Below are 144,179 nucleotides of genomic sequence, written 5' to 3'. Positions count from 1 at the left end.
GTTCAGTTTTCTTCCGATACTCTCTTTTAACTAACATCGTATTTTGCAATGTGTCACAGTATTTTGTGATGTGGTTATTGTGCGGGCTGATATCAGGATGATGATAAAAAAGTGATTTATTGTGCAGCCCTAGAAAATAGATCAAAAACCATCTACATACCGCTCCGAACATCATCCAAAAATGTAACCTACCAACAAATCAAATCTCATTTCCAGTCGTAAAGACTGAGCAGAAGCTGCAAACTACAGCTAAGCTGTGCAACCCGAACAAAGCTTTCCTAAGGCTGTCATTTGATATTTATTCTTCTGCAGTGTATCATTAAAATGCTGTGTCGTTGCTGTGATCCCATCGCAATCACACTATAGTTTTGCTCACAAGAAAAAGTTGCAATTACTAAGAATAGAATACAGCATGGAAACAAACTAACCAGACATGTTGATTGTATGATTTCAAAAAATGCAATAAAGAGGTGTGCGAGGCACCATTGTTGTCTCTTTTTTTTGTCTTCCATTCTCTGTCTTCCATTTTTCTGTGTCCATACCACATTTTCACACCTCACCTTTCTCTCATGCCATTTCCTGTCTTCTCCAGTGTGGCACTATAGACGACGAAGGTCCCAACGAGGGTTTGACGGAGCGGAGCCTGCAGGACGCCCAGCGGCTCTACCTGATGAATGACGTGGTCCAGCCAGAGTCTGTTGATCCGCTGGTCATGCAGGATGACGTACGCTTCTCCAACCTGGTGGTGGACATAGTTCAGGGCATGGACACCCTCTACCATGTGATGTACATCAGCACAGGTTAGTAGGGGAGGAGGAGAGAGGAAAAAAACTTAGACACACAAAACGTAGACACACACAAATATACAACCAGAAAAAGAAAGATCAAGTAGAGAAGTGCATATTCTGATGTTTCTTCTTGTCCTTCTTGTCCAATCAGAATATGGCACCATCTTAAAGGCACTAGCTACACCCAATAAGAACCTACAAGGTTGTTACTTGGAGGAGATGGAGCTTTTCCCACAGGGGGTGCGAGAACCAATCCTGAGCCTGCAGATCCTGCACAGCGACAGGTCGCTCTTCGTTGGGCTTAACAACCGAGTCCTGAAGATCCCGCTGGAGAGGTGTTCAACCTACAAAACTGAGACGTGAGTACTGCACAAAATTTTTCACATCTAGTGGAAAGTTTGATCCAGAGTAATCATTAGTTCCCAGTTGTTAAAGTGACCCAAAACTCAGCCAATCATAAACTTTGATGTTGAGGGAATGTTGAAAATGCATACGAGGAACAAACACTGTGGAAGAAAATATATAATGTAGGTGTAAATACACCAATTAGTGAGATGGAGGTTTACATGAACGTTTGTAAAAAATCATCAGGCTTGTGGACATTATAGGACCGTAATCGTGTAGTAGGCTACAAAGGGTGCTTTTCATTATGTCGATGTGCCTCCTCCCTTCCCTCCCTTTACTCGCGTCTCTTTCTCATCTCGGAAAGTATATGACAGCCGTCTATGCTTCTTTGTCACCATTGTTGCAGCACCGAACACGACGCTGCACCTTTTGACAAGTAGAATCATGGTCCTGGCTAGTGATCTAATGAGGCATCTGGTGGGTTCAACAAAAAAAGCTGTGACTGCAGCCTCCCCGGTTCAATTCTGTCTATGACCTTTGTTGTCATTCCTCTCCTCTTTTTCTCATTTCCTCTCCTCTCTGTACAGTCTGCATGTGAGGGACAGAAGTCCCTTTCCGAACGCAGCTCTGCAGTATACACGGTGTATGTTTTTATTGTTAATTTTATGCGTTTTGGCAGTGGAGTCATTTGAACCTGGTCGGTCCTCTATTGAAGGTAATTATCTGTCCTCAACAAGGATTAATGTGTGGGAGACCTCGCCTATAATCATTAAAGTCCGTATGGAACCAGACAAATGACTGGGGCGGTATCTGCTCGCTAGAGGAAATTAATTTGTTTTGCTGGGTTTTTATTTTTTTTATAGTAAAGAAGTTCTGCATAATACAGAGGAAGCATTGTTCTGGCTTTTGTTTGCGTCTGAATCAGGGGACAAACAAAAAGTGTGTGTGAAGCTCAACACGTACACTGCCAGAAGAGTTTGTGTGTGAGGTAGCTGCAAAGACACGGGGAGAAAGGGAGAGCTCTGCCATCCTCAGCTTCACTGTTATTCATGTAAAAATCTGCGTCTCGAGGGTGAGTCAAGGGAGAAAAGCTCACTGGCTGTTTGTCCGACCTTCTGTATCTCATCAGTCCTCTCAATCTGAAATCCTCAGCCGGCCACCTCATTCCTTCAAAGTCAACTTCATTTTAGCATACAAATGGCTTGATGCTATTTTCAGTCTTTGTGTGTATGTGTGTGTGTGTGTGTGTGTGTGTGTGCACGGAGGGTCTACTCAGTGTGATTTGTGTGTGGGTTGGTGCTTGGATGAGTTCTCATATGTGCGCTGCCTGATGAGTCAGATCGCTATTTCTACTAAATACGAACTCCTAGACACATGGGAGCAGACACACGCACGCACACACACACACACACGCACACGCACATGCGCGCACACACACACACACACACACACACACGCACATGCACACACACACACACACACACACACACACACACAAACAGACACAAGCTAGGGAAGCCATTGCTGTGGCTTGATGGTGGTGAGATATGCAAGATGAGAGAGAGACAGGAAGAAACAGGAAGAGAGAAAAAAAAGCCAAGAAAAGCAAAGAAAGCAGTCAGAGTCCTATTTAAGACACACTGAGGTGAAACGATAAAAGGAGTGGGCTTCAAGGGCACCGGAAAGGGGGAAGGGAAGGGGACAGGGTGGCAGGAGGTGTCCCTCTTTAATCCAGACTGCAATATTCTGCTCATCTCTGTGGCTCGCTCACTCACACAATCTTTCAAACGCACTGCAAGCAAAGGCAGACTGAGCTGCCGACAGATGTCAACCTGTGCGTCATCGTGACACCTGAGCGAGGTACTCGCGCAAATAGCAAAGGGCGGATAGGTGACAACGATGAGTCAGCCGATAAAGAATAAATAGGAGGCCAGGCACTTAATAATGCATACAGTTTCAGCTGATATTTACATTAACAGTTAATCTGTTCTTTCGTGACAAAATGTAAAGAGTGTAAAGGGCCAAAAGCAACTCTGAGACATTCCAGTTTACTCAAGGTCAAAAGTGGATCGGAAGCTGACTCACAGACGTCTCTTTTCCAGCGTCTATGGGAAAATGTCTTTTTTGCCCAATGTAATTCAACGGTTTGGCCACTAAATTTGTCTCCCTGGGGGTCTGGTCATAACAGGTAAAACTCAAGCAGAGAAAATGGCTGCAGTACTAAGGCAGAAGTACAATAGAGATTCTGGCGGGCAGTGAATAGAAGTGGGCCAGTACACCGTATATGCTACTGGGCTGATGATGGTTAAATGGGAGCTGGTGCAGGTGGGGAAGGGAATGTCAGATGAGAGGGAACACAGGGGTTACTGCGGGGTGAGCGGGTGGGAGTGGCAGGATCTGAAACAACACCAGAGTTAAGTACATGGCAGAAGGAAAAAGCAGACAAGGAAAAATGTGAGACCAGAATAGGCTGACATCGTGACCCAGGGAAAAAAACAGAAAACCTTCACATTTGAGGAGATGGAGAGTTTTCCAAGAGGGGCGCTGGTTTTGCTGTTGTGTGTGCCGCTTTTACAGCCAGCCAAACACACATTCTCACAGCAGAAGGAACAATTTGTTTATTTTTCATTGAAAGCGGGGCTTAAAGTTCTCAGGCATCATCCCTGATTTCAGGCAGAGAGCCGTTTTAAAGCCATACAATACTCCATATAATGCATTATAAACATTATTGTGGACAACTTTTCAGGCTCACTAATACTTTCTTACTTTAACTCCTGTGATATATATTGACATGGAGGTTTGAGCTTTGGTGAGCCTTGTGTTCAGCCACAGTGTCAAGCTTTGTATTCAACCAACTCTGGCCAGTGGAAAGTAGCCTTGTCTTTGTTTTTTAGGGTGCTGTCAATATGGGTACTAAGACAAGGGGAAAGTTTCAAAAAGAAGAATTTGACATGATACACTTTTGCATTGATCAACACCCTGCCCTCGTTGCTTTATTCAAGTCATCCCAAGGGCTCTCAGAGCTAAACTAGATTAAACTCTCACTATAATATATGACCACGGACAACAGTGGACTAAACCGAGCATGTTATGGAGCAGGAAATAACTTGTTCCTACCAATGCATGAAATCTAAAGTTGCTGCTCTCGACGAACACAGCAGCAGGAAAAAAATGGTCAATTATTGTTCAACTGGAATCTGTTGAAGGGTGTTCACCCACATCCAGCAGTTTTTTTTTTTACTTAGATGCTTTTGAAAACCTCCAGAGAACAGCTTAAATTCAGAAACTGATCAGGCTCACCATTACACAGGCAATAAACCTGGTCCCGATGCGTCAAGAATCGCTACGTCTGCAGCTGTACCAGATTAAAGACTTGTTGATTTAGAGCTGGCAAACATGAGAAACTGCAGTTTCACAGCCGCCATGTTTGCACACATGAATGTTAAACTCCAAGATTAACGATTTATCTCATCGTAAATTCTTGGTGTAAATTAATTTATTTCTGAACCACAATAATCAGAAAAATACTACATGAGATCCTCAGGGGATCGGGTAAAAGGCGACACTACAGTGGGCACCATAATAATGTGGTAACTTGTTACTTTGTACGAAATTACGACCAAGCTCCGTCCTGTGCTTACTACCTTTTCTTTCTTTCTTTTGTTACTGTCCCTGTCTATCTCCCTGGGTTTTCACTGTTCAGGCTGCATGAAAAAGACCCATCTGTCATCCTCCTCTTTGTCTGAACACACTCCCTGCCATTGTACTGCTGACTGAATGAGCCATTTTCCTCATCTTCTCTGCCGTGTGTGTGGTCGTCCCCATTCACATACAGCCATACATTCACACACTGATAACAGCTGAATATACTCAGATAGTTTTATAGCTGACAGTGGTTCATCTGCAGCCACACACGCTGCTTTTCACCCTCTCACACATGCGTACACATTCATATAAACAGTGAAGAATGGTGGCATTTACAGGCGTCCCAGCAACGCAGAAGGTGAAACGTGATTTATGGACGAGTCATAATTGATCAGCTTTGTTATAAAATATCAGCTGGTAATGGCATAATGGATGGTTTGTGGCTGTACAGTAGTGGTAATGCACTAATGCTTCATGAATGCAAGTGTTGTAATTGTCTAATTATAGAGTTAAAAATGCTGACTCTTACAGTTTAGCATACAGCAGTGAAAACATATGTTGGTTTGAATTCCTGTGCAGTCGGAGAACTCAATTAGGTTTAAGTGCTTTTAATGTTCAGGTTTCGGTTGTTATTGATCCGCATAGGCGAGCTCTTGCAACCCTGAGAGTAGAATAACATTTACATCATCAACTTTAACTGAAGTGCTTTTTTGTTATACCGCTAAACCTTTTCAACAGCCAGTGATTTGTAGCCTCTTAGTGATAGCTCGCAGACAAATGCTGCAGCTTGTGTGCTATCGTTACTGTGTGTGTGTGTGTGTGTGTGTGTGTGTGTGTGTGTGTAAGTGTGTGTGTGTGTGTGTGTGTGTGTGTGTGTGTGCGTGTGTGTGTGTGTGTGTGTGTGTGTGTGTGTGTGCGTGTGTGTGTGTGCGCGCGTGTCTGTGTGTGTGTGTGTGTTTGTCCTCTATTTGGGGTAATTATATTTGACCTGGCCAATTGGCACCTGTGGCTAACAGCACCACTCTGTCCTCCGTCCAGCCCCTATCTCTCTAATCTCTATCTCGTTCGGTTAGTGAAGTGATTTATTTTGGCCGCAGCAGCAGCATGCTAGCTTAGCTGCATTGTTGCATCCATCAGGGTTTTTTCCCCCCTCTCTCCTTCCACTGAGGGAATAAGGTAGTCCAGGCTGCCAAATGCAGGGATGAAACTACTGGTCTCACTCAGGACAGTGACATAGTGCTCACACTCCCAACCAAAAGTCAATGGTAACACTTTCTATGAATACCACATCTATGCAACAATGCACTATTTCAGCTCCAGCTGATTGTTGAGGTGAGTATTGGTGAGTATAGGTAATCTCATACATGCACATGTATGAGAGCCATCAGTCAACCTTTATTTCATAGGAACATTCTAGTCAATAGCATCCAGAAGAACACACTTGAACTTATATTTATTAATATTATTTTATTTTATATTATTCATTTTAAGTCACATATATAATATTGACTGTTGATACGATGCATCATAAACCAGTATGTGTTTTAGTGTAGTCATGAAACATTATAAATGCAGTAGAATTCACTATGAATGCCCTCTTAGTGCATTATAGAAGGGGCCTTCAGAGAAAGTGTTTCCAAGTCAACTTTGAATGAAAGCAGCAGTACTTTTCTTTTAAAGTGTGTCAGAACTGAAGGTGTCAGACAGGGAATAGTGTTCTGTTTTCAAAGAAAGAGAAAAAAGCATGAGAAAAAAAAGACACAAGAAAAACAGAAATAACTACAAGGAGGCAAAGGAGCCAATGCAGAATAAATGAGAAGGATAATGTCGGGGAGGATGAAAAGGAAACAACTCGGATTTCTCTGTAGCTGCAGCCAAACATTGCTCACACACCTGCTTACATAAACATTACGTTTTTTTTAGAAGAGGTGCAATTGTCCTGCTGGTGATACTGCTGGTTACATTCATGCCTGAGGGGCTTTGGTTCAATTTGCTGAGCTTTTATGCGTGTGTATGAGTGTGTGGTTGTACGTGTGTGATTAACAGTGACCTGGCAGCAGTCATGAGGCCGGGGTAGCTCAGCCTGCCTGCAGCAAGAGTTTAAAACATCAGGAAACCACTAAGTGGTCATCGAGGAAAAACGCTGACCGTTAGGATCCCTGCTGCAGTCTGTGTGTGTGTGGCTGCTTGTAATACCCAGTGTATACGACATGTTGCATCGGTCCCTATAGGGCCCCAATGCAGTGGTGTGGACTTCCCTGTTTGTCCCTGTGTGAGGGGAGCTTACACGACTGTCCCCAGCAAACCCAATTTATTGTCGGCTGTGGCTGCCAGCCTGTCAGCAGGCCTCGGGAGCTCACTGCTGCTAAGCCTGTATGACCAATCAGAGGAGCACTTCACCAGCCAAAGACTGAGAGAGAAAGTGAGAGATGGTGTTCACACAGCGGATGTATTTATTACCGCTCCAGAATGCTGTTACTTTTATTACAGGCTTTGTTCTGGCTGCAGCTCAGTGTAATCATTTTTGCTCTCCGTCTCATACTCCCTCTCTATCTCGGTCTCTACTTTCCTGTTTATATTGCTTTGTCGCCCTTCTCTTGCCCTCATCCTTGAATTGGACCTGTGCTATGTCTTAACCTCCAGCTCATTACCTTTCAAATCCCCTGTTGCAAATTAAACTACTCTGCTCCCGGGAAAGTTGTAACATAAATGAAAAAAACAAACAAGCAAAAGACAATGCTAGCCACTTTGGATCCAGCGGAATACCTGGATTTACTTAGCTCAGAGGATAGTAAATCTCTTATCGAACCTAGTAGTCTTTTGTGTAAGCAAAGGGAGAATGTGCAAAACATCCAGGCCGAATGTCTACCTTTTAGCCAGCATTGATCGTCTCTTTCATTGGCTGAAATGAGAAATGTCACTGGTGGTAGATTATATGAGCTGCTGTAGTTAGTAGACATTAATTCTGTAAATACACTGATAAAAGACCAAAATGAAACCTTTGGTTGTTGTCTGGATAATGTGCCAGCTGGTGTCTGCATTCGACCAAAGATCGTTTGTAAGGAAAAGAAATAACGCACTGTAACACAACTCACGGAGCACACAAAGTCCTGAAAGTTATTTTTTGATGATATTTTGCTGCTCAAAGTTGCAAGAATCATGCAAACACACAATTGAATCAAAGACATATCCAAGAGCGGCATAAACGAGACATAAAGGGCCAAGTCTGAACAATGAGTTTTAAGTCTGCGACGGAGGATGTGTAGGGTTTCTGCTGTCCTGACGTCAGTGGTGAGCCTGTGTATAAGAGGGGTTCTTTGGTATGAACGAAGGGAAGAGAGTCATACCGGAGAACCGTTCTTTTTCCTGCGCAGCCATAAGATCTGGGGGTTTACAGTAAACCTTCCCATCAGCCAAAAAGCAAATGTAATACATAGGGAAGTATACTTCCTCCTTGGTAATCTACCCATCTACCTTGTAGTAAACCCACCTCATCAACTACCACTACACCGCTGAGTAGCAACCGTTTGACCGTAGTGGGGGTGAAAACAGTTCAGTGCTGCTCCCAGTTTCACTTCTTTCACTTCATTTTTTTTGTAAAGCTTTTTATTAGGCCCAAAGGGATAGAAAATTGTGTAGCCTGTCTCTGTCACTTTGCGTCCGCATTGTTACTCCATGATAAGGCAGCTCTATTTTTATTCACTAGGGGCTAAAATTGTACATGGAGGACAGAAGGCAGGCATTTCAATGTTTTCCTGATTTTTTTTCTTTTTCGTTTTGGACCCGGCACCATCAGTCTTCAGGCTGGCTCCAACTGGGCCTAATTGGATGTATTAGCGCTGAGTGCTAGCAGGAGTTCTCTGCGTTTCTGATTCATCATCAGAAGACTTCCTAAATGGCCAACTCAGCCCAGCACAGCAGGGCGGGAAAGCCCCAGGGATGGGTTCTTTTCCCTGGAGAGAGGATGAGGACTAAGAGCCTGTCACTGATGGTCTCCCGACAGCGGCTGCAAAAATGCCATCGCTCTTGTGGAGAGATGGAGTGAGGCCGGCGTATGTTTAACTGAGTCAGACCCTCCAGAGAGCCTTTGCTAATGCATTCACAGAGTGTCAGCGCTACTGCTAATAATGGCTGATTCCAATACATAATTTATCTGTTCTGGTGATCATATTTGCAATTATACTCTGACGGCCTGCCATTAACGGCGAGGTGAACTATTGTTTTTATGTCTAGTTGTTAGAGGGCCTGTAATAAAAGGAGACACTGGTTTTTACAGCATTCACAAACGATTTAAAATGTCAATTACACCCCCACAGAGAGAATCCAGCAGATTTATCTTCCGATGCCACTCTACCAGACATATTGTTATATAGGCTGGTGGGTTTTGCCGCTTGGTCGGTTTAAAGTTTAACAGGCCATGTTCCATGGCTTCTGTTTTGATAAAGTGTGCCACCGGCCGTGCAAGCCGCTGAGTCAAATATCAACCTGTTCCCTGCAGATTCGTCAAAGCGACGCTCTCACTCATAATGGCACACCCACAGTACAAAGACGTTCCCTTATAGTGTATGATGGAGGGGTATTCAGAAAACACTTGATTATGCACAGCCTCTGATACAGTTTAGATGACTGACATTCCTTTGTTTCTGCGGACTCAGCTTCCTGTCCCAGCTGACATCGCTCTGCACTGTATGTTACTAAAATTAGCGCTTTTATTCCCCTCACATTGCCTTCCCTCCGCCCACATTGCCTCTAATTGACTTTACAGTGGTCCTGTTTTTAAAAAAGGGTGAGCCGTCAGGACAGGATGGTACTGAAAGCGCTTGGCTGGTGTTTTATGCAGCTGCAGAAAGGTCAGAGTAGGAGCCAAACGCCTTGGTGCGCCCTGTTTTTCCTCTCCAATAGTAAATCCTTACTTATTAAATGGCCTCTGGTGCAGGAAATTATTGAAGAAAATACTGGGAGTGCAAAGCTGTGCGGTGTCCCAATTCCTCATATTACACTGATAGAATACAGTATATATGCTCTATATGTCACAATATACAGTTTTTGCTGTGAGTATAAAAGAATTCAATGCACTTTACTGTTTTGCAACAGAAAATGATGCAATAATCTGCTGATGTCCATCCAACTGTGATTTGGAAATGCAACTGTCGACTCAACTTCACAAAGACATAACAAGATCTTCCTGTAGTTGTCTCACCATCATCCACAATTTGTTTTCAATTCTCTGCAGCTGTGAGCCACTGCTTTATTTCCTTTGTGCATTGCATTGTGGGACAGCAGTGTCCATCTAAAGCAACCTTTGGCTATATAGTGCAGCATAGTGCAGATTTGAGATAAAGTGCTGAAATCCAAATAGGTGTAGTTATTTGTGGGATGCAGACAAACTATTAGCATTCCTTGTGTTTTATGTGTCTGTGTGCTCAGCATTAATCCCCATCTTCACCTGCACTGCAAACAGTCTCTCAGCATTTTTTCCAGCTAATATACTAATATACTTTTTTCATTTTTTTTTATAAAACATAATTCCTACGGCCACAGATGTTGCCGGCGCGGAGGCATTGTGTGTTTGACCTGTCATAGGTCACTGCAGACACACAGGGAGAGATTTGGTTGGAGAGTGAACTGGTGACACTAATCTTGAAATTGGGCTGATAGGAGAGATATTCTCTGCTGCCGGGTTGACGATGTGTTTGAAGCGTCCACGTTTCACTCAAAAATACACTTAATACTGTGTTTTAAGTCTGGACAGTTTGATGTAAACTGCAACTTGACTGGCTGACAGAGGCATACAAATGCAACCATATCAATCATATTTTAATCAGCATCTTACTTGAAATTATTGCAAACAATGTAAATCCAGGACTCGCTGAGTCTTTCCCTGATGTCAGAAGCCTCCCAGTCTGCCTCTCAGCACACTTTACCCACAGCTAATTAGGCCTCAAATTTCTCCCACCTCTCCCTCTCATACAACATTATTTATTCCATCCTTGCACACATTAATTGTTCCGCTTAGCTGATCACTGTGATGGTGTGTGTGTGTGTGTGTGTGTGTGTGTGTGTGTGTGTGTGTGTGTGTGTGTGTGTGTGTGTGTGTGTGTGTGCGTGCATGTGCGAGCGCATGTTGGTAATCAGAAAGCCAAATGAGAATTCCTCAGCCATGATGACCATGCAAACCCACACATCAGAGGCCGAGCCATCGCGGAAACAATATAGTCAACCTTGAGCCACACGCTCCTCCCTCCACCATTTCAAACGAACTATTGGGTTCACTGAACTGTGAATTTGCGGCTGACCTCATTATGATTACTGTTTCATCTGTAGTTGAGACTGCGTGCTGTAATAGTGTCGCTTAATTAAAGAAGGTTAGCGTTAAATGCGTCATGAAGGAAGTCGTCCTCTTGCGGCTGTGTCATGGATCACCGGAGAATATGCCCTCTCTCTCTCTCTCTCTCTCTCTCCTTTCCCCTCCTGTGCTCACTCGCTCTTTGTCTGTGGGGTCAACTCTGATGTGCTGGCTAAGCAGTTATGTCTTTATTGGATCTAAGTTCACCATGGAGGCCCAGACCTGGCACAGAGAGCTGTATCAACCTCCAGGCTAAAACACTACAGGGCTCTTCAAATAAACCATAAAAGTATGTGCCAGGAAAGAAAAAAGAATACCAACAAACAACAAGAATCTCTCTTTTCTGCTGAATGAAGAGAGAGAGAGAGAGAGAGGAGGAAGGGAACCTACAATGCCGAGATGAAGGAGTTGAGAAGTAGAGGGACGGTAGTTGATTCAGAAAGAAAGAGACAAAAGGAGGATATGAAGGAGAGGAAAGGAGGCAGAAAGTGAAGGAGAGAGGAGTTATTCAGTTGATGCCTTTATCCTGCGTTCCTGAAGCATCCAGATCAGCTCTGGTGGCTTAGCCTAGCCATTAACAGCTTTAGATTTAATTAGCCGTCATTAAGCCTCTGTTTTACTGGAGGAGCTAACAAATATTTAATCACTGTTTGGGTGATGTACCGTGTTGTTTGTGTAAGAGCTGAGAGAGGAACGACACACAGGATAGTCTGGTTTTGTCATGTTTCAGAGTTAATTATAATGCATGAACAGTAAAGTAAAGTACGGCAGGTCTGAGGCCAGTGAGTTTCCTAAACCTCCCCTGGAGTACCCCTTGACCTGCATGCTTTAGGTCTCTCTCTGCTCCGACACAAATGATTAACTTGTTCTGATCTCCTGAAGCTGCGTAATAACACGTTGACCATTTAAATCAGCTGTGTTGAAGCAGGGAGAGATCTAAAACATGCAGGACAAGGGTTACTCCACGAGAGGTTTGGGAAAGGCTGTGTGCTGCCCTAATTTTTAATGCTCCACTTTATTTTATTAACTTCTTTTTATGGGATTTTCTCTGTATTCTCGCAAATCACACTTTACTGTTTATTTCATTATACGCATTTTTAGATAACAAATTTCACACTTAATCTTTTGGAGTTGGTAAAATGTATTGTCATCATTATATTCCCAGTCTGCTCATTATAACTATAAATGTTGTGATTTGGTGTTTAGAATCTGTGAAGTCTATAAAGTTGATTTGTACTCAACGCTCCATGCGTAACTCTTGTATAGAGTTGCAGTCGTGTTCTACATTTTTGCACGTGTTAGAGAGGATACTTAAAACTGGGCATAAAATTAAACCATTTGTTAATCAAATTTTTACATCTGCCCAGGAAATGCAGATGTCAAATATACTGTCCTAATTAAACAAGCTACTCACTTTGCTGACGACACATTCTTCCCCCCTCCTCCTCTCTCCTGTCCCCTGCAGGCTGTGCTTAGAGGCGAGGGATCCCTACTGCGGCTGGGACTTCAGGCAGCGTAGATGCACCACACTGGAGGACAGCTCCAACATGAGCCAGTGGAAGCAGAACATCACTGTTTGTCCGGTAAGAGTAACATCACTGCAGCACTTACTGTAAGACTGGCTAACAAGCTGTCACATCTGTCCTCATGGGACCCGCCTGGTGAGCGCCCTGGTGATGTCATGTTTCACATGTCATAGTGGTTGGTATAATCCAAGGCTAACGACTTCTCAGTGTGTGTTGTACAAGACAGGATATAAGAGTAGTAGGGGAAGAAAGGAAGGTGAATTAGACTGACGTGAAATGGATTAGATTGCACAAAGATCAACTGGATTGAATTTGGCTGAAGTGAATTGCAGTGCATTGATTCCCATATAATCCTCTGACAACTCTCTCTTCATCTTAGAAGGAAAAGTCCTGTCAGGCAGCACAACTCTAAAACTACTCCAGCTATAAACGCTTGAGTCGTCCGAGTGTTGGATGGTCGAATATTCCAAGCTCATCTCACTCTTGTAATGACTGATGTTTGTTTTTCCAGCTGCGGAACCAAACCACCAATGGTGGCTTCGGACCGTGGGCACCATGGCAACCCTGCAACAATGACGACGGTGTGGATGGCGTGAGCTCCTGTTTGTGTCGCTCCAGGTCTTGTGACAGCCCGTCCCCTCGATGTGGAGGCAAAAACTGTGAGGGCCCCACCATTGAGGTTTCCAACTGCTCGAGGTAGGGAAAGAAAAAAAGACAGATTTGATGATGATGAAACAATAACAACTATCACACGTAATAATCCTAACGATCTAGAGCAGAGGTTTTCAAAGTCTGAGACTGTGGGCATCACCTCGGACTAAGCTTGGAAATAAGGCTGGTATGAAAGACGTTCCTCTCTATGGAAGTCTGATTTAAAAGACATGCAGTCTATGGCTGTCACTTAAGTATAAAATGATCTCTTATGTGATTAGAAATGATGACAAATTAATGAAAGGAGCCAGTTGAGGTGGTTCGGGCATCTAGTAAGGATGCCTCCTGGGCAACTCCCTAGGGAGGCGTTCCAGGCACGTCCAGCTGGGAGGAGGCCTCGGGGAAGACCCAGGACCAGGTGGAGAGATTATATCTCCACACTGGCCTGGGAACGCCTCGGGATCCCCCAGTTAGAGCTGGTTAATGTGGCCCGGGAAAGGGAAGTTTGGGGTCCCCTGCTAAAGCTGCTGCCCCCGCGACCCGACCCCGGATAAGCGGATGAAGATGAGATGAGATGAGATGATAATATAATAATAAAAACTACTAGTTATCCAGCCAGCAGTGACTAATATTTACATTTGAAGAGTAATGTAACTTAAAGTTTTGGGCTTGTTATAATGTCATCCAAACTGCACGCGCTACCACAGCTGGATTCACAGCGTCTTAACAACAAAACAGCCTTTTCAAAATACTCCTGTTCATGAACTACTATTTATAAGTTAATATGAACTTGAAGATAACTTGGTCCTTTCAGACGGCAATGTTATTTCTTTTGGGGAACTCTGAATGATGGGAGCCTGAAGGTTGAAATATTTTTCAACATAAGATTGGGAAGGACATTTTACATTTTCCCTAATTGTCCATGACTGGAACAACAATGCATGGGAACCCTGCCCCCTGGGGCCTTCCACTTTGACATTTTCTTGTTTTAGGCAGATTTAATACAAAACGGTTTAAACTGCTGAGAATCACTTATCTAATCATAGGCCCTTTGGTATTAAGATATACTCATTTGATAACTGCAACATGGCTATGAATGTGCTATTTAGAAAGCTTCAAGCAATGGGAAAAAAATCTTGTATTTCATAACAAGGAGGATAAGAATCAATGTTATCCCAAAGCTTAATTGCAGAAATACAAGGAGTAAAAACCAAGTGAGAAATCTGTGTTTCCACGTCACTGTCTATCTAAATCTGCCTATTAGCATGAAAAACAAGAATTAGAAAGTGTTATGTCCAAACAAGATTTAAAGATACTCATTCATTCCTCCAGAATAGTGAATTATTGCAGTTAAATAAGTCCATTTTACTGTCTTTATTACAATTAAACCGCAGCACAAGAAATGACAGAGAGCCACGGTAAAAGAGCACATTAAATCCGGTTCCTAAATCTTTGTACTCCCAGTTAGTTCAGTAATTTATAAACCAGCAACATCACTTAATCTATTCTTTAGCAGCCTTGGGGCAAAATAAATTTCTGAAATGCTTTAAGAATACCCGGCCAATAGGTCCCTTAGATCTTTGGAAAAGTCGCCTGCAGTACCTCGGGTCAGAACCAAAATACTGTCAAGCTGCTTTTAGCAACTATGCAGATTTATTTGTCTCTCCTGCACTTTTGCTTTTATTAAATTAAGCCATCATATTTTATTACTGTACTGTAACTGTACTGAAACTGTATTCATAGTCTGTTCTTTTCTAGTCTGTTGTTTAGCTGTTGCTTTGATGCATTTCTCTGGCATTCAGTATGTAGAGCACCTCTCTGCGCTTAAAAGGTGCTCCATAAATAAATGTGCTTGGTCTGAAACAAAGCTGACACCGTGGATTTGCTTTTACATTATCTATTATACTAAGACCTACAGTAGGTCATAAATAAAAGGATACAAATCGAGGTTGGGTGGGCTAATAATGACTTGTGGCTCAGTATACCTGAGATTGTCAAGTTACAAATTATTACAATACTTTGACTGAGCACAATTCATTCTGCAAATCAGAACTCTAAAATATTGTCCTAAAATTTTTCATATTATAGCCGAAATGTCCTGAGTGACTTTGAGGCATCCACCGCAGAGCAGAGCACAATTTACGCCCTGACAGTACATGAGAAAGATCATTAAAGTGAGAAATCTTATTAGAAAATAAAGGTGCCTTCCAGGTTCTCCTTGTGACACCTCTCACCGCCTCTATCTGCAGGGGAATGGCCAATCAGCCTTACAGAGAGCAGAGCACAGACAAAGAGGCTTAGGCACCTTCATCCCACTGGATAGCTATGCCAGATTTAATCCTTGGTGTCGAAATTGAATTGTGCTTTTGCAGAAAGTGGCAATTAAATCATGAGAAGTGCTACCCAGGAACAAAGCACTTAAGCAAATTGAATGAATGTTTCCCAGTCAGAATGAGTTCGCTGTGTATGTGTGTGTGTGTGTTTGCATTTCAGTTTCCAGAAGCTCAGAAACAGAGTAATGATTAGACTAAGCTAAAAGGCGCTTCCACCCCCTCCTTTTAGTATAACCATCCTGTGTAAGAATAATACTAAAAGGACTGATGAATAATCATGCAGGTTCTTGTGAAAATAGCTTTCTAATGGTTTTCCGTGTGTCTGTTGCCATAGAAATGGAGGCTGGACGCCCTGGTCGTCATGGGGACAGTGCAGCACAACTTGCGGTACAGGCTTCGAGCTGCGGCAGCGTTCTTGTAACAACCCCTCACCCCGACATGGGGGCAGAGTGTGTGTGGGGCCAAGCAGGGATGAGAGGTAAGGATAACCAGATGTGTTCATAAAGTAACTCTCCAAACTTTGATGCTCTGCAGATCTAATGCATTTTTCCAAACAAATAATTTACTCTTGAAGGCTTACGTATATAGTATTATGGTCAAAACATGTCACCTGAATGCTTTTGCTTTAAGATATTAGGTCAATTCTGTGGACAATCAAGTCTCAAATAGGTCAAGTCCCAATTCATGATAAGGCAGAGGGTAAATACAGGTTTATTCAGACAAAAAGTATAAGAAAAATAATTTATTTTTGAATTAATTTAATTAAATTACATAAAAGCATGTTAAAGTGTTCTAGAAGAAACTCAAAATACAAGTAGGAACCCAAAAAACGAGCATATGTCCCCTTTAAGTCTAGAGCTCTGACTGCTACTGTCTTTTTGTTACAATCATTCCTCTCAAACTGCCCCATTTCCTCTCTCACCACTTTCCACAGGTTCTGCAATGAAGGGGTGTCCTGTCCTCAGCCTATCTTCTGGTCCCCGTGGGGCTCCTGGACCAAGTGCAGCACTGAATGCGGGGGAGGTGTCCACTCCAGGGTCCGCACCTGTGAGAATGGAAACAGCTGCGCAGGATGTGCACTGGTAGGAAACGCACAAGTACACACACAGATAAACACTTCATACATCTGTCAACCACGGAAGAATCTGCCTCTCTGTGTGTATGAAAAAGGTAGTTTATTAGACATTAATAAGTTTGAGGAACATTTTAATTGTTTTTTGAACATAGACATGCTGTTGCTGTGTAAGAAAACGTTAATCTATGTGTCGATCCTCTGTGTGGAGGCTGAACTGAATGAAGTGAGGGGAAACTCATTAAAGATGGGAGCAGGTGAGATTGACAGCAGAGATAAATCCAGAGAGATTTCCTCTCCTGACCGGTAAATGGCTCTGCCGGTGTCAGCACAGTGACAGCGTGTCCACATTTAGCTTGTTGTCTACAAAAATGTCAAATGTTTTAAATGTCAAAACCCAGATGTCACATTTCTTGTTTTTGTGTGTGAAAAGTGTAAAATGATTTTTGTCACTGAGTGATGATTGACAGTCTCGAAGGGACCACTCAGAGTTCACTTTTCAACAGAAAAATGTCAACATTTAAACATCAATTTTTCAGTACCTCCATTCAAATAGTAGAAACAGTAGAACAGGAGACAGGAGACACCCTTGTTTGCCATCTTACTTTAAGATTGGTATAAAATATATGTAATTTTAAAGATCGATACAAAAACCTCCCCTCAATCAACAACTGGAGACAAATACCTCAAAAACTACTCTCAAAAATGAACATTTGTGCACAACAAATATAATATGGGGCGGCAGTAGCTCAGTCCATAGGTGACTTGGCGGGTAACCGAAGGGTCGTTGGTTCGAGTCCCTGTGTGGACCATGAATGGAGAGTAGACTGCTGGCTGGAGAGGTGCCAGTTCATCTCCTGGGCACTGCCGAGGTGCTGTTGAGCAAGGCACCAAACCCCCAACTGCTCGGGGGGACGGTCACTGACAGCCCCCTCGCTCGAACATTTCTCCATTAATTGCATGTATATAGGTCCTGTCTGTGCATGTGAGTGTGTGTGTAAAATGAAAAATAATAATAATAATAGTGTGAAAATTTTATTTCCCCATTGCGGGACAAATAATATAGATATTAATGACCTCATGACCTTTTTTCATGTACCACCTCTGAAGCCAAAATGAATACTGTCCACATCAGTCTGCTGGGTATGCATGACAAATTAAAACATTGAAATATCATCATAAGAGTGTGTACACTTAAGCTCTGTGCGGAAATCTGTGTACTGACAATTTCTCGGCAGCTTCTACGTTGCAAGTTGTAGCATTACAATCTACTCTTCATGTGTGGAACTTCCCCAGGCAGATAGCAAAACAGTGTGTTTAAGGCAAACACTGGTTAGCAATAATCAGCACATTGTTCTTTCAATCAAAAACTGTTGCCTTGAATCTCCTGGCAGGGTTTTACACATTTAGTCTCGTATTAAATTATAAGTAATAACGTTCTCCACTACGTCCTTGACTTCTCCCACCTGGTCATTCAGGAGTACAAGGCCTGCAACCTGGAGGCGTGCCCGGAGGTGAAGAGGAACACACCTTGGACCCCCTGGATGCCAGTCAACGTGACTCAGGGTGGAGCTCGTCAGGAGCAGAGGATGCGCTACATGTGCCGGGCGCACCTGTCTGATCCCCACGAGCTGCAGATCGGACGCAGGAAGGTGGAGACGCGCTTCTGTCCCAACGATGGAACAGCAGCCTGCGAGACGGATAGTAAGTTAACCAGATGACCGATAAGAGTGGTGAGGTCAGGCGTCTGGATGACACTTCTACATTATAGGGGGAAACCGACCTTAAAATAGAATCACATATTGGCAGAAATTGTACATCTTTTGATCTGTACCAGTGCTCAGTGACAGACTGCTGATGATGTTGTCCAGAGATACAAGTGGGGCTGTGGGTTTTCTGATTAACATAATACTGAAAAACCAAATAGGAACTGATTCATTGTAAAGAGAGGGACATTCCTGCGTATACCTGCTGCCCAGTGCTCACATTTTTAGATACTAGAAACCCTAGAGGACCTCCAACACAGTCTTTGTTGGTCAAGTGGCCACACAGTCAGTTTGAAATTAGAATCGATAAAAAGAAAGGGAAATGTCCACAGGATATTTATAATTTATCTGTCTCTATTTGTATACACTGATACATACAATTCTGCACAGTCACCACACACACAGTGAGAAGGCAGCAGCTTGCAAAGATTTCTTCCAGTACTAGCGTGCAATGTTGAAAGAGCCCTCCCGTTAGACCTGTTAGCTTCCCTACACGCTGTTAGTGACGGGGTCACAGTCCAGCACTTCCACATACACACTGGGAGAGCTACACAAGGTCACAGTCTGCTGCTCTCCACTGGTGGCATTTTCATGCCCCCTTCTCCCGAATCGATTACTTGTCTCCCCTGTCAGCCTCCTGGGGGGCCACATCGACTCTGACAAAATGATGAAACACCGACAGCAGGCAACTGTGGGATGCATGAGAGACACAGATAGAGTTTGAGAAAAGGACAGACAGAGATATATGCCTGCTGGCAAAGTCATATACACTGTGTGACTTATACTCACAGAATGCTCAAGAATTTGCATGCTTCACATCTCTCTATACGTTCTTTCAACTCTCTGTCTGACAGCACTGCATATATTTCTTTCTGTGACTTTAATCTGACCTGGAACTGTTTTACTTTCTTCTCTCTCTGTAGCTCTTGTCGAGGAGCTACTGAAGACACCGGTGGTGAGAGTGGCCGGTGCCGGTTGGTCCTCATGGGAGACCTGGTCAAGCTGCTCGCAGAGTTGTGCCAAAGGCTACCGCACCCGACGGAGAACGTGCTCCGGACCAGAGGGGAAAAGCGCCCCTGTTGCATGCCGTGGGTCGCCTGTGGACTACCAGGACTGTAACGTCCAGGCATGTCCTGGTGAGTGAGGACACACCTGTCATTTAAAAACACGCAATAAGACCGTTTTAGATGTTTGTAGATGTTTTTGTTTGTTTTATTACGTAAATTGCATATCTGGCACTGACACACATGTCAAAGTCTTCAGAGAACTTCAGTCATGATAGTTAGCACCTGATGTGCTGGTTTCATGTCGTTCCAACAGTCTCTTTAATACATCTTGAATGCAAAAAGTTAGAAATACTTAAATAGAGTGCAGCTAAAGTCCATTATTGGCCTTTTTTATAACTTTCTCTGTATATCATGGGTTCATAAAGAAAATACATGCACACTGAGAGACAGAGACAGAGAGAAAGAGAGAGAGAGAGAGAGAGAGAGAGAGAGAGAGAGAGAGAGAGAGAGAGAGAGAGAGACAGAGAGAAAGAGAGAGAGAGAGAGAGAGAGAGAGAGGAAGGTCAGTGGTGCAAGTGAAATACTGCAAAGAGGATCATTAGCTTCATTAGCTAATGGTTACCAGCGGCTGCGGCAGCACAGGGAGAGTCCTTGGACAAATTAAGTTATCTATTTCAAAGTCCTCATCAAACCATAATCAGCTGACCTAGGACTCAGCTGACCACAGACTGCTGCACTGACAGGCTACACTTATTAAACCAGACTGAGGAAAGATACACACAAACACAAACAAACACACACACACACAGGCACGCACACACTTAATGGCTGGCATTAAAGAAAAGGTCCTCTTAAGAGCTTGTCTTAAATATTAATGACTGGTACCTTATAAATTAAGGATTTATGATTGGTTGGTGCAAAGCTGATCTAGTTCCTGCAGTGTATTTAAACATCAGTTGATGGGATCCATGTGAAATTCATAGTGGTTACCAGCAACTGACACATGTGACCTAAGGAAGCCCAGGCAAGGCGACCTTGGCTACTTCCTGTTGGGAGACAGGACTTTGCCATGAGTGTAACGTGTACAGCCGGTCTCACTGCTGCTGTCCTGGGTAGAAACACAGGTGAGAAGGGCAAGGCCAGTAACATAAGATAATGAGTACAAAATAATAATTGATGTTGAGATTATACACAAGGACTGAGGCAATTTAGATTGCAGTGGAGATTGAAATAATTGGTGTGCTGGGGGACGTGGGTGTGTGTGAGTCACTCAGACATTGAGTCAGTCTGGAAGTCACAGTTAGCCTGAGTTCAATTATGTGTTTCATTATGATGTATTACAAACTTCGGACCTAAAGAAAACAGTCCTTTAAGTAAAGTTTGTATTCTCGAACTCAACAGTTCCCAGCATGCTGTCAAATGAACATGTCTGATCCTGCAGACAGCCACACAGGAGCAGGGACAGACAGAAAAGGCATCATAAAAACAGTACGTCAGTCGGGTAGTCGGTGGGTCGTTCAGCAATTCAGTAAGTCAAAGGTAAACAGCCAGCTAGTTCAAAAAGTGGAGCAGTGGCTGGCTGTGAGAGCTAGTCAGAGTTAAGTGTTCACGGCCTGCTTCACTCTGTGTCACACTAATCCACTCAGCTAATAAAGAATTCTGCAGCCCTGTGACGTTACCAAGCAACACTGCCTCACTCTGACAGTCAGCCAGTCAACCACCCAGTCAATTAGTCAGTCACGCTCTTCTGATTAGATCAGACGGAATATTAACGATCCCCATGGGAAGACCGAATCAATGCAATTGTACGACAGGACACAGCAAAGACAAAGTGGGGTATGATCAGGAAGAGGGCAAAACAGAACAGTAGGACATAGAAAGTGGGAAAATATATGAAAGATAGCACGTGTGCGTAACACTTTACATGAACAAGTATGAGAAGACAAAGAAAAATCTGTGAATGCAGGTCATCCATTATTTCGCTCTGTTGTGGAAATTCTTCAATAAAGATCAACCAACAGGATCAGCTTTTTCTCCGTGGTTTATTTGGACAAAGCGTTTTCTTCTGCAGACAAAAATACGTTCACCCCTGCTTCCTTTCAAAGCCGAGAGTCTAGCTGGAATGACCACGAGCCAAATCGTGCCCAGTCTTTCAGAGGAAGGGACAGGACGCGCTAAGCCTTGGTTGGGTGACGTCTTTAGACCAATCAAAAACCTGCCTCAGACATTACAAATCTGAACATCCTGAACCTCTCTCATCACAACGTCTCTAACACAGAGTGCACATGCACACATATGCCATTATAGCATTCAAAAGGCAGTTATTTGCGTTATCCATTAAGAAGGTTAGACAGAGGAAACACTGAGCTGCGTCTGACCTCACAAAACTATGATTATGAATTACAAATATCCAAATTTCCCACAACAACTGGTAGTTATATCGTAAATATACATATGGCCTACTTGATGCCATCTTTTTAAAGAAGAATTTAAAAATATAAATGACAATTGTCAGAGAATAAAACCAATGATCTGTTGATCTTTACAAATGAAGACTCAAATCAAATCAAGGAGTTTAAATTGAAAAATGTTTAAATGGAAAACTACGTCAAATTCTAACCTTAAAATCCAAAGCATGCCTACTTACCAGGAACAGGGGTCACACATTAGCCTTGAAGAGAACCCTATATGCAACACATTTTTGCATTGTCTCTGAAAAACAAACTAATACATTTAAAAAAGATAACAAGTTGGTTATAGTCTGTTAGAGCTACATCCAACCTTGTGATAAAGGTCCGCATATGGTATTAATGTTTAAGTGTTCAGGGTTAAAACACATTTTACATGCAGCATTGAGCATTCATCCAGCTGATGCAACAAATACACACAAATAGCACAGAACAAAAACAAACGAGTAGCGCTGGGGTTTATTTTCAGATTCAAGTCATGACACAAGTCCTTGTGAGCAAAGTGCAAGTTGTAATGCAAGTCTCCAACTTCTGACCATTAAAATGACCACTGTTGTGTGTGTTTTACAGTAAAAGGTGCATGGTCCTGCTGGTCGTCCTGGTCTCAGTGCTCAGTGGGTTGTGGCGGCGGTCACTACCAACGCACACGCTCCTGTAACAGCCCTGCGCCCGCCAATGGAGGGGACATCTGCATAGGACTACACACCGAAGAGGCCCTGTGTAACACACACACTTGCGACGGTAAGGTCACACATCCTAAATCAAAATCCAACTATGTCATGCCGCCTCTGCTTGAGGTCCTTTCATCACGCCTGGAGGCAGGCAATCATCTCCCACACCGTGTCATTTCTGTGTTGTCCCATTTGCTAAATTGCTTCTTTCATCTTTCCCTAATGAATAAACCAGGTCTTAGATATATAAAAAGATAAACAGAGCCGGTGTCGTTGCCCACTGTGCTGCTGGAGCTCTGAGCACCATGGCAACCACTTTAGAAATGTTGAAAAAGAGATCTACTTGGTTATTGCACTGAACATACGGATTTCTTACATAATGGGTCTGATGTTTGCATATGTAGAGTGCAAGTACTTTGTAGTTATAGACCGATGAATCAGTTGGCCGATTCATGCTATTTTAAGCATTGGAAAATGCCTGCGCACGTATGGAAGATTACCAAAAACATCTGCAGACACATCTGCAGGCAGCCTTGAGTTAGTGCTTTCCCTTGTGTCATTTTGCCATTCTAAGGTGAGACATCAGCGTCAAGACCAAGCCCTGACCCCAGTGTCTTCCTGGTTGATCCAATAAGGAAGCGCCAAAAATGTCAGTTCTCGGGGTGTCCACTAGGCTCAGTTTTCATTACAGAGCAGTTTCTCATTGATGCCCATGTTAAATACACAGTTTTCACAGCATAATTCAACCTTTTTAAGCCCTGGTACAAAAAAAAGGTTCTAGTCTGTATGTTTAGGTCATATCTCCATGACAACACTGAGGAGGGTGAATTCTTCTGCACCAGGCTAGTTTTTATTTTTTAGAGGTTAAACTTTATTCATAAAGTTTAACCTCTAAAAAAATAAAAATAATAATAATAATTAGGGGCGTGGTCTCTTGAGTGACAGCTAGCTGCTGGCCCTCACTTCTCCTTGGAGGTATACGTCAGCCAGATGGACGTATCACCCTCCCCCTAACGTCACGTTCATGCCCTTTCTGGTAGGAGGAAATGAGGCGAAGTCAAAGTCTGACAAGAAGGCTGCTGTCCATAGGCGAGGACGATTGGATCCAGATGAGAGGACCTCGATGAAGAGGCTACATCCATTTTTTATACAATCTATGGTCAAGACAGAAAGCTTTCAACCAGCTAAACAAGCTTTCACAGCTCGGAAAACTATTTTATAGGCGTCCTCAGTCCCACCCCTACTGCGGTTACAGTAAGCAAGTGCAGCCTTTCACGAAATATTTTGAAAACAGCGTTTTTCCTTTGAGTTTTCAAAACTATACTGAAAGTTATAGCCTACAAGTACACAAACTACACAGAAACAGTGCAGACTATAATAGTGTTTAATAAATGTTAATCTAAGTTCAGCAATTCTGTGTGTCATTTGTTATTAATTTGTTGTATTTTTTCTGGTGCAGATAAAAAAACAACATGATATCGGAATTATATATCGGTCATGCTCTGTAAATATCAGTCGGCCATTGAAAAACCCATATTGGTCAACCATTAGTTCCTATGTTTGAACATGTAAAATCCTGTAAACGCTTCCCCTTCTCTACTACTCATGAAGTCATTTATAAATTATAAATGCGTTTTAGTACCAGTATCAAAGATTCAAACATATCTAAATGGAATTTTGTTGATTTTGCCCCGAGCTCAAGTCAATAAAAATTCCTGTCAGCGTTCCAGTTACTCAAGGTCGTGTTTTTCCAGACTGACGTGCAAATTATTTATCAAACTGCAAAACCCATCATGAGTTTCTGTGTTAGCATTCCTTCTGGGAAAATCAAAAGAATGTACCTCGAAGAGATGTTCAATCAGTGATGAGCAGACATTGTCACTAATACAGCAAGACGTCATTCTCAAAGTTTGCCTAGAATCAGATTTTGTTAACTTTTGTTTGTCAGTGAATTTTGATGCCATTGTTACAAATTCCTATGCGGACCTTTTTAATAACTAGAAAAGAGTGCTCTAGGTTATCCAAAGAACACTGTCGACAGTTTTCATCTGGACTGTTGACTGCTGAATGCTCTGTGGAAGACCAAGATGTTTCCTGTAAAAATGTTTGTTTGTTTTAATGTTTTTTTATGTTAATGTTAATGTTAACTCTTCAATGCTGTGTGAAAAAGGTATTTAGTCATTTGCATGAACAGATCCTTGAAAAACATGACTTAAAACACATGAGTAAAAAAAGTAAAATAACAGATATGAAGAAAAAGAAAAAAGTAAATTTAAAGAAATCCCAAGTTGCTTGTGCCAAAGTTGGGTTGAACAGATTAGCCGTTCTAATGGTGTTTGATTTGTTTTCTCTAATTTGGAGGTTATCCTCGCTTCCCCCAAAGTCTCACAGCATATGACGACGAGATGTGGGAGGTATAACAACGCCCTCTGTGTTCCCTCCTCTATTCAAATTTGGCTCCCACAAAGACACTGAAATATTTATGAGAGATCTGCCTGGTAATCAAGGAGTAAAAAGAAAAACCGTCCCGCATCAGAACTCACATGATTCAGCCTGACTCAGATTCTAGATAGTATCAAACAGCTTTCATTGTTTCATCGCCACAGTGTGATTTTCATCTTTTTCAAATTTGAAAACAATAATGTTCTGGACAAAAAATTTGATGTCTGGGGAGTGTATGTGTTTCAAATTATGTTTCCTGGCATGTGTATCAGTAACGTCTTGTAGTGCAGATGATTTCTGCCGAGGTAAATAGTTGTTTCCTCTCATTTTCCTCAGCTGCTCTTCATTTTGAATCAGCCAAACTGTCACTCACACAGAGCGTAACGCTCACAGTCTCCCTGGTAATTACAGAAGAAAAACAGACAAAGAAAGGAAAATGGCTTTTCGGCTTCTGAGATGCTAATCAGGCTCTTCCATCAGGTTAATGTTTTCCTGTTTGATGTGGACCAACACGTTCCGTAAGGCCTTCGCAAATCGACTGTCTAACAACCTCTCTCTTCATCCGTTCCTTTATTGACATGCACAACATCTATCATCTATCAGGGTCCTCATGGTGCCCCCATCCTCTCTGCTTCATAAATAGAGGCAAGATGACTTTCAGTCGCAGGGATATTTGATGTCGCAGGTCATTTGATTAAAGTTTTACCAGTAATGGAGGACAGCGGGACTCTAATGACAGAATACTAACGAAGAGCAACAGGCCTGATGGCATTGCTTCTGAATCAACAGTACAATCACGCAGGTCGTCCAGGGGTGACAAAAGTAAATGGGAATAAATGAAGCAATTAAAGTGGGCTGTAGTGATGCATGGTTATTAAACATGTCTCGGGTGGTCGGTGTGTTTTGTGTGCCTAGCTGGTTGTGCCGCAAGAAGGGAGCAGATGGTGGAGACTGAGCAGCCTGTCGGTGAGCACCAGACTGATAGGAAAGGTAAAAGAGGCCAGTCCTCTGCCTCTACTCGGGAACTTGCTGCCAAAGCTGCACACTCGAGAGCACCCTGAATAACAAACCGGCCTTTTCATCGGTCTTTCATTGCAGTAGCCTGTGCTCCCTTTAGTTGGGTGCTTTTAAATAGAAGGCAAAAGGGTGCAGCAAGTGCATGGTTCAAAGGGAAAAGCTGAGAGTTGGGAATTTTCTCTTTCCTCTTGGGTAGGAGCCTTTGTTTACCGCTTGGTCGGCTGCTGCGGGGAAACAGCACTAAAGCTTGGCTCAGGAGACAAACATCTCCACTATGCACTAAACAAACTCTCCATGGGCTTACTCTTCCAATCCTGTTTACATCACAAACACTTTTTGGTGTGTTTGGGCTGTTTGGCTAGCCAGGAATGTTAGTGGTTGCGGCCTTGCGGTTGGTGACAGCTTGGGTGGGCGCGTTGGTTTCCAGGACGTCTGGTTTGATGTGGCTTTCTGTTTGTCTGCATTCATTGTTATTTTTTCTGTGTGCAGGTGGCTGGATGGCCTGGTCACTGTGGTCAGCCTGTGATGATTCAGGCTTGCAGATGAGGAGTCGTGCGTGTGGTGCTCAAGGCAACATCCCCTGTGTTGGGAACAGCACTCAGCGCAGAGACTGCAATGAAATACCTGGTGAGTCTGTCAGCCCTCAGATACACTGTACCTTTGCAGCCTCCTTAAAAAACTGTCTGTTTAAGGCTGACCGTTCAAGGGTTCCTGGAATTCAACCCCTTTGCCATCATTTTGCGGGGGACAACTTTTTGCAGCCCTGGCAATCCCAAAATACACTGCATGCTATTCACTTGAATCATGCTTTTGGGTTGCCTTTGTCAGGAAAAATTGTATGATACCTTCAAAAAGAAATGTGTTCATTTGTATCTTTTGATGCGGAAAGCTCATGATGTGCTTCCCGTTGAAGGGGTTTAGCTTTTTCAATCAATCCTTAATGCCTAATCTTCATTGGCAGCATCATTCAATAGCAGCAGCTTGAGATTTTAGGACGCTGTCTGTCTGTCATTGTCAAATATGTACACAGTATCATCACCAATCAGTCCTCATCCTCACTATCCTCTTCACAAGCATGTCTATAGACCTTTTCAAAGTTGTTAGCATAAACATTGCAAATGTGTCCAAGTTTGATTCCTGTTGCAGTGAATGTGAAAGACATCAGCTGACAGGAAGCTAACAAGGACCAATGCTGTTGCCTAGCAATGGAATTCCATAAAAGAGGTCTATACACATCAATGTGTGTGTGTTTGTAGTCAGCATCCTATTTGTGCACAAGTAATCTGCTTCTGTTAATTGACCATAATTAAGTCCATGTGAGTCCAACAAGTAAGCGGTTGACCCTGTTGACCTGGCGCACCTTGTTATGCTGATGACTATCTCAGAAAGTTTCTTCTGAAATGATCTTTCATGGCCCGCTAGCAGGGGCCTCTCCACGCTCAGAATCCCTAATGAATCCAGACGAAGGCGATTAATATTAATGGGTTGTCACAACATCAAATCGCATCAAATTTTATTGCAAATTTCAATTAGATGATGGATGGATTTGTTAAGGTCACTCGCAGAGACGTGGCGGCTGGGAGGAAGCTGAAAAATTAGGCCCAAAAAGTGAATCAGGAGATGTGGCACCGCAATTAAAGCTGCTCACACACGCACATCAACCCTCCCTGAACCCTCCTTTGCTTTCTAGGATCTGTGGGGGACAGGATGTGTTGTGTCTCTAACAGCAACAAAAGAAGTTCATTCTGACTGAGCAGAGCTGTTTTTTCACTCGACAGTCCAAATGTTTCTCTGGAAAGTTTTGGAATGCACTGATGCATAAAAACTCTCTATGGACATTTCAATGCCTCATTCACTGTTTCTGTGTCTGCACGTGTCAGCTCCCCTGATGTTACCGTCGATGGTTGTTGTGTTCTGAAGGCTGTCTCGCCGAGTGTGCGTGCGTGCATGTGTGTGTGTGTGTGCATGCATGTTTGTGTCTGACCCTGTGTTCCTCTCCTCTCTGCAGTCATTCTCCCTGCATCTGGTTTTGATAAAGACCAACACTGCGGAGGTAAGTGGATTAACAGCTGCCTTCACTTTGTTCATGCATGCGTGTTTATTTTTGCCCCTGTATGTTTCCACAGATGTCTATCCACAATGTGTGTTTTCATGCATCGTACGTGCATTTTCATGTGCGTGTTTATTTTAGCGTGTCAAGAGGAAGAAAAAGCGCGATGCACACTGTGATGTACTGGTGATGAACGGGCAGCAACTTGTCCATCTTGCGGATAATTGCAAATTGAGAGACATTCAAGGGGACAATTTTGCATTTTATGTGCAATGCATAACAAAATTACTGACAGGACGTACAAAACCAAAAATTACATACCCAAGTGCATATTTATTTACTTTCAAAAGAAGAGATCGACACAAAGAGAGGCCAGATTTCTTATTCAATCATTTGTAAATTGTTATCACATGTAAAGAGTTTTCTCTTTCTATCATATACTTGAATCAGTGTTAAAATCATATGTTTAGAGCAACAGGTCTCTCATAGCACCCTGCCACATCCAGACAAAATTTTATGAGCTCATGAGAGACAGTCAATTTAGAGCAAAGTGTTATACAACTAGATTTAGCATAAAATACTCTTTGAAGAAGCTCTGAAAGAACCCAATAAGCAAAAAGGATCCTACCGGGAGAACTAATCTCCCGTTAACACAAACATGGACGTTACATTTAAGCTAAATTAACCAAATTAAAAAGCTTAGCCAAGTATGAGTTTTCGATGGTGGATGGAGCTTAGACAGCAAACTGCATCGAGATGAGCATATCAAAAGAGAAATATTGATGAGTGCCAGGTAATGTTGGCTGAGCTGTACGGCTGTATGAATTATTCTCCACCTCTCTCACCTTAATGTATTCAGAGAGAGAGAGATGAGATGTTGGTGTATGGTTAAGAAATTTAACAGTGTTCCAAGGTAAAATATTGGAAAAACCAATGACAGTCCAGGTCTTTAATCTTAAGTGTTGGAAAATAATTTTATTGTTTAATTAAAGCAGAGAATTGTTGTCGTTTTTTGCCTTTATGGGACAGCGTAGTGTAGATAAATAATAATATTGAGTTATAAATTAAATCTTTTGTTGTTCTTTTTTGTCCACAAATAAATCAATTCAAATCAAATCAAATCAACCTTTATTTATGTGGCGCTTTTCATACAGACAAGTGCCAAGTTACAGAGATGTACAGAAAAAGAGAAACATCAAATGAAATCAGGAGGAGAAAGTTAAAAGAACCCAACCCTCCCAAAATCATGCACAGAGACACACACAAATATATATACGTTCATTCACACATTCACATAAACACACACAGCCACGCTGACACACAGACACACACACTCACACCTACACAAACACTAGCTGTCACTACAGAGACCTGGCCGGGCAGCGACACCTGAGGTACAGAGGAGTCTAGAGGAAGCTACCTTTGGGGGGCCAACCACACCGGGAGAGGTCCCAGTCCAAGGTCACAGGGAGCACCGCCACAGAGACCACCCCAACCCGGGCAGCTAGAGGGTTCTGCACCTTGGTGTGGAGCCTCCTGGCCGGAACTGTTCACGGGACAGCACCCCCCGCGGCCAGACCAGAGACAACTCCCAATCTGGCAGGCCCCCTGAGGACATAGGGCAATTTATCTTTGCTAATAATATTTTGGATGCATATTCATGACATATTTTACTTTTTTAGAAAAAAACTTTTTGAAAAATCATTGAACCATAACTTGGCAGCTCCCCTGCAGTAACTTTTTGCATCCTGTTGAAGATCTCTACGTTAGGCCAACGGACACCTTGCTACTGCCTGTTTGCAGTCTGTCTTAGCCTAATTCAAAATGAGAATTGTGGTACATTTGGGATGTACATAAAAACAAAAGGTGTGGGAAGAAAGTTCAAATAAAATAGGATGTGATTATGTATGCTAACACTCCACATATCTTATTCACTTCCCAGCATTCACCTCCATCCACCTAATCGCCACCGGTGTTTCCTGTTTCCTCGGGGCGGGGCTGCTGTCCTTCCTGATCTACGTCTACTGTCAACGTTTCCACAAGCCTTCGCAGGAGTCTGCCGTCATTCACCCCACAACCCCGAACCACCTCAACTACAAGGGCAACACCACGCCAAAGAATGAGAAGTACACACCCATGGAGTTCAAGGTAGATTGATGACTGAATGGCTTAGTAGCTGTGTTTTTTCACTGTTATGTAGATAAAAGTAATACCAGTGGAAATGAAAGCATTATTTACTTGTTGTTACTCACATGCACAAGCGCACACAATGTAAATGTTGAAGATTCAAGGGCAATGTGATTCATGTTTTATTTAGAACCTTTATTCATGCATTTATCTCAATAGAGCGCTAACCACGGAAGATGAATTACTGTTCATTTTTGTTCCTCCTCGCCCTCATACAGAACCTATAGGCTTTGAGCCTTTCTACCTGCCCACAATCCAAGTTCTTATTAATGGGCCTCATTAGCTTTCCAATGCATTAGTCAGCCCTCGACCTCCCATTGCAATCGGTCTACTGTGCATGCACATTTACAGAAAGTCAAACTATTCTCAAAGGTTCATAGACTTTTAGTGCAAAGAACTTCTATTGTTTTGCTCCATAACTGTTGATTGGTTCACCTCTGGGAGATTATTATTGATTTTTCTGTCTCTGTAGAGTGTGCTAAAGTATGCTTGTGATAATAGGCTGTAGAGAACTTGAAACTTTTTATGACCTGAACCAAAGGGAGATTGAGCTTTGTCCCCTCTTTTTTATTAGCATGGAAGCTCCAATAATTACTTTTACATTAGAATTGGCTGATCTGACACCAGCCACCTTTTTGTCTCCTGAATGTTATTTTCCAAAACCGAATATTGCAAAATATAATGTTCCGCATCTCAGAAGCAGCACTGTGATTCATGTCATCCTGTCATATTTAGTTACTGCACATCCTCCAAAGTCATGAACTGCATCGATCTTACCTCGATGATCACAGAGCAGCACAGGTTATTTAATAGCAGACATAATAGGATAAAAGATATTTTTACATCTCTTTCAGACACATGGTGAACTTGAATCAGAAGATGACGTCACGATTCTTGTTCACATTAATCCGGGCCCAATCAGGCCCAACACAGTTGTTGCATCTCAAACTCCACTGTCTTTGGTTTTACATCAAACAGCAGTAAGACACTGTTTAAACTATCACTCCAAAACATTGGTTTAACCTTAGGAAGTTGTAATACAATAACAAAACATTTTCACCCCAAAGGTAGTTTTGTAGCGCAAGGATACGGACTCACAAAAATCTCCTACTGACTCCCAGTGCAGTCGACAGCATAATTTGGAGTCTGTATGTTAAACTCCCACAGCGTTTGGTGAATATTGGGCAGCGTTAATGCCCGGGAAGTGAAAATACTCTTTGAGTGACCTGTAGCTTTATCTCAGGTTGAGACTGGAGGTGTGTGGAGTTTGAAAGATAGAAGGCACTTAAAAGACAGGAAGGGTCTAATGAAAGATGCTATCTCACATTATGGGAATTGCAGAGTCCAGTGTTTTTGAAGCGTGACTCATACTGGAGACTAAAAGTCAAAACCTTTGCTTCTGATGCTTAGATTTCGAAACCATTCATTTTAAACGTCTGTCTCTCGTGAATTCCCCAACTTAATGAAAGTGCAATACTTAATCACCCATTCTAATCACCATACAATCTGTGCTCTTTAATATGCCACTGTAGCTAATGTCTGTATTCACTTTCACAACTCACTGTCTTGTCTCTGCTTCCTGTTCAACAACTGCCTTACGGCTCTTATTAATTAAAATGTATCACTCATGTGAACACGTACAGTACATTAGGCTGTGTTCGGTAGCAGTGCATTGGCCAATCAAATACATGCAAGCACACATTGCTGGCAGACTAATTTTAACAGTGATGTTTACTGTTGACTTCACAATCAAAGCAGGTGATAGAATTAGTGTCACTGTGCTTGTCAACTTTTTCTGGTCAAATCGTGTCTTCATAAACCGCTGTGCAGTGTTTTGGCAACTTATAAACCTTTAGTTCATGGACATATTGTTCAAACTGGACCTGCTCATTAACATTTAGTTTTAAGGTTATGTGTTCCAGCCGGGAGTCATCTAAACTATTCCTGTCAGCCCTACGAGCATTGCAGGAAGAACATGTAACCACAATAACACATCCCTGCGTTTTCACTTGTGGCAGGCTCTTGACACTCCGTGTCCTTGTTGTTATTGTTGTTGCTGTGTGGACGACGCGGTGCTGACAGCCATCGTGGTGCTGAGAGCCTGAACTCATTAGCTTTAATGACCAGAGGGGGCAGTCAGACTCTGCTGGATGTGCAGCCGATGTCACCGTGTACCACTACAGCGCTGTTTATCCAGCAGGTTCCCTTTCCTCCAGGCCAATTTAGGATGCCCAGTGTTGTGTATTTCACCAACTCTAACCTGATTATCTTCCTCCCTCAGTCCCCAGAGCTGTTCAGATGGATTACATTAGTCTAATGCTTCCCCTGAAAAGTGTTCCCCCTTACGTGTGGCTTTTACTAGTGACTCAGCAACTGCGTTGGAATAAAACGCGGGGTTTTTATTTAAGGGAGCTGCAATGAATACCTGCCATCTCATATATTAGTGTATTGAGTATGCTTGACATGAAATAAATTAAATTTGTTAAATTGGTTGGTTTGGTTATGAATACACTTAAAGAGCACAAGCAATAACCTTGATGCTCGTTGAGGCATTTTATTGAGCCTGGGGCAAAAATTACTGATAGTATTTTTAACATAAAACGCAGCACTGTGTCCACACACAGCAAAAAAAAAAAACTAGCAAGTCTATTCAGCCTATAATTGAGTCCTCAAACCTTAATTTTATGAAAATAATGGAAATTGTCTTTTAGCTGAGCATCCCTAAAAATGTACTCGACACAAAAATAGTTTTTTTTGCGGTATAGATGTCAGAAGGAAGTAGGTGTTTTGAAGTATTCAGCAATATAGTATAACATATCACACATGTGACTCTATAAGCTATGAGTGAAATGTTTAATGCTTCTTTTTCCCCCTGCTTTGTCTTTCCAGACACTTAACAAGAACAACCTGCTGCCAGACGAAAGATCCAACTTCTACCCAACGCCTCTCCAGCAGACGAACGTCTACACGACTACCTACTATCCCACAGCGCTCGGCAAATACGACTACCAGCCCAACTCATCCCCTTCGCCATGTAGGACCTACAACCAAAACAACAACAGCTGAGACAAGCCCCACAACTCGCTCTCCGACCCCCCTCCCCCTCCCGCCTGCCAACGGACACCACCCTAAAGTTGCGGTGACATAACCGAACCGACATAAACTGGAATGTTTCTCAGAGCTCGGTCAGGTTCTTTTCGTTGGTCATCGCCCCTCTCCTCGCTCCCGTAGTCTCTTCCGCATGGTAGGGTTTGTGTCTTCAAGGGCGTTTCTGGAACTTTTCCATCGGGAGATTTGTGTTTGGACGACAAAGCCCGGTGTCCTGGTGCAGTCAGGGGCTTATGCAACCAGCTGGGGTGGTGTTATGGCAAGGGCCTGACTGGATATAGCTGTGTCAACTCAGAGCTTCAAGAGGGGATCTGGTAGAAAATTCTAGCAGGACCAGTTATGGCTCTTGACCAGTTGTCATGACCAGAACACCTCAGAGTTGAGCATCCACAGTTCCTGAGACAAACATGAACAGAACATGAAAAAATGATGTGGATCTGGGTCACCATTTTACACCTCTCCATTACTAACCGCATTTTTCAGCCTGTAATGAACTTTGAGTCCCTCAACAACAGAAGCAGTTACCGAGACAAACGGCACATATCGTTATCTCCTTGCCACACAGCACAGAGCGAGAGAACAAAAAGAGAGAAAACTCAATGAAGTCGATGATGAAATAAATTAGAGATCGATATCAGTTGGATTGTTGGGGACAGATAATACTCCCACCATTGTTTATATTTGATGTGACAGAAAGGATCAGAACTTCAGAGTCGATCACGTTTTTGAGCGGCTGTATCACAACAGCGAACAACAGCAGTTGGAGTCCCACGTCTTTTGTGGACGAGGACGTTCACTCGTAAAGTCAGAGAAAGGGGTATTATGGCCGGCGGTCTGAACTGTACATAATGGGGAATGCCTTGGGTGCCTGTATGCAATGGAGGGCAAGGGCGAAATGTGTTTTCTTTCCATTCCTTCTGTTTTCATTTTTTTTCCAAGAATTATAATAAAAACTTCTGAAAGAGAATTGATTGATTCTCCAATTGATTCTCCAATGGATGCATCGATCCTACTGAGTGCTAAATAGCTCAGTGGTCATATCAAATATGACCAGTGTGCTGAACAACTGGATTGGGTTTTCTATGATGGTAGAATAAGCTAGTAGACTGGCACTTGTTCTTTTTTTTTAAATGTTTGTTGTTTTTTTTAAAGCTATTTGTTTTATTCTCAAACGAGCTGTAGCATAGGAGGAAATATTTTGTTAAATAAGATGTAGAAGATTAATTCTTGTTTTTTTCTCTAATTTCACACGTTCCTTTTGTCGTCTTGATTTTTCAAAAGCTTGGTAACCATTGCATCTTCAATACGTGAAATGTTAACACAAAGATAAAACAATTTAAAAAAAAAGATTGATATGGGTTTTTATAAAGAATGACTGTAACAAAACATCCATTTGGCATCGGCTTGAAAATGAAATAAAAATAAATTATGCTTGCGTACAAGTCTGCCTGTGTGAAGATCAAAACGAGTGCATGTGTGTGTGGATGTGTGTACATGCAAACACATGTGCTCTAGCTCTGCGTGTCCGTATGCCTGAATGAGCAAAGTGGGGTATTTTGTACAATGTAAATGCTTTCATACATAAGACTATATATGAGGATGTCTGTAAAGACATTTTTTTTGTGTATTTTCTTTTCCACACTCTGTCGCTGACACTCCAGGTGTTCTACTGTTTTTTTTCTATATTTCATGTATGAGATGTTAATCGTTGTAAGTTAAAGCATCACACCTCTGGTTCCTGCAGCGGTGGAACTGACACTATTTATAGTCAAAGCTTGGTTTGTAAAGGGCATTTTCACAGCTATATTTTATTATTATTATTGCCTGATCGATGAATGCTAACCCAGCGATGCTTTTCCGTTCAGCTACTGTACATGCACGAGATGAGAGCTCTATCTGTATATAGGAGCGACAGCCTTCTGCGGCCCATTTAATGACCCTGTAGAGGCTCGTGTAAATGTATCTGTATATTGTATAGCTAACACTGTTTGTTTAAGAAAAAAAAGCCTTATAGTTGTTTGAAAAAAAAGTGCAGCAGCTAAGTACACACCAACAATGAGGTTTGTTTGGGGACAGAGCTCCAGGATGTGACCGACCGCCTGTGGCTTATGACCTTTCCCAGCTGCTCAAACATTAAAATTTGAATCAAGACTGAAAATCACTTGCTCAGCACTGATAATGAGACAATATCAAACGTTATAAACTGTCACATATAATGAAGAAATTAAATTCCGAAGAAGTCGTTTGAACTAAGCCTCTATTGGCCCTGTCTGAAAGCCAGTCACCTGATTGGTCCATTTTGAGCTCTGTCCCCTGCGATGTGAGGCTCTGTGCCCTTCTATGCAACTTACCAGGTGTACTGTTAGACCTGTCATGTAGACTGTAATCACTGCCTTTTAGACACTGTGAATTTTTTGGTACCCTATATTTTTGTATATTGTACATTATAAAGGATAATAAACCTTGATGCCAACACAAAGGTATGGTCAGTGGGCTCTGTCAGAGTTACAGTTTTGGGAAGGATTTGAGATTCATGAGATTTCTAAATCGGATGCTGCCGATACAGATTTGAAGATGCTGCAATGTGACCTTTTTCAGATCCCTAGAAGTCATTCTGTCTGTGTTTTTCATTCAGCTTTAAGCTTTAAGGTTTGCTGGGGGGAAAATGCACTGTGAAAACTTCCTTTCATATCGAAATCATGAATAATTCCTAGGGAAATGGTGCATGGTGAGAATCCTTCAACTGTGATTGGTCCTACACTCTGCTGGTAGCCTATGGAAGAAATTCTTCAACTGTGCAGGAGTGAATAAAGTCTGTCACTGCAAGTTAATAAAGAATATCTTGTGAAGATATAGAAATGGTTAGAAAGACAACTTCTCCTTCTCAGTCAGAACTCAATCTAAACTACATGCTGTATTTTTGCTATGATTCAGTTTTCTTGCTTGTTGCTAATTAAAATTCAAAGAGTTTCAAAAATCAGTACGTCTAAAAACTCCCCCCTCTTACAAACACTGGAGCCAATTACCTGTCTGTATGCTTGGTTGACATCCAACCGAAGGCTCACACTTTGGAATACAGAAATAACAAGTACCCACATGGAGGACAATGTCTCTGGTAATGACAGATTGTTGGCAGCTATATGCATCAATAGCACTTGAGAAATTAATAATAAACAGTTCAATGGAGCCTGAAATCAGCTATTTATTTTGCTAAAAATGAAATCTATGTAGTGATGGACTGTTACAGCGTATGATGTTGGGCTATAGAAATCCAGTTTCTGACAGTTTGACACTGAGATACTCTCCACAGATTGAAAATGCTGACGCAGATTTGTCTCAGGCACTTTGTATACAGTCAGAACTGAGCATGCTCAGTGGGGCTTTGCGAGATGAATGAACTGAGAGGAATGTACTATATCCATACTGTATCCATATTCATATGTTCTATGAAATAGACATGTCAGACCGTGGATTCACAGAAAATACTTATTCATAAGATAAATGAATTTAGTTTCCTCACAGAATGTTTCGATAGTAACAAAAAATACTAGGTGCATTGGGGTAAAGTTCCCAGTGATGGTACCTCCAGCTTGGTTGTGTCCTTGTTGCTGCACCTACTGGTTGGGATCAAACTGGTTGTAAATGAGGGCCTCTAGGTGAAGCTCATCTGTCTGCAGCCTGACAACAGTGGAGATAGCAGTGACCTGGATTTTGTTATAGAGGGAAGTCGACAGTCCAACAGGAAAATCTGCAAAAAAGTAAATAGAGTAGGACAATATTAACAATAACGTCTTACCTTTTAGCAACATTGCCCTCTGTGTGTATCCTATACTACACACCAGTTCAGTAAAGTCACACTTTATGAGTTGGACAGGAGTGCATCCTCTTCCTTCATCCCCAGAACAAATGATTGCAGTGCTGGAATCCTTCGCTGTATGGGGAGAGGGGAGATGGATTGGACAAACGAGCCAAGTAGTCAGGGTGTGTCCAGCAGAGTGCCCGTGGATCACTGCTGGTGCCAGTGGCCTAGACACCAGTGCTTTATCATCGCACCACAATGATTCTGCTGCTGTGCAAAAAATCCAGATCAAAGCCAGAGAACAGCTGCTGTCAAACAGGACAGGAAAAGACACTAAATAAAATCTGATAAAACATTGTGTGTACACTCAGTTTGTAGCGCTCACATAAATAACTGAGTGCACCGTTTTGTATTTTGCACTGAAGCGACTACATCATTTGGTTGTCAGATAAAAGCGGAGCCAACTCTTCATCACCTGAAAATACATACACACCTGCCCGTGGTTTCACATGTCCCTATTGTAATCTCCTTCTCATCTGGTTCAATGCGGCCCTAGCTGTACCTCTCAATTAGAGAGAGCAGCCTCTTCTCAGTTTTATTAATGGTCGCAGTGAAAGCATTAATCAGTTGGTATTCTGCTGACAGACAGATGCTGTGATCGGCACTCTGGCAGGCAGCCAAGAGAAAGTCGCCAGGAGGAAGCTGTGGGCTGAAGGAGGCCACTCAGATGAGATGGTGAGCAGTCGTGGAGGAGAGGGGGGTAAAGGAGTGGGAAGGACACAAGCTTGGCTTTACAATTCGGCCGGTGTGACAGTGAGGAATGAGAATAACACTGAAGAAAACAGAGGCAAACACCAGCTTCGGCTTTGTGATGATCACTGATATTAATGAGGAGTTTTGTTAAAACAGAGATATCAGCTCTGTGAAAAATGAGTCAGCATCTTCGACAAGCGGAGCACTGCACCCAGAGCCCCATGAATCATGAACTGTCTTGGAAATTATTGGCTACCTGAAAGGCATTGTTTAAAAATGTGATAACATTTAAGAGGATGGAGGAAATAACCCCTTTTTTTAATAATTGTAACGACAGACTTTTTGCATGTCCAATCATTAGTTATGCTTATGAAATTAGAAATAGGCTATTAATGAGAACCACCAAACATTTGGTGTGCCAGGTTATGGAAATTCTTTGGTGCTGGTTGGTTCACATCCTCTACCAAACCTTGTTTATCATCAAGCTAGAACAAAGTATATTACACGACCCAATCTGTGAAAAACTTAAGGATCAACATCCCTTGGTGGAATGGAGATTCATGAGAGCGGTTAGATCGAACCATACACTATAAAACAAAGAAGAGGCCGTAGAGGTGCAGAAATCTGAAACCTGATTGGCCACCACAGTAAGAGGCCCACAGGACCGTCTTTAAGAGACTGCTTCCTGACTCTCTAGCATAAAGTTAGTGGAGGCTTTGGTATCATAAGCATCTAGAGATAATCTAAGGAATCCATTGGTACCAACCATGACATGCTTGTCGGGAAAGAGGCTAAATAGCGTTCCAACATAAGGCTAAATTTTGGCAAGGGAAAAAATGGCATTCCCTTGACCTCTGACCTCAAGATATCTGAATGAAAATGGGCTCTATTGGTACCAATGAGTCTCCTCTTTATAGACAGTACATACCCACTTTATGATAATTCCATGTAGTTTGGGGCAAAGAAAACATGTAGTTTTTTTCTCATCAGTATAAATATGTTCTTCTGGTCTATTCTAAAATGGTGTATTTGAATATTTCTGCACACTGGGGTCCATATGCATGGAAAGCTGCCCAATTCTATATATGTGTGATTATGTTAGGCACCCCAGTAGCCATTTTATTGTCGTGAGAGCATTTTTTTATAACTTGAGCTGACTGTATAAAATGACCTGTTTATAATGACTGAAACTTTAAACAATCACAAACCCTAGGGTATTAAACAAACATCTTAACCCTAGCTTTACAACTGAGCCCACTACAGCCTCTGAAAGACAAATAGTGGGTGGGCCCACCATTGGAACGTGTGTGTGTGCATGCACATACTTCATGCCACCCCTGCATGAGCCAGTGCCCAACTTGGGCCAACCCAGACATAAAGGTCTACACCAGCCAAAGTGATTTTTCAAACCTTGCAACCCAAACATTGGGCTTTCATTAATGGGTTGTTACAGATTTAAATGATGTATTAACGATTAATGAAGCCATTAACAATTTATTAACCTGTCACTTTCCCTTATGATACAGAACTGTGATAAATGTTTGTTGGCCAGCGCAGCAGCAGTCAAGCATTGGTCTGAGAAACCTCAAACACTACTGGCACTGAGCATCAGTGTAATATGACAAGCTGATGTTTATTCCGTGTTGTGTTTGCAGAGCGAGCTACCGGTTGTTTTTGATGTGTGTTGTGCAGCGTCCCAGGAGGCGGCCAGCAGACAGACGTGTCTGTGTTCTCGCACAACGAGACAGGATGGGCAGATCACACGGCATGTGAAGTTGCTGCCAGAAAATTCTCTCATGTTCTGCAGGGATTGAGATTTTGTCGCCTATGATTCATCAGCTAAGCTTTAATCCGCTGGCCAGTTCGTCTGTGTGTGTAAGTGTGGTCTGGGAAAAGCTTGACTGAGAGGAACTAAGAGAGAATTGGTCGTATTGGAAATGTAATCAAAGGAGTCAAGAAGCCACCAAAGTGCAATCTGTTGTAGAACAAAGTGGTCTGTCCAGGTCTGTTCCTCTAATCTGATAGTTTCATTCACTGACAATCACAGGCAGAGACACAGACACCTCTCTTTACTCACTTCAGCCAAGGGATTGCTTTACAAAGAGTGTGAGTACATGCCACACAGCTGAAGGTCACAGTTGAGTAATGTTAATGCAGAAGAAGAACAAAAACTCTATTAACTGCACCAACTGCGTTCACTCTAGCAGACTGTTTCCTGGAAGAGTTACAAGGATGTTTTATAAGTGAGAAGACATATTTAGAAAAGGTTTCCTCAAAACTCTCATCTTCTTAAATGTTCCTCTACAATATCTTTAGCAAAACTATAAATTTGGGCTGTTGTCCTTAACCAAATCTCATCTCATCTCATCTTCAACCGCTTATCCGGGGTCGGGTCGCCGGGGCAGCAGCTTTAGCAGGGGACCCCAAACTTCCCTTTCCTGGGCCACAGTAACCAGCTCTAACACGGGGATCCCGAGGCGTTCCCAGGCCAACGTGGAGATATAATCTCTCCACCTGGTCCTCAGTCTTCCCCGAGGCCTTCTCCCAGCTGGACGTACCTGGAACACTTCCCTAGGGAGGCGCCCAGGGGGCATCCTTACTAGATGATCCTGAACCACCTCAACTCGCTCCTTTCAACGCAAATGAGCATCGGCTCTACTCCGAGTTCCTCACGAATGGCTGAACTTCTCACCCTATCTCTAAGGGAGAATCCAGCCACCCTCCTGAGAAAACCCATTTCGGCCGCTTGTACCCGCGACCTCCAGGATTCATAGTTGGAAGATTGTACGGCTGTACAAGGAGCCTAAAACTGGTCTGCATCACACTAGAGTTGTGGCCTTTTCCTGGGACGAATTGAGCTTATTTCCTCAACTGCGCTGGTTTAGTATCTTGGTGGCCTTTGTGTACCCCGGTACAAAGAAAGGAGCAGTAGAGGGCGTGGTGATGACAGTCCAGTGGTGCACTGCAATTCTGGTGCCAAGAAGAAGTACATCTGAAAAGGGTCACTGCCCGTCTGCTCAAAGCAGGTCCGCAGCTCAGTGTACTTGTGTTCCATAACACTTTGGTCAGTATGCACAGCACGCCCTCACAAACCCCTTTAATCATCTTTAAACCTTAGTAAAATATTTTTTGACAAGCAGAACAACATACAATGGCAGCATGTGACAAGCATTAGGATATATGCTGCTTTGACAAACGTGTCAACCCTGCAGAAAAGCATCATTCTAAGTGTCTGTCAAGTGTGCCCAGTATATGTTGCAGAAATGACACAATGCGCAGTGCGTATTGCACTTAGCGTGCACAATCCAGAGTAAATGAATGCTCATGGATGCCATCTTGGAGTCCATGATTTAGTTTCATAACACATCCATGGTACAGTCTACTCAGGGCAATGGCTGCAAAAAAAAACTACAGCCCTTGAATTAAGTGAAAATGTGGATGCAACTTTGAACTTAGACTGCCTCAACTCTGTAAACTAGACTTACAGACGTTTGTGAAACTATTCCTTAGAGGTCATAAGGTCATGTAGTTGAAAGAGAAGTTGTGATTCTCTCCTTGCATTTCCTTGTAAGAGGACAGGATGGGTTAACGGTGCCACCAGTTAACCCCAGCTGACAGAGAGAGATGAGCGGAGGAGACAGAGCTGGCGGTGATGGAGGGTCCTTCCTCCTCCTATTAAAGCAGAGAGGGGAGACCAAATGATGTTAAATCACCTCCAACACATCCCTCTCACACAGCGAAGTGTCCACATTTGGCTGTTATAGTATCCGCTACAGAGTGCGTGTGTGTGTGTGTGTGTGTGTGGGGGGGGGGGGGGTTTCAAGACGAAGACAATTGGGGGTTTATGGTAGTTGCGCAGCGCAGAGCTTGAGTGAGCCATTTGCGTTTTATTCAATCTACTTAACCAGCTGACGGAGGTTGTAAAGGTTGGCAGCTGCACTGAGTGGAAGCAATATTGATGACAGTGTTGTAAATAAAACTGCTGATGGCACAAAAAATTGATGGGGACACGGGTACTTCTTAGTGCGAAGCAAGGTAACGTAACCTCAATGCTTCTCCTGCATCTTACGGAGATGTCAAACCATGTAAAGGAGCAAACTAAAACTAATACAGTACGTTTACAGTCTGCCTGCTCATATATGCCTATAGGGCATAGTGCTGATTTTATGCCATCTGATATTTTACTCCAAAAACGCACTCTAGTCTTCAGTAAATGCTCTATGATTTATGTTCAAACAACCAATGCCATGGCTGGTTTGTGCTGCAATATGGTCCTCCACCCCCACTCTCCTTGTTGTGGGGTTAATGCATCCAACACACACCACAGGAAGCCATTTATACTCACATTTACCTTAAAGATCTTAGGAGGACCCAAGTTGTTGGATGTGAATCATTTAAACAGCCCGGGGCTTCTGTTTTTACAGTACAGTTTGAGCTAATGCCCGTATAGCATGCATTTGAAGTATGGGAATTTAAAAGTGCTTTCACAACAAAAAAAAGGGAACATGGGTATTAAAGTTTCAAAAAATGAGAAAGTGACAAAGTAATTGCAAAGCCATTTCAGGCCACACACTCACCACACGCTCCAACAGGCTTTTAAGCAATTTCCCCATCCTTGTGCTTGTTTGATGCCTTTTCCTGCAATGTCATTGAAACACAAGCACACACACATGTCCATCAAAGCCATTGCGTTCCATTAACAAACAATTTCTTTCAAACAAAAGCCGCTATAAGAAGGCTGGAAAAGTCGTCTGTGACCTCAAAACTCAGACATTACCACAGCAGACAACAACAGATTAAGGGGCACATTTTAATCATAGTCTACGAGGACAAACAATCACCAAACATTTTATTCACAGCAGTGTGTTAACACAGAAAGCAGCACTTGTGTTGACCTCTGACGGCTTGTTTTCATGCTACACAGCGCTGCGGAGATAGACGAGGTGGTGAATGGACTCCGAGGTGATTTCTTCGACATCTCTCTTTCCTTCCAGCCTCGGGGCGTCATTACTTCCAGTACTAATTTAGCTTCACTCCTCCACAGCCTCTCCAAAGCAATAACTCAAATGTACTGTACTGTAATCAGTTGAAATGAGTCATGGTGCGTCTCTGTACCTGCTGCAGAGCAAACTGAGCCCGTTTTGTGGAGGAAAGTTCATAAAAAAAACACATTTCTCTTGCATCTTGTTCACAAGCGTTCCTGTGAGATCAGCGCACAGTGTGTGGGCGTTGAAGCCAGGAATGCGTAGAATTGCAGTCTGGCTGTGCACAGTTTTGCTCTGCATCCCAGTTGTGAAATCAGTCAATCCGGAAAAATAGCTGCAAGCTTTTGGGTTTTGGGGATACACGGGATAATTTGGCAACCACTTTAATCTCTGCTCCCCTGCTTCCATCCCAGGTAATGCCCTGCCTGAGCATGTGGCACTGACGGCGGAGGCAAACCAGGAGCTCCACTGTGTTAACCCCCAAACATGACAAACAGGCTCATTGTCACAAGGTCTCTCTTCGTGTTTACGCTCTGCTCTTGCTGCCTGTTGGTGAGAGGATCAGGAGGTTTACAGCACCTTCACTGGAACAGATTGAACACGGCGAGGAAGTCACTGCACAGGGTGTGAAAATGAAGAGCTACACGGCTGGAATGAATTTAGATGGATGTGCACTGCCTGCTGTGTGTGTTCTCTTGTACTTCTTACTTTCTGAGGAGCTATTCCAAGTCTTTAACTGAGGACGGTTTGGAAAAGTGAGGACATTTCTGCCAGTTCTCATTTTTTCAGGATTCAAGTGTAGATTTAAGGGGTGCTTCTGAGTTTCTTACTCAAACTTTCACTATTAATTGTTTAGTCTATAAAATATTTTGTCTTTTTAAATAGTGAAAAAAATGTATTCACAGTTTCACAGTGACTTTTTATTGATATCCTATTATTTTGTCTGACACAATGTAAAAAAAACCCACAAAATTTGACATTATTGTCTCCATAAAACTGACGTTAAAGTAGTGCGAGGTGTGATTTATTACAGGCACACGTCTTTTTTTTCCTACCTCCTGTGGATCTAATCCTTTTCTTTTACAGTTCTAGAAGCAATGTGCTTGAAGCTATATACAATATAAGATGAAATCTGTTTCATTCAGTGCTGGCAACAAAGGAAACAATTGAGGGAAGAAAAGCAATTTTATGCAGCCATTTTCCTCTCTCCACCAGGAGATTTAAGACCCAGTGGAGTGTTTTTCAGACGGGTCATTTGGCTTGGAATTGAACCTCAATTTTATTTTTTTCCCCTTCAGTATTCATCACCGGCTCACACCGCGGAAGGAGTCTGACATCTGGCGCGGTTTGGATACCAGGTATTATCCAAGCCCCCACCACAGAGACTTCCTGGTTAATCCAAAAAGCAAGTGCCAAAAAATGCAGTCTGTCCAGTGGCCACTAGGGGCGGGTTTCATATTAGAGTAATTTCTCAATGACCCCAATGTTAAACAGGACATTTTCATAGCATAATTAAACCTCTTTAAGGCCTGGTAATAAAAAACACTCGAGTCTGTATGTTTAGGTCATATCCCCATGACAACACTGAGGGGGGGGGGGGGGGGGGGGTGAATTGTTTTTGTACCAGGATAGTTTTGATTGTATTGGAGGTTAAAGTTTATGAATAATTAGGGGCGTGGCCTCTTGAGTTACAGCTAGCTGCTGGCCCTCACTTCTCCTCTGAGGTAAACGCCAGCCAGATGGATGTACCCCCCTACGTCACATAAATGCACTTTTTGAAGGGAAATGAGGCAAAGTCAAAGTCTGACAGGATGCCAACTCCCGTAGGCAAGGACAACTGGATTAAGTTGTGAGAACGGACTTTGACTGAGTGGCTATGTCAATTTTGCATCCGGTGATGCACACTCTGTCTTGGCATCTTGCTGCAGTTTTCTCACATCACCATCAGGCTGCTGATGGTTGATGGCAAGCTCAAATTCAGGTTGTCAGGGAATTACTCTCACTGACACGTTGCACCTATGTATAGTGAAAATCACAAATTTCAAGACCACCACAGAGAGGGCACCATCTCTTTGTTTTTGTTTTTTTGTTTTTTTTTACCGTTCTGCCTTGAGACAGATCTTCACAATCCAGTTAGCCAATTCACAAGGTACAGACTATTTTGTTGGCGGACTATTGTTTGGGTGTCTAGACTCTGACCTCACGCTCTGCACAAGAATGGACCAAGGTCATCACAGCAGAGACGACAATGAAAACTACAGTATGTCCTGATCCAGTGTTTTTGGTCCAACTGCTTTTAACATCGGGTGTTTTTCACAAGCTGCCTCGTTTCAAACTTTTAAACTGATTTAAAATATAAATGTAACTGGGAGAATGCAACTCCTCTGTTGGTGTTGTGGGAACCGTGACCAGAATCCATGAAAAAACAAACAAACCAATCTTGGAACCATTCACGCAACAGTATTTCTCTGGGGTTAACCAATTATTATTTTTACATAATTAATAAAGTGGTGTCGACATGACAGGTACATGACTTACTACTGAACCCCCCTCCCAACAGATGGCTGCCAATAGCCCTGGAATACTATAAATCTCACCCATACAGTTTTCTATGCATTGGTTGTATGCGTGGCGTGTTGACGTATAGCTACAGGCGTACTGCACAGGGGTCAACACTCTGTAACAGGATAGAACGGCACTGTTTTATATTGTATTGGCCTTTTTTTTTTTTAAAGTGTCACTACACTCTGTAACTGTCTGTTTTGATTGACAGACAAAATTGTTGTTGATTGATTTTCTGTCTTGATCGACTAATCCTTTCAGCACCGCTGACAATATAGCCTAAGTTACTTTGATCTCTGTTGGCCTACTCAATCTATGTCACCATTTTGTTGGAGCCCATATAAATCTCACTACAAGTGTTCACTCGGTTATGTTAGGTACCGATAAGTCCTCAGGGAGCACAGCAAAGCACATCTTCAAATCCTCAGGTCCAGAAACATCACAAGGTGGCAGGTTATCTACTAGAGTTCTGCCTGTGGTAGTATAGTATTGTAGTATCAGTGTAGTATAATATTGTCCACAAATTAAGTAACGTATGTAGGATCCTTGAAATGTAATATAAAATAAGTTTAGCATTTCCTGTCATATTTTTGTTTCTGGAAAGTTTCCATCGATTTAGCAAAAATATACCGCCCTTTGCAACCCTGGCTTGGATAGGTTACCTACAGTGTCTCAACCACATTTCAAGAATGCAAGGTAACTGTAAGGTAGGAAATCAATGTCATCTCTTGGTATGTTTGATTAATTAGTTCAGTTATGTAATTAGAAATAACAAGCTCAACTGTGATTGCGAGATAGTGAGCAGAGGTAAAAAGACTGGTTTGAAAGCACTGACATGTCACAGTTCTGATGCTAACACTTCCTACGGCGTGGCTCAAGCTAAAGACAGTCAACAATAAATAATTAGCTGTGGCTAATGACAGTCAACAATAAGTAATCTTCTGGTGAGATATAAACCTTCCTGTACGTAGCTGAATAGTGTCGGCCTACACTGCTGTCTTTTAACATTGGTTTAGTGGTGGTACCTGAGAGGGCCTGAATTTAGTGGAGGTGGTACGTCACCTACAAAGTTTAAGAACCACTGGCGCAGCCTATTGACGTGTTTTTAATGTTTATTTTGGACTAGAAGAAGAAGCAAAGGTTTTTTTTTATGAGATTTCTTTAACATGGGGTTTAGTCTTCATAGTAAGGCATATAATTTTGATATTTTGAATATTTGTTCAGTGCAGTGCACTAAAAACTGGCTGACAGAGGCTTAACATATATTCCAGAAAGAGCCTTGCAGCACATGCAACATGTCATAAACTAAGTGAAGATAGTATCTGACAAATAATTGAAGGGTGAAAACTTTCATGATATTCTAAAGTTTCAACATTTCATTACTGCTTATTTCTGTATTAATTTTGCATGTTGAATAAGTTGCCAGCAGCTTTACTTCCATTTCTGTAACCACAGTGGGTGCTATATCTGTGCTTTTTACTCTCATCTGACAAGGTGATGTGTCACAGTTCATTAATTCCTCCCCTCAGCGCAACACTTTGGTGTCTGGAGACATGGGTCAAACAGAGTGTGAACCTTCTTTTTTTCCAGTAATTTCCTGTTAAGATCGTTTTTTTTGTTAGCTTGTCTAGCACTGTCGAGACAGCCTGGATCCAAAGCTCAAAGAGTTTTACAAAGACTCGGACTGTAGTCTGGTAGTTAATCGAGCCAACCCTTCGCTCGGAGCCTCTGTGGCGCTTCAATGTGCGTCCACAGGCTATGTTACTGATGCATATCGTCTAAATGACCATTTAAAGGAAACATCACTCAGCAGTCGGCCCTAAAACAAAAGCAACTTCACTCACCTTTGATGAGGAGGAAGGGCAGGGGAAACAACTGATGCTTCAAAGGGTGTAACAGCTGCATATCATGACAGAGGAGCCTGCAGAGGGCCCAGACTCCTTTTTAAAAAGCCCATCTACATTAGCTGGGGATGGCGTGTGTAGGGGAGGTGAGCTGTGATTTAAATAGGGAGCCTGCCTGGATCAAAGCCTGTCACGCTGTTCTTCTGGCTACAGCCTTTCCGCTTGCATGGTTATCATAATTGCTCTTGCTCAGAGGACATGCTGCTTCCGTCAGGGCCACGTCCTCCTGAATTAGAGCTGAGGAGCCTCAGCCAAGCAGAACCTGGCTTTGCAGGTAGATGCTTCCGTCTTTCTCTCCGCGGAACATGTCAGGAAGTTTGACACAGCTTTTTTGGAATAATAAGAGGGTACTTCATCAGTGACAGCATCGTCGCTTATCAGCTTCAGTCAGCCATGACCTTCCAACATGTTTTCATTGACCTTTGAAACAGATTTTACTCCTTTTTGAAATTGAATTCCACCCTGAATCTATCTAATGGATATCAAACTTGTCCTCCATAGGCCGTAAAGTTGTAAAACCTCCAAATACAAGGAGAACAGAGGTAGTGGTGACCTTGAATAACATTAGCTGGAAAGGATCCCAAGGGTGATTTTACGATGGAACAAAATCAAAACGTCCAAAGAAAATTCCTAAACCACTTCAGCAGCATAAAGTCTCTTCAGTAGCCTGTGTTCTTAACATACAGTTATGCCTCCAGTATGACTAAATACTGCTTCTGTGTGGCACTACGGGACATTTCAAAACTAATTTATACATATCTAGGTAACTGTTTGTGGAGTAGTGGCTTAAGATGTTGAAGTTAAAATCCATAGGAACTCGGAACGGCTGCGATCCTTCATGGAGAGGACAACTACATGCAAACTTTCTAAAGTCACCTTTTAAGCCCTGAGAGGATACGTGCTTGATACTCAGAAAACTCTTAGCAGAGACTCACGGAAGAGATGTTACAGTGGCTACATGACACATAAGGCGAGCGTCCTGTCTTTGGATTTTTGTCCTGTGAATTTCCTGTTTTATTTTGAAGAGTAACTCTCCTCTTGTTTCAGGTCACTTCCTCTTGTGTCACCGTTCTGACATCCTCCCCTGATCCATGATTGTTTCCACCTGTGCCCCCCCCCCCCTTCATGTGTATATAGTCCGTGTCTTCCCCCGTCTCGTTGCCAGAATATTTCGTCCGTTATGCCGAAAAGTTCCAGCCCGTTCCACAGCCTTGTTCTTGTCTTGAGCTCTAAGTTTTCACGCTCACGTTTTTGTGTTTTCCGTTTTCCTCTTGAGAGTGATTTTGATTTTTTGAAGGCCCTTTTGGTCCACCCTGTTTTCCTCCTGATCGAAGCCGCTTAATTTTTGCGTTTTACTAGATAACTTTAAGAATTGTTTTCCTCCTGTTCGGAGCGACTTTTTGTTTTATGTTTTATTGGCTCAGTGCTTCCCGTTTCGGGTGTGAGAATAAACACCAGCTTAACCTGTGTACCTCCCCATCTGAGTCCTCATTCCTGCCCAGGTCTGACAGCGAGGTCTTCTTATACAGTATAAGAATGCTGTGCAAATCATTATCCAGCTTGTAAAGTTTCTTTGTAGTAATTTTGGTAATGTAGCAGGAAGTAACCAAGCACAGATGTTGTGATTTGCAAGTCAGAATACTGTACATCAAGACATGTGGTCTTTTTAGGTGTTGAGGTCGAATAACTGTTGTTTAGACAGCATTTAAAGGTCCCATATTGTAAAAAGAGTTATATTTCCATGTCCATGCGGGTCGAGGTGCTGTATAAATACTGGAGAAGTATCAAAACACTCAAATAAATAATAAGCTCAATTAGACAGCCAATAAAACAAAGTGTTTCTGACAGAATACAGCTATATTCAGAAAAATGTGTTCTTGAACTTTTAAGCATGTTATCCTAATAAAAGTATGAACAAGTATGAACCTCAAAAGTTGCAGAAGAAGTCACCTTCAACATTTGTATCTCAGTTCAACTACTCATTCAAACTAAACCAATTTAATCCAACTCTAATTTATAACAGAGGTTAAACTTGTGACTATGGATGCATTTGAGTACACTGATACAATGAGCGTTGACACCTGTTGTGATGCACAGGAGAGAGTGCTTAGCTTTTATGTGTAATGTGTGCATGTATTTAACTGATGCGTTCCAAAAGAGTAACCTGCAATTAATAAGCATGAGTGAGTTTTCAATGTTTCTTGGGACACACGGCTGTCACATAATAACTTTCACAGCTCATAAAACTGTGACCAAAACGCTCCGTAAGGACCAAATCGGCCTGCCGTGTGTGCCTACAGGGACGTGTGTGTTTTCTTTACATCTCCTATAAGTGTCTTGGTGTTTATTGATACTGGTGGTACAGTTATACCTTAATATATGTTGTGTTTCCCCACAGGAGCAGCCAAATAGCTCAAATTCACCAGTGATGAATTGGCAAATTAGTGACCAGCTGTCAAATGCCGGTAGCCTGGGCTTTTGCAGCCCATCGCTCCTAATCAGAAGCACCTCGCCCTTTTTTAATATGTTGAAGATAAAGCAACGGGCACTGTGATAGCGGTGCTGCTAAATGAGCCATTTGAAAGCACAGCTCATTTTTCATAATCCTGGAGAAGTCAATTAAGAGACTTGTGGAGCTCTGGGAGGCCCAAGGAGACATTGAGGTGCAACGCTAGAAAAAAGAGACACAAGTGAATTTGGGCCACAGGAGGAAGAAAAATAAGCAGCGTCTCAATAGCAACACAACAGGGAAACGTTAGAAGCGGCGTTTAAAAGGAGAACACAAAAGATGGGGTATAAAAATGCCAGACGCGGTGACAGTTCTCGTCAGCCAGACAGCTGCTTCCGTAGCAATGACAGGCTGCTACAACAAAAGCCACAATACCCAAATTGCTTGTGGGTAAAAGAAAACTATTGTTTCCCTGTGCCGCTCCATCCTTTCCCCCGGAGAGGTACGATACCACGTCCCACCGTGACAATGTGCCAGAGGAAGACAGTGGAATTAAACTCCTGCTGGAAGGATGCTAATAAATGGTTAGTGCTGTGCTGTGTATGTGAACAGTGGGAAATGTATGCACCATTACCTTATCTCTCTCTGACAAGAAACACACAGCCACCTCTTTTGTCCCGTGCTTGTCAGGGGAAGTTCGGTGTATTTGCGTACACTAAGGCCTCGTGGTAAAAAGAAAAGTGTTTCCTCCTTAATGTCATCCCTCTGTGTGAGGGGCTGAACGGCTCCTCTGTTTGTGGTAATTTCCACATCAGATAACACTGAGACTGGATCAGTGTACCTCCTGCTGTTTCTCTTTGTCTCGTGAATTTAAAACACCGTCTACTTAAAGATCTGATACAAATGAACCATTCGAATATGTCTTGGTTTTCTATGGAAAGGACTGAATAAATCAACAAAGGTTATAGATTTTGCTGCAGAATGACATGTTGATTTATGGGATCTTTTTTTTGTTTGTGAATTTGAACTCCTCCAGGACGGAATAATGCCACAGCCATTGCAAATCCATTATAAAGTTTGATTGGAAAACAATAGTTTGTATATAAACAGCACGTTGTTTGGCTGACAAGCATTTGAAGCAACTCAACAACCTTTCCTTGGGACCATTTCTTGGGTTTCCAACACCGCAAATAAACAAACACACCCATGAAAAAGTGTATCAATTAATAACTATGCTGTTTGCTCTTTTGGCAGGTTTACATTGTTCATTTATGTGTACGAATGGCCTTTTCCTGTGTTGTTTTATACATTATATTTCGGATATTTGGGTTTTATCACAGTGCACAGAGAACACAGGGGACAGAGGCTGGAAGAGAGCGGGAAAAAACATGAAACTGTGTCAATAAACTGGAAAGCCAAAATAAAGCTTGGTTCTTTTCACTGCAGGATTTGTGATGAATGCATGTAAAACCAAACATAGCACCATAAACCAACAGTGGATTCATTTCACATCCCAGCAGGCCTGGTTTCCAAATGCCATGCAATAGTTTGAGGCACACCCAACTTACAAACCATCCTTCCGCAGTGCCAAATTCATTTCTAGCAGTTATTTTTTGTGGCATTTGTCATGTCTTGAGATAACTTTTGTTATGATTTTGCACTATAAATAAAATTAACTCGAATTGGGGTTACACGGTGGTGTAGTGGTTAGCAATGTTGCCTCACAGCGAGAAGGTTCCAGGTTTGCATCTCGGCCCTTCTGTGTGGAGTTTGCATGTTCTCCCCGTGTCTGTGTGGTTGTTCTCCGGTTTCTTCCCACAATCCAAAAGACATGCACGTGTTAGCTTAATTGATGACTCTAAAAATTGCCCATAGGTTTGAATGGCCTCTATGTGCCCTGCGATAGACTGGCGTCCTGTTCAGGCCCGATGTCAGCTGGGATCAGCTCCAGCCCCCCCGCGACCCCGACAGGGACAATGAATGAATTGAATTAAATTTGATTCCGGACAAAAGTTAAGCATAGGTCATAAGTCCCTGCAAGCTTGAATGGCACCAGTTTAAAGGATCATAAACAGAATAATTTTATAGATGAGGTGAAATTAATCTCAGCATCTTTTTGTTCACACACACACACACACACACAGCCACTGATGCTAATTGGAACCAGAGTAAAGACTTTAACAGTCAGTTGCATGCAGACTCACCCCAGAGACCTTAGTTTCTCGCCAGCAACAGAGCATGAGCTCATCTCCAGCTGGGCCACCAGGGGGAGGGGACTATTCATGCAGACCCTTATTGGAGGGTTTAAAAACAGTGACGTCATGCCCATAGGTCACGCATGTTCATTCTGATTTGTAGCCATAAAAGAGAAGTAGGAAACTGGGTGATTTCCAAGAATGCAGGTGTCCTCTGAGAACTTCCTTTACTCCTGCACTGGGACAATGTGTGAGAACATCACTGCGCTGCCAAAATAACACAGCAAATGAGTTCAGGCCCCACCAGAGCGTGATGTAATCTGCTCCTTAAAGGAACAGCCGGCTGTCTAAATGTGGACCAAAAAACCCCACAACTCAAGACTAGAACCTTCTATCGATCGAAAATCAGGCCTTTAATAACAGAGGTCGACACTACACTAACTTATTCACGTTTTTTGATGTTGTTACGTGTTTGTTTATAGTGTTAAGATCAGTCACGATCCATTAAGTAAACAAAGAGTTGAGTCACACTAGGCAGTGCTGATCAAATATGACTTGACTTTCTCTTCCTGTATGTCTATTTCTCGGATAAGAAACACATTGTAGTGTGCTGTTTAATTTCAATTTGAGAATGTTTGTGACCCAGCCACCACTGTTTGCCACTGACCAAGCTCTGCCATTTCGTTGCTGTGATTACTTATAGGTTACATGTCATGGCTCTGATTGGTTTATGGTCTATCCAATTGCGTCCAGAAGCATTTTGGGTCTAGATGGTAACCCTAGATTTGTGAAAACTCGCAAAAACTCTTGTGAGACTCATTTCCCAACTACCTATAGGCTACTAACCTTAACCATTCGAAGTTGATGCCTAACCTTAGCCTGGTTAAAAGAGCCAGTGACGTCAGGCTAACATGTTTATAGTGTCATCCACCTTTTTAAACATCAAGATCATTTTACTGGTCGTGATTAGATCTACTTCGACTCTGAAATCAGTCCTGTGATGTCATCTGTGGCACTGGAGGAGGTGTGGGCCAAGTCTGAGAAAATAACCTAGATGATGGAATCAGCTCTCACAAAAAGCTATTGGTTGCGTTGTGGGAAATATAGCACCTAGCGTTGTTTTAGTCTACCAACTTTATGGAAATCACTGGAAATCAAAGAGGAATCCAGCCTCAAACAAACAAACAAAACAATAGTGTGGCAGTGGTATATTAAACGTGTAAATATGTTTCTTAGAAGATGCATGTTAACATTTCTGTAAACTTAAGCATGGGAGGGTGTTGTGTAACTACAGATTGCAGAGGAACCGACCCATATTTTCCAAATATTACCAAAAATGTCAAGCAAGTGGATTGGTTAATTCAACTCCTGTAACATCCTCTATAGAGAGTAAATAATGGACCAAAAATAAACTGTGTCTGTAATAGCTCAGCAGAGAAAATGGTCGGAACCCAGGTGTGCTACTGAAGAGTCTAACAGTGTTCAACAGTCATATGGCATTGGGTCGATCACATATAAAGAGTAAACACTGGTGCAGAATTGCCACTTGGTTCTCCTCCCCATCACCACTGTTACCACGATATACATTTACATCCTAAAATCCTCAAAGAGTGGGCCTTTCCACTTTCTCCTTTGTCCCCTCTTCCTTGTGCAAGAACAATTACTCATCCTTTATTATCAAGTTGTTGTTTTTTTTGTCCTCAGCAGTATCAAACGGAGACAAAGACGTCCTGGTAGAGAAGATCATAAGTCTCCCTGAAGAAGAGGATGAGGACGAACACAGGGGTGCGACTCGGAGATAGGCAGGTTAGAGATAAAGGTCACGTTCACATCAACACTCGGGCAAAAGTTGAAAACCTGGCAGGCTGAACAAACAGGCAAAGTTATCCAAAGGGGTCAGGCAAAGGGTGGCAAGTCAGGCAGGACAGGCAGAACAGAAGGCTGAATGCTAAGGCGGAAGCACAACAGACAATTTGTCAAAGAGCTGGTATATATACTGCAAGGCTGATGGAGAAAGTGGGAAAGGAGTGCAGGTAGGTGGGGAAAGGGGGGTACACTGCACAGCAGGAGGAAGTGGCAGGATCTGAAACGACAGGAGAATTAGTATGTGGCAGGGAAAACAAAGCAGATATAAGACTGTGGGTAAGGATCAGCTGACATGGTGCCATTAATTACATGAAAGTCTGAGTTTTGAGTAAGGAGCTCGACTGTGATAACGAATACAAACATATATAAACAACATATAAATAAATACAAGAGTACAGTAACTACATCGCAGCCTGCATGTGTTTAGACACTGAGACGTTTTCTATTGTGGTGGCTTTGTGAGTGCTATAGACCTTTTTAATGGAATTCCACTGCTAGGCAACAACCTTGGTCCTTGTTAACTTCCTGTCAGCTGATGTCATTGACATTCACTGCAACATACCCACCTTTGAGCGAAGGCAGCCAGTTCCTTTGTTGAAAGGTTATATAAAGGTTCTGATGGGCATGTAGGAGACCACTGATCTCTGAATAAGCATAAAAGGCAAGTTGAAGTGCATTGAACATAGAAAAAACCTTGCAAATTAACTGTGGGATGCACTTTACAACACAGATATCTGTCAATAAGCTAAACGTATTTCTTAGCCTTTAATACCAGGAGAACAACAGCAGTGTTAATCTTAAAATGTTTATTTTAATAAGGTGCTGAAAAGATTCAACAGTCACATTTGTTCTTTTTCCTTTCCACAAAACAAGGACATTTATAACCCAGCGCCCGAGAAACCACAGAGTGTGGGCTGCAGGACAGAAGAACATGACCTTTAACAATATATACAGATAAAATAGTCACAGTGTGGAAGAGAGGGAGGCTGAACGCACAGCACTGGGCAATTAAGGCAACACGTCAAAAGGTAAAAGACAACCTTTTCTGTACAAGGAGAGTAAAAAATGAAGAAGAACAAGCACCAGGAAACACATTACGGAGCCTCCTCGAAGCCCAGAGGGAAACACACTTAAACAGTTTTTATAGCTGCTGTGCAAGACAAAGAGAAGTCATGGAGAAAAACGTTGTCTTTAAGTGACAGATGCTTTTCCATTTTTCATGTGTTTGTTGCTTTATGGTTCTGTCCCTCCAGATCTGGAACTGATTTTGTTTTTTTGTCATGGACTCCCAAGAAAATGGCAACTTCCTTTTTGCCCCCCTTCAGGTGTTTTTGTCAGTAGTCTCTGAGTTGGCACAGAGACACCTGCTGGTGCTTTGGAGGAGGAGCAGCTTGGCAATTACAGGCGCGTCATAATCCTCATGTCAGTGTACTAAAATAATCTTCCCTTAGTGTGCCTCAGCTGGGGCTGAACTCATCACCTAACATCCTCTTTCAGTGAAACTGGGAAGACAATTCCAATGAATACTAGCAGGCGATATTTTTAAAAACTGTAAAAACAAAACAACTAATTAACATTATTGAGTTAGATTAAAAAACAAATCTTCCATAAATTAACACAATGGCCCATAAAAATGCTGAACAACTTCGTAAATGTGAAGGCGTAACAGTTCGGATGACTCAGCTTCTTCCACGTGGTGGAGTTCCAGTCCACGTCTCTGGCCGCCATCCAGTCGGAGATAATTTTTGCATAATATTCGTCTTGAGAGGGCAATAAAACATAATATAAGTACCTGCCTCTCAATGACAGTATCACAGGTCAGTTAACATCATTAGGACAGTTAAGCCTCCCCCAGCGAGTCCCAGTCTGCAGTTTGGAACGGCACTAAAACATCAGGTCGCCCCCCGTTTAGCCCCCGACACAGCACAGCCAGGCCTGCTGATTGGCTGATGAAGCGTATCCGCCCTTTACTTCATTGTTGGGGGCTGACCCTTGTAGCTGATCTGGAGTCAGAACACTTGAGTCACTGTTCAGTTCCTAGAGACGCGATCAAAGGTGAACTGAGCAGCCGCACGGGAGCACACAGAGAACTTTAAATATTAAATTATCTGTAAACAACAACTACCAACAGTCCGTCATGCCGTGCATGGTTAAGGAAATTAAACCGTTCACACACGTTTGTGTACATACAAACATAGACAGACAAATAAAAACAGGTAATGGTGTGTTCAACAGTCATATGGCATTGAGTCGATCACGTAGAAAGAGTAAACACTGGTGAAGAATCGCTTCTTGGTTCTCCTCAACAGCCATACATCTGCAATCCATTACCACTGTTACCACTATGTACATGTACATCCTAAAATCTTGTGTGTGTGTGTGTGGGCTTTTCCACTTTCCCTTCGTCTCCTTTGTCCCCTCTTCTTTGTGCAAGAATAATAACTAGTCCTTTGTTATCAAGTTGTTGTGTTTTTTTTTTCCTCAGCAGTGTCACACGGAGACAAAGACGTCCAGGTAGAGGCGGTCGTAAGTCTCCCTGAAGAAGAGGATGAGGACGAGGCTGAAGAGACAGGAGCCGGTTAGACACCAGTTCAACCACGACAGCTCTGGATGAACGAGAGGGAGAGGGAGAGAGAGAGAGTGAGAGAGAGAGATGTTTGGGTTAGATTGTGAACAGTCTGCTTCAGCTCGATCCAGAATGTTTATCCAGAATACATTGGGTGGACAGGTGGAGGATTCAGGCTACATCCACAGTAGTACGTTTTCTTTTTTAAGACAAAATTAATCTCCGTTTACACAAATGTTTCAGGTCCGTATGAGAAATAACCTCGGCCCATAGTAGCACGCATAAAAACGCATAATACAGTGGAAGCAGAACATTACTCTGTGTTTGAAAATAGATGAAACACCACGGAGGAAGAACAGCAACATTGAGAAGGAGGATAAGAGAGTTATTTACTTGGACCAGCGAAGAGTTGGAGCTGTTACTGAAAGTAACACACAAGTATAAGGCTGTAAGGCGGTGGAAAACATAGATTGGGAGTTGTTGCATAGCAAATATGGCGACATATAAGAGCAGTACTGGGAGCAATATCGCCAGAGGAGGCCGTGGCAAAGCTGACAGTGACTGAGGACAGAATCAGGAAGGGAATGTAGGTGTCTCATCATCAAGTGCAAAGGTCTGTTTTCACCCGTCCCGACAAAAACGCAAACCCAGGAGTTTTCACACTCAAACGGGGCCAGCAGCAGTGTTTCATTTTAGGGGCTCGGAAACACCAGAGCAGTGTGGACGCCAGGTGTAAACATAGCAAGTTATGAGTTTTAGATAGAAAACACATCACTGTGGATGTAAACTCGGTGTCCTACCCAAAGACACTTCAGCAGGTCACATTGTTTTTTTTCTTTTCACCCCTCACTTTGGATATATCTATATATCATCTATTAAACACATATTTGTTTGCTTTTTTCTCTTCTTTCCACTATTTTCTTCCGCATTGTTTTTATAGCCTTACAATAACACATAGAAATGCTTTATGCTACAACATGAAATCATATTTTTGACCATAATACAACAATTTCACCCCTTGTTCATGGGTGTCCTTACTTTTGTCCATTAAGTGCACACCCACTTATAGTAGTGTCTTTGTAGTGTGAATAAACAGACACAAAATAAGTTATTTAGCAGGTGAAATTACTGCGGATGCATGCACGTGCAATCACTGAATAAGAGATTATACAGGCTCAAGATCTGAACAGGAAATAACCACTGAGTTGGACCTTGCCTCATAACTAAGCAAAAGACCACAACATGAGTCCAAGTGTTCCTTCATAATGAAATATGAGTCATCTACGTACATCCAGAAACCGAATGAGCGTTAGTACGAAGTGACACTGAATAATTTATGAGTATCATACAATCAATTGGAATTCCTGACATCCCATATAGGAAATAAAAACAGCCTCCTGAGCTGTCTTTCGTAATGATTCTGAATAATTCAATGATATTGACAGTGTTCCCCGTTATCATTGACCTACACTTGAACCTAAACATGGTGCAAAATGAGGTGTTCTATTTTCTCAGCTCTGTTCAAGCGCCATTAAACACAAGAGAGGTGCTTTGGCTGTCTGCAATAATGCTGAATCTGGAGGGCAGATGGGAAGCTTGCAGCTGCACTGAACCGTTGGCATCTTAACTCATCAGCGCACAGACACATAACCTCTTCTTCTTGTTCAGCCTCCGTGAGGGGAACGCTCCGATTTTCACCATGCAGCCTGCGCGAACATGCAGTGGCACCTCGGTCTGGACAAAACGCAAATCAATAAGCTCCTTCTTTCAAATGCATTAAGTGGCCTTTACTGTGATTCCAGCCGTCTCAAAACCACGCAGGTGTCCTGACAGACAGACGTTAAGCAGAATCCACGATGTGCGGCGAGGGACAACTTCTCGGCCAGGATGCAGGTTATGGTGGTAGCAGGCAGCTGCTCTGGTTCTGTTAACGAGCCAGACTAACTACAGAGAAATCAGGTCATCACATGCAGGGGTCTCTGCCAGTACAATGGGTCTCAACTTACACTTGGATTCTAATCATATAGCTTTTCACAATACCGTCAATTAGCTGTCTTATCCTGAAGAGACTACCCGATAAATGCATGACTGAGAATGATGCTTGGACTGCACACCGAGGCCTCTTTGTAGTCAATTATGAGTTCACTTTTCCATTTACACAAGGAGAAAGAAGGGTAAGAGGTGTGGAGATGAAAGCAAATGATAAATCTAGGCAAAAGTGAGGTGGAGAAGGGGCTTGGGAGGAGGGAGGGGAGGGAAAGGGTGAGGGTGTTTGCAGCGAGGTGTTCTCCTGAAGCAACCTCATTAATCAGGAGTGTGTGAGCCGGACAGCAGGAGACCCGGTGTGGAGGCGGGTTAATGGAGTTGTGTTTATCTGACCCGCAGTCTTCCACGTCTAACTCTGTCTCACTTTCTCACATGTGCACCCAACAAAGTCTTGTCTATTAAAAGTTGGAGACACAGTCTGTGTGTCTGTGTTTGGGCCCGCAGCCGTAAAAAAATGCTAATGCGGAGCCCAGTAATTGTAGTAATTCAATCGGGGTGTGATAAAAATGGACAAGCAACTCAATTGCTCCTCTCTGATCTCCAAGGACATGACTTGAGTAAAGTTTGGAGGGAACCGTTAAAGTTTGCCTGAATAGTAAGCAGACAGGAGGGGATGAAGAGAGAAGATGAGAGCAAATGAGATAAAAGGAAGGGGAGAAGAGAGAAGTCGCCAGCTCACTCTGATTTCTGGAGGTTTCGCAGGTTTTTAGATTTTAATGATCACTGTTTAAAGGGCAGAAATGTTCAGCTGGAGTTGTGTTGCAAGTCTGAAAGCCTCCTATAATACAGTGTGCGGCCACAGATTCCTGCTCTGAGCACTAGAATCACTGCAATATTTCAGATCCTCTCATAATCTTCCTACACTTAAGGTTTTTACTTCTACTTCTGATATAAATATATATATATATATATATATATATATATATATATATATATATATATATATGCCATGTCCTGTTTTCACCGGTTTTAATTAATTTGATTTGATTAGCTTTTGTACTGATTGTTGAAGCACTTTGCAGTTATCTAAATGGCTGGTAATTGAGGTGCTGTATTAGAAGGGGATGAGGTCTTTTAACTGCATTTTCCTCATTCTATTATTTTGTCCTCATTTTTGCAACCACCACCAAGAAATAATTAACCGCGAGTTTCATTTCAGAGAGGGGCATTTTCACACGTGGCAAGAGAATTATGAAATGTATAACTTTTCATATGATTGTAAATTTCTAACTATACCTTCTATGTTATTCCAGTTGATATGATGCTCTCAGATGTAATTAAAAATACAGCAAAACAAATACAAACAAAAGAAGGTCGGAATAGGCGATAAGGCAGATAACGATGAGCGCGTCAACCTGCTGTTTTAACAATTGTACATTATCCGCAAACGACAATTCAATTGATCACTTGTGCCATTAACTAGACAAACCGGGCTCACAGTGACGGTTTGATCATATTCAGAGGATGTCAGCATGAACGCCGGACAGTTCATCATATTAACAGCCTATTACAGCAGCTGCCACCGTCAGCACATTGGTGCGACAGATGAAGACAGAGACATGGGCCGACGAGCATCTTATGGCCTTAATCAGTCTTAATTGAGGTCAACGCAGCGTTATAATGAACGCAACTCACTTCTCCTTTATGGCTGCGGCCTTTAAAATGAGAAAACTGGGGTCACAACTCAAGATACATAGACAAGCTGACACGGTGACGACTTCCTCATCATGATGCGTGCAGAAATATTCACTTGGGGGTGAGACTACATAATAAACAGCCAGATCATTCATAATAACTGCCAAAGTGTTTGTCAGTGTGTAAACTCACTTAAAGGAACAATCACCCTCAAGATGACCATTTGAATATCAACTGCTCACCGAGCGTTGCCTTGAATTTGTGAAGAAAACGTTGCGTGCCTCAGTGAATGAAGAACAACAAAATGTCTCATTTATCCAGGCTAAATGCTCACTACTTCACAAATACATGCACTTTTGCTAAAACCTTACTATTTACAACACTTCAACACCAGATATGGATGGATTGAACTGAACGGGCCAACTGGGCACAGGAACCAGGGGCCCATAAAGCCAGGTGCCCTGACTAGCAATCTGTTGCTAAAAAAACAACAACACAAAATGATCACAAAGAGATGCCAAATGACAAGTATACACAAAACCACCAGAAATGACCATGAAACAAAAAATGGCTAGGGGTTCAAAATGACCACAGAGAGATGCTAAATGACTGGAAATAGATACAAAACGTCCACATAGAGACAAAACTGACGCCAAAGAAAGGAGAAATGATTAAAATTAGTAGTGAAATGACCACAGAACGAAACAAAACAAAACGACAGGATAGAAATGTAAAATGTCTAAAAATAGATGCAAAACCACCACAAAAAGATGCACAATGACTAAGAATAGATGCAAAACAATCACAGAGATGCAAAACCATTACAAAGATATACAAAACAACTAAATATGGAAAAAATGGCCACATGGAAAAATAAGTGCACAATGACCAGAAAGAGTCCCAAAATGACTAAAAGTAGACTCTTCAGGTGTCTTGTTCCTACATAGACGGAGTGGGGGGCCTCTTACTTGACTCAGAATCCACAAAGACCAGTAATACTCCTGTGAAAGCTTCTCGGTAAAGTAGTGGAAGCGGTGTAAATACAAAAGTTTTGCCGAAAATTGGGAAGTATTGAGCATACGCCTGGATGAATTAGATGTGGATTACACTGCAGGAGTTGAGTGAGACAGTTTTCACAGTGTCAGTGGGACAGAAATGGTGTTTCGATGTAGTTTTGCTCTTGGTAGACATCGACCCCTATTACGTCAATGCATCAAGACTTCTCCATTTGTGGATTCTCCGTTCACCGTGGAGACACGCGACAAAGTTTTCTTGACGCATTAAAGTCAACGCTCAGTGAGCAACAAAGTTTTCTTGACGCATTAAAGTCAACGCTCAGTGAGCAACAAATGGTCATTTTGCGGATGAAGTATTCCTTTAAAGTACCGATGTTTATTGACTTTGTCCCTTCTCACACATGATTCAAAACTCTCAAAAACAGAAAAACCAGCAAAAGAAAAAAGGCTCATATTCTCTCAGGAGTAACAGAGCTCTACAAAGAAAGGCTGTTTGTGTTAAACACCTCCACAGTCTTAGTCTGCGAAGGCATTTTCCCTTGTGACGAGAATGCAAAGTTTAGTAGAAAGGAGGAAAAAAAAAAACTTGGGACTAAAGAACTGTGGCAATTATTTCTCTGTTGCTGAATCATCTCGGCTTCCCCCCATACAGGAAACGAACAACTCACAGCTGAACGGAAATTTGGCGCCACGCCTCCCCTCCCTCCTCATCTTCCTCCTCCTCCTCCTCCTCCTCCTCCTCCTCCTCCTCCTCCTCCTCCTCCTCCTCCTCCTCCTCTTCCTCTACAAAACCTTTGAGGTTCTTTTGCACCACAATACCCCTCTGCTGCTTTGTATTCCATCCGATGCACGCGGCTAAATGACACAAACACACAGCAGATGCAACGGAAAAAGAGCAACAAGCGCAGATATATTGCCCGGAGCCTCGATTCATGTTTCTGAGTCACATGGTTCAGAGACTTCGGGGATTTTTTAAAACAGTACAACAGAGTCAAGAGGCCATGTAGTGCTCACTAAACCGAGACCGGCCTCTCATGGATATTAAAACGGACAAGGAGGTAAATTCATGAACGTCTCTCTGCTCGCAGGGAAAGGGAGCCATAATTCAGGCAGTGGGCAGCCAAAAGGAGAAAACTAAAATGAATTGTAAACTGGAAATAGATGGAAATCTCTTAAGGCCAGGGCCGATGATTTTCAATAGCAGGAGGTGGAAGGGTTTCGGAAAGACGAGGTTCATGCAGAATTCATCAGTTTTGAAGTCTGCATATTATTTGCTTCATCCATTATGGGACTACAGAGAGGAAATTAGAGTAATGAGACGGCCCACTAGAATACTTCCTGAGGGGAATTTACATAATAATCAAATTAATCTTCACAGGAGTGATCTCTTCGGGAGAACAGCACACAGCTGATCTCCAAATATACACTTTTCCAGTGTTTTAACATCCAGGACGATTTTCAGGGTAAAACGGGGAAATTTCTGAAAATCCGTCTTCTATCACCATTTATCTTATTTCAAACCACATCACAGTATCTTTATATAGATTAGGGTTTTTCAAAAGTCTGAGACTTTGGGCCTCCCCTCAGAAAAAAAGCACATCGGATAATTTATCATCTTTCAATGGGATGGTTTTGTGATATCAATGAGTCTTAGTTGATAATAACAAGGACATTTAAAAGTTCTCAGAAAATCTGATAATAATTGGAGAGGATGTGGTCATAGATATAACAACCGGATAAGGATTTTAACTGGGTGATACTGACAAACTTAAATGAATGCAGTATAATCAACATACAGTATATTGATTAAGAGTAAGGATTACACCCCAATGGATACCAGATGTGTGAGGCCAATACTGATATTGATCTTTGAGAGTAACATAAACATCTGATGCCATCAGTCGATATTCTTTTTGTTTCAAACATAAAAATATAAAAAAGGTTTCTGATTCATTTGGTTATTCAAGAATACCAAAGATGTAGTAAGCAGGACATTTTACAGATAGAAAATTGGACATACAATAACAACAAAGTATGACCAAAAAATATCTTTACCCTTTCTGTAATTGCATTGCACTGACATATACACAGATATATCTATGCTAGCTAATTTTGACTGCACTTATGTGTCACTTTTTTTTACCTTAAAGGAAACAGAGCTTTATAATTTTCCCTTTCATTCACACACTGATGGTGACTGAGTTGCCATGCAAGGCGCTGCCCATCAGGAGTTCACCGTAAGTTCAGTGTCTTACCCGAAGACACTGAAAAATGTTGACAGGAGGAGCCAGTGATCGATCCATCAACCCTGTGATATAGACGAAGTGCTCTACCCCCCCGACCATTACTAGGCTACTTAATGAGAGTCTGATGACCACACAAATACGGTTTACTGCATTGAGAAGAGTCAATCAAGCTTAATTCCCTTAACTCTACATGGTACATGTGACTCTGAAAAGCTAGGAAAGACAACATTTAAACATTAAGGATGACAATATTCAATACTTTTTCTTTTCATAAACATCCCATCAAAAGACCGGGCAACAATGAACTGATCCTTCAAAGAAATGTTTATGTATCCAAAGCCTGAAAGATATTATTCCTCTGTATCTCAGAGCTCCATTGTTGTCCAGATCGAGAGCCACACCACGGGTGTCATGTTCCTCCAATAACACAAACACACGCTGTAGTCCATTGAGATGAAGCCAACATAAACCTATTTTTTTGTCCATTTACTTCGGTTTGTAACGTTGGTTTCCTTTCTTATTTTAGCAGGAACTAACTATTTAAATTTTTTTTGAGAATAAATAGTAATTTTTGTCTTGAAACTGAGCACTTTGCATGTGTTCACCTACATATACTTCAGTATTATGATAACCAAATTAAAATACTGAATGTTATATCATGATTTGCATATCGCCCTGCTCCAACGTGCAAACAGGACGCATAGAGATCCAATCGCTCAGAATACATTTGGAGGCAGTCTGGGCTGCATATTATCTTAGCAGTGTGTACTGGGATGTTTCTTGTGACACGTCTAAAGACTAACTAGTCAACAGCTGTGGGAATACGCACTCATTCGCTGGCTTTGCCCATGCATCTGTGCTATACAGTAGGTAGCTCTGTGTATCGCAGACATTTTTTGTATCTCCATACATTAGTATTTTCTCATGTGACAGAAACCACCAAGAGCGAATATTGTGTTTTGGATGTCATCACACTTTCATTTGTTAGTCAGCGCATGTTTCTGTAATAATGGTGTGTATGCAAACGGAAATGATGTACATACTTATTTGCACACAGAACAAGACGAGAGATTCGATCACACGTGGTCCCTTCAGACACATGTGGAGACGCATTCAAATGCCAGTCTGAACAGCTTCTTCAACAACTTTAAAGTGCAGATACTCTGTGCAGGTAGACAGCTGGTTGAATCCACCGCTCATTACAATGCCTGCAGCAGTTTGAACTTTGACAACAAAGCCTCTAGCATCATGCTATCAGACGACTTCAGGGTGGAAAGTAAAAAAAAGCAGCAAAAGCCTCCATCATCTCAAGATGATCTTCTCTCCGGCTGTCGCAGGGAACTTGTCAGTTTCAATCTCAGCACATCACACTCCGTTTGGCTCGCCCACACACACACACACACACATACACACACGCACACACACAAGTTAGCGCTCAAAAACAAGCACATATGTATGTAGTCACAGAGGAGCACAAAGTGCAAAGCTATAGACAAAAATATGCAACACATTCAAATGCACAAACACACACACACACACACACACACACACACACACACACGCCTTCACACCAAGCAGTCCATCATTCAGCACAGTAGAGAGGAGTAGAGGATACATCATGTATTGTTTATGAGTCCTACTCTTGTTATTTTGTGTGTGTTTGTGTGTATGTGTTCACCTACAGCTGCTCTATTTATTATTTATTTAACTCAACCTGTGCATACCCGTCCATCCACACCTGGAATATATATATCTCTCTCTTATCTATCATTTATAAACATGCTGACTTACAATCGGTTCAGAGATTTGAAAATAAATGACTTGTCGTCTGGATCACAAAATTCAAATAACAGTTTTGAGTTGTCCCTAGGCTACTACCCTTTTAACTGTGAAAGCTAAAACTGAATTAAACTAATCCACTCAACATTCCTCCAACTTCACTCTCAGCACTTCAAACTTCACCTGTTAAACTAGGTACTGAGCCAAACCTGCATCTGCATTGTATTTCAGTCCACTTTCCCTAACAAAAACACTTGAAACCAGGTCTTCATTATGGCAGCGCTATGACTGCTTAAGTCCTGAGCCAAAGGTGCACTCAAGGGCTCCATCCTCTAAAAATAAGCCTCATACAATTTATTTCAAGAATTTTACAGAATCAAATGTATTTGTTTTATTATTAGAGCACCAATCTTCCCTCTTCATCTCCAGAGAACATGGCGAGAAATCCCACGCTAACACTGGGAGAACTCCACACACAAGGGCCCAGCAGGTTCAACCTTGGGATCCTGTTGCTGTGCGGTGACAGTGCTAATCCCTTTGGGTTTGTCCTGCCAAGAAAATAATATGTTTCTCATTCTAAAAATCATTAAAGCCATCTAATAATCAGTGTGTCATCCACCTTTCAGACTTGTCCTGTATCTTACTAGTCCAAATTGAAGCTTCTACGGCAAATGGTGCTTGACACGATTATTTCTACGTGAAAAATCACATTTTTTACATTATGACTTTCTTTAATGACCCTTTTTTTTTTTTTTTTTTTACTATGGATCGATACTAACTAAGTGCCAGATGTGTGTTTTGGCAGTCACTGGTAACTTTCTCCTCTTTTTACAAGCCACCTTGGCAGGAAAACCATCAAAGCTTCAGAGTATGTCTACTTTAAAAATCTACTGGGGTTAGAAAGCTGTCACCGCAGCAGGTACATGTTGGACTATATCATCCAGGAAACCAAATCCTTTTATCAGAGAGACGTGTTTTAAATTACTACTGCTGTGGTCAAAAAACGTCACTCTCAGAAACATTAGAATGCAACTGGATAAATAATACAATGAACAACAATAACACGCCAAAACAAGTCGTCAGATAATCAATTTGTTGGTGTTGGTCAAACAAAGGGAGCATTTACTTATGCTCTGGGAACATTTGAGGGATCTTTTTCAAATTTTTCAAACATAAATCATTTAATCAGAAATATGATCAACTGGTTAATAAATAATGAAAATAATCAACAGTTGGGGCCTTAAAATGTTCCCATTTTGATTTAATTCAATTCAATTTAATTTATAGTGCCAAATCATAACAAAAGTGATCTCAGGACACTTTACAGACTAGGTATAGACCACACTGTATGACTTATTTATGATTTACATGGACCCAACAATTCCTCCGTAGAGTACGGTGGCAACGAAAACCTTCCCTACAACAGGCAGGAATGTCGGACAGATCCAGCTCTGTGGAGGACGGCCATCTGTCTGCATCGGTATTTACGCGTCATGCAAAAGTTTGAGACCTGACAAGCTGGTTTTGTGTCCTGGCTGTCATGCTTGTTAGCAGGCCCCCGAGGGCTTCTGGTCCCCACAACCATTCGGGTCAAACAATAATAATAATATCCACCTTCACTGGGAGGACAACTCAGCAGGCAGGATCAAGACAGTTTTCAGGCAGCAACAGCTTTCAGTAGCCTCAAAGCAATCAGGAGGACTTGGCAGAGGAGACGAAACTCATGAATATTAATGAGGGTTTGAAAACATATTTCTTATTTATTCAAACAAACAGGGAAAACAGAGCGTGTATGAGAGATGCCATTTGTCACTTCGGCTGATTGGTGCTGTGATGTAGCCAGACTTACAGGGAAGGTTAATGAAACCGAAGACAGGCGGGCAAAGATCGCAGTGCAGCTAGACTTATGGAGCAAAACATGGTTCTGAGTAGACACCAACATACACACAACTAAAGCACTCACACAAGCAGGCGCTTACTTGGATGATTGAGCTCAGTTTACTTATGATTTTGCCTTTTTCCCGTGAAAGCTGGCAAAGGCAGAAGTGAAGCAAATGACATGCTGTCCTCTCTGATGTGGGTCTAAATCATTAAATGAAACCCTAACAGTCAACTCAAAGACACATTTCAGGCTAAATTACACATAGTGTTTCTTTCATTCTTTGTGCTGATTGTGTCAATTGCATTGTAACCTAATTTCCCCACCGTTCGCCTTTTATCGACAGCATCTGCAGGGACTTGAGATGAATTCTCCCAAACAATGGAGCCTGTGGCTTTTGGGCAGTCGGCGAAACGTGCAAGGGGATAGAAAGCTTCTGAATGGAGCAAAACTTCAGAGAGTACAGCCTTTTTCCATTGACAAATATAAGAAATGCAAAAGAAATAATTAAGTGGCTTTACCTAAATAGGCACTAGCGGGTACAGAAAATGGACATATGTGTGAATATTTTTGAAAGAGTTCTACAGCAACAGGGATTTCATCACACGTGGTACTCCTGTCTTACCTGTGCAGTAAAAGGTGAGGAAGAAGAGCAGCAGACCGGTGACCAGATTCCCCAGGAAAGTGACCACTCCACAGGTGATGCCTTCAGGGACCGGGTACACTGTCTCGATGAAGAGCTCGAAGAATATTGGCACGCTGCTGTTAATGAAAATGCCCACCAGGATGCAGGAAGTGTACAGGATGGCTGTAAAAGGGCAGAATAAAAAAAGTGGAACAACAATAAGTTACGGTTTAATTGGGAAATGTGAAGTAATATGGTAACAAATCCCATCGGAGCAACTCTTTTAAAAAGGGATGGCATACAGGTCAAAGTTCTGGTACAGCAGTGATTTATGCCACCTCCCACAGCTACTTACTGTACTATTTGTTCTAAGCTGCACAGATTTATAAAGAACCCTGATCCTAAAACAACAATTCATTTAGAATACCATCCCTTAAGGTGGCAATTAACCAAACACAAAATATTGTAGGTTCAAGGTTACTAAAGTGTTCTGTGCAGTTTTTGATACTCAAAGCCAATGACACATTTTGGTTCGTACCAGGAAAGCATAGAAGTTGGATAGCCAGCCCTACATACAACACTTAATTAAGAAAGACTTTCCTCCCAGTCTGGCGTAGAGTGTCACAAGGAGATGTTGATGGCACTGTGACAGCAATTTCAATTTCAATTTCCCTTTTTTAATGTATTGCTGTTTTTAGTTTGCTTGCGCAGCATTCAGATGCAACTCATTTCATGGACTCTACAGTATGTCAAAATCAAATTTCTTACTCTTTTGCCAAAATGGGCAGATGTCCCATAGTAAACAACTTTACTCATTTGCTCCTCAGGCATGACGAGAATGTTACAGTCAACACTGACTGCTGCTGCTGTTGGTTTAATGTGCATGCGCTTCTTGGTTGAATTTAAATAATATTATATAAAATAATAATTCCAGTTTGTGCATTTTTAATTTAAAATCATGATGTGCTGACTGGCTCTACTCATTTCTCACAATAAACCTTGCAGAAGTCGTCTGTTAGCAAAAGTTTGTGTAACATGTGTATTGTTACAACACAGAGCATTCTATTGTCAAATGTGTGTGTGTTCATGTCTGCAGGGCAATCAGAAATCGTTCAGTATGTTTGGCCAGCTCTGGGCCTCAGCTGCAGTCCTTTGGCTGGGATCTAAAGTGAAATGTGCGAATCTGTATTAGAGTGGATGTGCTGAGAGATTAAGCCATCACCTCTGGAGCATCACGGCACCCTCCATCTCCCTTATCACAGCAGATTGGTCCAAATGAGCTCCCCATTAGCCTGCACGTCCCTTTAATCACAGTGCCTCTGAGGGCCCTCGCCTGCCTGCCTGCCTGTGACGGGGAACCCAGGAGACACTCATGCAGCCACCAATGGCCGCCTTCTTCCCTGCTCGTCTTTATTCAACCCTAATGAAGCCCTGATATCAAAGACTTAAAAACGCTTCAACCACTGCACTTTTACCGTCACATCATTGAATTAAGGTATCTGCCACCAAGTCCCAGTGGGCAGAAGTAGATCCCTTGAAGGAAGGGAACACGTGGTGAGCACAGCAGCAGGGGAATATGGGATGTACCTAGGTGGCCTGAGAAGAAGACGTTTTTTTCCGTAGAAATGATATTGAGGGCTGTACTACAGTCGCAGACTAGACATTTATACATTTAGGGCTAAAAAATGATTTCCACTCATGATTAATCTGCAGATTATTTTCAAGCCAACATGATTTTTGGATAATTTTGAATAATGTAATTGGAGGATGTACCGCAGTAAAACAGAAACACACATCAATGTCTAACAGAACCCGCATTGACAAGATTTCTGTTCACAGAAACTGCAGATTACACTGATCTCTGTGTGTGCTACTGGCCATCCCATACTGGGATAATGAGGTGTTTTGGCAGACTGTGATGCAGTATCACACCACCCTCTTGTGTGATATGCCAGGTGGATGGACAAGGTTGGAACGTGGCTGCTGCAGACTGTCAGTGCCTGGGATGAGAGGACGTGAGACAGAAAGAGAGCAGTGCCAAGGTCTTGAGAATGATGATGGATGATGATGGCTAGAGTCAGTGGTGTTGAAGGACATGCTGGTTTGCTTATTGGTTTGGCTTAGGAAAAGGCAGCTAAGTCCACTTATGTGTAAATGGGTCTATCAATGTCATCTACTAAGGGATTATACAGCTGTTTTTTTAACAGTGAAATGTTCTTAATGTCAAAGATAGTTCATGACCTATCCAGCTGATCATGTGTTTTTTTTGTTGAGGACCAGATTGTGGCTCGAATACAAGCAAGAATTGAAGCTGGATGCAGAGCATGGCTGACAGAGCATCACCAGGAAAGATAGCGGGTGTCTGCTGATGCCTGTAGGTCGTAGACTTCAGGCTGAGGTCTGACTGCAAAGATTTTTTTAACTACATCAAGGGTGACGTGTTTGACTACTAGTGGTGTCAAAGACTAAAACTAAACCCCACCTTTAAATATGGTGATTTGTTTTGGTGTCTAACTTTTGGTTCCTTTATTTTGGGGGTGCTTGTAAAAGAAAGGACAATTCCAGCATTTAATGTGTGTGTGTGTGTGCTAACAGTCTTAAATTTAGCTGTAAGTCAGCACTTTAAACTCATTATCATTGTTAAATTTCAAACCCAACAGGTTGAAATACAGAGCCAACACAATACAAAATGGTTCACAATACAAATGCTTACACAATGGACTCTATGAACTAAGCTGCAATACATAGAAAACACTCATTGGGGTCTTTAACAAATCCACAAAATGCTTCAAAGTCGACTGTCCACTGAATTCTTTTGATTCAGCTGCAATGTCACCTTGACAGTGATACTGCTGCGGACCCACCTGCAGTGGAGGGGAGGTGAGTGAATGAGGTCAGACAGGTTAGTGTGAACCAGGTAGAGGACAGCGAGGCTCCAGCCAGCATCAGCACCAGGATCAGCTTCAGCATGCCACGAATGGAGTCTGCAAACCTGGGAGTGGGCGGGAGGAAAGAGGAATATTAATTTGTATTCTGCCACTGAGGTGAAGCATTACATATTCAAGATACTGATCCTGAAATACACCAAGACAAAAGGCGCACAAAATTACTGAAGTGAGTAAATACAGCTGCTTCAGAAACATCCTGGCATCCTTCATAAAAACAATGAGCAGTTATGCAATTTCTAAATGTCTGCTTCCTCACTGATGTGTGTCATAATCTGTTACTGGAGACATGCATTGTTTCAGAGAAAGGATAGATCATTTCCTTCTCCCACTTGTTTCTGGGTGTGTCAGTTGCACTTGTCATTAAACAAGCAGAGACACTAGAGTTGATTCAATTTGTTTCACCAGCTAAGCAGGCGGACTTGAGATGCACATTGTAATGGATTGTGGAAGACAAGCCACTGGGCCGTTCCCAAACTCCCTCTCTCTCTCTCTCTCTCTGGAGCATTGTGGTTTCTCTTTGTAGCCCTTTCTAAACCATCATAGTTCATTAACTCCTCTCTACTCCTCTGGGTATGCATATGCATGCTTGTGAAAGATTAGATGAAGCTACAGAAGCCTGTAGCAAAGAAAGACACTAATTACTTTTGTTTTGTTGCTAACAGACACGATGTTTGAGAAAAGAGGGCTGAACTCGACAATGAACTTAATGCAAGAATAAAAAGAAGTGTTGGAAATGGCTGATTAGTTCAGCTAGGTTGTGAAGTTCTGTCAGTATGCTGAGGGCCAGGGGACCAGGGAAATCATTGTTTGGACGGATAATGAGAACATCTCAGCTCAGACCGTTTCCGCGGAGGCTTTTTTAGATGACATCAATGTCTCTTGGGATTTCATGAGCTGTCATCCACAGCCTCAACACCTCCATGTTCACAGGTCATCAGCTACATTCTGAATGCCTACCTTTAGACTCCAGACGACAGTGAGACAATTCAGAGCAGGCGAAAGGCTAATGTATGCTCAATGTTAGATACAGATACCGACTGAGCATTCTGTACTATGCGTTTATGTCATCCGTAGTTGTGCATGGTTTTTAAAAGTTTACGGATACCAACCCAATAGTTCAAGTGAGATGCGATCATAGTACACGATGAAGAAAATTTCCAAAATGGCAGAATGGAATGTTTTTCACATATAGAGATATGTTTTCTATATCGATGATGGCCACACAGACCATCGCCGTCTACTGCCTCCACTTTTGCCTCTTTCTTAAGAGGTAACCTCACCCACCATGTTGTTGTCAGACACATTTGACTCTGAGGTGCCCTCTGGTGGCTGTATTTCTTAAAGAGATATGTTGCCGATTTTAACCCAGCCCTGTGTCATGGCAAAGTTTCCGGTGAAAACCACTGCCTCGCTCGACTGGGATTTCCACCTGCTCACACTGACGACACAGCCATGACACAGAACTGGATTCAAATCCAGAGACTATCCCTTTAACATCGATGCCAAGGTAAATGACGTAGAGAAGTATGTGGGCAGTGTCGCCTACACCATAAGGAACGTCTTATGTTTTTTCATACGTAAAGGGAGCATAAATGAGCCTTTATGGTAACAGGGGAAAACATAATGAACTGTTTTGGCCTTTTCAAGTAAACAGTTCTAAAGTTGTCATATTTCTCTTCAAAAGAATGAGCTGGCGGCACTGAAAAAGGCAGTCTCATTATGAGCCAGGCGCTTGCCACTACGAAGAGATGTGTGGTTTCTCTGCCCACAGCTACCCCCCTCAAATCTGCATCATCCATCTGCCACTGACTGGCTCAACCATTCAACCACCCCCAGTGCCAGAGAGGGATGAAATCCTTAGCCTGCACCCAGCCAAGCCCTCATCTCTTTGCAGAGAGGATCACAGGCTACTCTCCGGTATCAATTCCAATCTGATCCTCTAAGCAGGCACGCTATAAGTAGCTTATTTCCTATACTAACTCTGATGGTCCCTGAGTCCACTTGATAAAGAGCTTGATCACTCACTGATTGGCAAGATAAGTCAGGTGCATGACACAGTTTGATTAAACTAGTACAAGTGAACACAGTTTGGGCCTACAGTTGACCAATAGGAATTTAAATATCCTACTTATGTGTTTAAAGGATAAGGCCAGATATAGTCTGTGCTTTTCATACTGCCAGTGCAAGTAAAAAGCAATGCCTGTGTGATCCACAACAATTAATGGCACAATGAGCCAAACTGTTTTGCTGGGTGAAATATAACACAATTACCACAAATGTAGCCACGGTATTTATTTTCAGTCAATCCCCCAGACATCATTATGTTGCAGCAAATAATCAGTAGAGCACCAAAGGTATCTAATTCTAAGGCTGAAAATACTTGTTGACAAATGCTTGTACTCCTGTTTTAGTAATACGTTTTTAAAAAGTACTGTATAGTGTACAGATGCTTGAATTGCTGCTCCTTTGCAAAAATGCAACACTATCTCACCATTTGTTTTAAAAGACTTAAACAAAGGGGCTTTCCAAATACTGGGTAAGGATGTGCATTACAATACTTTGTTGGTTTTAGTGCTTTAATTGTGATATTTTGAAAATAAGAATAATCCAGAATAACATTGAACAATAAAACACTTGCCAACTAACACCTGCATGCCTCCATTAATATAATTCAGAGCTGTATCACACTACTCAATGAGTAAAGAGGGTCATGTCATCTCATGAGGTAACGCCAGAATTAAAAGTCTATCTTTTACACTGCTCTAACAGGATTTATTGACCATAAAGATAGCATCATTTAAGTAATGTATAATCAGATTCAATTTTCTGCTCTCCTAGTGCCCGTGGGGAATGATGAAATATCATCTTCAGTATGATAATATCAATTGGGCCTGTCTACGTTTTAGTGAGGGACATGAAGTAAATAACCAAATGTGATGACCTGAATGCAATCACAGATTGTCCCTGTGCAGGCAAAACAAAGAAGGCAGTGGCTGATACTCATTTGTGTTTGCTCTATCTCATCTCATTAACCTGGAGTGTTGTCTGGCTCAGACCTTTCTGATATGAAGGATTTGGGTTTGTTTTCTGCCGCCACCTCTTCTTCCCTCACCCCTTCTCTGCCTCTTTTCCTGGGGGCTTATAATGGGATGATAACGAGGGATGCTTGTTAGTTATTCTTTCCACCCTCCTCAATCTGTGTAAAAAAGCGTAAAGCGTGCACTGTCATCCAACCAGCTTCTGCCTGAGCATCACAATTAAACAGCTCCCAGACTGTTGTCAAATGCCACACCTTGGAGCATTCACCACTAATTGAACCTGCTGCATTGACCTCCCTGCCATTCAACTATCCACTGGCAAGAGACAGGTAATGAAATGTTTGCAAGCAGCCAGTGTGTGTTTTTTGGCAAATGGCAAGTGCTAATCCCCCAAGAAATGTAGCTTTGCAGTAGTATAGGCCACTTAAAATGTGACACTGCAACACCTGCAGCACAAAAAGCATTTAAAGATGGCCATCTTCTGCCCCTGTTGCAAACTGTGCCCAGCATTGATGCGGTACTATGTTGGCTGGGGGGAGAGAGAACGCTAGAGGCAAATAATAAGTCTCATCTTGACCTTAACTTTTTAAAGGCTGCTAGTGGGTGAGACAAGGGACAAAGACCGCTCTCTGCTAAGATCATTACCACAAGCTTTACTGGGAATGTATCTAATAATGCCATATTGCAGCAAGTTGATGAAGACAAAGGAAAACGCAGAGAGAGGCAGCATTTAGTTTTAAGTGAGTAGGGAAAGAGTAAATTAAATATTAATTTCTTCCGTTATATAACTTTTTTCTAATCAAAGGATGCCTTTCAGATTGCAACTAGTGACTCATCTCCCAACGGCCATGAGCCCGGTGACTGATGATAAATAATGAGAACGTCTGCTCCCTGCTGTGGATGGCCCAGGAGTACCAGCCACAAATCACATCAGGTTCAGGTTTAATCATGTTCTAGCTCAGGAAAGCATTAGAACAAAAATATAGGTGTGCAATGTAAAGGTGTACGGTCAAATGGTATCAAAGTGTGTAGACTTTCACTTATACCTGAATCAGTGAGCATTTCAAAGTCTCCATAGTCAATAAATCTGACATTTTAAGGTGGCCGAGGAAAACAGTGTTGTCATTATCACGTATCATTTATCAGAAATCTTGACAGATGACAATGCAATCACTAAAAATCATGAAATTATAGCTTTGCAAAACAGTGTTATGAAACACACACAAATGTTTTAGCTCCCTTCCATATTAACAAACCTGAAGATGCATTTCACATAACCATATACGTACAGTGGGCATGTGCGCGCCGGTGTAAACAAATAGCTAAAGTCTAAAGTTACTCTGCGGTTCAAAATACAGACAATACTTCGGAGGAAGAACAGCAATGGCAGAAAGTAAGACAAGGGATTTCTTTGCCTGACGACGTAGTGGAACTGTTACTGAAAGTAATGCATGAAACTAAGATTAAAGAACTAAGATTGGGAGTCCGTTAACATATCAAAGTGGTACTATCAGCATTATCTATCATTGGAGGAAGCCATGGCAATGGGAAAGGAGCACCCACATGACAAGAATGAAACCACAAAAGGTATTTAGGCCTACCAATAATGTTTTGGCTTGACACGTGGGTATCTGTGCCATTGTTTCCATAAGTCTCTGTATCTGCCCGTCCAGACTAAAATGTAACCCTGAAGTTTTCACATTAAAATGGGGAAAGCAGACAAAAGTTGATACATTTTAGGGGCTCGGAAACACCCGAGTAGTGTGGATGTTAGGCTACATTCACACAATAATACATTTTTGTTTCAAAATGCATAGATTTGACTATGTTTACACCTAAGACAAGTTCATACCCAGCCTCTATCAACCATCTTAAGGAAATTTTGATAATTCCATATAGACATAGAGCAAATTACATGTGGCCAAATGTTAAAGCTGAATATCATTTAACTATCAACTGTTGCACCAAGGACAACAATCAATCCCTCCAGTGACTCAGAGTCTATGTAATCAACACCAATAATTCAGCAGCTCTGTTTACGTACACTTTCATCTCGTGCTGCAAACAGCTTCATTGATTAACAGTGGGAGTGATGGGCTCATTTCCCTGATTACAGCTTTAAGAAAACAGTGGGCCTGCCTGGAAGTGCTGATTGGGCCTCAGCTGCGATAAACATATATCCGATGGAGCACGAATGAATCCCTTGCTTTTGCAGACTCCACACTTTGTCTTTGCGGCGTGGCTCCCTATCCATCAATGAAGGTGAAGTGACTGTTGCATTGGCATCTATTCCCCTCGCTCTATCACTGTGTCACTGGATCAGATCATTTATTAAGAGTTGATGAGAGAAGGGGAGCAAGCGAGTCATCCTCCTTCACCTAAATTCACCCCTCTACTGTTCGTTATATGAGATTTATTAGTTAAGTAATAATGTTGTAAACAATACAGCTTTCTTAGCGTCAGGGGAATACAGTATGTATGCACCACTGATCACCGCTGTCAGGAATATTCAAAGGTACTAGTTTCTAGTACCTTACCTATCTAGTTTGTGAGATAGAGGCAAAGCCAAGGCTACCAAACACGACATGGATTGATTGTTTCCATAATTTATCAATTAAAGGACACTTTGTTCAGGACTGTCTTTTGTGCGTTATGTCCCGACGGAAGTACATTCATTCCTGCAACAGATGGTTTTGACAGTGTGTCAATTGTCCTGTTCATAGATGAGTTGAAATCAAAATGACATGTGTTCTTTTCATGTATTCATGTGCTATGTTCCTACTTTTTTTCTATTTTAACCGTGCAAACAATCTATGCCAGTGGTTCCCAACGTTTCTTTTTTTTTGTCGTGGCCCCTTTAAACTAAATAATGTCTACTGACTTGTGACCAAGGTTAAACGAATTCATGAGCTGGGAGCAGTTAAATTAAAGGGTGGTTTTTCATTCGCATCATTTTTGAAGAGGTGAAGGTGTGAAACTATGCAGTATTTAAAAGGGAAAAGAGAAGTCCAAACATAATTGTAGAAATATACATGTCCTTATTTCTTATACATTAATCATCTCCTGCATCAGAATTATCTTGCAACTCTTTTGTGGGTCCTGACCCCCAGCTCAGGAAACCTTGATCTAAAGTACTTTTTTAGGGCATTTACTTCTCTGGAGTTTCTTCAACAAATACTTTCTGTGACCCCTAAAGTTACTTTTTAATGTTAAGAGCTTAAAGATTAAAATGAAGCGAGATTTCCCAAGCAAAGGAGGTTTTAACTTTCCTTCATATTGTCTGGTACTTTGACCATCACAGAGAGTTGTAAGATTCAACTGCATCGAATGTCTGCAAAAGTGAAGGGTTACAGTAAGTGTTTATTTTCTAATTTGATGCCTCACCGGGTCCATCGAGTTTTCACTGAGCTTGGTGGTATTAGCACAATAATCAGATGGAACTACCATTTTGTTTTTCACTTAAACGTTGAAAAAGTTAGAGATGATGGGGGAAGTTTAGAGGTCTGGAACCATTTATGCTTCCTTTTAAAGTCACTTCAAACCATATTCTCTGGCCGTACAATGAGAAAGTAACATAATAACATGGATGAGAAGGCTGCATATAGGTTACCCAGGTCAATGGAGTGTGTTTGTGGAAGATGTTAATTAACAAGCCCATTATACTGTAGAGAGGATTTGCATAACATGAGTGGTCTAGATATCCAAGTTATAGTAGCCCGGACTTGCTTGGACAATCTTGCCTTATTGCTTTCTTTTCACTATAAAACCATATTTAATGATTACGCCATGTGACAGTCACACAATAAAAACTGCAGTATACAGTAGCTTACCTGGCCATTGCCACTCCAAACACACATCCACCAACAGTTGACCAGAAACCAATCCAACCTGCATCCACCTGGGGGATAAAAAAGAATAGAGGGGTGGTGGTGTAGAGTGGAGGAAGGTGAGAAAAAGGAGAAGAGAAGGTTATTCGGTGTTCAACATGCAGTCCATGACTGTGAGGACAGAGAGCCGGCACTAAGTGTCTGAAGTTTGCCGAGGCCTGTCAATCACTGCGTTCAGTAAATTTCCAGGCAGCAGTGCTATAAGAATAGCTTGGTGTGTGTGAGCCTGTGTGTGTGTTAGATTGTTGTCCTTACTTATTTACACGGATGAAGGCAAACGAATACGCTTAGCCTTAAAGTCAGGAGAAAGGACGGCATGGCTAAGGGACTGCAGCAGAATCAATATGAGGTAAGGTGTCACACACACACACACACACACACACACACACACACACACACACACACACACACACACACACACACACACACACACACACACACACACACACACACACACACACACACACACACACACACACACACACACACACACACACACACACACACACACACACACACACACACACACACACACACACACACACACACACACACACACACACACACACACACACACACACACACACACACACACACACACACACACACACACACACACACACACACACACACACACACACACACACACACACACACACACACACACACACACACACACACACACACACACACACACACACACACACACAGTGTACCATCCAGGTAAGAACGTCTCCGAGCGCCAATGAAGGCGTTTGGTTCCCATCAATCTCACCGAGGTAATAACTCACGTTCAACCAAAACCAACCAGATGGAGGACGAGACAGTGAGGGAGCAGAATCTTAAGTAGGATCTGATGCTTTTTGCTTAATCATACTCTGCATCGACCTGTCAAGAAAGTCTATAATGAAGAAAAGTGGACTATCAAAGTTATTAAATGTAAAATGTCTCCTGGCTTAGTAAGTGATGAATGAGGAAATGTCATTACATTTTCTGTGTGGGACAGCCTTGTGTAAGATGCTTGTTTGCGTGGTCTGCGACAGCTTGAAAAGGTGAACTGCACCCTTCCGCCCATGTAAACGACGAGGATCAAAACGTTTGATTTACAAACACCCACAACCCTGTGGCACCTAGAATGCTGCTTATTATCTGTGTTGGCAGTGCAGTGCCAGTGCAAGGGTTTCTAAGGCGTAATAATGTCACATCAGTTTGTGCACCAATTTAGGAAGCTAAACACAAATGCTTGCCAAGCCATTTCAATTCCGAGATGCAAATTACTATGTTTCATGTGTGGGTGGTGAGCTAATTAACTGCAGTATTCTTAGTGTCTTGGAACCCTAAAATAAGGCCAGATTTGAAGCTTAATCATGCCTGCTACATTGTGATTGTGTCAATAAGCTGGAGATGACTGGTGTTAGGGTAGGGAAAGCCAGCATTCAAGGCTCTTGACATGTTAACATGTTTGTTTTCGCTAATTCCCTCTCTCAAACTCTTGTTATAAGCCATTTTAAGCCAATAGTCAAATACCTTATCCTTAGCTTTGGTCCTACATGGTGTTCCTACTCTAACTCACTTCATGTAATCCTAGAAAATCCTTAAAACGATCTTTTATAGCATGGAAGTGCTCCATCTGAAGGCAGAGCATTCATTCTGATCAAGTTTACCAGTGCTCCAGAACTACACAAGGGATTTTGTAAGGCAATGAAAACATCAATCAAAAGAAGCAGGACACATCTGAAGAGCCTTCTAGTTCTACCAGTTCTCAATGGCTACTCTCCATCGAGGGAACAATAGAGCATGATGACACCTGTTTCCAAAGTCATACTCGTTTATGGTTATGCTAATCTCTATGCTAATTCCGTCTGTCTGCAGGTCTAGCACATTTCCTTCAGCAGTCCTCACACAGCAGACATTCAAGCCCACGGGTGAGGAGTGACTTTTAACAAGATTCTACATGATGCCAGTTTTAAATCAGATACAATCCAATAATTATACATCTGTGTCCATTTCTACTTACACCATCCTATTGTGTTTGAATGGCTGTTATTCTGGTCTCACCCTGACTCCCACATCCCACTTATCACAAACACAGTAGAGAGTATACTGTCAAAAAATGACAACTGCAAGAAGGACGGGCTGACTGCATTTGAGAATAATGCACAGGTGCAAAACTGAAACAAGGATGGCAACGTAAGCACTGAGATGTCCATCTGTTCAAGAAAATTGCCCAATTTTGTTGTTTCTATTTCTTGTTTTGGGCCAAGTGGCAACTACTGCGCCTGCAGGGCTGGAGGGAGTACTTCTAATAGATGGAAGTGAACTCTTTTACTTGGAGCAAGAACTCAATCAGCAAGTTCAAAGAGGAACATCCATCTGGCTGAGAACCATAGCCGTGAACTTGAAGGTGCTGTTTCTCAACCAAACAATTTTATACTCAGCGACAAGCCACCCAAGTGTGCACTAGGAAGTAAAAGTACCAAATCATCGTCTAAAAGTAGAAATGCAAACCTTTACACTCAGACACAGCAATGACAAAAAGGTACAACCCTTGTGGACTTCAATTGTCACTAGGAATGTGCTTGACTTCCTGCCAAGAACATGCACACAGCTCTCACTCCTATAGATTGGATACAAGTAGGACAACTCTTAGACCCCTCTAGTATGTGAGATAGAAAAAGCTGTTGCAAAGTCAACATGAACTCCACATTGCTTTGAATCTCAGCTTTAAACACCAAGGCACTGTCCCCCAACTCTGCTTCATGTAGGGAACTTGTTTTTTCTGATCCAGGCAAGGCCAGTCCTTTGAAATACCATGTCAACTCGAAGTCAACATGAAGTAAACAAGTTTCTCCCAAGATGCTTGAATCTGTATCTAATGCCACTTTTGTTTTTCCTCACCTAGCGTCACCCCGAGGTTTTTTGTTCCCATTGACAAAGTGTTTGCCAGCCAGTGCCTCTGTCCTTCTGCCTTTTAATTTACTGAATAAATCCTTCCAAGTTGTTTAACACCCAAGTTGCATATTAAGTAAACTGTTGAAATATCAGCATGGGAGCTGAAACCAGAGAGTTGGCTTGGTCCTGGGACAGCGTTTGCCATCTGCAGGGCATATTTATTTTGCCGTCATGATGTCAATCAAGATGTTTTTCTACTACAATAGTTTTTGGCCCTTCCAGTGAGGAACGGGCATAAGTTTGTTTTTACAATCCAGTCTTAGAAAGAAGGCAGCAGATTTGCCACTTTTCACTTTCAATGCTCCTGCTGCCCCACAGCAGACATCATGGCTAGTACGGCTGTAACGACATAGCGATGTGGATTAATATATCAGTTCAATGATCAACAGCCCAATATCATTGATTCAAAGTGAAAATATTGATACATATCAGCAACTTTAAAATGTCCCCATTATTTGAAAATTCCAACTTTATATAAATTATTTTGTATTACAAGTTATATTAAGTTGTTCATGCTCCGTAATAAAACAGTCAAATCATATTTTGTTGCTTTTTGTGTGTTGATTAAAATGTAACTGATTGTAGTAAATGGTGAAATGAAACTGTCTCATAGTGACCAAGGGGTCCAAAAATGAATTGAATGGAAAAGGCATTGTGGCAGACTTTGTGATATCGTTGCCCGAAGAATCAATACAATATCGTTGTAAAACTCGTGATTTACACTCTCAATGGTTAGCTGAGAAAACAGATGACAGAAGTGTAGATATTTCTGGAGAACAATCCTGAGGAAATGGCTGAAAAATGTTGAAATAGATCAACAGAGGGTAGAGAAAAGGCAGAAGAGATGAAGGGAGATCTGGAGGAGAAATAACTGCATGAAGCAAAGGTAGAGTAAAGTTGTCAAATGTATATGCACTTTAGAAGCCTGAAAACAAAAAAAAGACATGGACATGAAATGGAGAAAATTCAGAGACCTTTAAAAGTAGGCAGAAACCTGCAACTAGCACGGACTGGAAATAAACCGCAATGGCTGGAAGTTGGTGCGTAGGTGGGATGCATTACATCAGATCCCAGTGTGGTCTGTGAGCACAAATGAAGGGAGTGTGACAGGATGCAAGCAGTGCACTTAGGCGAAAAATGAGCATGCTTGCTGGAGCAGGATCTGGTCTACATACTGTAGATAGCGCTAGCTGTTACAATCTGTGTCATAGCAGACTGACATTGTCTACACACAGAACAGCACTGGCAGCAGTGTAGCAATTGTCAGCAAAAGAAAGGAGAACCAAGTTATACACATCTGTTTCCGAGTACACCTGCATGTGCAATCCTCCATATGCACCAAAATTAACAAATTATTAGAAAGCATGAAGGCATTAATAGAAAGAATGAAATTGCCATTTTGCGATGAATGCATTGTACCTTGGCCTAAGGCTCTTACTGCATACTTTAAATTATCAGAGAAACAGTCCGATTGGGTAACATGATTCACAGATGAGAGAAAGGTAATAAAAGAGAAAGGGAAAACAATTTGCTCAAATGAAAATGCATGAGAGTTTAGAAAGAGAAAATGGGTCTATATATACATGTCACATCTTGTGTTTGTATGAAATGCTCACTCCTCTCCCAACAACATCTCTCTGTGCTGTTTTTGGATCTGACTAGTCAACAAAGAAACAGCAGAAACAGCCAGACTTGAAGCTGTGAGTTCTGTGGGTCTGCAGGTTCACTGTGAGCTTAAACAAAAAGAAGATGCAGTATTTGCTCCGTTCAACCCGACTTTAAGAACAAACCTCTCCGTGCCCGAAGAAGGAAAACTTTCAGAAGTCTTTTGCTGCATTAGCACACCTCCACCTCACCATGTTTAGATGCACATTTATTCTGTTTCATTTATATTAGAAGCTCAGAGTTGTGAACCCAGGGGATATCCTGTAACCTCACTGCAACACACTTTCATTTCTAACACCTTTATCTTCTTAACTAGCGTAGATAAAAAGAAAGGTGGAAGGGAGAAAAAAATATTTTGAGAACAAATGAAATCTAAGAACAATTTGGTATGTGCCATTGACTGAGGTATAAAGATAGAGGTGTGAGGAGAAATGTTTCATCCTCTGCTCTCTCTCCCTCTGTGTGATCTTCTTTTCAGCAGCACCTGGCGGATGATAACCTTGAAGAGATTTGCCTTTTGTTTTTTTGACATACTGCTGCGTCGACACCTGAAGATGCAAAATATACTTTTTTTCTAACCTCCTCCAGACTCATATAGTCCCACTCTTACTCTTCGGTCTGTCTCAGACTGAAGATGGTGAGCAGGAATGAAAATGGCGATGTGCCAATAACGGGACTCTTCACAAAAGATGGACAGAAGATGATGGTAAATGGACTTGTACTTATGAAGCGCCTTTCTAGTCTTCTGACTACTCAAGGTGCTTTCACAGTCTTTGTCACATTCACCCATTCACACAGACATTCCCACTGATGGCAGTGGACATCTACATACCATCTAATCTAATGTAACCATTCACACCACATTTACACACCCATGCGCAGCACGGGGAGCAATTCGGGGTTCAGTGTCTTGCCCAAGGACACTTCAACATGTGGACCAGGGGAGGTGGGGATGGAACCGCCAATCTCTCAAATGGAGGACGACTCACTCTTCCTCTGAGCCACAGTCGCTAATAATAATGATAATTATCCTTTTTTATTTCTAGGTTACCTGAAATATGACTGAATGTGTTTTGGACGGTGAATAGGTAGGAGCAACTTAATAAACCACCACAGTGAAGTTCAGCTGGCTGGAGGCTTTTCTACACGAAAATATATTTCTCAAGTTAGTGCAGGAGCCTTGGGGTTAATTATGCTTCAACATCTTCAGAATTTCAGATCTGCTTTGAAAGGCCCTGTGTGCTTTCTGAGCAATAACGACAATAACAGGCATCACTCTCAGGAGACATTACAAGATTCTGAAAGGTATTTCAAAATACAACCACCAAACTGAAAAGAAACCTCCGCATCAAATCATCATGTTGCTTGTCTGAGTGGTCTGCGCTTGCCGAAAGCTTTGCAGAATGCTGGAAGAGGAGGTTTTCAAAACGGGAAAATGAAACCCGCTAAATTGACTGACAAGCTTCCATCTCTCTCTGATACTTCCTTGCAACTTATACCCTTCATTGGAAACTGTTTGTAAAAGGACAGGAACTTTAAAAAAAATATATATATATACTATATAGTTTAGTAATTTAGTGAAGGTTCAGGCTAGGGAAGGGGCTAGGAAATGCATTGTCACAGAGTATCCTCACAAGTATAAAGGGAGTGTTTGCATGCGTGTTTGCGTGCGCATGTGTATGGGTGTGTGTGTGTGTGTGTGTGTGTGTGTGTGTGTGTGTGTGTGTGTGTGTGTGTGTGTGTGTGTGCGTGCGGGCGTGCGTGCATGTGTGTGTGTGTTTTGCCTACCTGGCTAACTTTGGCTGGTGTAAGGACCATGTCGAGGACTCCCGACCAGCCAGCAATCACTCCTGTGGGAACTGCGTAGGCCAGTGCAATCATCAGGAACCGCAGGTTACTAAAGGAGACACATTAGAGAGTCAAGATTGCACTCAAGAAAAAGCTTTTAAAGCTAATTGTTTGCTTACTGATTCTCCCCTACATATGAATACAGATGAGTTATTTGACCACGTGTGTCTATGCAAAAAACTCCTCAATAATATGCTGGATATGAAGTTATGTGAAAAATGTGGATTGTTGTTGTTTTTTCCCTCTGGTTTTATTTGTTTACTTCATCCAGGCTGTTCATTTCTTAGGCAGGTCCTATCACTGTCCTCTGGGTAAACATATCTTAACTTCTCAAATAGCCCAATCAGTGTTTCCAGGGAGCAATATACAGGCAGATCCCCATATGAATTTTTAATGAGGCATCTATTACATCCTGTTTTCCCTTTTTCAGTCATTCCAACATACATTACTTTCACCTCTTCTGTTGAAGCCTGTCATTAGGACTAAAAGGAAAGTACTGATATTTACAGATGTGTGTCTAACTCTAACTGCACCGGTAAGGTTTGTCAGTTGATTCTAATCAAGAGAACACCCTCCACAGGGTCATAAAGGATTTCACAGTCACAACACAACAACAAAATGTCACACAAGTACAACCTACATCCTAAAAGCACTGCCTGAAATGAAACTGTGAATGCGGTATAACAGAATGTCTTCTTTCATCTTTTGTTCAGTGGTGTTTGGAGGTCTGCCATCTGCTCCCGGTCTTGTTTGCTAGCCCACATATATATTGTCACTTTACACACACGCAGCTCTGGCTCATCTCCCTGCTACCGTCACAGCAGAAGATCTATCCTCATGCAGAGCGTAGTGTGGTGACAGAGAGAGGAACAGCTACCCTGAGCACAGCAGCCGGAGTAAAGCTGCCAGGCACCGCAGAGGGCAAGATAGACCTAAAACTGAATGATATCGTCCAAAGTTATTGATTTATATGGTTGCTGATCTAAATGCTTGACATGGTCCTACACAGCTCAACAGAGTGTGGTGCGTATTAGTTTGACGGGTTGATGAATTGGTTGTAAATTACACTGAAATAAATCATGGAATCAATTCACTTAATTCAACTAATTGAAAATGAGCACATTCAGCGGAAGACTCCTCGCACCCAGATGCACCACAGGAAATCTTTCCTGCCTGCGGTCATTAAACTATACAACGCATTCCTTGGAGAGTCTGTCAACCCCTCTCTGTATACGGACTCAATCATAAACAATCTATTCTTTGCACATTTTTACACATGTGAGAGACATTTTTGATGTGTATTTATTACTATTGTAAATTTGATATTTTATATATATATATATATATACTGTTTTCTATTTCTGTTTTTACAAATATATGTTATCTGTATAATATTGTTGTTGTTAAATATGTTGTTTGTATAGCTGGAGTTTGAAACGAAAACCATTTCCCCCCTGGGATTATTACTGTATTTCTGATTCTGAATGGAAACCACTCCCTCTTCCGCTATGACTGAAAAGCTTTACTGGTAGTGCTATTATTGCCACTATTACAGCAACCTGAATGGTGGTTTATTTGTTGATTATTTCATTCTGTATAGAAGTTATTCAATCTTCTAGATCTTAGTCTAAATGCTTTATTCCAGTTTGACAGTTTAATAGAACGGTCTACAGCTGTCCATATAATTTAATACTATGCTGTGAAAATAAGGGGAAGAGTATTAAGGTGTTAATTTAATGGTAAAATAAAAATAATCCTTTGCTGTGTTACTTACAGTTACCTTTTAATGACATTGGCCGATTATTTTTTAGATTCGTTTATTTGATATTTAGTCCATAAAGCAGTTAAAAGCTTCTTAGCTTTTCAAACACAGTGTATTGACAACGGACGTCTGCCTATCAAGTGATCACCTGATATCAAACTGTACAGATAAGGGATAAAAACCTCAGTGCCTTGCAGCTGTGATAAATGGCTTTGGGCTTCAGATATTGTGCTGCAGGGACTCATACGAGCTGTTAATATCTCATCAGCGCACAATGTATTGTGATCAAGAGGGAAAAAAAGGAAAAGACACCTCCTTGTGCCTGGTGATGTATGCACATCCAGTATACACACACACACACAGAGTTCACCTCTTTAGGGTATATGGCAATCCTTCAATCACATGCAACCTAATTACAATCACTTGGAACACCCACGCTAATCACCTTCGCCCCAATGAGGTGGCATGCTGATTTAAATCAGTGCCACCTCTTCAACCCCCAACAATATGATTAGAATCATTGGGCGTCTGACAAATGAGGCAAGGTTGGCAGAGCAGGCAGCAGATTCACAGATTGTTTTGTTTTCCCTGCTCTCCTCTTTTCTGTTTACGGACACTGTTTAACTCCGGCATTTATTCTCCCTCTGCCTCGTTCATTATAATGCAGGACCCATCCGGAGCAGTATCACGAGGGGACATCTGGAGAACACCTTGGGCCGACTGCGTCCCCACTATGGCTTCAAACACTCAAACACACAGACGGGAAAAGTTCACAAGCACACACACACTTTAAGGCGGTCTTTGAGTTGCAAACTATGGGGAGAACTTGTGTCCCAAGATACATAACCTGAACCGCAAAAGCTCTGTTGCTGTAAACAAACAAGCACACCCTTTCCCCCCTTTGCTGACACTGGTGCACTTCAGACAATGGATCTCTTTTATTCACAGAATCCTTTGACTCCACAGAAATACAAACACAGCCTGTGTGTCCCTGCTGCAGGCCTGTCTTGTCCTAAGCGATATGAAGCTACTTGGCCTTGGAGGGAGTATGAAGGGACAGTCATAAAAGCCTTGTGATGGAGCACCCTCTCTGCTTTCCTTCCAGCACCCTTTTCATTAACCTTGCCATAACAGCAGGAAAATCAATATCCATGCGCCTTTTTCCTCGTCCGGGGAACTTATTTAGATGACCAAATATAAGCCAGCAGATGCTAGCTACTGCATAAGAGAGGGGACTTTTTCCCCCCTTTCCTTTTTCTGCTGCTGATGAAATATTTTGGAAGAAGTCTCCAAGCTAGCGGCGTCATCAGCTAAGTGCCATTTGTCCTTGGCAGACCCTGCTGGAGTTCGATGCATCAAGATGACAACTTTCAAAGCTAAAGTGAGAATGACTGGGGAGGGAGGGATCATCAATACTCCGGCTTTGGGCTGTTTAGTATTCCCTCACAATGTGATCAGAATACACCAATAACTTTACACCTCGTGCAGAGACATTCAAGGCTTCTAATTAGACTTCTGCTGTGGAAGCAGATGTGAACAGCTGGAGGCCCTCATCAAGCTGAAGATCATTAACCAGTGCTCAGACCCTGACAGGCTAAATCGATGAACAGATACATCACTGGATATGTATCAGGTGGATGAACTGACTAGTTGGCTACCACCTGCAGTCATCGTGGATGCCATAAATGTTTGCACTATGTCAGCTTCTACACATACAAACTACCAGCTAAGTGTCAGGATGTATTGGGAAAGAAAAAGTTGGACCAGTGCATCGCGAAACTTTACCCATGTGTCTGTGACTGGTGGTGAATAGTAAGAGTGAATACAGTATGTACAGAGACTAAGAAAATGATGTACACATAAAGTCAAAGTTTCAGGAAATGAAATCACAAATGGTCCATAATCTAACATTATCCACTTCTGTTGCAGAGTTTGAAATGGGGATCCAAGTTACTTCAAAACAGCATTAATTGTTAATTTTGTACGCTTGGGGACAGGAGAACTCCACAAAATGCTAAAACAGCATGCACCTCTTTAATGTTAGCAGGTTGTAAACTAGCCACAAAGCAACATTAGCATTCATTTGGAGCCCTATTTCTGTCCTGATATAACCCATTAGATCCTGACTCCCTAGGTGCTATGTTCCACTTGTCTTGTGAGGTTAGTCACTGGGCAGGAAGCATACAGTGGATTTATGAGAGCATTTAAGTTGAAATCAGCTCCCTGCTACTGCTGGAAACAGGACTGATAAATGCAAAGAGACTTAAAACAATCAATGTGCTGTAAAAGAAAAAAATAAACTAAATGAAGCTCCGCAAACCTGCAGAGTCGGTAATAATTCTCTTTCGGCCTGTCATAACGAGCAGAAATATTTGATAAACTTTTGTGGATGAAAATGCGGATTTCTGGCTCTAGAGTTGCATTCATGTATTTTGTCGAACACCTGTGTGAGTACACATGGACACAAAGATGCAAAAGCCAATTTTCTTCCTCACTGTCCATTCCCTGCAGGATAACTCAAAGGTTTGATGCTGCTGAACTGAGATACAATGTGTTGTGCAAACAGGTCACTGGAAGGCTGCCTATCACAAGTGGAACAGAAACCCTCACAGCTGAATGGCCTAGTTAAGTTGGCCTGTCTGTGTGCGTGTGCGTGTGTGGGTGTGGGTGTGTGTGTGTACATCTGTCCAAAACTATGCATTAGGTTCAAATCTGCCTGGTCCCCATCATCTAACTGGGGGAGCTCTTACAGTCAGTTAAGCCTCTCTGTGCTGGTCAGAGGCCTGTAGTAAGCATGGCGCTGTAGTGAAGCTATTTTGTACTGCAGCGGGACCAAGTGTCGCCAACACAGCAAGGCCAATTCCCCAGCTACCATCGTCCAGCTTTTCCTCTCCTTCTCCAACCCTTTAATCCCTGGCCACTGCCACAGGCGTCATTCCTCCACAAGCCAGGCAAAAAGGCATAGCACTCGCTCCTATGGCAAAGTGCTGTTTCCTCATGGTCTGGAGGATAAATATTGCCTTGGTGGGAAGTGTGAAGGGGTGCAGTGATGGGGGTGTTGTAGTGTTATAGTGAAGTGTGATTCAATCACTGTCTCTAGATTTTCTCTTAGCTCTTCCCTTTCCCAGGGAGTAAAAGGTGCTGCAACATCAATATATGCATTCCAATACTTAGATTCAGGACCTTGTCAAAATAGACCATCTCTCTCTCACACCACATGCATCAGTGGCATCTTGAGAATACATTGACAACTGACCCCGATGGCAAAGATGCAGAGGGTGATGTAGTTTTCAGAGGCTACCAGTATATTATAGTTTAGTAATGAATCTAGAGGGAGGGCTGGGGTTTCTTTGATAACAACCCAAGCATATGGTGAGTGACAGACCCCTTCATTAAGATTCCACATCCTTCTCCAGTGCAAGCCTCTGTCACTTTGACTTTCCAAGACAAGAAGTGCGCAATGCATCAGCAAATAAGAAACCAAAGCACACCAAATGGATGTGTAGACACGGTGGTGAGAGAACAGTGGAGATGCTGCAGAAATATGTTCTCAACCGCTCTTTTCGAGTCTGATGTCATAATACATAACAGCACTGGAAACCTATTTTAAATGCAGTGCTGAAGTCCAGCTTGCTTTACACATCTACACCCACGTTGAATCAAGGACACGTCAAGTTGGACATGCTGAATAATGTACTGAAATAATGGTCTCATCAAAAGGTGACAATGTTATCAGTGGAGGGGAGTTCTGATAGCCTGTTGAAATAATCTTCCAGGACAACGCAAGATTTTCCAGGACATTTGATGTTTTCTCTCGTTTTCCATGACTGAAAAAAATTGCTCAACTGTTTTATAGGACATGTGGGAACCCTGGTCTTTCAGATGACTTTGTGTGTGTGTGTGTGCTGCATGTGTGTCAGAATATGTGTGATTTTACCTAAGAAGTCTGCAGATGCTGCTCCTGTAACTGAGTCTCTGGCTTGCAGCGGCCACACTGGGAGGCATCGGTGGGCGTGACGGGAAGTAGAGAAGGACTGCTGCGAAAAGCACAGCGATTGCGCCCAACTCTGCCAGAAAACGGTGACACAGATAAAAGAGATGGTATTTCAAAGATAAGAAAAGGAGATTAATATTGCATTTAGAAAAAGGTCACTGTGACAGTCTTCTGAAATCATACCTGGAATGAACATAATGGCCCCTTTGAGAAGGCCGGAGGCTGAATACATGTCCATGTCAAACAATCATACAATCTGTCAAAGCACTGGATGATTTCTCTACTTTTCTGTATTTCATCTTTACTGTTTGGTTATTTCTAAAAAGCTCCATTGCCCTTTCGTTACAGATTGATTGAGCAGCAGCTGCCTATTACTCCTTGGCACAGTTGCATTCCCAATCACATTGATCTGTCATTTGGATTTTTTTTGATGACCTCCAAAACCTCTGGTTCACAAGAGGCGTCTGCTTTGTCCTTTAAAAATGAATAACAATACCACCTTAGGTTAAACAAAAGCTTCAGCTTCAATCTATTACAGCAAGCTTGTTTCACTTTTCAGTGTTAATTTTCTGAATCAGTTAAGCATAACAGTCCCAGCAATCTATTTTTCAGAGGGCGGTTATGAACATTATAATTGGGGTTTTTTGGTGTTTGTGCAAAATTCTTGGATCCCCTCGCCTGATTGTATTTTTGTCCCTTGACGGGGCTGACATGATGTCGAAATAATGTGCTATTGATCCTCCTCCATGCCCTCAGAGGTTCTTGCTTGCTGATAGTACCTGCATACATAACCAGCTGGATCCTGTTTCGGATGGTGCTGTCAGAAACTGCTGCGGCCATCGTGGCTGCTGCCTGGGTGTTGTTGGGGGCTGGCACGACCAGCGGTCCTACTACAAACGAAGCGGCAGATCCCAGGTAGGAGAAGAGGGAGGCCACCGCCGTTGCAGTGGCTCTCTGGTCGGGGGCGAACCATGTGGTGGAGAGGAAGGGGCCAGCACTCATTATAGTTGGACCGGCTAAACCGTTCAGAAAGTGACCTCCATGTATCAACCTATAACAGAAACACAGGCAGAAAATAGTTTCAATTCTTCACTAAAAAACAACAAAGAAAAAATAGAATCACAGCCCACATTGTGAGAAGGTGGTGAGAGGCATAAACATCTGTGCTGCTTGGATTTCAAGAGCAAATTTTAATCTTGTGATGCTTGTGGGGTTCACACTCTTTAAAGAAATGATTTTGAACAGCATAGGGACTAATGTGAGAGTCATCTAAAACCATAACAATTAGGCTAGTATATGCTAACTGCATTCAAGGTTTTATCTGGCTAATTAAAGTCTCACAGCTAGCCAGATGTGTCAAATCCGGTTTCCTCAGCCCAGACTAAAAGCCATTACAATAACTGAGAGCAGCTGTCTCTAAAAGGTTGAGTATGAATTGTGTGTGTCCGCAATGACTTTGAGAAGCTATTATCTGTAAATGTGATTCCACATGATATCTAACTTTACTTTGTCCCTGACCATATGTGAGATTTTTAGCTGCGACTGAAATCATGCCTTTGTGGCTTATTATACACGAGAACATAGAACGCCGTTTACTGGTCTTTTGTGTGGCTCTTTTTTTTTTAATACACTGTATCGGATTCAACACTGTTAAACAGCAAAGACAATTAAACATGGCTGCAGTGATGAGCCTCACATCTGTGCATTCATTAAAAATACTGAGTAATTAATCATCTGTTAATAACGAAATAATGACAGGCAAAGGAATTATTTCTTGGGTCATAAGTAACAACCTCTCTCTGAGAGAGTCCAAGGCACTGTACAGTCTCACTTGTGCACCTTCAGACAAGGCTGCAAGACAGATGTACTCTGAGATGTCCCCCGATGCCACCGCGAGACCTCTAAACACCCTCCGCCCCCACCAGAACTGTCTGTCAGAGACAGCCAGCCATCGGAGACAGCACACAGCTGATTGTCTGCGAACTTAGCAAAGACACCATTTATTTGGAGCAGTGCTCGACGGCTCAGCGAGGAGAAAAGGACGACAGTATGGAAGGGGAGAGGGAGGAGACAGAGAGAGAAAACGATAAGGAAGACAGAGGACAAGGAGGGATCTTGGGCTCAGTATTTCATCTGTATTTATTCCACATATGCAAGTGCAGGCTGGAAGGAGAAAACTTGATGTTTGTAAGTTTAATCAAGTTAACTTTAACACATTTTAGGACCTTGTTAATACCAATTTGGATGACACATAGCATCAACTAGGTCAGTAGAATACATTTGAAAAGCTCTAAGGCTTGACAAGGATGTACAACAACTCATTTGAACTCATTAAATGACATGACAGACTGTTTTCAGAACTTGCTTAGACACATAGCTGATATGCTTTTGGCCTCTATCACGTTCAAACCATGAATATGACCGTTTAGAAATTCACCTGTGTGAGGATGACAAGTAAATTCAAATATGACTCAATATTAGTGCTGACATGATGAAGTTTTACCTTACTGTGAGAATTATGTACATATTTTTATACAGGAAATGCTTTAACACCATAGTTTCAAACATGAACTTTCCCTAAATAAAATACAGTCAGGCAAAATGTATGATTATTTAAGGAATTATGTGATCAGACAATAAGTAAACAAGATTATAAATCTGAGCAGCCATCCGATGCTTGCTTTAGGTTCTTAACAGTTTTGGTTCAACATACCCGGCACTACATTAATAAAAAGCAAACTCTTCCGACTTGCAGCAGGCATATACAAGCTTGTCTTACTCTTCCGTGTGCTTACACTTCTCTGCCCTCTTCCTCTTTATCTTTGCAGTTTACTGCCTCTGGGGTTCACAGATAAATGTGTCATGGCAGAATACAAAGTGCAGTGGTCAGCGACAGACTGATTGGAGAATAATGTGTACACCCTATATCTCCTTCCCACATCTCAGACCTACTAACATCCCAGCCTATGCACAAGCACCTCCTAAAATACTCTGTGGCCTTTACTTTTTAGTCATCCCACTCCTTCCTTCTTTGTAGACTCCTTTACATGTGTCTGAAGCTTGCACTGCAAGAGTTTACGGTAATAATAGTAATTACCTGAGTATTCTTCTCCCTGTATACATGGTTCTAACAATATCATGGTTTCTGATCTGGTCACCTGCGTTGGTGCAGGCTCGTCTTTGACTCCTCCACGGCCAGCCTCTCTGTCATTTCAGCACTAAGTCAGTTTACTCAGCAACTGAGGGATGAACCCAGTGTCAGGACACTGCTGTGTTTACCACTCCGCTATTTTCCTCTCCATCTTATGAGTAATGGAAGCCAAGGGTGACAAAGGATAATATTTATCCTCCACATTTCCGGTGTCACGCTGTCATTTTCACTTCAGCATGTAGATCCTCATTACACCATTTGACGTTATATCTTTGTTTTATAAAAGGATCGTACATAATTCAGAAACCTGGCTAATGTGTTTACATGATGCCACAGTTTTCCAGTCTCAATCAGATTAACTACTCACACATATTCAGAGGTTGAGTCAGAGGTTCTCAACACAAAACGCTGTACCAGAACTGTAAAAGTGAAAAATGCCAAACAAAAATAACAAAAATAGTTCTGTCTATAATTAATTAAACAAAAAAATCTGAATATTAAATCAGATCATAATCAAAGCAAAGCTGCGACAACTCTCTGAAACTTCAAATTACAAAGTTTGGCCAGTACATTGAAAGTAATGAAGTCCCCAGTCTTACTGTCTATATGCTCCCGGGATGGATGGGACTACAAAAATTGCCTTTAATGTGACAGGTGATGAGGACGGATGGTGAGTAGCATGAGGATGAGCGGTCACGTGGTGGCGGCTGCACCGTGGCAGGAGAAGGAAAAAGAAAAGGAAGGGGGAGAAGCTTTTTTCGACTGGATGATTAAGTTAATCGGTATTGATGAACCCTGTCAAGCACAATTTGATCCAGGATGAGACAAAGAAGCTAGCCATGTGGGGATGAAATTATCCTACTGCTTCTGCTCTGTCAGGGCTGATAGAACGGTTTCTGCCATCACAAAAAAGGCCAGACCAATTCTGTCTTGAAAATGACACCCACAGCAATCGTCCCTTCTGCGGGACTCACAGTGTGTTCTGAAGGCCAATCGGACAGACACTTACTAAACGCAGTGTTTTAATCACGCAGCTGGTCTGTATTTTTATGTACAAGAGAGACATATGCAGAGAGAGAGACAGTAACAGTGAGTGATCGAAAACACAAAAAGAATCAGGAGAGTAAAAAACTGTTATTGTCTTTAATTTTAGTGTTGACCTAATCACAGCAAAGTATCCTTATCTGATCTTCCTAAAACAAACAATTTTTTTCCGAACGTGACTTCAGCAACTACACCTGGTAAAAGAAAGGAACTTCCACAACTGCCTTTGACTTCCTAAAAAAAAAAGATCTTCAAAAAAAACTCAAAACAAAGAGGCAGTTTACTTCCTCTTGACATACAAAGAAAACGAAGTAATCGCCTCTAACATGAAACGGCATGTGGAACAAACACAGATCTGCAGGGGGGCTGTCGAGGGATTTTCTAGACCTGGATAACTGTTGCCACTTGTCTCCCGATCAGAGGAGCAGGAAACTCAGATGCTGTGTTTGATCACCCTTGCAGTGCCCTTGAACTCCACGCGTTTAAAGTTCTGGAGCCGGCTAGACCTAACTGTTTTGATAGGTCCCCCCTCTGTATTTCAGGCCATCTAAACCAATACCGGCATACACAGCAGTAAATGCAGGTCACTAAACAAAGCTCTCACAGTCTCATACTGTTTTATCTCCACTATTGCAAAGCAAGGAGTGACATCTACTGGTGATCCAGGGAGCTACAGGATTATATCAGGCTGTACTTCCTCTCTAGGATAATCCACCATGTCATCCATTAAAACACGGCTTCAAGAATATGACCCGTTACATTTAAGATGCAAATTAGGTTGAACTGTGTCAGAACTAACATTTGCTGTGTGATTCGTGTTATCTGGGCTTTCACTGTGCAATCATGTTTTCCACTTTGAAAACCGTATCCAAAGAGCTGAAGGTCATGGATGTGAAAGGTGGTCATCATCCAATAGGAAAACAGCAGCAGACAGCTCTGACCTGCTGCAGACCTTTTTAGCTTGAGCTCTGCAGACACCAGGGACTAATGCATCCTGTTGTATGGCCAGATTCAGGAAGGATGGGACTAAAAGCATGCAGTAGGTGAAACTGTTTTTATACTGGACAAACAATTCACTGATACTGAGGTTCACATTTGTCAATCCTGCTCTGAATATATACCAACAAGTAGTTCCTTTGCAGCCCTGTATCTATTTGATTCAACTGCCCCTTTACAGTAAAACGCCTCTAGTAATTGTTAGCAGCCATGCACATATAATACACACATGCCAGAGTGCTGGGCTTTGAATAAAAGCATTCAACAAATGTCCAGTAAGGATGCTTTACGAATGCTGTCGAAGAGGAAGGCTGAGCCCAAAGTTACACTTTCAGGAGCTTTGTGAAGACATCTTCATTCACACGTTACCAGCTGCTATAAAACTTGGAGAATCAAAGATCAAAGATAATTCAAAAATGAAAAAAAAAAAACATGAAGAAAAAAATTAGAAACTAAAGCACAGTGACGCATAAAAGCTTTCAAATTCCCAGGTACAAGGCAGGAGGACAGAGACAGATAAACACCTCTGAGGCCAATCAGACATAAGTAACAATTCTAAAAATAAGTGATGATCACTTTCTTTTTAAAGCATGTAAACATTTCAAATAGTTACAAACTGTGTGCAGGACAGAATGTAACCTGTTACTGGTGTGTGAGCAGAGGGAAACCACCTGCAGTATTTTCCCGGCATTATTTACAGACAGGCATCCACAGTGACGCCTTTTTTAAGTTTAATTAACGTTCCTTTTTTTAAATTGAGACTCTTTGAAGTTGAAAAAAGTTTAAAACTGAGCGAGCAAAAGTAGCATTTGCTCCAAATATCGGCTCAAGAAAATCGTCAGTCCGTATCGGGGGAAAAAACGGTTTCGGCATCAGCACTAAAAAATCGATAGCGGTCGATCCTTAGTCTGGACAAACGTATAAATAGTGAGGTTTTAGCAACAATGTGTTTGAAAAGTACTGAGCCTGTGACTGGATAAACGAAACTTGGTTTATACTGAAAAAGTTTTGTGAGAGTATGTAAAAAGATCTTTTTTTATATAGTTATGCTGTTGTTATACACCAACCCCTAATACTTCAATGCATTAAGACTTAACTCTGTTCTTTGATTCTTTGTTTGGAGATATGAAACAAAAACAAAGTTTTCTTCACAAATTCAAGGCAACACTTGAATTTCAGGTTGAAGAAGTGGACTGATGTGAAAGTATGTCGCTCTTGATGCAAGGCTGTTCGAAGAGCCCTTGGAGCCATTAATATTGGCTGTGAGGGACACACAAATATAAAATGCTAAAACCTTACAAAAGGCAACAAATCCAGGAAGCAAAACAACATTTCAAAGCCCACTGTAAATAATCCTTTTCATCCCACTGGGAATCCTGATTCCATCCCCTCTTCTTCCTGATATACTTTAACAGAGCCTTTTTATTTTCCGCACATTGAGCCTGTATCACTGCACCACTGGCTGTTCAATCCACTGATGGCTTTCTTACCACAGCCTCATGAGACACAGAGAGGGAAAAAAACGAGAAACAAAATTGATTTATCCGCTCTTTGAAAGCCAGAATTATTTATTTTAAAAACCCTCAAATCCATGCAGTGAAGGGGATATGCAACTCATTCAGTAGGGAAATACAATTTCCTCTATGTATTGATATTTTATGATGTACTGCCTCATTGTGGAGACTAATAGAAATCATTAGACAAATTACCACTCAGAAATATTCAATAAAATTATTTTTTTTAAAAAGGCACATTATAATTAAAATGACCTTCTCTGAACTCTTGCACTTTCTGAAACAGGAACCCTGAGCTCATGAGTAGAGCTGAAAATTAAACACTAAAAGTAGCGGGCAGGAGGGAAAAAGAAAGAAAGGAGCCGCATAATATTGAGCTGTCTTTCAGAATACTGTTCTCCGGCAGCCAAATGCTTTCTGAATGTCCCTCTATCCAGTTACAGATCTCCACTTTTCTACTTTGAAGAAAAAGAAACAGGACCTTGGCTGAATCAATACAGCTGAATACAGCATAACACCCTTAACAAGCCACAAGTATAGTCAGGTCATGTCCCCATCAGATGATAAATTGTCCTCACTTTGAACCCTATAATTTATGTCTAAATATTAATTAGAGCAATTACAGTATTTGGTGAGTTTGGCCGGAGAATCGGAGCAGCGGGGGCGGTGTTGCAGTTGCTCTACTGCACCGTAACGAACGCAACGAAAAGAGAGCTGAGCCGTAAGGCAAAGCTCTTGATCTACCGGTCAATCTTCATTCCTACCCACACCTATGGTCATGAAAGCTAGGTCATGACCGAAAGAACGAGGTCACGGGTACAAGGAAGGCTCTACTCCGAGGAACTCAGAGTAGAGCCGCAGCTCCTTTGCGTTAAAAGGAGCCAGTTGAGGTGGTTTGGGCATCTAGTAAGCTGGGAGGAGGACTCGGGGAAGACCCAGGACTAGGTGGAGAGATTATATCTCCACTCTGGCCTGGGAACGCCTTGGGAGCTGGTTAATGTGGCCCGGGAAAGGGAAGTTTGGGGTCCCCTGCTAAAGCTGCTGCCCCTGCGAACTGACCCCAGATAAGCGGTTGAAGATGAGATGAGATGAGACAGTACTTGGTTCATGACCTGCAGTAAAGCCCCTTTCACACACATACACTGCAAACCTGAAATTATCTAGACATTACCCAGGGGGCTGTACGTGATAACACAAACATCGGATTCAGTCGCACCGGGCATCAAACAGAGTTTACCCTCCCAGCACCCCAGTACTAGAGAATGTTTAATCTCTGTGTGGCCCTGTGTGTGAATACAGCCGTGTTCTCGGAGAATGGTTGATTACGTTCATGTCATGCATCGGCCAACAGCAGAGGAAAACATACCTCCAAGGGTGAAGAAGAAGAAGGGTGATTTGACAAAAAGACAGCAACAAAAATGTCAGATAACGAGATTCTGGATCTTCTGTCAGTTAGCTCTGGACTCAATTGATTCAAAATCAATTCATCTGCCAATTATTATGTATTATTAAATATTAATATATATTAATTATTATATTATAAAATGTCTTGTTTATACTCTCCTGGTAACATATTCAAATTGTGTGTTTTATTCAAAAGTTGACTGAAACAAATAAATATAGTACCTGATTAATATCCTGCGGACTGACCTTTCCATCAATCTTTTTATCTTTTCTGCCAAATCACGGTGAACTCATTAGACAAGGAGAGGTCCTAACTTTGGCAGGCAGCTCTTTTGTCCATAAACTGATGTACACAGCTGGTCCTGGTAGTCGGTTAGAAAATGTTGCTTAACAAATCAAATTATGGAAATTATGGAAAGATAATGACTCCACTGAGGATCACAAGACACTCTGTCTCCTTTCCAAAAATTTCAAAGCATCGTCGTCATCATCAAACTCGCCCTCCTTGAACCATCTGCGACCATAAAGAGTCTTACCATCTCCTGAGAGGCTGTTCTGTCAGAGGGATGCTCCTCAGAGCCGATCCTAGCAGCATGAAGAACGCCGAGAGGAGGAGGGATGCACGCAAACCTGAAAGACACATGAGACTGTGATGGAAGGGGAGAAAAGCGTAAAAGTGATGGCAGATAAGAACAGAGGATGAGAAGGTGAACAACATTGAGGTCACCAGTTCATAGAATAGTGTTCTTCCAATCAACAGTACTCGCATTAATTCCAAAGCAAAACTGCCATTAATATTTAGTTCATTCTTGATTGACGTAAATGTAAAAAATAAAATAAAAATGTGGAAATCACTTTTTCTCAAAGACTAAAAGGTGTCTTCTTCAAATTGCTCTTCATAGAACCAAAGATCTTCAATTTAAAGCTACGTAAAATGGGAGAAAAAAACCCCGCAAAACTCACATCTAAGAAGTTGGAGCTAGCAAGTATTCAGTATTAGATAGATAGATAGATAGATAGATAGATAGATAGATAGATAGATAGATAGGTAGATAGGTAGATAGGTAGATAGATAGATAGATAGATAGATAGATAGGTAGATAGATAGATAGATAGATAGATAGATAGATAGATAGATAGATAGATAGATAGATAGGTAGATAGGTAGATAGGTAGATAGGTAGATAGGTAGATAGGTAGATAGGCAGATAGACAGATAGATAGATAGATAGATAGATAGATAGATAGATGATAGATGATAGATAGATAGATAGATAGATAGATAGATAGATAGATAGATGATAGATAGAGAGATAGATTTATTCATCCCCGAGGGGAAATTAGGTCATTGTAGCAGCGGTACAAAACAATCAGAAATATAAAATACAATATAAAAAATCTAAATATAAACTACAATAAGAAAACACTATATTACAATATACTATGTTCTACTTGATAAGTTACTTTAATCATTAACTGACAACCAAACATGTTCCCGATTACATTTTTGTTAACTGATTAATCACATCAGCACTTTTTTAAAGCCTGTGTACATTATAATACAGCAGTTTGACAATGAATGGAGGAGGTTATAATGTTCTGTAACTTTAAAGAGGTGCTGATTCAGCTGTATGATCATTTTGGAGGGGGTAGTTTGTAGTGCTGTAAAATAGAGAAGTGGACAAAAGAGCTGTATTAATTCTAGCTGAGTGAACCTAACAGACTGGTGACTGGGTGTATGTGGTATTACAGTAAACATGCAAAAGATTCCTGAACGTCCTTGTGTAATATGACCTGTGTGACAGCAGTACTGTGGACATAGCGCCTTTCTCTATAACTCTAACTTGGAAATCTCTATTCTCAGTTTCACTCACATGACGTCCATCTAAGGGAACTCTCTCCACTTCCCTGTTCTTCTCTTTCCATGCGAGCTGTTATTTGCGGAAGCTTTGACGAACACCAGTTACGCGGGGCTGGGGCGGGGCGGAATCATACTTTATTGATCCCTGATAGGCAAAACAGGCCACAACAAACCCCTATGGCCTCATGGTGCATGTTAGGAGCTTGTCAGGCAGTATTATTTACATAGATTTTGACTCTATGCTGCATTCTACTGCATCAAAGATTGACACACGTCACTAGTAGCAACAAGTAACTACAGAGACTTGTTTTATGTCAGCTGTCCCTCTTCTTTGTTAGTTTGATTAAACTTTAAATCAGACTAACAATGAGCTTTATCATACATACAGCAATTGTATTCTTTACATTTTAAATGATTGTATTCTTTCAATTTTAGAGAATACAATCACTGCATGATAAAGCTTTGATCACAGCCATTTAGAATAACACTTAACAGACAATAGGATATTGGTTGTGATCTACATTTAGGTTTCACAGTCACGGATAAGTCTGTAGGATTAGCCAATAGAAGAGAGGACTTTTAACAGTCTCAGATATTGCTCTTTTAAATTGCCTGCAACAGTGTTCAATAGGACGTCCGTGATTGACACCCATAACATTTTTCCTCAGCAAATGTAAATGATATTGAAACAATTAGTCAATTAGTCAGGTAGTAGAGGCAGCCATTTGTGTAAACACCAATGTGTTTTGGTCATTCACCAAGCAAATATCAAACTTTTACATGTTATATCTGATAATTTGATTTTTTTCTGTTTCATATCATTGTAATTTGCCCATCTTTGAATTTAGTATCAGTATCAGTTTAACAAAACAATTAGTCAATGTCACCTCAGACTCTTACTTTCGATGGGCATTCTTCAATAAATGTGTCATTGTATAAACTAAATGATTAATAGAAAAAATAATGAATGAATAATGAAAATAACTATTAGTTGTGGAACCTACCGGGGACTTTTTTTAAGCGTAATATCCAAAGAGCGGCCACTACAGTAAAGTATCAAATTGAGTCCCTGAACGCCCTTTTCTTCTCAAGAGTAAGAACAGACCACAATCACTTTATCAAGTTCTGTTGCATTATGTCATAATAACATTTCTGCAGTGATACGATTGTAACATTTCACTGTATTTAGTGTCACAAAAAGCCAGTAAGCTATATTTCAGAGAGGCCCTGGAGGCCTGCTGCTGCAAGCATGACTTACAAGCTTACCATCGCACATGGGTGGATCAGCTCTGTCTGACACATTCTGCAACATCAGCACGTACAGTATGTCATACGCTAAGCACATTATGTAGGCGTACTACTCCATGATGACTGCATCACATATGACTTGATCTTAAGACTCTAGTCTACATCGGATGGCAACTGTGTTGTTGATCATCAACAGTCGCTACCTCTGGTGAGGGGGAACTCCCAAAGGGGGAGCCAGCATTTTCCCCACTGACAAGTTGGAGCCAGTGTGTGTGAGAGAGACAGAATAAGAGTGTGTATCGCTACTATTCTGCTATATCACCTGCCATAACATATAAGTCATATTCACATTACTATAGCTATTATTATAGTTACTGGAAGTGTGTCTGTCTCTGTCTTTGTGTCTGTCTTTGCCTCTCTCTGTCCATCTGTCCGTCTTTTCTCTCTTTCTCTCTCCTTTTCTTCCTCCCCAACCGGTGCAGACAGATGTCCGTCCTCCATAGAGCTGGGTCTGTCTGACGTTCCTGTCTGTTATAACGAAGGTTTTCATTGCCACCATGCTCTACGGGGGAATTGTTGGGTCTCTGTAAATCATAAATAAGTCATAGAGTGTGGTCTTTACCTACTCTGTAAAGTGTCCTGAGATAACTTTTGTTATGATTTGGTACTATAAATAAAATGTAATTGAAATTGAATTGAATTGAATGATCATACATAGACAACAGTGAAAGCCTGTGGCACCCTCTGAGTATCATGTAGGGATTTTAAACAAGGTCACACTATGGCTTAATGCAATCTGTGAAGGCTGAACGGGCTGCCCTAACTCAATATGTGACTCAGACGCAGAAAAAAATGCAAGCCGGGGATAAAGTTGAGCATTAACTTTACAGGTATGGAGTAATCTGGATTATTTGACCTTATATAGTCTCGTCAGTCAGACGTTTCTTCCAGTCACTGAGGGCAGGAGATATACTGTGACAACCTTTGTTTAAATCAGGCAAACAAAACACCCAGCAACCTCCAATTACTGATGAATCAGTATCACAAGATAAACGGTGTAATCTCTTGGCAAGATTTATCTTGTGGTGTTTAATTCATCAGCAGACTGGTAACTGTGATGTTGTTACTGTGTTGACACTGTTTCCGTCATATGACTGTACAGCCCGGGCAATTACATGTCAGTCAGGTGATGTAGGAGAAACTGGTTAGGTGAAGTGCGCTCTGACTCAGTAGTTCAAGTCAGGAGCTCCTCAGCACTTCACAAAATGTTCTGTGATTTCAAGACCATTGTGAGTTTAGACTATTTTGAGAGAGAGAGAGCAAGAAGTCTGAAGAGACATTCAACTCTGATGCTTTAGAGCCGACACTGGAAAACCCTTCAGCACACACTGATATTCATTTAAAAAGTGACAGTGGCATTAACTCATTGTTTTTGCTGCCAATATTTTCAAGGATCATACCATCATAGGAATTAATACAAAAGCTAAATTTGCAAAAGAAGAAAAATATGAATTAGTCAAAAATAATATAAGACAAGATGAATTGTCGGCACTCTTTTAATTCTGATCATTCTTTTTTTTTTAAAGTAAGTTATTAAAAATACCAAACATTTGCTTTTTCCTTACATGCATTTATAATTTAATATTACAGATGCACTGATCCGATAGCTGGATCGGATATTGATTAATCAGCTGGGTCACATATTGGATGAATGAGGCCGATCCAGCATTTAGATCCAGTCATTTTTCTTATTAATATCATACACAGCAAATTAATTAAGCCATTGCTTGTTGGGTTTCAGGCAGCTGCTATATTTTATATTACATTTTAGAATATTAAAATATATTTAAAGTGTTTGCAGTACACTTTACATGGGAGAGTTTTTTCTGCTAATGTTCACTTTATTATTTGTTAATAAATAATATTAAGTACATTTATACCTGTGTTAATTTGCCCCTTTTTTTAACAAGGCTAACTGTTTATGTCAAGCCTGATGCCTTCACTCACATGGCACGGTATCCGGTTCATTTATTCAACAGTAGGATTGGATTGGTATCCGGTATCAGCCGATACGCTCAGCCTTAGTATCGGTATCGGACTGGATCGAAAAAAAAATGGACTGTGCATCTCTATTTAATATCTTATTTATCTTATTTTAGGAAACTGTGATGGGCTTTTCATACTGTTTACAGAAAAACTGAGAATCAACATTTTAAAAAACAATGAAAATATAAATATATATGTATATATATATATATAGTCTGAAAAATACAGGAATGCAACACATAATTATTTTCATTGTTTATTAATATGTTGATTAATATATATCAGTATTGGCCAATTGAGTTGGGGGAATATTGGAGAATGGTATCATGTTCACAAAAACATATAGGTCTACAGTGTATGTGTATTCATCTCTCTGTGGACCGTTCAGGTGCTTTTCTATTTACATATATATATATATATATATATATATATATATAATCAAATAGACACAGACACAGAGAGACCTAAAATCTCCTGGCACACAGTTTCTGTTATTTCTACATGAAAAACGACTGTATCGATTATCAAAATAGTTTGTTCTTATTAAAATAAAAAGTTAGATATTTCCCTGTCCCGACAAGAAAAGAACAAGTACCTCAATGTGTATTTATGAACAGTACTTGAGTAAATGCACTTTTAGATTCCACTACTGATAACAGCTGTTAAATGTGTGAGCTTTAGTATTATAGGGGTAACCATTTAACTATGTTTCAGACAAATGGCCTTCCTCCGTAGAGATGGGTCTGTTTGACCTTTCTGCCAGTTAGAAGGAAGGTTTTCATTGCCACTGTGTGCACAAGATTGCTGGATAGATACTGTATATAGATATTATTATTATTATTAATATAGATAATGCGACTTGCTGGTGCCCATGGAGGAATTGTTGAGTCTCATAAAAAGGTCAGAGTGTGGTCTAGACCTACTCTATATGTAAAGTGTCTTTAGATAGATAGATAGATAGATAGATAGATAGATAGATAGATAGATAGATAGCTGTATTTATCCCAGAGGGGAAATTAGGTCATCGTATCAGTGGTACAGAGCAATCAGAAGTACAAAAAATAAGATAAAATATTAAATACAAAATATGAATAACAATAAAATAAAAGTACAGTATCGCAGATAAACACTATATTACAATATGCTATGTGGATTTGAATGTGCAAGAGATAGAAAGGTGCATTTCAGTGATAGGTCACTTTGAGTAGTGTGAGTTTATTCCCTGATATATAACTTTTGTTATGATTTGCCACTATAAATAAAATTGCAATTATGAAACTTTGAAAACACATTACGTCACAGACACCGAAGATATAGGCTGTGATTAACTTTAAATACCTCAAACAGAATGTGACAGATAACAGAATAGTGCCGGACATCACCACTAATCCTGTGGAGATAATGCTGCCAAGTTTCAGATGTCAAAGGACATCACCAAACCTTTGAACCCTCAAATAACATGAATATTTATATGAATAAATATGTATATGAATAAATGAATATGTTTGGACTTAACTAAGGTCAGATAGCATACCCAGTAGAGCTGAGAAACGAGACAAACAACAGAATGTTATGATAGGACACAGTGTACCAAATAAGCACAGCTCACCTTTTTTATCCATTAGCCACATAAACAACAGCCAGGGGACGAACCCCACCGGTCCCCAAAGCACCAGAACCGCGATGTCAGACTTGGTGAAGCCGAACGCATGAACGGCCGAGTTTTGGATGGGACCCCAGAAGTTCCACACCATCCCCTGCATGAACCCCAGCAGGGCGAACAGAGCCAGAACCAGCCATCTTCTCCCGTACACTCTGCTGTTTACTGGCGGGCTGTTTGTTTCCGCGTGAGAAGGGACGAGTAGCGGCTCCCTTTCGGCCTCCTCGGTGCTCGAACCGGTACCCATAGTCCCCCTTGTCTGTTGGTCAGTTCGGTTAAAATTGAAGCTTTAACGGCTGTACGGTGACGTCTCACCGGGCTTCTGTCGAACACAGAAACAATAACAGCCGTTAGCTTCTGTTTATGTCAGTTTAACTTTAATGCGCATGCGCGGTTTGAAAGGGGTCTTAGGTGGTGGAAACTGTGGTCCTAAGGACGCCATTTTGGCTCGTCTGGTGCGTTAGCTTGAGTTGAGCTGTTCGGGTGGACGCGGAGCCGAAATGGAGTTACATTCACCGTGACCGTGTTGCAGACGCCGTCACATTGTCACGTGAGGTTTGTTTACTTCCGCCCCACTGTCGACTGCACGTGTAGTGAAAGGTGAGTTGTTTTTCTTCAAGCGACCCCTCTCTTTCCGCGAACACGTTAGCTTTCCTGATATATTAGCTAATTTGCAAGTGGAGTCGAAGCCTAAGACAACGTTCATAAAGATAGCTGCTAGCTAATAGCATCGTGAAACAGTCTGGCTGAAACAGTCACAGTCTTCTTCTGGTGGTTTGACAGTTTGAGAAGTTAATTTGGTCTTATCTAAGTTGTCTGACTTGGCTAAAAGTTACTCAAAATGTATCTTGATGCTAAGTCGATCATTGTGACACGTAAAGGTAGCTAGTTATCCGGATGGAGCATTACTGACCTATAAGGAGGGATAAAAGACGAACCTTTTTTTATTTTATTATTTTACAACTTCATTTGCAAATTCTCACAAACATGTGACACAAAGTTGTAGAACAGTTCGGCATAGGTGGATGGATAGATAGATAGATAGATAGATATAGGTATATAAAAGTGAACTTAAGTCAGCCATTTTTTCTTTCAATAAACATTACAATCTTGCATTATGATGACATAACATAAGTACATTACATTTAAGTACAGTACTTACATTCACGATAAAAAAAGGAAATAAATACAAAAAAATCAATTGAAAGGTAGGTAATATAATCCAATTTCCTTAAAAACATATTTCAGTATATCAGCTGTATGAATATATTTGAAAATAATTTTGAAATTCAAATTTAAAGGTATAAGTTGGCCGAGATTTTGAAAATGTAGCTTTATGAATGTGAAATTTTGGTTGACATTCCAATGTATTGTTTTGTTTTTGAGAATTACATCTTTTGCTTCCAATTTCATTAAGTGATTGTTTTGAATGTTGAAATAGTTCTCAGGGTAAAAGAGGAACCTGTTCGATCGTTTCTGAAATAATTATCAAAGTTGACCAATGTTACCAAAAGTAAACTTAATTATTTTACAGGAGAAAAAAAAACTGCCATTGAAATTGAGTTAATAACGCATAATGACTCATAATGAGTTTTTCATTGTTTTCTTAAACACTTAACATAATCCAATGTTCTAAATAAAGATCCCATGTGTAGTAAGCAAGACTTACAACTGCAAAAGAAAGCCAATGCTGGATAAACTTTAAATAATAAATGCAAAAGATGTCTTTAGCATTCTGCAATGTCTTTTAGAATTTGTGCTAATACTAATAAATCTGTAATAACCTAATATTGGTTGTTAATAGCAGCGGGTTGGGATATAATTAGCACAGAGTATCAGTTTAATAAAGTGCATCAAAATAAAACTCATTATGTCAAGTGTAGACTACACCTATGGATGGAAGTGCATGTACTTTTTTTTTTTCAAACTATAGATTTGTGATAAACTGCTGATCGTGTTACATTCACTGTTAACAGACGACCAGATCCCAATGTTAGATGCAGGGAGTGAGATTTGTCAGAGCCATAACTTAAAATGTAGACCTGCTTCTAAAACTTAAATGTAGTGTTTTGTAGCATAATTCAATCAATTAATCAATCAATCAATCAATCAATGTATCTGTGACATGAAATCATATGAAGTACAATTCCAGTGAAATGCAGTCCTGACAGTTCCTTAAAATTTGAGCATTAAATGAAAACCCACAATTCTGTTCTTTAAAGGCTGTTCTTTAAATGACAGAGCACAGAGGGAGAAAACATGTCAAGAAACACAAACACAGCTGCATGCATAAAAATCTACACAGTTATTTTCCCATTTGTCCTAGATTTGAAAGTATAAGCTAGTAGGCACTGGTGTAATATCACTGCATGACTTAAAATGGAACACCAGAACTTAAATACCAGTTGTTTTTCAGCTAATCTGTATGTACATGCTCTGTTTTGCAACCCACTATCAGTGTGTGTCTGCAGGCCATGGCAACCCCTGACTCCATTAAACCCTTCAGCCCAGAGGAGACCCAGAGGATCCTGCATCATCTGCAGCAGCCGGCCGTCTTCACGAACATGACCAGCGGCTGGCCTGTTCTCCGCTGGACTGCAGAGCACCTGTCTGGCTGCCTTGGTGACAAACTCATCGGATTCAGAATTGGGAGTAAAGAGGCGACAAACGGTAAGAGCAGAATATTAATTCAGATTCCAGACAGATATGAGTGGAAATAAAGTCACGTGTAATTAAGGGTGAGGAGTTCAGCCATCCGTGAGGAACTCGGAGTAGAGCCGCTGCTCCTTTGCGTTGAAGGGAGCCAGTTGAGGTGGTTCGGACATCTAGTAAGGATGCCCCCTGGGCGCCTCCCTAGGGAGGTGTTCCAGGCACGTCCAGCTGGGAGGAGGCCTCGGGGAAGACCCAGGACTAGGTGGAGAGTTAGAGCTGGTTAATGTGGCCCGGGAAAGGGAAGTTTGGGGTCCCCTGCTAAAGCTGCTGCCCCCGCGACCCGACCCTGGATAAGCGCATGAAGATGAAATGAGATGTTATTAATCAGCGGGACAGAACACGCAGAATGAAAACAGACTTAAGTGTCCCAAAAAGATCCAGCTTAGGTTACTGACCAAGCACTCTCGGTGGGCTCAGGTTGTTTTAGAGTTACTGAAATTATGAGCTATAAATATAATATAATAAAAGAATACAGTATATAATGAGAAAACTGTGACATAAGATCAATCACACAGCACAAAAGAGTTTGTTGAGTATAGAGTCAGAATGGCATTTCCACACCTGCATTTACATATTCCCTGAAATCTGTGGCTTTTGATGTTGTCTAGTGTGATAAAAAAGTTTTATAAAGTGTAAATGCACTTTGAAAAGTAACTTTTTGAGACATTAGTAAATGAAATGTTTCTACAAACAAACATGATTGAAGAGTCAGTGGTGGTCTTTATCCCAACTTTCCACTTCACTCTAAGACATTAATCCAAAACATTCTTGCCAAAGCACTCTCCTATCTGCAGTGCAAGCAATTTTCATTTCTGTTCAGAACATCCTGCATAATTGATCATTTATCAATTCCAGTATGATAAATTAATACGTTTTCTTATTTTTGTGTTCCTGATCACATTAATGCACAGAGCCCTTATGTCAGTTCTCTGCTTTCACCTAGTCAGTCGTCCGTGAGCACATAATAATTGCCTGCAGATTTGTGTAGTTGATCCTCTGAGGTGATCATTTGCAGATTAGATTGTAGTTCGCAGGACCTCATTAAGTATCAGAGAATGTTTCATGATCTGATTTAAAATGTCACATAAGCAAAAGTCTTTGAGCATCTGGTGTATTTTAGCATCCATGCAGCTTCAAAACAGCTACAGTAATGATGACTCCTGTGTTAGATAACAGAGCGTGTCCTCTGATAAAAGCGTGCTAATTAGATTTCTAAATCATCTTTTTCAGCTGCAGCAACTGACAGGAGGGTATTGCTCATGAGGAATTATGAATCCCATCAGTCAACCACAGACACACTCTGTTTACTAAAACAAACACAGGAGTAAATCACTAAAACTGTGATTTATTTTTCTCATGAAAGTGGATAAAATAGAATTTCATGCCTCTCTGTGATGATTCATAGAGCCGTGTCCTGCTTCATGAATTGCATTTCTTTTAGCGTAGAACAATGGAATTGTTTTAAAGAAACTTTGTCACAATTTTATACTGATTATTCTCTTTCTTCTTATTCGTTCTCTTGCTCTCATAGCACCTCTGTTTGAAACCCAGTGTTCCTTCGTGGAGGCCAGACTGGAGCACTTTCTCAGCTGGACCCAGGACAAGGCTGGGGCAGATGTGGGGCCTTTCTGTCAATTCCCAATCTCTGAGTATTGGGCCTATGCTGACTACAAATACATCGCCGTATTGTTTCAAGATCAGCCTGCGATGTTTGAGGTAATCAGCCTCCCGCATACATTTGTGTTATGGTATCATAGGCCAGATCCATTTTTAAACTGTTCCCTGTCAGAAAAAATCTAAATAAAATCCAACAGACGTGCCTGAACAACAGAGGATCTAGTTTAACAGGCGTAGTTATAATTCATTACTACCTCAGGTGTTTCAATGACACTGCTGTTTTGAAAATGACTCAATTTTTATAGGTAGTTTAACTATGGATGGAGTGTTAATTAACATCTGACTGATTCAGGTCAAGCCGTCACAAAAAATAATCTTACACACCAGTTATTGCGTTTTAAGTAATCTGTCAGGATCAGTAGCCAGCTATAAGATGAAAGCCCAGGAAACTGAAATTTAGGGCCTGTGATGAAGAAAGTTTGACATGTAACTGGCTGTATGAATGAGTTATATATTTTTGATAATGTATAGGCAAAAGTATGTGGACACCTGAACATCACACACATTTATGCTCCAATGTTTCAATGCTGTCTGGCTCACAGTCGGCATTCTAGTTCACCCCAAAGGTGTTGGGTGGGCTGAGGTCAGGTCTGTGTGGAGCTGGTTTTGTGCATGGAAGTATCGATATGTCAAAACAGAAAAAAAGCTTTCTCCAAAGAGCTTGGAAAAATTTCATGTATTAAACTTGTGAAAGTGAAGCACAGTGAGAGCATGATTTGCATCTATCAATGACTGCCCGGGTTCAGAAATGTTGCAAAATTAAAACCAATAAAAGGGAATCCAGGGTCCCGTGAAAGCAAGTTTATATTAGTACTGTGAATGTTCTCATTCGTCCAAGATATCGTTATCCTCAAAGCAATTGCAGTCAAAAGCAACTGGACTGGTTATTTGTCTAGGAAGACGTTTCACCTCTCATCCAAGAGGCTTCATCAGTTCATGTACGCAACTGACCAGGCTGGGACTGGACCAGGACCAGGACCAGGACCAGGACCAGGACCAGGCTGGGACTGGTGAGAGGTGAAACGTCTTCCCAGACAAATAACCAGTCCAGTTGCTTTTGACTGAAATTGCTTTGAGGATAAGTTCATATTAGTGTTTTCATTATATAAATATGTCCGCATTTTTACTCTTTCAGTACTCAGAATTCACATACACAAACACATTAACATGTTTCCGCTTCAGTGGATCTCTATCTCAGAGGTAGAGCTGTCCATGTATTACTTGAATTTATACATGATCCAAAGGTACGACATCATATACAGTTAAAGCAGACAAAGATCAAATTTGCTTTAAGATGATAATAAACACATGTAGGAGTTGCCTTCTCAAAGTTGAATTTATGTTTAATGTTATTCCCATGCTATTACCCTCTAATCTAGTTGTAAGTGCTTCGGCTTATCAACAAATTAAACATTAAACATTTGTTTTTGACATTTTAAATTGAAATGTTAGGCTTTTGTCCATTAAAACTTTATATTAGCTGCTATTCTTATCCCCCAATAGGTAAAGACATAAAAGTGCCATCCTTTCCCAAGCCCCTGCCACGCAACCATTGAATTTTTATCTCAGTGATGAATTTTTATTGGGCATGCACCTGCAATTATTACCAGCTGACATTCATGCCTTTGAAACAGGCAGACACAGGCTTTTTACAAGATAAATGGTGCTCAGGGGGAAAAGGCTTCCTGAAGGCGAGATTGACCAGTCTGTCATTTACAGTTGCCTGCATAATGGTAATGACTTCATTATTCAGAGTGCTGTCAGGATTGTTACACCTTTGTGCTCTGACAGGACATGATTGACAGAGCAGTTTTCCTTGAAAGATGCCAAACACTGTAGCTTGGTTTCTCTCCATAGAGACCTCCGCCCTGTCAAAGTAGCTGATGAGGTGGGAGTGAGTTTATAGTAGAGTCCTGACAGTCGTGAAAATGTGGGTCTTGTCTTCATGTCATGTCGTTTGGTTGTCATGGACAAAAAGAACGTAGGCTTGTCATTTAAAACTCAGAATGTTATTTATAGTTTAACATTATTTGCGTGTGTGTGTGCGTGCGTGGGTGTGTGTGCGTGTGTGTTTTGCAGGATGTAAAGTGGTCCGAGTTTGGTTTTCAGGGACGTAATGGGAGAGAGAGCACCGTGTGGATCGGCACAGAGGCGGCCAACACCCCATGCCACCTGGACTCCTATGGCTATAACCTGGTACTGCAGGTACAGGGACGGTAAGAAGGGTCATGGCATGTGTTATATGCACCAAAGTAACCACATTATAAAGCAGTAATCCTGTTTCTGAATCATCCTAAAAAAGGTTTCCTATTCATATTTTCATTATTAGGTGAAAGGAAACTGGACAAACTTGATTATGTGGCCACATATACGTGACAAGCAAGTGAAAAGAAAAGATCACTACTTGTATCTGTGGGGTTTATTTTATGCATAGCGGAAACAAATATAATCTAATATACACATAAAAAACACAGAAAGAATTCACATAATTTAGCAAGAAAGAGATATACCCACTGAGTGGTGCAAAATAAAAAGTGTCATTGCCCTGTCGAGCGCGGACTGGTGGCTGGAGAGGTGCCAGTTCATCTCCTGGGCACTGCCAAGGTGCTGTTGAGCAAGGCACTGAACCCCCAACTGCTCGGTGCGCCGATCCATTGGCAGCCCCCTCGCTCTGCCATCCCTCCATTAATTGCATGTATATAGGTCCTGTTTGTGCACGTGTGTGTATTTCGGGCCTATGTGTGTGTATTTTGGGCCTGTGTGTGTGTGTGTGTGTGTGTGTGTGTGTGTGTGTAACCTAAATAATAGAGTGAAAAAGTTGAATTTCCTCTTGCGGGATTAATCAAGTAATTCTTCTTCTTCTTCTTAATGGTAAAAATGGGTGTGTGAGTTTACTTGAGAGGAGTTTTATCTGAGCGTAAAGAAGACTCAGGATTCCAGACAACTGTAGCTATATTTCACAGCACCAGTTTTCTGCCTGTTATCCACGGAGCTCTTCCGCAACGGGAAAGCTGCAGGGTAGTGAAACTGTCTCCTGCCATCTGACAGAGAGTTAATATGTCGCAGGGCTCACCAGAGCAGGAGGGGGAATGGAGACAGAGGGTGAGGTGCTATATTGGGCAGTGTGAGCCAAGATACAAAAGGGAAACGGTCTTTTTATATCTAATCTCACTCTACTGGTTTCCCACAGAGCAACAGTGTATCTCATTGTAATTGGGTCTCAGACTCTTTTTTATTTTGTACTGATCTCAAACAGAATGAAATTGAGCTTGAGCTTTTCTTTGACACTGCTGATCCTTTAAATACAACAGTGCTCACTGATGTGATGGAACTTGGGTCAGATGAATATGAATGACACAGGAACACACAACTCACTTTCATATACATGCACACAACAGCACTCCCACTAAAGGAAACAACTAATATTCAACACCATATTCAAATCATAGCGTTTGTTTCGTACTTCTTGTGTCTGTACATTACATGATGTTGTATTATACACCTTCGTCGGGCTAATTTCACCTGTTTATCCCAGGGCTGCTCCCTCTAAGTCGAAAAGTCCTAGTAATTAGTTTGTAATTAGAGTGTTTGGCAACTAAGGATTTCCTAGTTTGGAAATGTCACACTGACAAAACCAAAAACATGAATGAATAAAAAGAGATCGACAGAAAGCAATAGTGTTTTACAACAACACCAAAAGCATTCACTATAGATATTATTATAGTTACTGGAAGTGTGTCTGTCTCTGTCTTTGTCTCTCTCTCTGTCCATCTGTCCGTCTTTTCTCTCCTCTCTCTCCTTTTCTTCCTCCCCAACCGGTGCAGACAGATGTCCGTCCTCCACAGAGCTGGGTCTGTCTGACGTTCCTGCCTGTTATAGTGAAGGTTTTCGTTGCCACCGTACTCTACGGGGGAATTGTTGGGTCTATGTAAATCATAAATAAGTCATAGAGTGTGGTCTTTACCTACTCTGTAAAGTGTCCTGAGATAACTTTTGTTATGATTCGGCACTATAGATAAAATTGAATTGAATTCAGGGGATGTCATTTTTGTAATGTTAATCATTTGACTTTCCAGGGAGAGAACTGTATTGTTTTCAATGATGGATTTGCGGTTTGCCCTGTCATTGTTTGTGATTTCCCAGAATAAAAATGATTTGGGATTATTACTGTTTGGGGCAGATGATAATATAACCCAGTTTAAGATGTCTTCTGAGGTCATCACAGCTGATTAATGTTTCCATAGTTTCTAGCATTTGTTAAGCTCCGTCTGAGTGCAGTAAGAGTTTTGTTTACAGTTGAACTGAACTCATTTCTTATAATCTTTTCCTGCTCTTATAGTCTGAACCTGTGTCTGACTGTGATGGTTCCTTATGTGTAGGAAGCGCTGGCACCTCTTTCCTCCAGAGGACACTGTTAACCTCTACCCGACCAGGATCCCCTACGAGGAGTCCAGTGTCTTCAGCCAGGTGGATGTTCTCCACCCAGACCTGAGCAGGTTCCCTGCATTTCATGGAGCCAGGGCCCACATCGTCACTCTGCAGCCGGGACAGGTCAGGAGTCTTGACACAATATTTTACAAGACAAAAATATAATGCATCCCAGCAATCACATTATGGTCTAAATGCCATCCGCTATGCCTCCTTAAGGACACCGTGCTTTTTATTTACATACATTGAATGCCAGAGGCTGCAATGACATTAAGTAACACATTTTGTTTCACCTTGTTACTCTCAAGGTGTTAAATTTGTGTGTGGATATTCTGACCAGATTCAGATATTTACTCTTTATCTTATTGAGGACATTGAACTAAGACATATTGATTTTTTTTTTTTTTTTTTATTAATTATGTTTTTCAGACATTGAAAACCCACCAGTGATTTCACTGTAGCGTTACATTTATGTGATGAACTACTTGTGACACAGAAGCAATCACCATAAAGTGTAGCTTTATTGGTCCTCAAGCACTGAAAAGCATGTACAAGTAGAGATTTATTTGTCATGGTGTCCTCCATTAAAGCATGAAACAAGGCAACGGTTGTGACTTGTGTCCCAATTAAAACCAGGCCCTCTCAGTTATAGTGCATCACATTCAACAGACTGGAGCTTTTCTATTGAATGAAGTGTAAGGTTAAGCTGCATTCAAGTCAGCTGCATCATCACTCTCTATGTCTTGACGGAGAAAAGTAACACGCCCAAGTTTAGTAGGTCAACTGACGGAGCAGTCAAGCTCATGTCATTTGATCTGCCTTAGAGGGTTAGGGTTAGTTCAGGTGAAAAAGATAAAGATATAATTGAGGTGTTCACTAATTTTCAGAAGTGTCCTTTCAAGACTGAATTCCTGCAAAACTCTGTTTGCTTGTTTTAGAGTACATCTGCATTGTTTTGTTCTCAAAGATTCAAAATGGGGACAAAGCAATTAGCCAACTGTCTCCCTTCCCTGTCTGCTCGTTCCTGAGCTCCTGCAGCGCGCTAAATACCCTGCTACCACCCAGATGTCAAGTATCTCTGAAGGCTAGTGAAGCAGTGTACAGGTCAGGGTCATGGCCTGATGCTCTATTATGTTTCTGCTTACTCTATCTAATGAAAATCATTACAGCTATACAGCTGGTAAACAAGGCAATTTAAAGTGCTTTATAATTATATTTAAGATTAAAGAGCAATTAAAAACTGTCTTTAAAGAGAATTTGTAAATGAAAACAAGCTTAAATAGAATAAGACAGAAACAGACAGGTAAAAAATGAATAATAATTTGGTTTATATCAAAAGCCAGTGTTAAACAGAAAAGTTTTCTGCCTTGATTTTAAAAAACTGAGATTTGCGGTGGTTTTCTGGGGGTTTGTCCCAGATAAGTGGTGCATAAAAATAGTTGATTTGTTCGATGCACTTCCTCAGGGTTTGTATTGGACCATAGCCCCCTTGGTAGATGATAAACTAAAGAGAGTGAAATGACATTTTGTTTCCCGATATCCCCAGTTATTGTCTTATCACTATAGTTCCGTTAAGGTCGTGTTGGAGTAAATAAGGCCCGGTCAGTCCATGTGGACAGAAGTCATTTTAAACAGTGATGTTCATTCATGATCTTGAATGAATCGTGAAAAAAATCTTGAGAAAGAAAAAGGCCGTTTTCCAGCATTACTCAGGTGTTACCACATTACCCAATCAGTTCTTTAGTCACACAATAACTCAACTCAAAATGTATTTATATAGAACATTTAAAAACAACCTTAGTTGCCCAAAGTGCTGCACAACATACGTTAAGTGCTAGCAATATAGATAAAAACAGCATAAATCATCAAAATTAATAATAAGAAAGAGCAATAACAACAATTACTAAGATAAGGTATAACAAATGCTATACTAAAAGATGAAAATAACATGTCAGAGTGTAAGATGACTTACTAATGTAAGATAAAACAAATAGAAGCTATACTAAAAGATGAAAATAACAGGTCAGGGTGAGTTAAAGGCCAATGAGAAGAGGTGGATCTTTAAAAGTGATAGTGAATAGAGATAGTAGAGTGAAAAATAACAAGTGTATTCACAACAGTCTCCAAATCAACAGCCTTTAACTCTTCCAGTCAGTGTTGTGGCGGGCTTTGGCCCGGTGTTTACATACAGTAGAAAAGCTGCACACGGACTTTCGCGCTTGGATTATTTACACCTTACACTTGGAAATACTTCAGCTGTTGACAAATAATGTATAGTTTCTGTATCTACAGCAATCTCCTAGAAGACAGCTCCACCTCTGCAAATCAAATCAGAGGACAGACCATTCCTCATGTCTTGTCAGGCTGCAGACCATGAATGAATCTGCACTGCTGAGGAGGCAGGGAATCGATACGGCTCGCCCATTTTAATAGAGTCACTGTATGAATGAATGGATGTACCACTGACAGTCTGTGGGGGGAAAAGGTGCATGCTGCCATTTAGAGGATGATCAGTGCAGCTGTGTATTCCCTCAACATTTATCACACTGGCTTAAAGACAAAAAAAAAGTGGGCGGGTGATTAATTGGAGCTTCTGCTGACTTTTTATCTTCTTTGCTCAGGTGCTTTATGTCCCCAGACACTGGTGGCACTATGTTGAGTCATTGGATCCCATCACGGTCAGCGTCAACTCCTGGATCGATTTGGTAAGCAACCCAATCACGTCTCTCCCTCGTCCTGAACCATTTAGCTCAAAAGATGAAAAAACGAAAAGATGTTCCACGATTTTCAGACAAAATTTGAGACACATCATCTCTGCTCCACTTTCCCCTGAAGAGCTCAGGTGGATCCTTACAGCGTTGAGATGAAGGCCCCTCTCAGCTTTGAGTAATGAACTGGTCTGACAGTAAAAGATTCCCTGTCATTATGATGAGTGTGTGTACGCAACAAGGAGTGTGTGTGCTGCATGAAAAGCTCCCCACCGTCAGAGAAATATTTATTCAAAGAGCGGGTTCCTCCAGCTTTTCCCTGCAAGGTCACAGACGCAACACGCGGTGCCTGCAGGCGATCATTCAGTGTAATTATCTTGACACACAGTTCTCATTTACTCGATTTTCTGTTCCCGCACAGGAGGTGGATGATGTGGCAAGAGTTGGTGAAGCTGTGACCAAGGCTGTTGTCTGTGCCCTTAAAAGCACACCGTGTGATGACAACACTGACGACTGGCTCAATCCCACTGAGGTAGTAAGTAATACTATGATATTAATGAACCCTCAAATCAATAGCCCCCCCCCCCCGATTAGTATCCTTTACTTTTACTTGTGCAGCCACAAAAAAAGGAAAATCAGATGACAAAGCCCGGCTGCCTGTACCACTCAGACAGTATATGTACCTCACCTACAGGAGGTCATTTAGGTTGTAGTCCAGAAAAGAGCTGCTGTGAAGAAACATGGATGTTCGTGGGACACTAAAGCTCCTGGGATGCTTCCTGTAGCTGCAAAAAGAGGAGAGAGACTGAACTTTAGCCTTCTTACTTTCTCAGTGTTTTTAGAAGCAATGTTTGCCAAGATAGACAGCTGACATATATATATTATTGTGCTATACTGGAGTTAATAGACCAGATTTAAACAAGGCAGCATAAATCTAAATAATATGTAGAGTCATAGAGTTTAAAGTATTTAGAAAATGTATTTATAAGACAGCTATATGAGTGTGAATGGGGGTTCTGCAGGGCCGGTTCAGTATATCTCATCTCCACTTTTGAGTATGTAAACAGAGACATTAATAACAGCGGATAGTACAGAAGTACGCTGATGCTGCAGCAATACATTTCTAGCGATATACCAATTATTAAACAAGCTATAAAGCCCCTGTGTGTCGAATATATATTTAATTATATCCTCTTTCATATAGTTGTGATGGCAAGAAAACTTGTGTGGTCTATGTGTTCCTTTTTATACCTCACTGATCTGGAGCTGGATCTGTGGGGAAGTAAGGATGATGTATTGGAACTTATTGTTGTCTGCAGCAGTGTCTTTTTATTAATTTAGCACTTGGATTCACCAAAGTCATGAATTGTTCACACAAAACGAGACATAAAGGGGCTGTAAATCTTTTTGTTGTTGTTATTAGACAACTAAATTTAATTCAAGACATGCCTTTTTTGTCATCACCGCGCTTCTGCTGCCTTTTTCTCAATTTGTTTGGGGGGAAACAAACACATTGCAGTATTTTTTTAAGGCTGAGCACTCAACTGAAATTCAGTGCAGAAGAAGGTTCCTTTTATACACTCAAAGGCTGTAAGTATGAAAGAAAAAGACAACTAAGGTTAACATTAATTATTTTCATGAAAGGGCCAATGTTGGATTTGAAACCAGTAACGGAAAGGAGAAGACCTGGCATTGGAGGTGCTATACTATGATGCTGAACGGTTTCATTTTCACATTGTCACTCCAACTCACAGGGTTTCTTTCCATAATTGTGCCTGTGCCAAAAAATAAAGTCACTTACCGACAAAAGGCCTGCCATGCTTACTTTGTGCTTCCGAACACATCTCAAGCTAATCCGGACCCGCTCCAGTGTGCTTACGGCTTAGGCAGAGGTGTTGACGATGCGTCAGGCAACCTATTAAAAGTGATTCTGTCCCACCTAGAGGGAGCAAAGACTTTAGTTTGACGATTTTTTATTGATTTCTCCTCAGCTTTTAATTGTATTTCAGCCTCATATTTGAGCAGGAAGGTTGGAAAACATGCACTAACGTGCTCCTGGTCTGATATTTGGGCTTTACTGAAAGGTCGCAATGTATGAAGGTTGATGGCGTTCTATCAGATGCTCTTTTTTCCTCCACCTGATCGTCCCAAGGGTGCGTCCTCTCTTCTCTTTCACTGTTACTTTTCCTTGTACACTAACCTGTGTCAAAGCCGGTGTGTAAGGCGTCATATCATGTCTCTTCTCAGCAATGATGACCCTGATCATGGCCCTGTAGTGGCAGAATTCACAGACTGGTGTAGGTCGTCCTTCTTGGACATCAATGTGTCCAAAACTAAAGAGATGACAATAAATTCTTTGATACAATCCTTCTGTCTTTGCTCCTGTGGTGATTCGTGATCAGGCTGTTGAGTTTGTGTAGCGGTACAAATATCTTGGAACTGTAATTGATGACAAGCTGGCCTTCGAGCTTCATGTGAGTACGGTGTGTAGAAGAGCCCATCAGCTGTACGTTTATCAGAAGCTTCGAAGTTTCAATGTTGACGGCTTTCTCCTTTGTCAGCTGGTACGGGTTACTTGCCCTCAAAAATAGAAACAGATTGCAGGGACCTCAAAGGGAATTCCTCATCTGTACCTGAGTTAGGACTTTGAAGAATGCCCACTCAGTCCTGGCTGATCCTGATCCCTCTCCAAGGACTTCATGTTGCTTCCATCTAGCCACAAATGCAATCTGCCAAGATGCAGGACCAATAGGCTGAAGAACCCATTTGTCCCTGCTGCCATTGTCCTTTTAAATAACTCAGTGTGATACATGGTTACTGCTGCACAACAAATAGGCCCTCTGGCATAATAAAGGTAGCCCTAATCTTGATCCTGTGAAATCTGAAAAACCAGCAAAGCATTGCACGGTAAACATCACCTTCATCATGTTGTTGAGTCAGCCCCTTCTTTAGACTTCGTCCCCACAACTATGGAAATGTATTGAATCTCTTGTATTTGGATGTGAAGCCTACCACAAACAGATGACAAGGTGGCTATATTTAGATGGCAACTGGTGTTTGTGGAACTCTCTGTAACAGCTTTGTGTTATGTTTCTGCAGGAAGGTGTGGCGTCCCATAATGAGTGCATGCAGTGTGTGAACCTGGCAGTGAGAGCTTGTGCTCAAAGACAGAGGGACCACAGCAAACTGACCCAGCACCCAGGAGACACCCGACCAGTCAAGCGGGACTCCAGAGGACAAATCAGGAAAAAGAGCGGTTTGGTCAGGGATTCTGAGCCCTTCAGTGTTCCCTTTGGCCTGCATCTCATCCCTGTACGCTGTCAGCGAGAGTACCTGCTGGAAAGCACAAGAGATCTGGACGACAAATCTTCCAGGAACTGCGATTCCAATTCTCAAGAGGACTGCACCGTCGGCTCAGATGCAGCACTTGGAACCAAGCGTGCATCTGCTGTCACACTCTGCCAGGGCAAATGTAAACGAAGCGATGATTTAACTCAATGTAGAACATGTGATTGTGCGGCTGGGACGTCAGGGAACTCTTCGGGGGATTATGAGGAACCAGGACACACAACAATAACCACTAATGACCTGTTAGACTGCCTGGTGCATCCTGATATCATTGCCCGTGTCACTGAGCTTTTACTGGAAAGGCACACAGGAAGTCACAGGGCCACTACGCCATCCTAGCTTAAACGTGAACCAGCTGTAAACAATTTTAAAAAGCCCTAAGAGGACAAAAAACTCATCATTTGACTGCTAATGGCCCTAGCTTCAGAAGCAATATCAGGACGAGGCTTTCTTAGCTTGTCTGCTGTAGGTATCTAACTGGAGTTTACAGTGAAAAAAATAAAGATCTTTGACCGAAGAAATCCATCCTCCAAACTACCGCTAGTGCTCTGCTTTAAGTCGAAAACAAAAGAGAAAAGATTACGATTAATGCAGAGTTTCACCCCGATTCTCTTTCTCCTCACATCTGTCAAGGTCTCCGAGACTAGCCCCGGATGTGAGAAGTCACAACCAAGACTAATCGTAATGTGATGAGTCACACAATCAAGCAGCTCTAACATTTCCCTGTGTTGTTGTCTTGTGTTGTTGTCCTGCAGAAAACTAATCCTGTTTGCTCCATTCAGAGCAAGAAAGATGGCCTCCTTAAATCAATTGGGTATGCTAATAAGCCACAATTCAAGATTATATTCCTGAGATGTGAACATTTGTTTTGTACATAATGTTGCCCTGTCATTTACAAATGAAAATTGTCATTGAGTAACCGCAGAAGGCTGATGGTAATGGTTTGGTGATTGATGAAAGCTGTGTAAGAAGCCATGAACGAAATGGGTCTGTTTGAATACAGTCTGCCGCCACAAGGTCACACATGACCCCTGAGAGGAAGGAAGGTTGCACATGTACGAAAACAATAAATACATTTGATGTCCTGCACTTTCTCACTGTCATGATGTGCGTTTTTGACACGATATTCACAATTTTACCATGAAATTGGGCAGACTTTTAAAATAGTTTGTTGTTAAAATTGAGAAAACTGTAAACAGTGCAAATTTTAATCTTTCAAATGTCAAACGGCACAAAAACAAGTTTTAGCATCAACTGTATGTACAGACGTTTTATAGGGAGCGGCGTAATATAAACTCTCCCAGCGTTAAAACAAATTCCATCAAGTATTTTATGACTTTAAAGGACGACGCTGTTGGTTTTGCATGTTTAGCACAGCACATACAATACTTTACTCTTTTTAATATTGCAGACTATTTCTTTGTCTTATTATTTTACACCTGTTAACCAATACATCAGTTCAACCCAGAGACAACGCTCCACTGCGAACTTTGTCTTTGATTTTTGTCAAAGTATTGTGTGTTAATGCCAGCAGCTACGGATGCGTTCAAGGATCCTGTCACATCTGACTTCTGGCCATGATTGGCTTGGTTTTCAGAAAAAAATCAAACCCAGAAGACAGATGTAAAGAAAGACATACATGGTCTCTAACATGCAAAACCAGCAGTAGCTATGGTCCTTGTAGTATCACTGTTATAGTCACGCCATGTAAACTGAGCCATTTCTCCAACGTGTTAAAGACTGAATAGGTTATGATTATTATTTAGCTTCATAGAAAATATAAAATTTTGACATGGAGTAATACGCAACAAATATATACAGCATATATCATTTGTTTGATCACAGTGTGGGAAATCACACAGTACTTTTTTCATCTTTTAAACACTATTTCATGAAAAATACTTTCCTGTTTTCTGGTTAAACATTTTTAAGTGACTGGAGTTTTAAAGGGTTCATATAATATAATAAACACTGTGACAGTACATTACTTCTGACCACATTAAATGTCCAACGATCACATCTTAGTGCTTCATTATCACAAAAAAAGCCTACCTTAAAATGAAAAAATAAAACCAAAAATAAAAAAGTGTTCCCTCACATAACTCATCAATACCTTTTAAAGCCAAATCAGTTACAGAACAGGTGAACAGCTGAAGGACATGGTGTATGAAATGTGGCACGGTTACAGTCTGGTGCCCTTTCCTGTACTGTTCAACTGTAAGTCTTTTGTCTTTTTCTTCACGTTGTCATCGTCATCGTCATCATTTTCCTCCTTCTCTTCACCCTCCAGGTAAACCTTGTCCAGCTGATCGGGGTCAACGTAGGTGTAGAAGTAAGCCATGATGGAGAAGATGATACAGACGCCCAACAGCAGGCCGGCAAACAGCAGGAACTCTTTCCACTGCGACAACAAATTCTGGTTAGTGTGTGAACTGCACTGGGTGGAGAAACATTGAGTTCACTGTTGAGGTGTGCTGCACTCTTGAAATGCAATAAATATTGCTTGTAATATTTTATGATAAAGGGTTTCCGTTATAGATGTGTGTTTTATGGAGGCATAAGGTGTTTTATGGAATCAAATGCCACATTTGTACTAGATATAGTGGTTATAGAGTGACATAGAAGGGTTATAACTTACAGCCTAAATTGCTCGCAGTTGTAAGCGTCCGCCAACCTTTCAAGTTGCAGTTTATGTCCATGTCTATCCAGACTCATATTAAATACGTAGTGAAGGATTTAATAAAAGGTATTGAGTGTGTTTTCTACACGGTCACCACAGTTTCAAGGGGGGCACCCGAGATTAGTTTCACTTATTCAGTCTCCGACTAAATGTGGAATATGGTCGCAATCTCCTCTTCCGGTCCTGAGTTATGGGGTTGAAGAACGGCCAGAGAAGTGTTTTTGCAGAACATTAGGATGTCACAGTGACCTTTGACATAAATTGAAATGTCATCACTTCCTAATTGTATCATATTAGACGTTAGTGTGAAATGTTGTAACAATTAGCAAATGTTTTACTTGTGTGAGGTCACAGCGACCTTGACCTATGACTACCAAATTATAATCCTCGTCCACGCGTCCATTTGGAGGTTTCTGCCAAATTTCAAGATATTTTCTCAAGGCATTCCTGTGATATGGCGTTCGGACGGACGGACAACATGATGTCTCTGGCCATTGTGGAGCTATGACAAACCTAACCCAAAGGAGGTGTTTGGAAGTTTGTTTGTGGTGATCGCAGCACTGAAAATTATAATAACGTCTTAAATATCATTTAACTACAGGCACTATTTACAGAGTAACCGGATACTCCACAGGATCTATTCACCTTCACTGTATCGGGAGGACAACAGAAAAAAGTAACCTTGGGAAAAAGGAAACAAAAGCATCTGCACTGCTGGATATCACAAGAGAGATTTGAGGAAATGTGTATTTTTGCAGTTTAGGGGAACTGACACTTTAAAAAGCTTACTATTACACAAGCTATTAATTTACAGTGTTATGAAATATTTCAGCCTTAAAGCTGAAAAATAGGAGGTTGACTGTGGTTTTAGTGTGTAGTACTGCTTCCTTATATTGTGTAAGAGATATTTTTAATGTCTCCCACGATGTCTTATGACGTCATACCTGTTCCAGTCCTGCCCCCTCTGCCACGATCAGCACTATCACGTTCCCAAACGCGACAGTGAGCAGCCAGCCGGCCTGCAGGACTGACTTCATATTTGCAGGAGCCTGAGGGGAAGAGAGATCCACAGTTTCAACAAGAAGCTCGGGGCTTATACAAATATATACGGGTTCCCGGAACTGGGAGCGTTACTTTTAGTGGGTCATCAGATAATGAGAAATAAGTCACAAAGAGAAAGGCAGATTAATTTAACAGAACAGGCAGAAGGAAGCTACAAACTTGCCTTTAAATCGACAGGTAGTGAGGGTTTCAGTGGGCCATTAAAGGGCTAGTTTGTCTTTTTTGAAATGGGGTTGTATGAGGTACTTCTCCTTATTCAGTGTATTACCTACAGCATATGACGGCCGGCACACCACCAGTTTGAAGAAGCAGACAGGACTATCGACACGGACACTAAGCAATGTACTGCTGTGAATGGGGGCAGCAGTTAAACGTTATTTATCCTCCTCAAAAAAGGTCCACCTAAAACAAAATCAGTTTAAGTAACCACTTTAATTAACCACTTTACTCAACTACATTTTTTTTAGGTATTCCTGCACAACTGTGGCGCAGACTGTATTAAGCCGCAGAGCAGCTGTTTGATTCAGGCTCCCCTCTGATTATGGAATAAACAAATACAAGAAGATAAAAATGAGCAATAACAGGATCCCTTTATGAGCCGGAGTAAACAGAAAAAAAAAGTATATACTATAGCTTGCACTTAAACTGAAATGGATCTTTTTCTAGATGGTTAAAATATGTTTAGTTGCTGCCCCCGTCCACAGCAACTCATCTTCTAAAAAAGCATAAACTATCCTTCTAAGAATTGAAAGAAAACAGAGTTATCATTGATCATTTGTGTGATGACAAACCTGGGAGTAGGAGAACTCTAGGCCTGTGATGGAGAACATGACCTCTCCCATAGTCATGATAACATACTGGGGGATCTGCCAGGCAATGTGCACGTTGTTGGGGATTATATCCTCCATCCTGTGAGCCACAAATTTACCTGATTCCTGAGAAACACAGAGAGAGAGAGAGGGTTCCTTAATGTTCTGTAACTAATTTAAACATCTGTAAACCCACTTATATACTTGCAGCAAACATCCTGACCTCCATGAGTATGAAAGTATAGGAAGCTCCAAAGTCCAGCAGGCCCAGGTCAAGATTAGAGCACTTCTCTGGCTGTGAGCTGCAGCTGACATGTGGATATCTATGCAGGACGGATGAAAGAGAAAGAACAAAAAACAGTTGATTTGACTGAATGTGTACAGGTCTACATTGAATGGAACAGTTACATCACATATACACAAAACCAATTCATTATTTAGTTGAGTTGTGAAGTGGGAGAAGGTTATTGTTATGGAAGTAAAAGTATTTTTCTGTATGAGCCACTATAGGTGAAGGACATTTGGAAGAAGTAAAGAAAGAATCAGGAAATGAGAACAACTCACTTTCTTCGATCCATTGTTTTACTAACAGACATGCTGTAGCCAGGGGATAAGTGGAAAGTTTCTTTTCCAACAGTTAAGTTTACCGCCTCTGGTTGTGTGTTGAGGAACCTGTGAAATCAGACAAAGAAGAACTTATGAACAAACCTACAAAATCTGGTTACTGGCGTTAATTAAAGTCATAGCGTTGAAGAGCTCTGTTTTGTTTTCTTCAGCAGCACCTACTTTATGACAATTAGCGACAAAAAAAGTGGATTCAAGCAAGTCAAGCTCTTTCCATGCTATTAGATGAGAAGGGATGCATGCCTGAAATGTGGCGCAAATGGCACACCGTAGGACAAACAATGGTTTGGCTGACGTGTCTTGGAGCAAGGGAAGTTGAATGTGAAATTGAAATGAATTTGATTTGAAATGTTTTAGATTAATAACCTTTCAGATAAAGAGCATAGAGATATTTTACCTCAGGAAAGGATTTCCATCTCTACTTTTCATGATGTTGTCATGCGCCTGGATGATTAGAAAAAAAGAATAAAAACAGCAGGTCATGGAAGTGTTTATCAGTAACTTTAAACCAATTTGAACCAATTTATATTCCTCTGTGTAGCTCAATTCCAATTGTCAGGGGCACTCACAAGTTTGCACTGGATTCCAGTAGTGTCTGAGTATAAGATGAGACTGTAGGCCTCATGTTGGTCAAACTTTTGGTTACACTCTGAGGTTTTTGCGTTGACGGTGACTTGAATCCTCAGCTCCGCGCCGGGTGCCTCCAGTGGAAGCGTCTCATATTTAGGAGGGTCCTGACACAGAGAGACCAGCGGGTTAAGGTTCCGCAATCCCGGTTTCAAAAACATCTCAGACAAAATTAGCATTAGTACCTCAGACAGTATTAGTATTAGAGTATTGTTTACAAAATGAAACCTTATATTACATATTTCTTAGAATTAAGTTGCAAAATTAGCCTGAGAAAGAAAGAAAAGGGTGTCCTACAGCCGGAGTGGATCAGTAAACACAAATTTAGTGGGTTCATTCAAATGCAAACAGACAAAACTAGTTTGAAATGTCTAAAGGGCTCTGTGAAATCCAAAGACAAACCGCACATTCATCAGTGCCTACAGTATATGTCCATACCTTCAGGCTTATGTATGCCTGCTAATTTCTGTGCATTTTTGTGTTATGGTTCACTGATAGCTGAAAGTTTTACGTTATCCTTCTGATCTGAAGTACACACTCCTGCAAAGCACCTTTTTTTTCATCTCAGTGAGGAATTTCCTGGTTAGATTAAGTTAATATTATTGATCAAAGTGTGTGAAACTTCACAGATCAGCACTCCCACACTCAAACCCTCTGGTAAATTTCGAGTCTAAAATCCTGACTTGTGCTAGAAATGCAAAAGAGTATGAAAACCCTTCTATATGCATTCAAGGGAGACCTCGTCGCTGAGATCTTCCTTGCTTCCACACCGGAAAGTATAAGAAGTTTATTTTCTCTCCTCCTATTATCTGGTTACCTGAAGGTATTTGATGGGCTCTGAAAACATGTCGCTGCCAGGGATCTTCAGCGTCACGTCACCTTCTGCCAGGTTAAAAACCTGCAGGAGACACTGGCCTGTAGGTGCAGGATCCACCACCGTTTTCTAGCAGACAGAGAAGGAACTTATTGCAGCACACTGATACTTATCATAGAACAAAGTCTAAGGAAAGTATTATTATATTATAAAGACTTTTATACTATTCTCTTGGTTCATGGAGCTTTCACTTTTTCAGAGCAGAACAAAGTTGTGATTCCCCTTCTCTATGGACAACACCTGGGTATTCATGGAAATGCATTTTCACATTGGCAGATTATAGGTAACACAAGCTGCAGGTTTATTACTCAGAATTCAAATCATATTGTAAATGGAGACTAATTTGGAGGATTAATTCAACTGAATTCAGTTCAATTCTATTCATAGTGCCACATCATACTTTGTGTTATCTCTCCACACAGACCCAACAATCCCTCCATGAGCAGCAGCAAGTTGCGAGCAATCTTGTGCACGGTGGCAACGAAAACTTTCCAGGCTTAGACATATTAAGTTTCCATTCTGGCACAAAAGCTTGAAAACATAACACAAAGCTTCCCGTGTAATTTCAAATGTACACTGGAGTTCATAATTAGAGAACAAACTATTAATAATTGATTTATTCTGAAATATTGTTATTTTTTATTGTTCAGAATTTGATAGAATATCCGCTAACCACTGCTGTACCAGGTGGTTTGGTCAGTGCAGTGGGCTTTCAGTCTTAAACTACGAGACACTGTGCTGAGACAGATCCTGGCCCTGTTCAGCACTGAACTGGCGAGCAACTCCAGCTGCAGTGTTGAACCGATTCCCCATTGAGTGTCTTTGCAAAGTCCTATCCTCTCATATACTTGTTTACGTGGATGACCGGCCTTTGAGGGACTTAAATGAATCTTAAATAAATGTCCTTGTTTCCTTATTCTTGAAATCACAGACTTGCACTGGCTGAGAGGGTCATCCCTTTGGCCTTCACCTGGACAACCTCCTGTCACAGGCTTTCAGTCGCCTTAGAGCAGCTCGCCATCTTGCAGGCAAGTAACCAGGAGAGCTGCCAGATAAATAAGGTGTGTCCAACAGTTACAGTGAGTAAATTGTCACAGGGTGCCAGATTAACAACAACAATGTGGAGGTATCTAAAAAGTGTTCTCTAATTTTGCTGTTTTGTTTTTGTTTGTTTCTCACAATATAAAGGTTTTTGTTGAATTTCCTTGTTTATTTAAAAAAGAAACATGCTCGTACAGAATAAAAAAGTATAGCTTGTTCTCTAGATTTGATCCCCAGTGTACCTCCTGAAGACAGCTCTAATTTCAGCAGCTGCTTTATGACGACATCACACAAAAATAAATTTGGGATCTTGTGACAGATTGCATAACAACCTAACTGCAAAAGACAGTTCAGTGTGTTCCAGGACATAGTGACCCATGTGGTTCTCTTCCAGGATTAAAAGACTAGGAATCTACTAAAGATGCATGGGACCTCTGGATTCACATCATCTATGAACTGTTTTCTGCGCATGCCTGCAAGTAATCCTGTGTGTACGTTTTACAAGGGGTTTTAGTGAGTGTCTCTTTTTTTCTGTAGCAACGGGCATTATTCATGACTGCTGCTCATACGTACCACCACGTTCACCTCCACCAGCGTGGCCGCTCCGAAGGCCAGCGCTGCAAAAGTCATCCCTGCGGCCATTTTCCTCAGAGGCCTGAAGGACAGACAGTCAACCCCTTTAAACACCTTTCATTCAGAGGTAAGCTTTATCACGCTATAAATCAGAAAAGTGATTTCCACATCAGTGCCCTCACTGATCTCCTGCCTGATAACACGTGGAATGTGTGCCTGTAAAATTCCGACCACGACCTCTGCACATTTTCTGCAGGGACAATCTTTGTTGTCTTGAATTTATGTTGTCTTTTTCACCACAAGCAATAAAACATTCTTCTTAATTCCAGATTTACAGATTCTGTTTGTGTTCGCTGATAAGAAAGAGACTGCCTCTTTACTTGGTGTTATGAAAAGCCATCTGTCACAATTGTCCTTCACAACCTGAGCTATTGTGTAAAAGATATATTAATAAAATTAGTAAATATAAAAAAGCTCTGAGATATTTGTGTGTTTTTGTGTGTGTGAAACTACTTAATACCACATGAGTGCCTCTGGAAGTAGTGTCAATTCATTTAATCCTGAAATGTGATCATTTATCATACAAACACGCTGTAAAATGTTCTCTACATTAAGCACACGCTAACATTTCTTTCATCGTTAACTGTTTATTCGTATCTGTGTGATATAAATGTGAGGTCACATGGCTCATCTCCCAGTTTAAGAGCCTTCTTAAATGCTCATTTCTGCAATAAAGAGGGGAGTATCCAGAACAACAGGCTTTTACTCACGTGACGTTGATTCTACAAAGGCCAATGAGCGGATATATGATGAGGTCAAAGATGGGCACAAAGAGAAGAATCAGCAGAGCGTTCAACATCTAAACAACAGGGAGGGGGAAACTTGCTGTGAAATGACTCTATAAAAGCTCACTAAAGCATATAAAATCATAAAGGATGGAGTTACACAGGATAACATTCAGTATCAACAGTAAAGAGATGGCAAGATGGCAGTGATTAACAGCTGTAAAAGTGATTTCACGATAACGACGGCGTCACTTGTCACATCGGACGTCAGTCGGCTTTGGTGCTTTCCTTGAGCTGTGGCAGACTGGTGTGTGTTTTCATTTGTGTGTTCGTGTGAAAAATATGTGTTTCCAGATGGCCAGCAGGTGTTCCGTATATCTCAGATCAGAGCAGAGCAGCCTGTGGGTAGCCTGTTAAACTGACTAGTCAACACGATTTCAGTTGTTTTGCCAGCACATTGAAATGAAAATGACAGGATTACTTAGTGAGTGCTGACGTTCAGCTTTGAGTGTGTTTGATGGGGTTCACATCAATATCGGGTGAAAAGCCTACTTGGTGCTGAATCCCTCATTTTTAGGAAAATACAACAAGACAATGATCCTAAACCTTAACATTAACACTGCATGTTAAATAAAAATCCCTTTGCTACAGGAAACAACAACAACCTCTGAAGCTAGCACTGACAATGTCAAGTTTTGATAATGATTTGTAAAGTGCAGTAAGGCTGCTTGGTTCTTTCAGTTAATGATTTCTCTCTCCAAAAGTCAAGAATACCAACACACCTCTGTTGGCCGTTCAGTTACATCCGTCAAGCTTTCCCTTTTTGCACTTTATAACAGTGGCACATTTATTACAAGAAATTCTCAGTAAACTGCTCCTCTAGCTCAGATAAAGACGGACACAACTGCATTAGCAGAGATCATCAGCTATAGCCCGCTAGATAATTAATCTAAAATAATCTCCATATGCTGGTTGAAAAAGTTGGGTTGCTGGAGTGTAAACTTTCCAAAATAGATCCAGTAAAGTGCAGGAAAGAGCTGCTAGGGAAATACTGTTGTATCCACGCACAAACAGAATCAATAATGAATTATATAAATACAGCCATAGTGTGAATGCACTTGAAGGTGTCAGTGTGCCTTATATGTGTATACATATATAAATAAATATATAAATAAAACATCTTATTGCTTATGTCACTGAGAGCAGAAGGACCTGCACGTACCTGCATCTGGTCAGGTTTAATATTGAAGGAATCTCCCTGTAAGGAAACAGAAAGGCCAGGGTTTGCATTGCCCAATAAAATTCATACACAGCCAGAAGAGCGGATGGTTTATTAAAACCATAAAGAGTGTGATCTACTGGACTTAAGAAAATCTGTTTTACAATACTGTGTTATCATTCAGATGATTATCAAAACCCACCCACTGATATCAAAGTGCAATAAAAGATGTTGTCAGCTTATTTTTTTTTTAACATCTTGACATCATTGTTAAAAGGAAACTCTTACAAAAGCCATGTTCATCCTTGTGGCTTGAAGCGTCCAGCGGGAACCCTGCAATAGAGAAAAACACTGACTGTCAATGTGCTTTAAGGCATCAGCTGTTAGCTCAGTGCAAAGCACCTTCTACCGCAGCACACATGCTTTGTTTGTTTTCCTGGAGAGAATAATATGGAAGAACTGGTGAACATCTGAGATGCCTTCCAAGGGACGTGGGGTTTTTTTGCTAGTTAATTTCCTGATTTTTTTTAATCAGTTGTTTTAAATGAAGAGAGATTTTGGGAGGAATGGAGCTCAGGAATGTTGAATATGGCTCTGAGGTTTCCCATAATCAGATGGTTGTGTAGAGTATTTGCTAGAGGACAAGATAACATATCATTATGAGATTTTATGGGCGCGCTATGACACAATACCTTGACCTTGTGCTGAGAAGACAGGTCATGTGCAGAAACACTAAAAACTCAATAATGAATTCTCCAAACTGTAAAATTGGCTGCACACTGCACATGCATATTAGAAACAACTGGATTAAGTATACTTATTCTTGCTCATCATTATTCGCTATACTCTGCTGGCATTAGCTGCAGTTCGGATGGAAAGTGGGGCAGCCTAGGGCTTTGCTTTTAGCCTTTTTCATCTTTAAAGCAACAGCAAAAACATTTTGGCAATGTAAAAAAACAACATATTTCTCTCATACTGTCTGAATATACCTGTAAACACCTTCTGTTTTCTGATCTAGACAGCCCACAGAAAACTGACTGGTTTGTTCCATTTCACAGTTTGTAGGTTGGTAGGCAGTTGAGATACCCATATGTATGTGCATAAGCGCAGAAAAAGGTTTTTTTTCATGATATATCCCCTTTAATAGGGCGGCACGGTGATGTGGTGGTTAGCAGTGTCGCCTCACAGGAAGAGAGTTCCTGGTTCGAATCCCGGCTGGGGCCCTTCTGTGTGGAGTTTGCATGTTCTTCCCGTGTCTGTGTGGGTTTTCTCCGGGTTCTCCGGTTTCCTCCCACAGTCCAAAGACACGCACGTGTTAGGTTAATTGATTACTCTAAAATTGCCCGTAAGTGTGAGTGTGAGTGTGAGTGTGAGTGGCTGTCTGTCTCTGTTTGTCTCTATGTGCCCTGAATCCTCACGCCCGATGTCAGCTGGGATCGGCTCCAGCCCCCCACGACCCCGATAGGGACAAGCGGTTGAAGATGAATGAATGAATACCTCCTTTAATCCTCCAACTCGCTCAGTCCAACACTAATCTACTAATTAGCACGAAAGATCACTAAATCAGACAACTCACTGTTTACAGTTGGGGCTATGCGTCCAACTTTTTGGCAGGGGACCAGTAACTTCCTGGAGTCTACGTGGTCATAAACCAAATATATTAGCCAGAAAAATCTTGACTTGATGGCCCTAGATGAAAGTCAAATCAACGTGCATGCAATTCATCATGCACAGGGACATGAATATCTGCAACACGTCTCATTGCAAACCATAGAAAAGTTGTTTGAGTCTGAACCAAAGCAGTGGACCGACAGCCTGACATGCCAACCCTGAAGCCTCTTCTGAAGTTTTCAGTACATTCAACTTTAATACATGGTGTGTAATTATTGAGTCGGGTCATGGGTTTCTGTCTTCACATACCTGTTGATCAAATAGAGCCCAGAACATTGGCAGTGGGATGTAGAGCAACAACACACGCAGCACCATCTTAATCTCCTGGATCAGACGCTTCTGTAAACACAAGAACACACAGACTGGACGCATTATTGATGCATTGAGACCACAAATGCTCTTTTTGACAATTTAAAGTGCCATCCTCAGTAAAAAAAAAGTACAAATACAAATTATAGCATGAAAGATTGAAAAGCAGAAGTCCTTCTGTTACCGAGTATGTCTCCTCAGCCCAGTCCAGCCAGTGTTTCCTCGGAGGGTCATACTTGGATCTCCTCCAGCGGTTTTTGATGGCAAACTGCAAATAAAAATTTTAAAAAGGAGAAATGGACAGCTCAGAGAGAAACGAAAGCAGAAGCAATGTGTGAAACAACTACAAATACAACTGAATAAATCTGTTTGCACTTCAATAAATCAGCTGATACAACTCAGGAGGACTGGGGGGGTGACTCACCCCAATGCAGTTGCAGACTTCCAACAGGATATTTCCCTGGGGAGGATTCCTCTTGTACAGCCCACTGCCACTAATGAACACAACTGCACAAGATGGATGAAGAGTTAGGCAGGACTCAGAGGAGTGAGGAAACTGTTTATGTTGGAAAGTGCTTGGCTGTTGTTCAAACGATTGCTCCACTTGTATGAGAAGTACCATCACACTCATATCAGCTATATATTTAATTATTTAAAAACATGAGAAGAAGCAGCAGAATCTGACGGAGTGGTTTGCCATTTATGGATGTTTTCGTACGGTTTCGTAAATGCTTTAAAGTAATAAAAATCTATCATGTTGTAAACGAGCTGCAGGCCTCTGACGCCGACCCGTACTTTGTGTCACCCTCACTGCGATCTGTCCGTGGCCTCTCCGGTAATAAAATCACAGCTTGTTTTCACAGTCAGCGGTCAGCCAAGCATGAATCCCATAAGGATCAGCGGGGATGCGGAGGCAGAGACAACGGACTGTCAGGGTTTATGAGGTGGGGCCTTGATCAAGAGGAAGCCCAAAAGCCATCACAAGCTGGACTTAATACAAACATGCACACGGCAGCCTGAAGTTAGCTCAGATTCTGAAATGTGACGGTAAATTTGGACGGTTAATATTAAAATTGGGACATTATGATGCAGCCTTGTCTTTTGATTTTCCCGGAGGGAAAAATATTAAGTGCATCTATGTTCTGGTTTATGGTTCACCAAGGTGATTACAATTCTTCCTGATTGAAATGACCAAATTTCATTGCCACAAATATTCAAGTGTAATTCCCGCGCACAATCATCCCATGGTCTTTTGGGGACTTACATACATGAAACAAGCCATCGAGACAGTTTTTTCGGGTTAAGCGGAGAAATCCCAGACGGTTGCTAACAGCCAGACGTGGCTAACACTGGTTACCTCAGGGCAGCACGGTGAAGGCATTAAAACGTCTTTTTTAACCACTTATCCTGCTCAGAATAACACCAAACCTCTTCAGTAGCATGAGAAGAGTCCCTACACATAAAACAAAGCACCAACAACGTAGTTAGCGAACCTGGAGTTTATTAAAGACTTACCTACTGGCCCCTGTACCAGCTCCTCTCATAGTAAAATCCATTCAAGTCAGTTAACAAAGTCAATCCAAAAGGAAGGAGCCCACTGGTGCTTCGTTTTATGTGTGGGGACTCTTCTCGTGCTACTGCAGAGGTTTGGTGTTATTTTGAGCATTGTTAGTGGTTAAAAAAGCCATTGTTATACCTTCATCGTAATGCCCCAAGCTAATCAGTGTTAGCCTCTGGCTGTAAGCAACTCTTCCGAATTTCTTCGTTAATAGTTCATACACGCAAAAAAGTGTCTCAATTGCTTATTTGATGTAAGTGCCGAAAAAGAATATAAATTTTGTGTCGATTTGCCGACCAAAATCATTGGTGGGCAAATCTACACAAAATTTCACGGCAAACCATGAACTAGTTGTTGAGAAATATGCTATCTCTGCTAGTTGCATAAAAAGCAATTCACTATCTGTAGTTTACTCTCGAATATTGATAGTTATCTGCCTCAGGCCTTATTGGTCAGAAGACGTGCAGTCATCGTCCCTACTTTCACTTCGATGTACGTAGATTATATCTGTCTGGATGATGTTCCAGACGGATCACTCACCTAAAGCCACAACCATCAGAACTGCAGGAACCCCAAAGGCCAGAGCGTAGCAGTCACCACCGAAACACTGTACATCACCTGCAGGACATAATGCGGCGTTAACGGTATCAACCCAGTGATGGAAGTCACACAGTGGACTTCAGTGAGTATGCAGTAACATGTGTGAACGCTCACTTCTCAGTATGGGTGTAATCACGGTCGACAGGAGGCTCCCAGCGTTGATTGACATGTAGAAAATGGAAAAGAATTTCTGCCTCTGGCTGCCCTGGAGGTGATCAATGAAATAATCAGGAGACTACTGTTATCTTTTTTTCCCTGTTCAGCTTTCAAAGTGTTATAAACACTGACTATTGTGTAAAACTAAATGTAAAGGGCACTATGTTATTCTAGAGCTGTATAAGTTTGTGTTACCTATTTTCAACTTGTTTTTTAATCTTTATATTCTGGCAATCCTGATCCTGCATATCACATTTTATTTTGTCCACCTGATGAATATAAGTTCACTCCCCTTTTAGCTCTGGTTTGGGCTTCACAAACTCCTCAAACTGGATTGGAAGTGAGGTGACTTACATGCTCCTCGTCAAACTGGTCTCCGCCAAATGCAGCCACGCAGGGTTTGATTCCTCCTGTGCCGAAAGCTATGAGTATCAGACCGAACAGAGACAGACCGCTGCAAAACACACATACAAATTAACTATTAATCAATACATTGATTCGTCTACTGACAGAAAAACCATTAAGGAATCAAGGAGGTTTATTTTTTTCATTGGGACAAAGAAAAATAACTAATAGTAGGTCCTAGAGCTTGAAAAATTGTGATTGGTTTGATCATGATATTGAACTTTTGTTGTTTTTGTTTCTTAAACAGTAGAACATTTCTTTTTAATGAACACTTTAAAACTTTGCTGTTCATTTTTTGCTTTTGGATTTTTCCTGTCATTTTACAGCGACATTGAAAAACCAGTAACTTTTAAAACGTGTGCTTCGCTCATGTTTATGTCTGTCTTAGCCTTTTTCTCAACAAAAATGTATTTGTCATATGTAGTGTGACTATTTAAGGAGAAAAAACCCTTAATGAATCCCGCAAGGAGACATTTTGTCACTCTGTTATTCATGTTACACATAAACAGGCCCGAAACACACACATGCACAAGCATGTGACCGGTAAGATGTCAGAGCACAGGCACCCCAAGCAGGTTGGGATTCGGTGCCTTGACCAATGGCACCCTGCAGTGCGACCCCCTATGGGCTGTGCTCTTTATTTAGGTTCAAATAGGTTTATTAAAACATGTTATAAATACAAATTAAACTAAAACAAATCAGTCAACTGATTCAATGAAGAAAACAGCTATATAGCATAGTATTTTTAAACCAGTAAACTACCTCTAAAATACTGGGGAAAGGAATCAAAAACCAGTTCCTACCGTATGTTTCATTAACAGCTGTTCACCGTTTTGTTTTGTTTATAGGAAAAAGTTTAACTGTGCTGTGTAACGCCAAATGGGGCCAATGGCATAAAGCGGGGGAAATGGCACCTTCTCTACTTTTTTACCCCTCCTACTTCCAGCGCATTTGCTAGGACCGCACCCATCTCATCTCATCTCAATTACACACCCGCTGTGTCTGTCTCTTGCATAGTGATCAGCTGTGTCCAACATCTTTGATATCCTGAGTGTAGGAAATTCCGTCTGATTCTTGATCTATAATACATCTGTGGGCTCCTAATACACAGTCATGATAAGGAGCTCTTTGTCTTCAGTCGAACAGAATGAAACTATGATTGTGCCTGCTCAAATTGACCGAAGCAGCTGCAGATAACTTACATGTGCACATCGCTGCTCCCCACGGTGGGAATGGCACCGACCGACTTGACTACATGGCCGATCACGTAGACAATGGACAGGTAGACGATGGTCCTGTTGAGAACAAACTGTGATTACATACTGTGTGTGTGTGTGTGTGTGTGTGTGTGTGTGTGTGTGTGTGTGTGTGTGTGTGTGTGTGTGTGTGTGTGTGTGTGTGTGTGTGTGTGTGTGTGTGTGTGTGTGCGTGTGTGTGTGTGTGTGTGTGTGTGTGTGTTTAAACAAAGCTCACAGGTTAAAGGGCTGAAATACTGCATTGAAAACTGACACCATAGACTGCTGATAATGCATGGTGTACATACACTGCTGTTCAATTGACCGGCTGCCATAAAAAGCTTAAGTGGGTCCAGTCTGATGGCACAGAGGACTACTGCAGAGTTTTGTATTAAGGGTCTTTTTTGTACATGGATGCACAAAATGGTTAAAGCAGACTGACAATTAAAGGGCAGAAAGACACAAAGATACCCGCAAAAGTTAAAAACGAATATAGGAAATCATCGGTCATTGGTACAAAAACAAGGAAAAAAGGTAAGCATCTAAATGTATGCATGTTTAAATAGGAACAGGTTCCGGTGCAAAATAATGCTGACAACAAGCTGGAACTAAAGGACGTGTTGTTTCAGCAAATCTACTCTCCAAACCTCACAGTACAAATAAAAGGTTCATCTAGAGTTACCTCTATTGGAATTAGATCACAGAATATCAGCTCAACATGATATGGGCTGACAAATTTAACAGTTTAACAATTTACTATAGATATTATTATTGTTACTGGAAGTGTGTCCGTCTCATTCTTTGTATCTGTCTTTGTCTCTCTCGGTCCATCTGTCCGTCTTTTCTCTCTTTCTCTCTCCTTTTCTTCCTCCCCCCCAACCGGTACAGACAGATGTCCGTCCTCCACAGAGCTGGGTCTGTCTGACGTTCCTGTCTGTTATAGGGAAGATTTTCGTTGCCACCGTACTCTACGGAAGAATTGTTGGGTCTCTGTAAGTCATAATCATTGGGGGCTACTGTGGCTCAGTGAAGGAGTGGATCGTCCTCCATTCGAGAGATTGGTGGTTCGATCCCCACCTCCCCCGGTTGTCATGTCGAAGTGTTGTTGGGCAAGATACTGAACCCCAAATTGCTCCCCGTGCTGCGCATGGGTCTGTAAATGTGGTGTGAATGGTTAGATTAGATGGTTTGTAGATGTCCACTGCCATCAGTGTGAATGTCTGTGTGAATGGGTGAATGTGACAAACACTGTGGAAGCGCCTTGAGTAGTCAGAAGACTAGAAAGGTGCTATATAAGTACAAATCCATTTACCATTTAAATAAGAAGTCATAGAGTGTGGTCTATACCTACTCTGTAAAGTGTCCCGAGATAACTTTTGTTATGATTTGGCACTATAAATAAAACTGAATTGAATTGAAACAATTTCACAGATTAAACCTATTTAAGTTGTAGTCTGTAAGATTTTCATCTAGTTAAGTGTCTGTTAAGTTACTATCAATCAAAGAGTGAGTTAAAACAATAGTAATTGATCATATGACCCACTAATGAAAGCACCTGTATTTGCTGCTTTGCCGAGAAATACAATCTGGGTGTCTGAGGCCGCTCTTTTGGGGTCAGAACTATTTCAAATGTAAATAATACATTTGGTGCCTGATTTATAGTTTTTATCTCTGTTAAAAACATTAAATAAAGGAAAGAAAAAAGCATCAATGTTAAAACCGATTACAAATGTATAGATGGAAGTGTTCTGAATCCATTAATTGCAACAATTTAGTTTTATTCCTGAAATTGTACCACCTCATCTATGACACCGACAACACATCGTGAATATTTCTGTAAAAGATCCGATGAAAACTGTTCAATCTACCGTGAGATCTGTAGTCTGTTTTATGCGTTGGGGTGAAATGACCCCTTGATGCGTTTGGGGATAAAGGACACAGGGACTCACTTGAATTTTCCGAGCCAGGAGTCAGCGATGAGCGCTCCAAGTATGGGTGTGAAGTAGCAGAGGCTGCTGAAGGCGTGGTAGATAGCGGTGGAGAGGTCCTTGTCCCAGCGCAGGTAGGTGAGGAAGTAGAGAGTGAGCACCGCTGTGAACAGACACGCACAAGCATCAGCAGGGAAGGGATGCTCCCAAGTCAACATGTAAGGTCCAAACACCTCATGTCAACAAAGCCTGTCCCATTCAAACATCTCCACCAAATGTTTTCATCATTTAAAGCTCTGAGAATCCCATAATCCATTGAATGCGGTTGTTTATTGGAGCCTTCATTCAATCCTTGTCAATGCATGATAGCGTTGAATTTACCAGGTATTTGTGTTCAAGTGTAAGTCCGTCACTGGTGAACCAATAATGGCGTCAGTGATTACAAACTCATTCAAACCCACAGATATTTATTTTACCATGAGATCCCAAAGATGACATTTTTTCAGACTGAATTTGGGAAGAATATGTAGAAAATGATACATGAGGACACCTTCATTACTTCCATTTGATGGAGTCGTTCAGCCATTAACTACACAGAGTCTTGGGTTTGAATATTTCACTTAGAGGAAACATCGTAAAGCTACGAAAGCATGGACAGATTCTGAGACATTGGGCCCAAGGCCACAGACATGTAAGAGGCCCCCCACTCCGTCTACGTACAAACAAGACGCCCGAATTCAGAGTCTACTTTTAGTCGTTTGGCAGTCCTTTTGTATCTCTTTGTGGTCATTTTATGTCCATTTTTAGTTGTTTTGTATCTCTTTGTGGTCATTTTATGTCCATTTGTAGTTGTTTTGTTTGTCTTTGTGATTGTTCCGCATCTATTTTTAGTCATTTTGTATCTTTTTATGGTGGTTTATCAAATTTTTAGACATTTTATGTTTCTATGTCATGGATTTTGTTTCTTTATGTGGTCATTTTGCATCTATTGCTATCTTTGCTAGTGTTTGTCGTAATTTCTTTCTCCATGTGGTCGTTTTGTGTCTATTTTCAGTCATGTAGCACCTCTTCGTGGCCGTTTCTTATCCCTATAGTCAGGTTCTCTTTGTGGTCTCTTTATGGTAGTTTTTGGTCATTTTGTGTATACTTTTGGTCATTTAGCATCTCCTTGTGATCACATTTCTGCAACATTTTACGAGTGGGGCCTCTGGCCTTATGGACACCTAGGCCTGTGCCCGGTAGTCCCCGTTCAGTATCCATCCATGTACGGAAGCCGAGATCAGCCATGCTTGTTATTATCTTTTTAAAAGCGTTATCTCGAGAAAACGAGCATTGCTATCTCAAGATAACAAGGTAATTTACTCTTTATCACAAGAAAACACAAGATTGTTTATCAGCGATTAGGAGTGCCATGCTGTCATGCACTGCAGTCGAACCAGGCATCCCTCACATCTCCTCGGTCAGATCAGCCGACCCTATTGTAGGCTCCTGCAGCCATACACACCGACATCAGCTACTTAATAGGAAACTAAAAGATGTTAAAAAACGGATTAACTCTTCTGTTTGCTGTTGTTCCCTGCCTGGAAATGTTTACCATTAACCTTATCACTGTTTGTCCAACATGACTTGAAGTAAACACGACTCATATTGTGAACTCAGTAACCAGAAACCTTCCCCAGGAGTCAATCATGTTGTCTTCCATTTGAGTGCAGTTTTCTAATAGCTAACATGGGAATTATCTGACAAAAACGTCTTTATTCAAGGTCCTCTAACTGGCTTTTTCATGAGCTTCCTCACAGATGACATTGCTCTGGTGTTAAAAGACCTTAAGTTATTTTTAAGACTAATGTAAAGGATGAACTTTCACAACAGACTAAAATTATCGACGTCAAGAGTTCACGAGGGTCGAACAAGCCGAAGCAAATGGTGTTTTCTGGCCCTTGTAACTCATAGTCCACCCAAAGCTACACCTTTAGGTAAGCCTCTGAACCTGGACAGCTGTTAACTCAAAATAAACTGATCCAGTGTTGAAATGATTATTTGATTAATCAAATAATTATTAAAGTCATTTATCGAGCAAAAAAATGTCAAACACCTTCAGGTTTGTGCTCCACAGATGTGACGATGCTGTTTTTTCTTTGTTTTATCTCATTGTAAATCAAATATCTTGTTGTTCTTGCCTGACAAACAAAACAAGACATTTGAAGACTTTACATTGAGTTTTAGGAAGAGCTGATGGGCATTTTTCCCTATTCTCCAACTTTGGTTCAATGAAATTGAGAGAAACTTGACATAAAGTTCAATTAACAACTGTTCAGTCACAAAGACGAGTGTTGCATATAAACTGTTTATACGTGTAGTTTTATGAGGTAATAATATTTCTTATAGAGAGGTCTGGTGCTAAATGGTAATGCTATTTGTGCTGAAATAAACAATTCATTTAAGAGAAAATCAATGCATAAATTGATAATAACAATCATTTGTAAGTGTTAATTATGTTTTGTAGTTACCTAATTCACTCCCTTGCAATGTGTGTGTGTGTGTATGGGGGGGGGGGGGGGGGGCGACTGATTGAAGTAATGTGACAGACATGTGAGTACAAGGGGGGTCATGTGAGACTCCAGACTCATCCATCCATACATTCAAGGACATGCGGCAGGGACCTTTTTTCACTAAGAAAAAGCTAATATGTGAACTTCCGGTCCTGTTTTCCCTCCGTGAGCTCGATGTGCACTGACACATGTTGCGTACACAATGAGTTTCCATACCTTTCATGCCATAGTAGGAGAAGCGTTCGCAGAACTCGTTCACCACTATGAAGCAGATGCTGACTGGGTAATTGGTCCCACATAGTTTCTGTAGGAAGCAAAGGTTTGTTTACTGAATGATGCTCAACAACATACAGCATGAGACATTATCCTACATACCTGCTGATGATGAATATCTAACAACCCGGTAAGATAATCGATCCCCTCCAAACAAACACTTGCAGATTAAATCGATCGTGTCACAACCTTTAACAGAGTCCGATCAATATTTTGCTAAGGAATGGGAGGAATGTGGCTGATGTGTACTTCCTGTTAGATGAAGCTAAACTGGGGAATAATAGGAAATGTGGATACGCTGCACGTTATTGTAACTTTTATACTCATTTGTCCGCAAAAACCAGGCCTCATAGAAAACAAGCATTTAATTATAATTTAAAAGACACTGATCTTATATAAAGCACTGTAGGATTATTACCCAGAGCTGTTCAGCAGAATATATTCAAGGTGTGCTCATTTTTTAATCGATTATGTATTTTATCAAGCAAACATTCTCTGTTTCAAACTGAAGATTTGCTGCTTTCATGTGTTTTCTACCATTTTTTTGGACAAAGCAATCGTGTACCAAAGTACCGTGGGAACGTGTGATGGGCATTCGACACTTTCCACTTCATTATCTCAGCTCAACAGTTCATCAAGTAAGAAAGAAATGTGCACATTAAACAGTAAAAGCTGTTGGGCCTGGCCTCAAAATAGCTTAAGATGTCTCTGCTTTCTCAATTCAATTCAATTTGATTTATAGTGTCAAACCATTACAAAAGGTATCTCAGGACACTTTATGAGAATTGAGTCGTAGGTCTAAAACTCACTATTTTTATGTCTGTTTTGCTTTGAATATCACTTAACATACAGCATCTTCTTTCTTCTCTCTAATGTTATCTGTTTAACTACAGTAGCCTGAGATTTTGAGATATGATCTCCGAGATTACTGCCTTCAAAGTTGTTGGTTTGTTTTATATTTTGCAGTCCTCAAAGAAGTGACAGGATCAACAGCATCTTCAGACAGTGTCCCAGGTTCACAATCTCAATGGGACTTAACCTCGTTAAATAACGGTTGAATAAAAAAAATAGTAAATAAAAAAAATTATAGGGTGGGGTTGATTTGTCAATCGGTCACTTCCTCACTGTCAGCAGGGACAATTTCCTCAAAAGTAAACTGATTATTCTGCATAATAAAAATAATAATACGATGTATTTGCAAAACTCCTTAAAGACCCAAAGAACTATACGCAACAACAGAAAAGTTAACTAACATACAGACAGTGGTGGCTGCAGGATTTCTAACAGGTTTTATCAAAGGCATATTTAGATATCAAAATATGTCGATATCTATAAAAAAAAATAAGTGTGTTTGTCTCCAAAGAAGCCGAGCAGAAGTTCTGCTGTACTTGTGGCACCAACGTCTCCAAACGGTCCACAGCCTGTGCGCCTGTTGCGTCATCTCACTAACAATTTCACTTAGCGGTTCAGTGAGACCTGAGCAGCAGAGCAATGACTGACTGACTCTGTGAAACACGTCCACACTTTGACAGAAGACCAAAAAAAAACTTTTTTTCATCATGTACGGACATTTGAAGCCCCGTCCGCTCCCATGTGTCCACACATCCAAGGCGCAACTTGACTTACGGAGGATTTACTTGTTATTTTTCCAACTTTTCATCAACCGAATAACCCGAATGGCTCAGATTGCGCCACAAAAACACCCCTTATGCTTACCTTAGTCATGTTGCTTTATTTGCTGGAGAGATTTAGGATCTTTCCTGTCGCATCGGGAGCTCCTGACTGATCCAAGTCCGTCCCACTCCGCTCTGCTCTGCTCTGCTCTGTTCTCTGAGGGGCAGGGAACCTCGATCATGTATACAGTCCTCTTAAAGCAGACTTAAAGTTAATATTCCACCACAAAACTTGGACTTGTTCCTTTAGACGCGTCGGTGGGCCTCCACAGACTGCACCTCTGGGTGAGAGAGACTTCCAAGCAGCAGACAGGACTATCATCCGGATGAGGACTTCTGTAGGATTCACTCACTTTTAGTGGAGGAGGAGGTCCGTAAGTAAGTTGTAGTGAAGTGGGGATCCGCCGCCGCAGCAGCAGCAGCAGCCTCTCTGGATGCACAATAGCGTCGTTGTTGAGCTCACAGCCACAGGCCCGACTGTGGGATGGAGGGTCAACACGTCCTGCGAGTGTTGACCCAGCTTCCTCTTTTATTCGGACGAATGATGCCGAGAGCTTTGATCATTTCTGAGCAACGCGCACTGACTCTCTCCCTTTGTGAGTCCGTGCGTGCGTGTGCGTGTGTGTGTGTGTGTGTGTGAGAGTGTGTGTGTGTGTGTGTGTGTGTGTGTGTTTGTGTGTGCATGTGGTCTGACAAGTCGCGTACACTGAAAATAGTTGATTATTTAGTCATCTTCAACTTTTTACATCGCACAGAGGAGTAAAGTCATTCACTCCGGTACTTAGATGTGGATTAATGCGCAGCTTGACCTCCTCGGCTGCCGCCCAGGGGCCCCACATGTGCAAGGGCCCCAACTATTCTTTTCTTATTTTAATTTACTTAAGAGGCCCCTGTGAAACAGCAGTTGATTGTGTGGATACAGGGTGTTCTGCACTGCTCCAGATGTTGTACCTGCTGGTTTAGAAAACTATTTTTACCAGCTTGCAGATGCACTGCGGACACATTTTTCTGTAGCACTGATTAATAGTAAAGGCTGTCTAATATGTGTGTATGCTAGTGCATGGAGTGTGTGTGCATGTGAGCCATATAGTATTCTTAGCCTGCAACCATGGCACTTTATTTTGGTTAGGCATGATGACTAAGAGGGTGCCTTGACCACCTTAATTCACCCCTGCAAGTACAGTATTGTGTCTCTTATATTGTACTTTTTTTTGCCCCACATCTATGTTGACAACTTTATTTTCTAATTACTTTAAATACTTAGAATTAGGTTATACTACAAAATACAATCATCCACAAATCCACAAGCTACCCAGCAGATAAAAGATACAAGTAGATCAAATTAGCTCCATTCTGAAATGGGCCATTCTACATGATGAGTACTTTTACTTTTGGTACTGTAAGTACATTTTGATGCTAATACTTTTGTACTTTTACTTTAGGAAAGCGTTGAATGCAGGACTATGACTTTGAGTATTTCTACACTGTGGTACTGCTACTTTTACCATGATGTGAAGATCTGAATTCTTCCACCTCTAGTAAGGAGCAACTCTGATGAGCAAGACTGCATTCAAATAAAACAGCAGATAAACAATGATAGTACACTGTGGTTTTAAGGAAACACTCAATGTGGAGTAAACTTTGAACATTCTGATTATCAATTAAACATCGTAGTTTTGGTATAAGTACAAATTAAACCTTCTGAAATGTGATTCAAATATCAAGTTTGGAGTATTTTTTGGAGCATATGTTGGCATTGTTTTTGTCTTTTTTTTAGACACTGGAAACATTTAGGATGACATGAAACAGAGGTCCCCAGGAGGACTCAAACCATGTATCGTGAAAAATAAATCATTAAACAGAAAGGCCAACTTTTATATTATAGGTATAAAACATGTTGTCGTAAG

General features: G+C 41.4%; 4 protein-coding genes across 8 annotated transcripts in view; 2 read left to right on the top strand and 2 right to left on the bottom strand.

Moving 5' to 3' along the window:
- sema5ba (sema domain, seven thrombospondin repeats (type 1 and type 1-like), transmembrane domain (TM) and short cytoplasmic domain, (semaphorin) 5Ba) overlaps nucleotides 1-35,890 on the top strand; it is a 133,540-nt gene extending 97,650 nt beyond the window's left edge. For 2 of the 3 annotated variants that reach the window (XM_083921324.1, XM_083921326.1), the window contains 13 exons: nucleotides 593-800; nucleotides 940-1,147; nucleotides 12,590-12,707; nucleotides 13,162-13,346; nucleotides 15,969-16,112; nucleotides 16,569-16,716; nucleotides 18,185-18,410; nucleotides 19,396-19,608; nucleotides 22,518-22,688; nucleotides 26,567-26,704; nucleotides 28,086-28,130; nucleotides 30,070-30,275; nucleotides 33,204-35,890. In XM_083921324.1, the coding sequence (XP_083777450.1) occupies nucleotides 593-800; nucleotides 940-1,147; nucleotides 12,590-12,707; nucleotides 13,162-13,346; nucleotides 15,969-16,112; nucleotides 16,569-16,716; nucleotides 18,185-18,410; nucleotides 19,396-19,608; nucleotides 22,518-22,688; nucleotides 26,567-26,704; nucleotides 28,086-28,130; nucleotides 30,070-30,275; nucleotides 33,204-33,380 (2,187 nt within the window). In that variant the 3' untranslated portion in view covers nucleotides 33,381-35,890. The remainder of the gene's footprint in view (nucleotides 1-592; nucleotides 801-939; nucleotides 1,148-12,589; nucleotides 12,708-13,161; nucleotides 13,347-15,968; nucleotides 16,113-16,568; nucleotides 16,717-18,184; nucleotides 18,411-19,395; nucleotides 19,609-22,517; nucleotides 22,689-26,566; nucleotides 26,705-28,085; nucleotides 28,131-30,069; nucleotides 30,276-33,203) is intronic. The other variant, XM_083921325.1, reaches the window with a different exon arrangement.
- An 18,836-nt stretch (nucleotides 35,891-54,726) lies between these two features.
- Nucleotides 54,727-105,097, bottom strand: slc49a4 (solute carrier family 49 member 4). The gene is made up of 9 exons (XM_083921393.1): nucleotides 104,695-105,097; nucleotides 98,467-98,560; nucleotides 90,601-90,872; nucleotides 89,765-89,894; nucleotides 84,006-84,114; nucleotides 77,544-77,611; nucleotides 70,592-70,719; nucleotides 67,728-67,910; nucleotides 54,727-56,541 (listed from the first exon to the last, which is right to left on the bottom strand). The coding sequence occupies exons 1-9, from the start codon at nucleotides 104,990-104,992 to the stop codon at nucleotides 56,426-56,428; spliced, it is 1,398 nt and encodes a 465-aa protein (XP_083777519.1). The 5' UTR covers nucleotides 104,993-105,097; the 3' UTR covers nucleotides 54,727-56,425.
- Nucleotides 105,098-105,318: 221 nt separating this feature from the next.
- Nucleotides 105,319-120,686, top strand: hspbap1 (hspb associated protein 1). Of its 3 annotated transcripts, none has more exons than XM_083921176.1 (8): nucleotides 105,319-105,345; nucleotides 107,217-107,415; nucleotides 108,989-109,173; nucleotides 111,214-111,350; nucleotides 113,514-113,685; nucleotides 116,184-116,267; nucleotides 116,692-116,802; nucleotides 119,370-120,686. In XM_083921176.1, the coding sequence occupies exons 2-8, from the start codon at nucleotides 107,220-107,222 to the stop codon at nucleotides 119,955-119,957; spliced, it is 1,473 nt and encodes a 490-aa protein (XP_083777302.1). In that variant the 5' UTR covers nucleotides 105,319-105,345; nucleotides 107,217-107,219; the 3' UTR covers nucleotides 119,958-120,686. The 3 variants fall into 3 exon arrangements, with proteins under 3 accessions (XP_083777302.1, XP_083777300.1, XP_083777301.1); XM_083921174.1 differs by having other exon boundaries at nucleotides 116,692-116,805; XM_083921175.1 differs by lacking the exon at nucleotides 105,319-105,345 and adding an exon at nucleotides 105,829-105,953 and having other exon boundaries at nucleotides 116,692-116,805.
- Nucleotides 120,687-120,851: 165 nt separating this feature from the next.
- Nucleotides 120,852-142,615, bottom strand: slc15a2 (solute carrier family 15 member 2). The gene is made up of 22 exons (XM_083921737.1): nucleotides 142,316-142,615; nucleotides 140,543-140,630; nucleotides 137,796-137,937; nucleotides 135,814-135,906; nucleotides 134,561-134,660; nucleotides 134,165-134,255; nucleotides 133,991-134,068; nucleotides 132,317-132,399; nucleotides 132,077-132,160; nucleotides 131,833-131,922; nucleotides 130,201-130,245; nucleotides 129,916-129,951; nucleotides 128,679-128,767; nucleotides 127,909-127,990; nucleotides 126,238-126,363; nucleotides 125,363-125,527; nucleotides 125,191-125,237; nucleotides 124,734-124,841; nucleotides 124,393-124,492; nucleotides 124,152-124,295; nucleotides 123,243-123,347; nucleotides 120,852-122,019 (listed from the first exon to the last, which is right to left on the bottom strand). Exons 1-22 carry the CDS (start codon nucleotides 142,322-142,324, stop codon nucleotides 121,801-121,803), a joined length of 2,124 nt encoding a protein of 707 aa, XP_083777863.1. The 5' UTR covers nucleotides 142,325-142,615; the 3' UTR covers nucleotides 120,852-121,800.
- Between the last annotated feature and the right edge of the window lie 1,564 nt (nucleotides 142,616-144,179).

Source organism: Echiichthys vipera (genome assembly GCF_963691815.1).
Source record: "Echiichthys vipera genome assembly, chromosome: 10".
Lineage (NCBI taxonomy): Eukaryota > Metazoa > Chordata > Actinopteri > Perciformes > Trachinidae > Echiichthys > Echiichthys vipera.
This window is presented reverse-complemented; position numbering and strand designations above follow the sequence as displayed.

What these genes read in the sequence shown, in the direction of transcription:
- slc49a4 (XM_083921393.1), bottom strand. Translation starts at nt 104,992, where the DNA reads ATGGGTACCGGTTCGAGCACCGAGGAGGCCGAAAGGGAGCCGCTACTC. An exon ending in TCACCTCCCCTCCACTGCAG is followed by an intron (nt 67,911 to 70,591) that starts GTGGGTCCGCAG and finishes GCCCTTTTACAG; the next exon opens with CCATCCTGTACACTTCCTGC. An exon ending in CCTCACCTTTTACTGCACAG is followed by an intron (nt 56,542 to 67,727) that starts GTAAGACAGGAG and finishes TCGTTCATCCAG; the next exon opens with AGCTGTCGTGGTTGAACTGG.
- hspbap1 (XM_083921174.1), top strand. Translation starts at nt 107,220, where the DNA reads ATGGCAACCCCTGACTCCATTAAACCCTTCAGCCCAGAGGAGACCCAG. An exon ending in ATCAGCCTGCGATGTTTGAG is followed by an intron (nt 109,174 to 111,213) that starts GTAATCAGCCTC and finishes TGTGTTTTGCAG; the next exon opens with GATGTAAAGTGGTCCGAGTT. An exon ending in GGCTCAATCCCACTGAGGTA is followed by an intron (nt 116,806 to 119,369) that starts GTAAGTAATACT and finishes ATGTTTCTGCAG; the next exon opens with GAAGGTGTGGCGTCCCATAA.
- slc15a2 (XM_083921737.1), bottom strand. An exon ending in AGCCCATCAAATACCTTCAG is followed by an intron (nt 125,528 to 126,237) that starts GTAACCAGATAA and finishes TCTCTGTGTCAG; the next exon opens with GACCCTCCTAAATATGAGAC. An exon ending in AGGGGGCAGGACTGGAACAG is followed by an intron (nt 122,020 to 123,242) that starts GTATGACGTCAT and finishes TTGTTGTCGCAG; the next exon opens with TGGAAAGAGTTCCTGCTGTT.